Source organism: Cryptomeria japonica, chromosome 9 (genome assembly GCF_030272615.1).
Source record: "Cryptomeria japonica chromosome 9, Sugi_1.0, whole genome shotgun sequence".
Taxonomy (NCBI): Eukaryota; Viridiplantae; Streptophyta; class Pinopsida; order Cupressales; family Cupressaceae; genus Cryptomeria; species Cryptomeria japonica.
This window is the reverse complement of record NC_081413.1, coordinates 72,690,928-72,835,106: the sequence shown is the minus strand read 5'-3', so window position 1 is coordinate 72,835,106 and position 144,179 is coordinate 72,690,928. Positions and strand designations below refer to the sequence as shown.

The following is a 144,179-nucleotide window of genomic DNA, read 5'->3' as shown; positions in this document are numbered from 1 at the left end:
TCCCCTCAAGCATTTAATGCTCCTTATCTCTCCTCTCAAGCCTCCTCATGGTGACACTTGTCAACATGGGATTGGGTTGAAAGTCTCACATGGATTGAATATCTTTCAATCCTAACACTTGTTAAGATTACTCAATCTTAACCCTTCATTTCCCCATTTCTTCTATAAATAGAACCCTTCTCCTCAAGCAAAGGAGAAAGCATTAGAGTATTGTTGTTATACTGGTATTAGCATAGAGCTTTTTCATAGCATCACTATCTACACTTGCATAGCATTTGCTTATCATATTCAACCATCTTGAATCTCCATATGGCATCCATGGCTAGTGCTAAAAGCTAAGAGCTACACTCATTTGGGACTTGGAGAGGGGAGAAACAATGGAGAAGCATCGAAAGGCATCATGGAAGCATCTTAGGGAGGCTCTTCTCCTTTCTTTTATTTTGTTAAACTTCTTTCATGCTTTTTGAAATCTCTTTTGATATGTTTGGAATGGTTTTTAGTTCTTTGTTTTGTTTTTATGGTTGAAACTAACTTATTAACATTGAACTTTGTTGTTGCCTTGTCCCCATTTCCATGACATCATTTGGTGAACTGACATGAATCAAAGAGAAATCATTTTGAAGACTACTAACTTTTGAATGTTTTAATTGACACACAAGTCATTCTCTTGCATTTTTGTTCTCAATTTAGCACCTTCGCAAATTGATACTTTAGCGCTATTGTATATATTGTTGCTCTTTCATGTTAAATAGCACTTCTGTTTTCACACAGAGTAGAGCTATTGTAACAGAGAGTTGTAAGAAAATTCCTTGTAACTGAAAACCAAAATTTTTAGGCTTGTAGAAGCCCACCAAAACATGCCAATTTTTCTAACTAATTATCTTTTGTGCAGGTTTTAACTAACCCCTACAATAGGATTTTTTAGCGAGTTTAGCTTAGGAAATAAATTTGTTCATATTTCTAACTTCGTCTTTCAAGTTAGGATAAAATAAATTCATTTTTCTTTTGGGTTAAAATCAACTACACATTCATTTGGAGTTTTAAAAAGAACCACATCTTTCATTTAAAGCTCTAAAAAGAATCACACTTGTTCAAAGTTAAAAAGAATCACAAAAACAAACACACAAATTTTTTTTTTGTTGCAAAGTTAGGAACAAATTCTTTTGGTGCTTAAAATCAACAAGGCAAATTTTATTTCTTGCATCAAGCTAAAACTCACAATCCACACTTTCATTTTTGGTGCAAATAAAATTCACAATCAACTTGTCTCATTTTTAAAGCAATTTTACTTCATGCAAACGTGTTTTTCATTAAGTTGACCAGGATTTTCAAATTCTAGTTTACTCAAACAATTGCCTTTGAAAATTGAAAAGAACACCATGATTGTTGGAACAACATCTCCAAATAGATAGAAAATCATTGTGATGACAAGTTAAAAGGAACAAGTGAATTTTATGTTTGGCACACTTGTGCAAAAGAGTTGGTCGAGTGGTCCTACTTCTAATACACACTATCCTCTCCCTTGGCTCTTGTGGTCCTAGGTGCAAGAGAAAAGTGTTAGTAACACTCAAAAATTTTATCTTTTTAAGAGAGGCCTACCAAGAGACACATCACTCTTGGGAATGACCTTGAGCGGTAAATCCTTTGAGCTGCTATAGAAATCAGGTGTGAGCGAAAGCTGTAGCCTTGGGTATAGCTATTTCTACAGTGTAACTGGCCGAAAGGACAAATGGGCCCCACCACTAGTTACAAGGCTCTTAAGTGAGTCACTGTAGAATGAACTTATGTCCAAAACCATTGAACATGACTAAACACCTTTAAGTAGTAGCCCACCCATTCTATTGATTGAGGATATTTGCAATATAATTTAGTGCAAGAGCATAGATGGTTTTGCTCCCAAGATACTCACCATACATATTTCCTTGAGTAGAAACATAGCTTTTTGAAAAGTCACTTGTGGCTTGATAAAAGTGGTGACTCCCCCATCATAGGGATCATCTATTTGTTATGCTCGTGCAAGACTTATTATATCACATCCTTACTTGCCAAGGCGGGATTCATAAGGTATGTAGTACTAAAGTCGAAGAAATATCAAGATGTGGGCTAAATTTATCACAACTGGCCATTTGACCTTAGGGATAAAAAGTGTTTGAAGTGTGTTCGTTTTAAAGACCAAGTGCAAATTGAGCTGACTTCAGGCTTTGGAAATACACCTTACAATATATCTAAAGGAAGGGTCATATACAAGTCCAAGGATTGGGTTGATCTAGACCCATACTCATTTGTGCCTTTGAGGCTACATTCTTGTGTTTGTGTGCTTGCTTTGTTTTCTTGTCAAAGAAACATCAAAAGAAGATCACTTCCAAAAACAAAGTATTCATCCAACCAAACACATCAAAAACAAAGTGCAAACAACAAAAGTATCAAAAATTTATGACCATTCTTCACATCTTGCGAAAGAAGAAGCGTCATCAGAATATCAACTTGAAAAGAAGACCATTAAGCTCAAAGGCTTTGATCAAAAGGAGGAAATTCTTCTATATAAATAGACAAATCTTGGTCTGACATAGAATTTTTCTGCGTCACATGCATCTCTACCTTCAAGGCAAAACAAACGAATTTGATTCAGAGACATTGAACCGTAGAGCTTTTATGCAATATAGAGCTCTGAGTTATCACAAAAACCAAGGAGGTAAGATTAATCCCAACTTTTTCCCAAACGTCTGTATCACATACAACGTAGCTCGAGAAATACCACCAACACCCGAAAGGGAAGAGGTAGAGTTTGTCCCATTTGTGACACAAAGCTTTTATTGAAGTTAAAAAAAAAAATTCATCCATTATCTCACTCATACATCATCACTTCATCATCAATCCATTCCAACTCTCAAAACATTAAGAGGTTCTTGTCCTAAGTTCTCTTTTTAGATATTGCTTGAATCAAACACATCACATCACTTTTTAGATTGTTTCTACATCTAGGATAAGCTCATCCTAAGAGACACATCTACGCAGGTTAAAACTAATTCATGAGTGAATCCTCTCATTACTAGGTAGTTAAATCTGTAACACATCACAGATTTCTCTACACCTTATCACATCCAACCTTATCAAAAACAAACAAGCAATTCAAAGAAGGAATTTTGGTTACATCTACCTTAAAAGTGCTAGAGATCCACATGCAACACAATTCACCAACCATCAATCTCTCATTTCATCAAAAACTCATCATCATTTTCACACAAATTCAACAAAAGCTTGTAAACAAAATGGCCCAAAACCGATCACAGTCAAGGCAATGAGAAATAGAAATGGAAGAAGAAGAAGAGGAAAATCTCAATGAATTTCAAGAAGCACTTGTAGGAAATGCAAATGACGAAAACCCAAGTACTCCCACTCCTGCAACAATAGAAAGGGCCCAACATAACCCTCTCTTTAATAGACTTTTTGATGAAATACTCAGGAGCAATGCGGATGCTCACTTTTTAAAGCTCGCTCAAGAAGGAGCAAAACTCCCCTCTAACTTTGATCTGGCCCAATTAAGACAAGCATCAGAATGACAAAGTCACCATGAAGAGGATAGAGGAAGAGATCCCATCAGATATAACATTCCTCGAGGTAACCCACCACCACCTCCTCCAAATGAAATGGAGATGTTGCGGCAACAAGTCGAGAATCTCGCCCAACAACTTCATAGTGGTGTCAAGACTAACCAATTCTCACTCAATGACATCTGTCCCTATCCTTTTGATAGGAATCTTTATATGCCACCCTTTCCACGAGGATTCAAAACACCCAAATTTGAATAATATAGAGGAAAGGGAGATCCCCGTGATCATGTCAGAGAATTTCATTTCGCTTGTCTTGAAGTGGCATACGAAGACACATACCTAATGTGCCTTTTTCCCCAAAGCTTGGGAGGAACAACCACATCATGGTTTTCCCGACTACCAGGTGGCATTAGAACATTTGAGGAACTCATCCAGAAATTCCTCACTCATTACTCTCATAACATTGAACGCGACATCACCATGGTTGATCTGTGCAACACTAAACAAAAACCAGGTGAACTATTCTCAGTATTCCTGCAACGATGGCGCCAAATGTCTAGCAGACATTCTCTTCAATTACCTGAATGAGAGCTAGTGGAAATATTCATTTCCAACTTAAACGAAGAAATGGAATTTCACCTAGATGTCAAAGACACAGACTCTTTTAATGATATGATCACCAAGGGTTTGAAATGTGAACGGGCACTTATCAAGAAAGGACTCATCAAAATCTATAATGAACCAAAGGATGGTCCTCGCCCAAGCTTCAATAGTGATAAACCAAGTTTCTGGAACAAAAACAAGAATATCATCAATGATGGGGTTGTGGATGCCAGGACTATACAAACTACACAACCTGTGGTTCGATTTGCAGGACAAAATCCTCCACCTTAGAATAACACAAATGTTCCTTCCAATCAAGGTCGCATCACATCTCATGATGAACCTAGACCTCGTCAGCAAAAACAAAAATGAACATACACTCCCTTAGGGGAACCCATTGAAATAGTATTGCGACAACTCATTTCTCAAAATTTGGTCACTCTACCTAAAACATCAAACTATGAGCCTCAGGTCAAACCTGCATGGTGGAGAGATACTGAACATTGTGATTTCCACCAAGGGAGAGGACACAAGATAGGTAATTGTCATCGATTGAAAGATCTTATTCAGGATCTTATTGACCGAGGAGAAATTGAAATAGAAGGACATGACCCAAATAATGATCATCTGATGTTCAAAAATCCACTTCCATCACAAGATCAAAGGGGTCCTTCCACTTCTAGGAGAGGCACTGATACCACTGATTATACACAAGCTGCATATAATTATACTATAAATCACTTGTATGATGCCAGTGAACAAGTTGCAACTATAACCTTCAAAAATCCCAACTCAAATTGCAATGTTGTTACACGTCATGGTAAGGTCACCATAAAGGCAGCTCCACAAGGCACCACCTCCATCCCAAAGCAGTACAATCTTGTGGAACAATTAGACAAAACACCTGCGCTTATATCCATTTTAGAACTATTGCGCCTATCGCCATCCCATAAAACTATCTTGGATCAAGCACTCCAAGAGGCGTCAGTCCCTGCAAATCTGAATACAGACCAATTTCAAGCCATGGTTAGAAGTCTCAAGTCATCACCTTGTCTCACTTTTTCTGAAAGTGACAACTCTTCCTTCCAGCAACCTCATAATGCTTCGCTACACATTGAAGGCTTTATTAACCAGCATAGGATCAAGCAAGTCTTGATCGATAATGGAGCAAGCCTAAATATTTGTACACTGCAGTTGGTCACAGCATTGGGATATGCGGTAGAATTAGTGGATCCTCGTAAGAAGATCACAATCAAAGCCTATGATGATGCAGAGCGTTCATCCAAAGGAGCTGTGGTACTACCAATCCGAGTGGGCCCCGTGGTAAAGCACATCATCTGTCAGGTTCTGGACCTTCCTTTGCCATATAATCTATTGTTAGGAAGACCCTGGATACATGCCATGCAAGCCGTTCCATCTACCTACCATCAATGTATCAAGTTCCCACATAATGGTGTAGAGATCACAATCCTGGGTGATGCAAATCCCTTTGTGTGCTGTCATAATATCAGCCATCAACCAGAGATTACTGTTCCTAATAATAGAGAAGCCATTTCCTCCACATCATATATAAATCCCACCTCTCTTGCCAGTTCAAACACCACTATACCCAAGCAAGAAAAGCTTAAGATGAAGATAGTAGAGGAAGGTCCTGGGGAATACAACTTGAGTCAACTCTTTTGTGTGGGACAAATGCCCACTTCTCCTAGAACACATGGTAAACCATAGCAGTTGCTCCAGCAACCACTAAACACGCCAGCATGTGCTTGGCCGCCTTTCATCCTTGGAAAGAGTCAAGAAGAAGAAACCCAAGATGAGGACTTAGCGGACTGGATCTATAAAGACCCCATCACCACTGATATACCGCAAGTTAAACTTCCTATAGATCAGTATGGCAAAGGTCTCCTCATTATGCAAAGAATGGGATATGATGGTCAGAGTTCTTTGGGATATTGCAAACAAGGACGACATGAACCTCTGCTGGCGAAATTAAAGCCCAAAGGTAATACAGGCCTAGGCTTTGAAAAAGAGATCTTTCCTAAACTCAAATTCAAAGGAAAACCTAGCAAACCATTATGTCAGCCTATTGCAAAGAGGACACCTTTCATTATCAAAGCAACATCGAGCACCATCACAACTACCCCACCGAGGCTCAAAACCCCAACACAACCATCACTAATGCCACTCATTCCACCAAACGAACCCGTAATCCCATCAGCAGCACCATTAGCAGCAGCAACTGTATCAGAACCCGTAGCAGCATCTATGGCACCAATAGTTCCAGCAGAAGCCACTGAGTCAATATTACTGATACTCCCGGTACCATATTCTTTTACCCCCATCAATCTTCCTGCAGCACCAATCACTACAAAGGTACATCAACCAATCACACCTGCAGTATTTAACTCAAAAGACATCCCAGTATGGTATAGTAATCGGATGCTAGAAAGTGACTCAGAGACCGACTCACATGAGTGGGAATTTGATTCTGTATAGCTTAACACTTCAGATGAGGAAGACACATCACCACCTCCACCATGCAAAGACATCCCTGTTTACGGAGAAGCACAGATAAAGACCACTTGGGTTTCTGAACTGGAAACATATTCCACAGACCCTACGTCTCATCCTACGCCTGATTATGAAAGGGAGAGTACCATTAATGACCTTCACCATAATGTCTTAAACCTCACTAATACATCTAGCACACTTAACCTAATCAATGAAGTAATGCCCATTATCCACCCTGAACTCATCGAATGGAACCAACCTAATTCCCCATGCCTTGACTTTTTCCAAAATGATGAGGCCATCATTGACTTTTTGGAATTAAGGGATAACCTACCAAGTGGGGATCACAAAGCTGGATTCGCCATTGAACTTAATAATGCAGCATACTTCGGGGCGGATGCCAAACCTTTCAGCTGCAAAAATATAACAATAAAACATGGATTTTCCAGTGAAAACCACACTATGGCACTATTTGATCCGACAAAAGTAAAAAGAAAGAGCGTATCCAATGGTGAAAACCTCTCTGAGGTGCCTGAGGATGAAGGGTTTGACATTCTCCTTGGTAGTACACAATAGGAACGATCAACGATTCTCATCGAGGAAACCAAAGAATACAATGTGGGGACTCCTGAAAATCCTCATCTCATACATCTAGCATCTCTTCTCACTCCAGAGGAACAACCTAAGTTTATAGAGTTCTTCCAGAAGTGTCAGATCAACTTTGCATGGTCATATGCAGACATGCCTAGGCTTGATCCTGATTTAGTCATGCATCACCTCACCGTCACAGAAGGAGCCAAACCTGTCAAGCAGAAGCTTCATAAGATGCATCCTCAAATTGTAGTACTAGTCAAAACAGAACTCAAGAAACTCCTAGATGTTGGTTTCATTAGACCAATTGATTATGCAGAATGGATCTCCAATATTGTGCCTATCGGCAAACCAAAAGGGGGCATCCGCATTTGTACTGACTTCAGAGATCTAAATAAGGCCTATCCTAAGGATGACTTCCCCTTACCAAATATCGACATCATAGTGGATCTAACAGCCGGACATGCCATGCTTTCACTCATGGATGGCTTTTCAGGATACAATCAGATAAAGATCGCACCAGAAGATCAACATAAGACAACCTTCACCTATCCATGGGGCACATATTGCTGGAATGTGATGCCTTTCGGTCTCATGAATGCAAGAGCAACCTATCAAAGAGAAATGACCACCATCTTCCATGACATGATGCATACTATGATGGAAGATTATGTGGATGAATTACTAGCAAAATCACTCACCAGAGAAGGGCATCTCCACATCTTAGATAAAATCTTTGATAGACTGGAACAATACCATGTTCGACTCAACCCAAAGAAATGTGTCTTTGGAGTAACCTCCGGGAAGCTTCTAGGATACATTGTCTCAAGCAAAGGTATTGAGGTCGACCCAGCAAAGGTAAAAGCAATCATGGACATGCCACCTCCAAAGAATATCAGTCAGCTAAGGACATTACAAGGATAGCTTCAATCCATCTGAAGATTCATTGCACAACTGGCTGATAAGTGTCACCCATTTACACACCTGCTACACAAGAACATTTGCTTTCAGTGGGATGCCCGATGCCAGCAAGCATTTCAAATGCTTAAAGACTATCTCATGAATCCACCATTGCTGATGCCACCAGATCCAAGTAGACCGTTGTTACTCTATATCTCAGCAACAAGTACAGCATTGGGTGTACTACTGGCACAACATAATGCAGAAGGAAAAGAGTGTGTTGTTTACTACATCTCTCGCACACTGGTGGCCTATGAACTCAATTACACACCTATTGAGTGAGCTTGCCTAGCAGTAATCCTGGCAGCCACTAAACTAAGGCACTATATGTTAACACACAAGGTACAACTCATTGCAAAGATTGATCCACTCAAGTATTTACTCAGCAAAGCAGCATTGACAGGCTCCTTGGCCAAATGGGTGATGATTCTAAGTGAATTTGACATCGAGTATGTAGACCGTAAAGCTATCAAAGGGCAAGTTATTGCAGATCAGTTGGCCAATGCACCCCTCATAGGCGATCATCCTCTCATTTCCAATTTTCCAGATGAAGAGATATTCATGATCACAACAACACAACCACGGAAACTATACTTTGATGGTTCATACACTAAGCATGGCTCGAGGGTAGCCATTCTGTTTATCACACCTCAAGGTGACAGCATCCCGAAGTCTTACAGGCTCATATTTCCATGCACTAACAACATAGCAGAATATGAGGCCTTGATCACAGGACTCAGGCTAGCCGTACAATGGAAATTACAAGAACTACAAGTATATGGTGACTCACAACTGGTCATTTGACAAGCAACTGATGAATATCAGACAAAGGATGATAAACTCATGCCATACAAGAAAATGGTGGACAATCTAAAGTCATCATTTACTACAATTTCCTTTGAGCAGATACCTAGAGATCAGAATCGAGCTGCTGACACTATAGCTACCATCGCATCTATCCTAGATCTTCCAGAGAATTCAACATGCTACGAGTTCTTGGTAGAACAGCTTTGGATCCCCGCTTATGATATCCCGAAATCTGAGATGATATGTCGCCTTGTCGGTTCTGACTCCCCATGGTATGGTGAATTCTACACCTATCTCCGCGATCACACCCTACCTCCTGACCAATCAAATAACCAACGTAAAACCTTCATTCACCAAACTGCTTGATATACCATTATTGCTGAAACCCTATACCGACGTAGTCTTGATGGTACTCTCCTTCGATGTCTGGAACAAGGTGAGATAACAAAGGCTTTGGAAGAGGTACATGAAGGAATTTGTGGAACCCATGCAAGTGGTCCGTCACTAGCCAAGAAACTCCTGCGCAATGGATACTATTGGCCATCTATGGAAAAAGACTCCTACTACTTTGTCAGAAAATGCAAAAAATGTCAAGTTCATGGCGACCTGATACATGCACCAGCCCAGGAACTGCAACCAATCACAACACCATGGCCTTTTTGTCAATGGGGCCTTGACCTTGTGGGTAAGATTCATCCATCTTCATCCAATGGCCATAAATTCATTATTACCACCACCGAATATTTCACAAAGTGGATCGAAGCTGTTCCACTTACCCAAGTCACCGACAAGTAGATCGCCTCATTCATCCTCAACTACATCATCTGTCGGTATGGTGTGCTCATGTCCATCATCACAGATAACGGTCTTCCTTTCAAAAATCAGGATGTCCGTGAACTTTGTGTGAAATTTCACATCCAACATCGCTTTTCCACTCCCTACTACCCACAAGGTAATGGTCAGACTGAACAATCAAATAAAAACATTATAAGAATCCTCAAGAAGACAGTCAATGATGCCGACTGTGATTGGCATGTTCAACTAAATCCAACGCTATGGGCATATCGAACTAGCATTTGAACCCCTACAGGTGCAACTCCTTATTCGTTGGTCTATGGTACAGAAGCTATCTTGCCTATTGAGGTCGCGATACCATCATTACGGGTTTCCTTGCACAATCTCATCGATGATGAAGCATATAGAGTCTCACGCCTCCAAGACCTAGAATTACTTGATGAGAAGTGACAAGCTGCATACAATCATCTCAAAGCCTATCAGTAGCGCATGAGCAGAAGCTACAATCCCCGAGTTAGACCTCGTACATTTGAGCTAGGTGGTCTTGTTCTTTGAGAGAATCCTCACAACCAACCAAACAGAGAACATCAGGGCAAGTTTGAGTCAAACTGACTGGGCCCATATGTTGTCACTGCTGTATTCGAGTCCGGGGCATATCAGTTGGCTACATCAGAAGGAGAACCGCTTGCAGATCCAATCAATAGTATGCACCTCAAACGGTTTTATACCTAAGTTGTACAGAGCATCAGGCTCCCATATATACTGGCAAAAATACCAAAAACATCCAGATAAATGACCTGAAGAAAATACAAAAACATCAAAAAAAAAAAATCAAAAAAAATCATGCATCCAAATAGTGAACAACCACTCCGGTGGCACCTTGGGTAAGTGTGATGGTGAAAACCTGGCAAATAGGTGCCACTCGTAAAGACAATGGCTCCAGTATCTTTTAGATTCGTTGCAATCACATTCATGCATCCACACATCCATCCATCTAAACCATGGCTTGTTATTTGATCTGTAATCAAAGAAAGTACTTCATGCGTCTTGCATCCCACTTTGTCATAGTCATGTCTACACTTGGGGGCAATGCCCTTAAATCTAGTTGGTGGAAGTGAATTCTACATTACTGGTGATTCATTGGGTAAAGCATTCAAAACTATTTCACAAAATCCAAAAAACATTCAAAAATGACTCACAAAATCCAAAAACATTCAAAACAATTCAAAATCCAAAAACATCAGAAAATATCAAAAAATCAAACAAAAAAAAATGGCAATACATTGTGCATACCCATCTGAGCAGATCCCAAACAAACATTGCGACATACTTAACAAAATGACCATTTATCAATCAAACCAAACAACATCAACAATCTACACAACAAACTGTCTTCAACAAGGATGCATCCTTCCTTACCAAAACAAAGACAAGATGACATTTTCTTTGACAAGAAAATCTTGTTTAAGCTATCATATACTTGATTGATTAATGGGTTATTCATTTTAGGTTCTTGCCGCAATTGTTTGTATCCTCTGCGATTTATTTCCGATGAAGTTCTGGGGCATGTACTAATGGTGTCTACGTGGGAAGTTCACTAAGTTATGTGATCATAGGCAAAAATACAGTCATAGATCACTACAGCTTGCTGACTACAGCGTATACCTCGACCATATGAGCATGAACCATTACCAAGGATCCATATTCTTTATTCTTTATGTATATACTGTTTGTTTGTAGGTACAATGCTCTTTCTTTGATTCCTCCTACCTCATCCAAATTGGATAAAGGTTTTATCTCTTATTACGGTATGCACTTGTCTCAAGATATGATCAGCCTAAGATCAAGGAGGACGATCCAAGTCATGCATGAAAGGAGATAATCCTTGTCTGTTCCGCAAGCAATACTCAGGTCAACTTGATCCATTATATCAAGTTGCTTGTATTAACTTGCTATATCAAATCCATGTAAGAAATACTCTGGTCATCTTGAATCTTTATGTCAAGTTGCTTGTATTTTATTACAACATTTTAAAGCTCAATGATGAAAATAGAGCCCTATGGATCCTCATCTCATCTCATTTGTATATATTGCATTTCATTGCATTCCACCCATCCATACATTCATAATAGCTGCATATCATGCATACATAGTCATAATAATGCATACTCTATTTTACTCATCTTCTTCCATAGGACTCGGTCCTAGTCCTCCATATCTTCTATCTAACATCGAATCCCCGCTCACCCTCCCTATCTTGATCATCAACATCATCCTAATCCCTTCATCGCTTCCCATCCTCACTCATCCACAAAATTAAGCTAGTTACTCTGTCTACACAGATACATCAACTCCCACACACCTAGACTATCAACAGATACTCTGATCAAGTATCTTCGAGTCTCAACAAGTAATCGATCGTGGTAATCCTAGACTACATTAGACATTTATCATAATGACCTAGTCTCAACGGGGTTGCCATGATTCCCCACAACCATCCATCACACGCACATACTATCAATTGATCAACCAATCAAACACAATCCAACAGACAATTACATCAATTGTCTACGTCTCAACGAGTATTTTGCTTCATATACCTTGACTTCATCGGGCAATTACATCAATTGTCTAAGTCACATCAGGTCACTTTGATTCACTTACTCAGACTTTATCATGTCTAAGCGACCAACTAACATCAACTATCATGCTTTGACTTGACCGGGGCAATTAAACCGATTGCACCAGATTGTCCAACCAATTTTGATCAATTGTATAGCATCAATCCAAACCCCACACTACATCTGCTATGTATCTCTTGCATGACCTTAGGGTACTCGTTGGCTTGTTGTTTCTTCGTATTCACTCTATTTTTCTCCCATTCTTTCATCATTAGTTCTAATTTCTTCTATTCTACCTCCCCTCCACTTTTCATTCTTTTTCGAGAGATCGCCCGATTTTCCAAAAAAAAATTCGGCCCATCTCTCGAGGGGACATACTACCCATTAAATTTACATTTTATGGGGCATTTCTTCACAGCTATTTTTCTTTCTTTGAAACGATGCGATAAACTGCACCATCTCAAAGAGGGGCAAATGTAGTCACATAAATCTGTCCACTTAATTAAAATGAATATTTAGTATTTATTTGATTATTTAACCATCAATCAATAATTAATTAAATTAATATATTTAATCAATTCATCTTAACCCTCTTCTCCTATTAATTAAATAAATTATTTGATTTATTTGATTTAATTCACTTAACCAAATTCAGACCATTAATTAAATAAATAAATCATATTTATTTAATTAAATCTTCTCTCACATCTAAATAAATTAATATTTATTTAAATCCCCCAAAATCCCACCTATCACATTTAAATAAATAAATAATTTATTTAAATCACCTTTATCCTCCACCCACTTGTATTTTCCTACAAATGCAAGTTGCACAACTATTTTAAATAAATTATTTATTTAAATCACCTTTATCCTCCACCCACTTGCATTTTCCTACAAATGCAAGTTGCACAACTATTTTAAATAAATTATTTATTTAAATTCCTATTTATCCTCACCCACTTGAAACCTTAAATGGTTTCCCTTAAAGTCTTCAAACTTAATGGCTTCCTTCTAGAGTCTTCTCAAACCTTTAATAGTTTCCCTTAAAGTCTTCAAAACTTAATGGTTTTAAAGTCTTCAAACTTGATGGCTTCCTTCTATAGTCTTCTTAAGCCTTTAATGGTTTCCCTTAAAGTCTTAAGACTTTAATTGCTTCCCTTAAAGTCTTCAAGCCTTTAATGGTTTCCCTCAAAGTCTTCAAGCATTTTAATGCTTTATCTTCCTTTTTCTCATTTGAATAAATTAATATTTATTTGAATATTTATCCAAATGCAAATTACACCATTTAATTGAAATAAATGATTTTATTTTAATTGAAAATACCAAAATTCCTCCCACTTGCATTTTCCTACAAAATCCACTTGCATGCCTAAAACCCCTTCTAGATTCTTCTAAACCTTTCCTAATTAACCTAATCCATCCCCTAAATATTGTCACATTCCTAAGCAAATTGGAGTCACTTCTCAAAGACTCCAAAGTCTTTGAAAAGCAATTAATGATTTGTGTGTTCAACAAATTAACCTCTAAAGTCTTCCAAACCGCTTATGGCTCTTACATGACCATTAATGGTTAATTCCACTTGCACCCATGGTTAAGGACTTTGACCCCTAACTTAACCCTCATGTAACCCATGTGTCTCTTCAAAGCATTTATTTCTTTGACTAGGGTAACCATCATGTCCCCTCAAGCATTTAATGCTCCTTATCTCTCCCCTCAAGCCTCCTCATGGTGACACTTGTCAACATGGGATTGGGTTGAAAGTCTCACATGGATTGAATATCTTTCAATCCTAACCCTTGTTAAGATTACTCAATCTTAACCCTTCATTTCCCCATTTCTTCTATAAATAGAACCCTTCTCCTCAAGCAAAGGAGAAAGCATTAGAGTATTGTTGTTATACTGGTATTAGCATAGAGCTTTTTCATAGCATCACTATCTACACTTGCATAGCATTTGCTTATCATATTTAACCATCTTGAATCTCCATATGGCATCCATGGCTAGTGCTAAAAGTTGAGAGCTACACTCATTTGGGACTTGGAGAGGGGAGAAACAAGGGAGAAGCATCGAAAGGCATCATGGAAGCATCTTAGGGGGGCTCTTGTCCTTTCTTTTATTTTGTTAAACTTCTTTCATGCTTTTTGAAATCTCTTTTGATATGTTTGGAATGGTTTTTAGTTCTTTGTTTTGTTTTTATGGTTGAAACTAACTTATTAACATTGAAATTTGTTGTTGCCTTGTCCCCATTTCCATGACATCACTTTTCGCATTAACATGTAGTGCCTTAATTTGGTGGTTGCCAAGATAACTACTAGGCAAGCTCGCTCAATAGGTGTGAAATTGAGTTTATAACCTACTAATGTTCAAGAGATGTAGTAGATAGCACATTCTTTTCCTTCTGCATTATGTTGTGCAAGAAATACTCATAAGGTCATGGTTGTAGCTGAAATGTATAATAATAGAGGTCTGCTTCGATTTGGTGGAATCAACAATGGTGTATTGATTAGGTAGTCTTTAAGCATTTGGAAGGCTTGCTGGTATTTTTCATCGCATTGAAAGTGGATATTTTTATGTAACAGATGGGTGAAGGGATGATATTTATCAGCCAATTGTGCAATGAACTACCAAATGGATTGTAGCCGCCCTTGTAATGTCCTCAACTGACTTATATTATTTGGAGGCATCATTTCCATGATTGCCTTTAATTTCACAAGATGTACCTCAATGCCTTTACCTGAGACAATGTATCCTAATATATTCCTGAAAGTTACTCTAAAGACACATTTCTTTGGATTAAGACTCACATGGTATTGTTCCAATCTATTGAATATTTTATCCCGTACTGTAAGATGACCCTCTATTGTTAAAGATTTAGCTAGTAAATCATCCACATAATCTTCCATTATTGTGTGCATCATTTTGTGTAAGATGTTAGTCATGGCTCTTTGATATGTTGCCTCTGCATTCTTCAGACCAAATGGCATTACATTCCAATAGTATGTTCCCCATGGACATGTGAAATCGGTTTTGTGTTGATCCTCCAGAGAAACTTTAATTTGGATGTATCCTGAAAAGCCATCCATAAGAGAAAGCATCACATGACCTGGTGTTAGATTGAGAATCATTTCGATGTTTGGTAAGGGAAAGTCATCTTTAGGACATGCTTTGTTTAAATCTCTGAAACCCATATAGATACGAATGGCCCAATTAGGTTTACCAATAGGTACAATATTGGAGATCCATTCTGCATAATCAATTGGTCTGATGAAACCAGCATCAAGGAGCTTTTTAAGTTCAACCTTGACAAGAATGATAATTTGTGGGTGCATCTTTCTAAGCTTTTGTTTGATAGGTTTAGCTCGTTCTACTATGGTTAAGTGATGCATGACCAAATCTAGATCTAAGTCGGGCATGTCTGCATAAGACCATGCAAAGTTGATTTGGTGCTTTTGCAAGAATTCCACAAATTTTGGCTCTTCTTTAGGAGTTAATAAAGATACCAAATTTATTTTGTGAGGAGTCTTAGGGGTCCCCACATTGAATTCTTTCATTTCTTCTATATGGATAGTTGATCTCTCCTGATTCATACTAAAGGGGAGGATGTCAAACTTTTCATCATCAGGCGCCTCGCACAGGTTTTCACCTTTGGATACACTCTTTGTTTTTATTCTTTTGGGATAAAAATGTGCCACCGTGTGGTTTTCACTAGAAGATCCATGCTTTATTTTAATATTTTTGCAGCTAAAAGGTTTGGTATCCGCCCCAAAGTATGTTGTGTTGTTAAGTTCAATGGAAAACCCAACTTTATGATCTCTGCTTGGTATGTTATCTCGTAATTCTACAAAGTCTATGACTGCCTCATCATTTTGGAAATGCTCAAGGCATGGGGGATTTGGCTGGTTCCATTCAATTAGTTCAAGATGAATGATAGGCATTACTTCATCAATTAAGTTGAGTTCATAGGAGGCATCAGTGAGGGTTAATATGGAGGCATGAAGTTCATCAATGGTACTCTTCTTGTCAAATTGAGGCATAGGATTTGACGTAGGGCCTGTGGAAGTTTCTTCTACCTCAGGAACCTAAAAAATTTTAATCCATGCTTCTCCATAAAATGGTATATCCTTATGACATGGAGGAGGTGGTGTTTCCTCTTTATCTGAAGTATTTAAATGCATTGAATCCCATTCCCACATGTGACTCTATCCTAAAATCACTCTCTAGCATCCAATTGTTGTACTAAAATAGGATGTCATTTGAATTGAATAGTGCATTAGTTACTAGCTTATGTACTTTAGGAGATGGGGTTGTTGGTGCTACTAGTGTTTCAGATATATTCAAGGATTGCATCCTTGGGGTAATTGTTTGATACACAGATTTGATGGGTTTTCCTTTGAATCAATGCTTAGGAGCAGATTCTCTTTGAAAACCTAGTCCAGTTTTATCTTGTGCTTTCAACTCAGGTTGTAAGGGTTCTTTTCATCCTTGCTTGCAAGGTCCCAAAGCACTATGGCCATCATAGCCCATTCTTTGCATTATAGTGAAGCCTTTGCCATATTTGTCACTGGGGAGCTTAGCCTTTGAAATTTATTTATTGAGAGGGTCTGTGTAGATCCATTCTACCAGGTTTGTATCCATCCTTTCCTCCTCTTCACATTTACCAGGGGTGAATTGTGCCAAAGTGTAAGTTCTTTTGGCTAGCAGTGATTCAAGTAAACCTTTGGATTTTCCATGAGTTTTAGGGGATGTGAGTAACTGCCCAACACAAAAGAGTTGGCTAAGATTATATTCACCAGGACCTTCCTCAACCATTTTTATTTTTAATTTTTCTTGTTTTTGTATATGGGTTGTTAAGCTAGAAAGAGAGTTTGGAATAACATACGATGAGGAAACAATAGCTTCCCTATTTATAGGTATGGTGATGTCTGGTTGATGGTGAATATTATTACAATATGCAAATGGATTAGCATCACCGAGGATTATAATTTCTACCCAATTATGTAGAAACTTGATACATTGGTGATAGGTGGATGGGACGGATTGCATGGCATGTATCCAAGGTCTCCCTAATATGATATTGTATGGAAAAGGAAGGTCTAGAACTTGGAAAACTATATGCTTCACCACTAGCCCAATCTTGATGGGTAATGTAACAGCTCCTCTAGAAGAATATTTTGTATCATCATATGCTTTGATGGTTATCTTCTTGCTAACATCCATTGATTCTGCTGCATAACCCAATGTTGTGACTAACTGTAAGGTGCATATGTTTAAGCTAGATCCATTGTCAATCAAGACTCACTTGATTCTATGTTGGTTTACGAACCCTTCAATATGGAGGGAGGCATAATGGGGTTGTTGGAAGGATGTGTTGTCACTTCTGGTAAAAGTGAGAGATGGTGATAATTTTAGACTACCAACCATGGCTTGAAACTGATGTGTTGAGGTTCATGGGGATGGACGCTTCTTGGTGAGCTTGGTCCAAGATTGTTTTATGTGAGGGGGATAAGCTTAAAAGCTCTAATATGGAGATGAGGGCGGGTGCCTTATCCAATTTCTCTACAAGATTATATTGTTTGGGGAGGCATGTTGTTCATGGTGGTGCCCCTCTAATAGTAATCTTTCTATGATGTGTAACAACGTTGCATGTAGTATTTTGATCTTTTATGGTAAGAGTTACAACTTGTTCATCCACATCATAAAGGTGATTCACAGTATAATTGTATGTGGCTAGTGTGTAATTGGTTGTGGTATCTATGTTTCTCCTTGAGATTATAGGACCCCTTTGATCATGTGATGGAAGTGGATTCTTGAACATTAAGTGATCATCAATGGATGTTTTGGCATCATGTCCCTCAATTTCAATTTCTCCTCTATCGATAAGATCCTAAACAAGATCTTTTAGCTGATGGCAATTGCTTGTTTTATCCCCTCTTCCTTGGTGAAATTCACAATGTTTGTGATCTCACCACCATGGAAGTTTGACTTGAGGCTCATAATTGGATGTTTTTGGTAAGGTCACAAGATTGGAGGATATTAATTGCATAAGATTGTTTCGATAGGTTCCCCTTAGGGCGTATATGTGTTTTTTGGTTTGTAGCTTTGATGCTTTTGTTTTGGTTCCTCTTGTTGTGTATTGTGACCTTGATTTTGTGGATTATTGTTGGTGTTGTTGTTAGGAAGAGGATTTGGTCCTGCAAACCTAACCACAGGTTGTGCAATTTTCACTTTTCTTGTGTCCACTATACCATCATTGACAACATTCTTGTTTTTGTTCCAAAATTTTGGTTTGTCTCTATTATAGTGTGGATGAGGACCATCTTTGTGTTCATTGTAAATTTGGATAAGTAATTTTTTGATGAGGGCTCTTTCACATTTGAGCCTATGAGTTATCATTTCTTCAAAGGATTCTGTGCCCTTCATGTCCAAATGAAATTCCATTTCATCATTTAAGTTAGAAATAAAAATTTCCACTAGTTATTGCTAGGATAACCGGTGAACAACTAAGAGGGGGGCGGGGCGAATCAGTTGTTAACAGATTATAACTTTTAATCCACAATATGACCTTAAACAAATCAAGTACTAGTAAAGCACAAACAAATACTGGTAGGAACAGATACCGGTAAACAATACAGCTTAACAATAAACTACATAATCAATGAAAAGCAACCATACCACATAACACCATGATTTGTATGTGGAAAACCTGGAAAGGGAAAAACCACGATGGGAAACCTACCCACAGTCAGATGATACTTCTGCAAAAAGTATGTGTTACAAGAGGGGCCTACACTTGCAGGAAGGCACACTGCCTAGAGCGTACTGCTCATTACAAAAGAGTCTCATTGACTACAGAGAGGCTACAGCCATCTCAAGATAAATGAACAACACTCCAATAGAGTGAACTGCTATAAATAGCATCTACCATGCCTGATTATAGTCCCAGTTAAGGTCAATGTGGGAGGATTAAATCCTCTTTTGAATCCAATTCGATCACCAATGATCGATCAACTCCTCTGTGTGAATGATATTACAATATTTTCACATTACATTCTTTGACCATGACCTTTTCAATAATTATGATACTTTACAAAGAGTTTCTACCTCTTATTTATACAAACCCTAAGGCCTAAACCAATTAGGTTACATAATTCAAGTTACAATGATATGCCATGTTGGTTTAAGACCAAAACAATAATAACAAATCCATAAAACATCTCGAATCATCTAGGTAACATGTAGAGTACATGCTAGCATGATACCATTCCATCACCTAGATAGGTACCAGACATATACTAGCTCCACCACATGAAAACAATGTCTTCTAGAAGTTGTAGCACAATGAAAGAACATCTTGTGCATCCTGAAATCCATGAAGAAGCTGCACCAACACCAATTATGCATCCTACCACAATTCCTCAATGAAAGTTCTATCGATAAAGCCTTAAACCAATGGTGGTAAGGGTTTACCAGAGTGTAGGATAACATCCAATTACAAAGCCAATATCAACTGACCAAAACATGCTCATGGAGCATGTAAAACATGAAATCCAATATACTTCACTGATCCAAACATGTCGGAAGTGTCAATAGATAATCTCTTCTATCGTTAATACTAGATCTTCTACTCGTAACCAAAACTTGTCTATCGATAATCATCCATATCAGCTAGTGTTGACATCAATGACAAAACATCAATGCAACACATAATCAATTCATCCATAATGCCAACAATCTCCCCCTTTGGCATTGATGGTAACACTAGATGTGAATGACATCTAAGTACTAAGAGATTCCAAACATGTCTCCCCCTATTGAAGACAACCAACAATCAATAGCTCTCCCACTATGAATGATATCTCTGTAAGGTCCAGAATGATTTTTCACATTACCATCACTCCCCCTTTGACATCAATGCTATAAATCTGACAAAAATATCAAAGAAATGATATAAACCTCTAAATCTCAAAGCTGACTACTCCCCTTGAGTAGTAGCACCACTCATCAGTGTCAAAAGGAAGAATGTCTCTGATAATACATGCCAAACAGATGACAAAATTTATCAATCAAGTCTCTGTCGGAGGGGCAGAAACCCTTAACGTGTCTCTCAAATATTCAAATGATTCCTTAGATAGCAGTTTAGTGAATATGTCTGCAATCTATTCTTTAATGTTCACATAAACCAATTTGACTTCCTTTTTTTCTACCTTTTCCTTCAGAAAGTTATACTTTATTGAAATATGCTTAGTCTTAGAGTGAAATGCTAGATTCTTAGACATGTCAATAGCTACAGAGTTATCATAGTAGATAACTACCGGTTCACTACAATTTACTCTGATATCCTTCAGCATTTGCTTCATCCACAAAACTTGAGTGCAATTAGTTGTTGCTGCAATAGATAAAGAAATGCATGACTATTTTTTGCTGATCCATGAAACCAGTTTCTTTCTAAGAAAGAAAGCTCCACTAGAAGTGCTCTTCTTGTCATCAGTATCACCTACCCAATCTAAGTCAGTATATGCACATAAAGTGAAATCATCATCTCTGGCACACCATAAACCATATTCTATTGTTCCTTGCAAATACCAAAATATTATCTTTATTGCACATTCATGATTTTCTTTAGGATTACTTCGATATCTTGAAACAATACTTACTGAATTCATAATATTAGGTCTAGTCTGAGTTAGATATAATAGACCACCAATCATAGATTTTACCTTGTCGGATTTACTGGTGTAGAAGTATCCTTGATAGATAATTTCTCACATGTAGCCATGGGAGTACTTACCCGTTTGGAAGACTCCATACCAAACTTTTTCAATAATTCCATTAGATACTTAGTTTGACAGATAAAAATGTCTTTGTCAGTTTGAGTAATCTGTAAACCTAAGAAAAATTTCATCTCACCAATCATGGACATTTCAAATTCATTTTTCATGTTGTTAGCAAATTCCATGCATAGTTTATCTTCTCCTCCAAAAATGATATCATCAACAAAAACTTCAATAATCAGAATATCATTATCAGTGATCTTATAATATAGATTACTATCAGCACCACCTTTAGTAAAACCAAGCTTCAAAAGATATTTATCCAACCTTGTATACCAATCTCTAGGAGCCTGTTTCAATCCATATAAAGCTTTCTTCAATCTGCAAACCATGTCTTTTTCATCTATCAGTAAAAATCCATCAAGTTTCCCAATGTAAACTTCTTCCTCAAGCTCACCGTTCAAAAATGCACATTTGACATCCATTTGATAAACCTTATAGCTCTTATAAGCTGCATAGGCAAGAAATAGTCTAACAACTTCAATTCTAGCTACAAGTGCAAATGTCTCACCATAATCAATTCCTTCCATTTGAGAATATCCTTTACAAACCAATCTAGCCTTGTTTCTTATAACTTTACCATCTTCATTCATTTTATTCCTAAAAACCTATTCAGTTCCAATAACATTCTTATTTTTAGGCTGAGAAATGAAAGACCAAGCTTCATTCTTTTCTATCTGATCTAATTTAGCTTCCATAGCCTTTAACCAATGTTTATCTTACAAGCTTCAATAAAAATTTCTAGTTCAACTTGAGAAATAAGAAACACCTCTTCATTTCCCTGTTTTCTTCTTGTCATGACTCCCTTGTTTCTATCTCTAATAATTTGATCTTCAAAATGATTTAATCTTACATACCTTGATGTCTTTTGAACTTCAGGTTCACCACTACGATCATCAGTCATAGTTCAATTTTTTAATTGTGTCGGTGTAACTGTCTCAGCTTCTTGTACTAGTTGAGGCATTGTCAGTTCAGTTATGATCATTTCCACTATCGGTTCCCTGTCATATGATATAGAATGATTTATGTACTGTTCATCCACTTTCACATTAGCACTCTCAACAATTTTCTACAATATTTTCTTGTAACATCTATATGCTTTTTTTTGAATTGAATAACCAAGAAATATCCCTTCATCACATCTAGGATCAAAATTTCTGATTGAATCATCTCTTTTGATATAGCATTTACTTTCCAAAATTCTGAAATATTTAACAGTAGGTGTATGTCCAAACCATAGTTCATAAGGGATCTTACTGGTTTCACCTTTGATGTGAGCTCTGTTGAATGTGTAGACTTTCATACTCATTACTTCTCTCTAGTAGATATGAGGCAATTTGGATTCCATCATCATAGATCTAGCTGCATCCAAAATCATTCTATTCTTTCTTTCAACTACTGCATTTTGTTGAGGAGTCCTAGGTACAGATAGTTGTCTCCTAATTCCATTTGTCTCACAATAACTGTTAAATTCATGAGAAGGGAACACATTGCCATGATCTAATCTTAGACATTTGATTTTCAATCTATTTTCTATTTCAACCTTTGCTTTAAAAATCTTGAATTTCTCAAAGGCTTCAGACTTCTCCCTTAGAAAAGTCACTCACATCATTCTAGAATAGTCATCAATAATCAGCATGAAATACCTATCACCTTGAAAGCTTCTAGTCCTTGTTGGACCACATAAGTCAGTGTAAATCAAATCAAGTACGAGATTATATTTATCATGTATGCTCTTAAAAGAACTTCTAATTTGCTTACCCAATTGACATTCCTTACATATCAGATTATGAGGCTTCATAATCTTAGGTATATCTCTAACTGCCTTAGTTGAACTGATCTTAACAATACAATCAAAATTAACATGACACAACCTCTTATGCAATAGCCAACTCTCATCAATATGACCAATCAAACATGTATTATTACTAGTGTTCAAGTGAAATATGTTACTTCCTATCTGAATACCGGTTGCAATCTCCAAACCAGTCTTGTAGTGATTTTGCATTTTCTATCTTTAAAGTGAATTTGAAAACCCTTATCAACTAATTGTCCAACACTCAAAAGATTATGCTTCAAACCTTCTACATAATAGACATTATCAGTGTTATGCTTTCCATCCAAAGATATTACTTTCTATCTAAATACCGGTTGCAATCTCCAAACCAGTCTTGTTAATGATTTTACATTTTCTATCTTTAAACTGAAGTTTAAAACCCTTATCAACCAATTTACCAACACTCAAAAGATTATGCTTTAAACCTCCTACATAATAGACATTATCAATATTACTCTTGCCATCCAAAGAAATAATACCTCTACCTTTGATCATACATGCCTTGTCATCTCCAAATCTGACTTGACTGCTATTGTATTCTTGCAGGGACATAAATCTCCCTTTATCTCCAGTCATATGGTGTGAGCATCCATTATCAATTACCTATTCATCTTTATCTTCAACTTTTGCTGTCAGGGCCTTTTCTTCATTTTTGATAGCCGGCTCTTGTTCATCTTCCTTCAAAGAATAGAACACCCATTATTTTCCATTTCCAGATCCACTAGCAAATTCTTCTGTTGGTTCATCTCGAGAGTCATCAGTTACTCCTTCCTCATCTGCAATGTAGCATTTTTTACTTTTCTTTAATCTATATCTGTTTGGGTTAGGCTTAACAGATTTCTTAACTCTTTCCTCAAGCCTTGCATTCCATTTAGGACATCTAGATGCAAAATGACCAATTTTATTACATGCAAAACATTTAAAAGGTGATTTTCCTTCATACTTACTTCTAATTGGTCCTTTAGGTATTCTTCTAGTAAATAAGGCTTCAACTTGCTTAAGCTCTTCATCTTCTTTCCTCATGTCTTCCAGTTCTTTTGCATATAGGGCTCTCCAATCACTCTTGCTCATAGATGTTGATGATGATGCATGAAAAGCAGGTTCAGACTTTACAACTCTAGAAGATCCAAATTATTCAAGCTCAAAAGTAGATAATTTCCCAATCAGAACATCTTTGTTGACTAAAATGTTTGCCATTGTTCTTAACTCATTAATTGCAGTTGCCTTCATCTTGTAAGCCTGTGGAAGGGCTCTCAAGACTTTGGAAACTATTTCATCTTCACTTAGAAATCCTTCACAACATTGAATTCCCATAACAATCTCATTTACTCTTTCCATAAACACAACAACTTTTTCATTATCTTCCATCTTCCAGTTTTCATATCCTACCCGATAACCATCAAGTTTAGCAATTTTGATAGTAGGGTCACCTTCATTCAGAGTTTGCAATTTGTACCACATAACCTTCGCTGATGATTTGTCTGTCAATCCCATAATCTTCTGATCAATAAGTGCACACAGGAGGGCTTCTCTAGCTCTGCAATCATTTTCAATATTCTTATACAGGTCTGCAGGAGCAGGATTGCCAAATGCCAGATCATAAGGTGTGTATCCTTTCTTAGTGATCTCCCAAATATCCTTGCCAAGACATCTAAGATGAGTCTCAATTCAAATTTTCCATATCCCATAATTTGTTCCATCAAGCTAAGGGATTTCTCTTCCCAAAATAGCTGTCGGTGGATTAGAAGTGTTAATTGCCATAGGATCTACCTCAAGCGGTTAAGCTTCTACAAAAGAGGACCAAGGCTCTGATACCAATTGTTAGGATAATCGGTGAACAACTAAGAGGGGGGGAGGGGGTTATCAGTTGTTAACATATTATAACTTTTAATCCACAATATACCTTAAACAAATCAAGTACTAGTAAAGCACATACAGATGCCGGTAGGAACAAATACTGGTAAATAATACTTTACAATAAACCAGATAATCAATGCAAAGCAACCAAACCACATAACACCATGAGTTGTACGTGGAAAACCCAGAAAGGGAAAAACCATGGTGAGAAACCTACCCACAGTCAGATGATACTTCTGTAGAAAGTATGTGTTACAAGAGGGGCCTGCACTTGTAGGAAGGCACACTGCCTAGAGCATATTTCTCATTAAAAAAGAGTCTCATTGATTACAGAGAGTCTACATCCATCTCAAGATAAATGGACAATAATCCAATAGAGTTAACTGTTGGAAATAACATCTACCATGCCTGATTACAGTTCCGGTTAAGCTCAATGCTGAAGGACTAAATACTCTTTTGAATCCAATTCGATCACCAATGATCGATCGAATCCTCTGCGTTAATGATATTACAATATTTGCACATTACATTCATTGACCATGACCTTTTCAATAACCATGATACTTTACAAAGGGTTTCTACCTCTTATTTATACAAACCCTAAGGCCTAAACCAATTAGGTTGGCCACCTAAAGATATTACAATAAGATCATTAAATAATGCAATTTACAATGATATGCCATGTCAGCTTAAGACCAAAACAATAATAACAAATCCATTAAACATCTTGAATTATCCAGGTAATGTGTACAGTACACGCTAGCATGATACTGGCCCATAACCTAGATAGGTACCAGACCTATTCTGGGTGCACCACACCAAAACAATGTCATCAAGCAGTTGTAGCAAGATAAAAGAACATCTTGAGCATCCTGAAATCCATGAAGAAGCTACACCAACACCATTTATGCATCCTGTCACAATTCCTTAATGAAATTTCTATCGGTAAAGCCTTAAACCAATGCTGGTAAGGATTTACTAGAGTGTATGATAACGTCCAATTACCAAGCCAATACCAACTAACCAAACCATGCTCATGGAGCATATAACACATGAAATCCAATATACTTCACTGTTCCAAACATGCCGGAAGTGTCAACAGATAATCTCTTCTGTCGGTAACACTAGATCTTCTACCGGTAACCATCCATATCAGCTAGTGTTGAAATCATTGACAAAACATCAATGCAACACATAATCAATTCATCCATAATGCCAACAATTATTGCTCAGGTAGATGAAGAGAGCGTCTTCTAGATAGTTGTCTCCACTATTGTAGGAAACTTGAGAACAACTCCCCTGGTTTTTGTTTTGTGTTGTACAAATCTGCCATGGTGACATCACTTTCTATGTTGTGTGCATAATGAGCAATAAAGTTTTTGACCAGTTCTTCAAATTTTCTAATACCACCTGAAAGTTGTGAAAACCATTATGTGGTTGTGCCTCCCAAACTTTGGGGAAAGAGGCACATCAGATATGTGTCGTCATAGGTCACCTCTAAGCAAGCAGAGTGATATTCTCGCGCATGGTCCCTAGGATCTCCTTTGCCTCTATATTTTGAATCCTCGTGGAAAAAGTGGCATAAGCATGTTATTGTCAAATGGATATTGAAAAATGTTGTTAAGTGAGAATCGATTGGTCTTCACACCACTCTTCAGTTGGTGGGCGAGATTTTGTACTTGTTGCCTTAATGTGTCTATTTCTGAAGGAGGAGGAGGTGGAGGATTCCTTTGATGATTAGGGTCATAGTGGAAGTAGTATCTACCTCCTCCACCATCGTGATAGCTATGTTGCTCAGATTTGTGTCATAATTATGTTGTATCAAAATTGGAGGGAAGCTTGACACCCTCTTGAGCGAGTCTCAATAAATGAGCATTGGCATTGTTTCTAAGAATTTTATCAAAGAGTTTGTTGAATTTTGGATTATGTTGTGCTCTTTCTAATTATTCTGGAGTTGGAGTCTTGGGATCTTCATCATTAGTGCCTCCTCCAAACGCCTCATGAAAGTCATTGATGTTTTCATCCTCCTCTTCAATTTATGATTGTTGATTTTTCATTGCTCTTGTTTGAGCCATGTTTTAAACGTTGATGTTGTGAAAATGACTATGAGGTGGTCTTCCAAGATTATGAAATGGTTGATGGAAGACAAGTTTTTTTTTGAAATGTTTGGTGGAAGATAGATCTCTAATATTGAATGTTGGATGTCAACAGAGTTCTTTGTGAATTGCTTTTTTTTTTTCAACAATGTAATGCAATGAGGTATAGCAAGGTTAGATATGTGTTATAATCCAAGCTACCTAGTAATGAGAGGATGCACTCATAAACTAGTTTTAACCTATCTAAATATGTAGAAATTCCTCTAAGGATGATTGATCCTAGAGGTAGAGACACCCTAAAAGTGATTTGTTGGTTTGTTTAAGCAATATCTGAAAGGACTAAGGACAAGACGTCTTTGTGTTGAGAGTTGAGTGAATTTGTGATGTTTGCATGTGCAAGTGGATAGGATATGTGTCTCAATAAAACTCTTCCATTATGAAGGGGGTTTGTACTTCTTCCTATCTTACAGGGGTTGGTGGTTCCTCTCAAACTTCGTTGTATGTGATACAAATTTTAGGAAAGAAAGAAGGATTGATCTTGCCCCCTTTGTTCTTTCAATAAGAAAAATCTCTATGCTAAGTGAAAGCTCTATTGCTCAAAGTCTCTTTATCAATTTCATTGGATTTTCTATGATGGTACAAGCACATATGATGCAAAAATATTCTATGTGAGAGAAAGAGTTGTCTATTGATATAACTAAATTTCCTCCTCTTGATAAGGGCTCTTGGACCATGTTGTCTCTTCTTTAACTTAGTCTTTTGATGAAGACTTCTTTTTCTCAAGATATGAGTGATGGTCATAAAAAATGATCAATGTTGATGTAGATTTCGCTGGATGGATACTTTGTTTCAATTGTTTAAATCCTTTGACAAGAAAATATGTCAAGGACATAAGCACATAGTCTTTCCCCTTTTCAATAAAGGCACAATAGGTGTGGGTCTAAATCAACCCAATCATGAAGTTTTTGACCCTTATTAATGTATGTAATATTCTCAAGCCTAAAGTTTGCCCAAATTTTTACTGGTCTGAAACAAGATGAAGACAAATCAAACACTTTTTATCCCTAAGGTAATGGCCACTTGCGATATTTTCAGCCCACAACTGGATATTTCTTCGACTTTGGTACTACATACCTTATGTATCCCGTCGTGGCAGGTAAGGATGTGATCCCTATGATGGGGGAGTCACCACTTTCATCAAGCTACAAGTATCTTTTCAAAAAGCCCTGTTTCTACTCAAGGAAATATGTATGGTGAGTATCTTGGGAGAAAAACCATCTATGCTCTTGCACTGAACTTTTCAGATATATCCTCAATCAATAGAATGAGTGGACTTCTAAAATAAGAGGTGTCTAGTAATATTCAATGTCTTTGGACATAAGTTCATTCTGTAGTGACTCACTTAGGAGCCTTGTAACTCTTGGTGGGGCCCATATGTCCTTTCGACAACTTACACTGTAGGAACATCTACACCCAACGCTATAGCTTTCGCTCTCACCTAATTTCTATAGCGGTTCGAAGGATTTACCACCAAGGTCATCCCAAGAGTGATGCGTCTCTTGGCAGGCCTCTCTTAAAAGCAAAAAATTTAGAGTGTTACTAACACTTTTCTCTTGCACCTACGACCACGAGAGCCAAGGGAGAGAACTGGGACCACTCTACAGATTTGCACAAGCATACCAAAAACAAAAGACACTTGTTCCTTTTAACCTTTTTTTTGCAATGCCATCTATTTTCTATTTGGATATGTTGCTCCAATAGATATGGTGTTCTTTTTATCCCACAAAGCAATTTGTTTGTTATAACTAGGTATGGAAATCCTGGTCAACAAAATGAAAGCATGTTTTCTTCAAAGTAAATCACTTTATAAGTAAATGGGCAAGTTGATTGTTCTTTTTATAGCCCAAATTTTGAAGTGTGAACCTGACTTGCAAGAAGAAATGTTAGACACAATGCACCACTAAGAGGGGGAGGGGGTGAATCAGTGGTTCTCAAATCTTTTCCCTTTAGCAATCCTATGTGAGCATACCGGTTGTTAGATCTAACTGTGAATAGACTTACCGGTTAGAGAGGAGACTAACTCAAATGCAAACACTCACAAGTGGACATCACATAATACCAGCATATACGAGGAAAACCCAAGATGGGAAAAACCTTGGTGAGCAATGCTACTGGAGTCTACTACTCCAATCCAGCCTCACAATGAAAACATAGTTACAAAGTTTAGGGAACCAACCCAAGGAGCAACAACCCCTGACTTTAGGGCACCAACCCAAGGAGCTACAACCCCTGACTTTAGGGCACCAACCCAAGGAGCTGCAACTCCTGTACAGAGGTACAACTCAGTGTTCACAATGTAAACTTCAATTATAAAAGTAGTTATTTTCTTACAAGTGAATATTGCAACTATTACATATATCTTACTCGGTTGGTGAGATATCTTGTCTGCTACACCGACTCACTCTCCTACTACTTAACTATTGGTCAACTCTACCAGTATACTTCTCCTCTTCTTCTTTTTTGTTGGATCTTCACCTTACTCTCTTCTCTTCACTAGTATAACTCTTTGTCGATTCTCTGTCTACCTTCTTTGCAACCTCCTTCACTTCTACTTGACTGGTATGAACACATTTGATTCTTCTTTCCTATCGAGTGAACGCTTCAACCAGGTTCTCCCTAACTCTCACTCACTTCTTAGATGCTCATTGAGCACTTGGCTGATTTGTTATTACTTGTAGAAGTATCACACTTCACAATAGAACAATATTCTTCTATGTAGCAGCAACAAATAATCTCTTTGGCCTCCATACTTATAGCCCAAACTTCTCACCAAAAACCAATTCAAAATCTGGGCGATTAGGGTTTCCTCACCATCCTTGAGGAAAACCAAATCCAATCAGATCTTGCTCGATTTGATCTTCTTGACATGCACCTGCACATGTCTGTGATCAACGTGCATTCCAGAACATGCCTTCCTTCTTTAGCAACCTGCAAACGATCTGTCAGCATACTTCTTGGTCAATCGCCATTAATGGCATGATGGGTTGCTTCATCTACTCTGATCTGCTTGATCAGTCTATCCTCGATCCTCTCTTGTCCGTTCAATCTTGAGTCGCGTACTTCTACACGTTCACCTTGAGCTTCGTAGACTCCTTTAAAGTTGACCAACTCTACACCTACCCATTGGTGTACATTCCATCTTCATTAGATGCAGGTTTGCCAAATTGACTCCATGTGGCATTCAAGTCGACAAACTACTAGCTTGGCACTTCATGTGGGTCCAGTTAGGATCACCAACCAGCCACTCAACCGGTTCCTCTTTCCTGCCGGTTTGCTAACCCTACCGGTATCACACACTATACTGATAACCTCATCATGTCTGCATTCTGCACCTTGCTCATATTACCGATGAGCTTATATACCGGTTATCACTCTTGATGACACCAGTCATCAACCTTCACTAGACTCCTTCATCGATCAAACCATTCTCCTCTGACTATATCCTCTCAACAGGTTTGTCTGAATGAAAAATACATCACTCTTTTGTTGTATTAGCATCTTAGCATGCCTTCTCTATCGGTTCAGTGCATAGCCCTGATCTCATGCACTTAAGGCATTCCCTCAATTCATGAGTTTATCTAGAATGATCCTTCAAGTACTTGCCTTTACCTCTTTACTCTTATCTCACCAAACTATAATGCACTCAATGCATATAGGAGATAAGCTCCACTTACTTGGTGGAGTAACACCTTGTCAACTACTCATGTGAGTTCCCTGTTTGTGCAACATATCTTCAAATAGGCGCATGTGAGCCGGTGTGAGCACATTCACTGTCAGTCATTGCTTCTTATGATGACTGCATCTTCATTTGGTGGGAGTCCTGTTGTTCTGTAACCTTACAGACTTGTTCATTCTTCTCCTCCAGTGTTGATGTGATTGAGGTAGCTTTTTGTCTCTTCATCACAAACAACTACTCAAACACCTCTCTATCTCATCACACAAGTTAGGCACTAACTTGTGTACTGGTGACACCTGAGGTCATCTTTCTTACCATTGTCGGTGTTCTGCAACACAAGGTGATATCCAGGATATCACATCCTTTACTCCTCCATATTAGTGTTGAACATACATCTATACTACCAGTGGTCATCCCATACCGGTTCACATCAATGACAACACAATTCCAACAAGAAATGCTTAAAGTTTGTTGTAAATTTTAGCTTTGCAAGTGATGTTTTCTTAAGCCCAAAAGACAAGTATTCATTTGTTTTTAAAGCACCAAAACTAAATTGTGAGGTTCTTTTTACCAAAAAAGAGGAAATATGAATTCTTTTTAACCAATTTTTGAAAAGAAGCTAATAAGAAATCAAAATCCTAAATTTAACTCCTCCAACCTACAAGAAATTGTTAAAAACTTGCAAATAAAGAAGTTGGTAAAAATCCAAAATGTTAGGTGGGCTTCCACAAGCCTAAATTCAGTTTTTCGATTACAATATTAAACTCTCTAGAACAAAAGAGCTACTTTGTGAAAAAACCTAAGCTCTAATTCTGACAATAGTGCCAAAATATTAACAAAACCACTATTCTATTCACAAAAGTGTTATGATAAAAAGTTTAGACAGAATTAAAATTGACAGACAAAGAGAACAAAACTGCCATATCAATGCAAAAGTAGTAATTAATGTGTAAAAGCGCTAAACCCTAATGAAAGTGCCAAAACTATCAAATAAGGGCACCAAACCATAGAACAAAAGCACTAAAGCACAACTTGTGCGTGAAAATTCTAGAAAATCTCAAAAAAAGAGATCAGAAGGTTACGTGTTCGATTCACGTTGGATTCACCAAATGATGCAAGGCAAAAGGGGCACAAGGCACAAACACAAGTTCAAACATTAATAGATTAGTTCCAACCAAAACTAAACACAAATGAACTCAAAAACCTTAAGATGCATACCAAGAGAGATATAAAGCAAACAATGAAAAGCATACATAAATGAAAGAGAGAAAGAAGAATCCCCAAGATTCTCCCAAAGATGCTTGTAGATGTTTCTTCCTTGTTCCTCTCCTCTCCAAGTCCCACATGAGTGTAGCTCTTAGCTTTTAGCACTATCCCTGGTTGTCATATGAAGATTCAAGATGGTTATAAAAGAAAATGCTTATGCAATTATAAACAATTTTCTATGAGAAAGATCCTAATTAATGTCTATGTGAATCTTAGTATAATAACAATACAAAATGCTTCCTCCTTTTCTGGAGAAATGAGGTCCTTTTATAGGAAAAAGTGTTGATTGTGTTGGTAAACATATTGGTCTTTCCTTGTTTATTCAAGCTTGCATATTTTGACTCACGTAAAGAAAGAAAAATTATTTACCAATCAGTTGGAAAATCATTATATTTGATTAACCTCTGAATTTAGGTACTCCCTCTAATAAATATTCAATCAGCTCCAAATAATTACACACAATCAATAGGATGCTTTTCACTAGAAATCACTAAAGGTAATTGCATTCACCAGTCAATACAAAATGAATGCAAGCACTGGTTTAGATATAACTGTTTATATAAAGCCAACAGACTTCACATGTATACTAAAACAAAATGAAAAAGCCTTTAAAGATGAAATTCACTAATAATTTCTGCACACATAGAAAGTATAATGGTTCCTTCCTTGAAACAGATTTTCACATAAATCAAATTCCAAAATAACAAACGCACAGATTTGAAATCAAAGAGAACTATTAATGAGATTTTCATTCATTGATGAACATCCACCTTCTGCATACACATCTATAGCTAATTTAAAAGATAGTCTTTTCAAAAACTTAGTGAACCATTTCAAAGTCATTACAAAACATATATATAGGTCACCAGACCAATAGTTTTTAACCAAAGTAAAATTAACTCATAAGAGTTAATAGAAAACAACCCTAATTGCATAACCGAAACTAAATAAAATGACTAGACTTGCTAGTGAACAACTGCCAGCAGTGCTAGTCATGTCGTCTGCTCGGTCCTAGTGTGATCGCTCAGGTTGGTATTTTGGACAGACACCATCATCGCCTTCACCGCACTCCACTCTCGATGCACCTTTGAAAATTATTGAATTATGGTTACGTGTGGCAAACTGATGTGAATTACTCTCTGCTTCCAGAGCCCCTTCTTTCTCTTCACCAGCTACACTTTGTCTCTGTGAGAGTCTAGGTGATCAAGACAAACTATGAGCATCGACTCCACTTTGGAAATCCTCGTGATATCATCCATAGCCAAGGATTTCTCCTCTTTGATTTGTTTAATGTGACTGCTAAACTAGTTAATCATCTCTGTGGTATCTTCCAGGGTTTCGTTATCTTCCTTAAGCAATTGAACATCCACGCAGTGCAGATCCTTCTGCATGGTCGCCCTTAGAGTTGTTAATTCGCCACACAGACTGGCCGATTCATTATGGCCCTGTTCAATAATTTGGTTGTGCCATTCAATACTCTCTTTACAAATAAACATTACATCCTTATTTAACCCTGGCACTTGATTTTCTGCAAGAAAATTCATCAGACCATAATGTTGAATATCATGCATCTATTTTGAAATCACTGCCCATTTAGTTTTCTCTTTCTGCCACAAGATTAAGTCGGAGTCCAATGCCTTGGTGACTTCATTTGCATCTTTGAAGATCTGGACTAAATCCGTTATGTAATTGGTTGCTTGATGCATGATCGAGGTGAGCCATTTTGAGAAGACCTCGGCAATCATCCTGTTTCATTGAACCTCATCAAAGAATTTATGATTACCAAGTGATTTTGGGCTAAATGGTCCTGAACTTTGAGACAACAACAATGGGCTGTTCTGCAGACATGAATATACTGAGCCATTTGCATTAAAGTTTTCTTTAACTCAGCCTTGTCTCTTTTGTCTTTCCAAGCACGAGAGATAATTCGTTTAGTCGAAGTCTCCAGATGTTTCACATCGACGGCTCTGGTTCTGACCCCTAAATCAACTCATTCAATAACATAGTCCGCTTTTGAAGCAATAACAACATCTTTGTCAGACGTGGGTTTGGCAATGTCTCTGGTCTAATGCTTCATGCTTTTGTCAAAATCAATCATGGCCTCCATTTTTAACTTTTTGGGTTTTGTAGACTTTCCCAGACATTTACTTATAGCATCCTCTATCGATACTCAAATTGGAACCACATTCATTTTTCTGGTGATTGAATCACTTAACCACTTGGGTGCTAGTGTTAGTTCCTTAGATGACATGGTTGGAAATCCTGCTAAGGGTGGCAATGTGGCACTGTCTGTATGAGACTGAATATCAAGCGTCCCTGAATCCTAGAAATTAGTGTCTACACTGGTTGAAACTTTGTCTGTATCAGGAATAGGGGATACCATATCGCACAGTGCTTCCTCTGCGTCTAGATCAAGAATGAGATGGGGAGCCGACAGTTGAAAAATCTTCTTGGACCTTGACCTGGTAATTCGACCACCAATTCCAAGCCCAACCTTAGTGTCAAGTTTCTCTTCTTTGATCCTTGCCTATCTTTTCCCTGCAACAAAAATGGGAATATTAGTTAAAATGGAAGTTTTGCTTGCGGTATTCTTCTTCCCACTTTTACTTCTTGAACTGGTTGCCCTTGCTAGCTGAAAATGGCAACTCCTAAGCCAATTTTCTGTCCTACGAATCACATTGAAGGTGCGTGTCTGAATACTATCTTCCATATATTTACTCCAATCTACCTCTGGAAGAGGCTCATTATGCACCTACTTCAGGAACTTAGAGTCAAGTATATCCTCATCATTAGTGGTGACACCTGAAGTGTCCATTGACAATTTCATGTCGTGGATTTGATTCAAGGTTAACCTGGACCAAATACTCTTCCTCACTTTAAATTCATCCGAGAAACCTTCCCAATAATCTTCCAACTGAGACACATGCTGATCAGGCACCATCTTCTTTACATACTGGGCGATAAAACCTTTGCTATCAAAATTATCCCTTTTTACAAAGGTGTTCAAATGTAATCTCTTAAATTCTAGCTCGAGGTTCAATGCATCAGAGATAGACCTACAGTTGTAATGACCTAAATCAATGGGAAAAATTCCACTTGTGTCTGAGTCCTCACCATAATCCCTTGCAACATAGGCAAGTTGCCTGGAAACTTCTATCAAAATAAAGGAGTCTGAAGCATACCTGGGTAGCCTAAAGGGTTCGCCTTTAAATCCTCCAACCCTTAGGTAAGTGAAGTGACTAAACTATATAAAGAAATTGCCATAAATGTTAACAAGTTCAATGGCTTCTGTAGACATCCTCCTATGCAAGTTACCTTGTAATTCAAAGGTCAACCTCCCAATGAAAATATAATTCTAGCGTAGATAATCATTTACATGCCCTTTCAAAGTCAAATTAGGATGATACTCATAAATCTTTATGCCTTGAACCCATTTTGCATGGGATAGTCCAGACCATTTTCTCACACAAGCAAGCATATATAACAGGTACGAAGACATATGGAAGTTCACCATCCCAAGGTAATTACTCAAACCTTCATGCAACCTTTCCACTATAAAAATTCCCTAGTCAATGAATTGATTCTTATCTAGGGTGACCTGGATGAAAAAATATATCTAGTCCTCCCAATGAAAGGAGTGGGAGTTACCCTTTACTTGGCTCAACAATACTACCAAGTCTCGGATTGTAGGAATTAAATGTTCACGGGTTAAAGGCCTCGACAACCTTGAGCCCCCTTTCTATAATTTCAGAAGCCAATTCCGTGCAATAACAGTTCTGTAATACTGCTTTTTTTCAGAGAAAATTCCATAGGATTTTCCAATCGTCCAATATTCATAAGGTTCCCAGTGTGGGATACCCATAGCTGCCATTACTATATGTCTATATATGGATAACAAAACCTCACCATTGTTCTTCCTTATGCATCTATTACCCTTGTCATAGTGATTCATACATTCTAAAACTAATTCAAGGCAAGGGGTAGTTGTAGGAAACGCGGCTGCTTCTAATAACCCACTCTGTGCAATATCTCTCCTCATAGGATCTGTGTCTGGATTTTGGACTCTTTCTATAAAATCGTCTAAATCCAGTTGGGCTAATGTTGTATCACCTAACTCTGGTAAGGTGCTTACAAGGGAAGACAAGCTCATTAATTTAGGAAAAATAGGTCTCATAGCTCGTGATTTTCTCAAATCAACCCAGGTAAGGAAGGAAAGTGAAAACAGAAACAAACAACCAACAAAATACCCAGATCTTTAAAACAAACTGCAACAATTTAGAAAGTTGTTGAACATACCTTCCTCTGTCCTCTGCAAACCCCTATTGCAGTCTATTTCTCCCGCTCCAAAAACTCCTTCTCAAAATATTCTTATGAAAATAATAATATTGACGTGACATCTACTCAGTTTTAAAGCCAAGAAAATCCTACCCATCATTACCACAAACAATCTCCCTTACTCTTCATTCATGTGGCCTTACTCTGAAATGATTGTATTGGAACATGGCTTAAATGCTAGATCACTTCACTTCTGACACTATGGTTCCTCACACATTACCATCTATAAATGACAGATTTCAAATCATTAGAGAAAGAATATTCCCTCTCTTTTGTGGCCTTTAATCATCTCTTGAAATGTGCATCGTCACCTCGTGCCAAGTCACATGTCTTCCGAGAAACCAATACATGAATTCTTAACATTGCAAAACAATCATAACACGGAATTAACATGACAAATCATGAACTTTGACTTTGAACCAAAAAAAGGTTCAAGTTCAAGGTTCAAAGAATGTAAAATGCTGACAAGGACTCGCGGAAACTTAAAACCGCATGAAAGGGAAAAACATTCAAAACAACGCTCGTTGAACTTTGAACCTTGAACCAAAAAGGTTCGAGTTCAAGGCTCAAGTTCAACGCAGTGAAACTTAACAATGGCCAAGTTATACGGGGAAAATTAAGCAAATGACTTGACCAACGAATGAGAAGGACATTACTTCAACTAAGGACATATATGAAATGGAAATTTTATATGGGCCTAACAGATTGAATGGCCAAGATTGAGTGGGCTTGTGAAGGGCTAGATTTGATGGGTTTGTGATCCTTGTGATGGCTTTCAACCCAATCCCATGATGGCAAGTGTCAACATGAGATCCCTTGAGAGGAGAGGGAAGAAGCATTAAATGCTTGAGATGACATGAGGATTACCCTAGGAGGGTTTGGTTAGGCTTGAGTTAGTGGATAAAGCTTTTATCCAGGGGTAATGCTTTTATCCAAGACCTTTAAAATGGAAGATTCCAAAACTATTGGAACTTCGATGGTTATAGGTTGCAAGCACTCCAAAAAAGATGAGGCTAATGAACTAAATGAGATACTTAATGGATCTATGATCGGTAAGTTGCAGTATGCAGTGCATAGTAGACCAAATATAGCACAAGCAGTTGTCTTGGTTGCTAGATTTCCTGCAGATCCAAAAGAGACTCATATGGTGGTGGTTAAGAGGATATTTAGATATCTTAAAGGGATTGATGAGTATGGTCTTTTTCTATCCACATAAGGGAAATTTCAACTTAAGTGTCTTCAATGATGTAGATTGAGCAGGGAACATTGATGACAAAAAGAGCACTAGTGGAGGTACGTTCTTTCTTGGAAATAGGATTGTGTCATGGACAAGAAACAAACATAATTTTATCTCTCAATCCACAATTGAGGTGGAGTATGTGATTGCTGCAATAAACTGTACATGGGTAGTTTGGATTAAGAAATTCTTGGAAGGTATCCAAGAAAAGGTCACTGAACCGGTGGTGATACACTGCAATAATACAAGTGCCATTAACATATCAAAAAGATGTTAAGGTTAGTTAAGAACAAAAAAAGAAAGCATACCAATGAAACATTGCATATGAATGATAAAAAAAGTTAGACAAGATAAACCTATATCCTCTCAAAACAATTCCATTGCTCTCAGATCATTGAGAAATTGACTCTTGGAATGAAAACTCCAAGAATGAGTGAAGTATGATAAGATGATCTATATACAAAGCAACTAAGATCTATATGATGATTAACAAAGCTTGCTAAGATGAGATATTATACTATAATAATGAAACTAACTATGCTATGATATGGATATTAGACTATACTAACATGAATATGTTATGCTAATGATATGAAATGCTTCTAAATGTTAATAATTATGATTAAACAAAGAGAGGCAAAGCTTAAGACTTGACAAAAAAGACTATAATCTGGATGCATGAAACTTGGATGAAGGATAATAAGAGAAATGATGCATATTTATTTAAGAAATAAAGAATTGGATGGTTAAGATTCAATTATCTTAACAAGGGCTAGGATTGAATGATCATCAATCCATGTGGTACTTTCAGCCCAATCTCGTGTTGACTAGTGTCACCATGACAAGGCTTGAGAGGAGATAGAAGAGGCATTAAATGCTTGAAGGGACATGATGGCTACCCTAGGAGGTTTGGCTAGGGTTTAGTTAGTGGATAAATCTTTTATCCAAAGGTTAAACTCTTATACATGACTTAAAGGGATAACCATGGTGAAAGCAATGAATGCTCTAAGAGACCCATGAGTTAAAAGGATGGTTAAGTTAGAGAGAAATTCTCTAACCAAGGGTCAAGGTTGAGTTAATCATTAATGATTATCTAAGAGCCTTACAATTTTGGAAGGCCTTGGAGGTTATCTTGTTGAAGAGATAAATGTTTTAATTCTCTATGAAGACTTTGGGAGTTTTTGACAAGTGACCTTTTTTCTTAAGGAATGTGCAAATGATTATGAGGGGGATTAGACTAAATTGGAATTGATTAGAAGAATCTAGAAGGGGATTTAGGTATGCAAGTTCATTTTGTAGGATAATGCAAGTGGGTGAGGAATTTAGGATTTTAATTAAAATAAAATTCATTTATTTCAATTATTGGTGAAACTTGTATTTGGATAGATATTTAAATAAATTTTATTTATTTAAATGTGTTGAGCATATTTAATTAAATGTGACATGGCATTTTAATTAAATTAATATGATTCATTTAATTAATAGAAGAATTTGGATACATGAATTAAATCAAATAAATTGAATAATTTATTTAATTAATAGAACAATGCTGGAAATGATTATTGAGTTTATTAATAGTTGAATAAAAGATGGTTAAACAAATATAATTTGTTTAATCAAGTGGTCAGAACTAGGTGCCTAAAAGGTGTATGGGTTTGTTCAAGTACCACATGAATTGCCAGAAATTGTTTTTCCTATAGTGGCATTTTTGGAATTTATGTGGTAGCTAATATGGATGGAGAAGCAATCCTTGGAAGGATAGAGAGTTTCTCTAGGTACTATGACTTCCCCATTAGATAAAAGGTATTGGAGGAGGTGCAAAATCATTTGAACAATAGAGATAGCTTGAAGTTTGGAAAGCTTAGGCATTATGACTCTAAAGGGTTGATATATTGACTAAAAAATATGCATTTGAACGGAGGTCCCTGCTTTCACGAAGTATACTACGAAGAAGATGTGATGAGAAGTTGATCTAGTATCTCTAAATTAGTACAAGGAAAGAAAAAGTGGTGAATACTCTTAGATATTGAAACAAAAATGAAGAAATGGGACCCAAGCTACTTAGGTTTTTATTCTGAAAAAAAGACTAAAGTTAAAAGAATAGAGTTCATGTTAGATGATTTTGAAAAGATATATAATGAATCTATCGTAACCAAGAAAAAGGAACCAATAGTAGAATAAAGATCTTAAAATGTGTGTCCTATGGTAGAGGAAAGACCAGAGAATATGTCCCCATATTTTGAAGAACTAATGGCTAAGGGCATTAAAATTGTGATGCCTGATGACCAATCGGTACATGAACCACTTGAAAAGAAAAAAAGACCATACCCTAGCCTCGTGTAGTGCCCTATGAAGTTTATGAAGAGATGGGAGAAACCAAAGAAGTTGCCCATATTATCTAGCATGGAAATAGAAGAAGAGACTCGTCAACCTCTAAAATCACCTCCAAGGGAGAATGTAACAATACAAGAAGATCAAGATAGGATATATGTACATGCATCTATTCTTTTTTATAAAATTAATGATGAAAGGGTGATAGAGTCTTCTCGATTCTTAGTTGATGATGAATTCATTAAGACCCCATAGTTTAAAGGATTTTTGTTAAAGATGAAAGTGAAGAAACAAAATGAGATAGAAGAAGCAAATAAGCAGGGATTGGAAGAGTTAGAACATGATGAACTAACCACTATTCATGACATGAATATTGATGATGTAACTCCTAAAAAGGAAAAGAAAATGGTGCAGGAGAGTGGAATTTTATTTATTCCATATTGTAATTTTGAAGAAGTGTTCTTGTTGGATCAAATTATGTAAAAAAAGGATCTATTGTTCTTTGTAGATTCTAATAATGAAAGAGGTGTCAGTGGAACAGGCTATCACCCCACACTTACAATATTATCTCAATAGGTAAGGGTCCCAAGAACACAAAAACTAGAACTACTAATAGTTGGGGAGTAAATAAGAGATAATATTGTCATAAGGACATTAAAAGAAACCACAACTATGGAATTTGTCACTCTCATTATGCATTGAGAAATGTTTTCTAATGATGTAACAAAGATACAATAAAATGAACTAGAAAGTGAGAAGAACGAACAAATTTAAATAAATGAAGCATACAATATGTTCTTTATGGAGAATATAATGTTAAAAAATGGTTTAGGACTCAAAGAGAGTTCTCCAATCCCCTTGGATGTTACGATTGTATATCAGTCTCCAGTTGCCAAGGGAGATGCTAATTCTTCTAATGAGGTTGAGAAACTTAAGGAACAAATTAGTGATTATGAAAAGAGATTGAAGAAAAAGGATAACTTATTGTTTCAGGCAAAAGCAATGGCAAAGGATAAACCTCTAGATGTTACAAATAGTACTATTATGCATATATTTAAAGAATTTTTGAGTAAGTTTTCCATGAGGTGTATATTTTTTATCTATCGTTATGAAAAGGTATACAACAATGTAAGATATTGTTGACCATATTAAGGCTGATATATGACCAATTGCAACCGTAGGTTCGTATTCTTAAAAAAATGGTTATTGCTACACACAATCTACCAACTAATCTTGCTTCAATCATGCCAACAAATAAAATGGTGACCATGTCTATAAAAGAAGCTCAATGTTTAGAAGGAATAGTTAATTAAGGATAAAATTGATTCATTTCACACATTTAAACATAGGTCCATCCTAGGTTTGCTTCTTAAAGAAGGAGAACTGAAAGTTCTCGAAGACTATAAAAGAGAATTTGATACAAAGGTTCCCACAATCCTTCAGGAAATTGATGATGGTCATTAGTTGCAAATGCATGTATCTTAGATATGGAAAGTTTACAGTAGATACAAAGAGTATATTGGATAGTAATGCAAAGAAATTCCATCTCAAGTACAACAAATACAAGATTACAAATGACTCTCTAATTTTTCTATAGTATAGTGGCAGGGATAATATTGTGTTAAAAATGATTACTAGGATAGGCACCATATTGTAGGATGGAATGACTACACTCTCAGTTACATATCAACTATTTACATAGGGAACCTGCAAAATCTAAATATGATCACCGGTGCCTTACAAACATGGAATGAAGTTGAGTGTATTTTAATGTTTTGAATAGTTGTTCATCAATTTTCAGTGCCTTGGTGATTAAAACTCAAACTGCCACCTATCAATTCTCTTACTTTCTTTACCTTCTAGTTTTATCTATTTTTAGATCAAGTGTCCCACCAAAACATTGTAATTCAAAGAGTAAAAGGGCAAATGAATCATTAGAGGGAGAAAGTATTTCAAATTGTTAGAGTATTTGTTTTCAACTAATTTAGTTAATGATGCAACATCAAACTCGGCATTTATATATTCTTTGTAGTTTAACTCCTTTTCTTCTTTAGGTGTTGTTCTCTTTTTTGTTCCCATGTAATCACTAAAGATTCTTCAAATAATATTATTCTGTTATATGATATTGTTAGTTATAAATGTGAAAATTGTACATTAATTTGAAGGTTGTTTTGTTCCCATGTTCCCATAAATAGGAATTCAGGAATCAATTGTACATGTTTTCACTTTTTTATCTTGACAAGTAGATAGTGTGTTTAGTATTGAGTCATAGAGAATATATATAGAGAAGTAATATGCTTATGTAATAGTTTAGTCATTTTGGAGTAGAAATGGAAAAACTACAAAATTGTCTCCAAATTGCAATCTCACTTCCCATATGAATTAATATATAAAATATACCTTGATTTGTCTTTGCAATTTCTTTGTCATTGTGTAATGTGTTTATGGGTTTGTTTTAATGAAAGAATTAAATTCTATTAACACATTGTTGTGGTTTTGTGAAAGAAGTTAGAATTTGTTAAATAGAATTTTTTGGTGTTAATTGCTGACAAATATATGTAATGCATGAATGTGTAAGGTCAACTGATTTGAATTAACTCTATTATGTGATTTTGTTTCTGATTTGCATCTACACTCATTTTCCCATGGATTTAGGCACCAATCTCCCTAAGGGTTCATATCATGTATAGAAACAATTCAAAATGAAATCTCTTTTAATTTCTATCATAGGAGTAGGTTTAGAGTAGATTTCTTGCTTCCAATTACTAAAAGAATGGTCATAAATAGAGAATATTACTAAATTTTTTAGAATCAAACTTTCCTTGTATATTTTCATTGGTAGTTATCTACTACAAAAAGTAATATCTATTCAAATTTTGAGTTGGATCTTAAGGCATTGTGTACCGAGACCCACCTTGGTTCTGCAGAGCCTAAAGTGTAGGAGATATCAACTTTTTGTTTATTCTCGTTCATTGGCCACGAACCTTAGAACCTGTAGATTGAAGATTGGTAAATTCATAGGTTTTCAATGACAATCAATTGGAACAACCATCAATGCCCTTGATTTGGAAATTCAATCTCATAGCATGATTTTAGGGGAAATCTTCGCAACAGATGTAGTCAACAAGAATATGCACTACACTAACCATTTACATGTAAAATCAAAATTTAGGATAGTTAGATGTTTGTGGGTGACTTATATTCCAAACCTTGTGAAAAACATTTAGGGGTACTTTCTCTGAGGAGCTATTGTTCACAAATTCCAAACCATAAACGCTAGTAACTTAATTGTTGGATTGAAGTTGGCTAAGACCATTTAAAACTAAATCTCCTACAATAAATGTTGTATGATGCAAGATAGGACAACTATAAAATCTAGATTCCTATCAGAGTCAATTTTTTCCTTGAATGATCAAGCTAATTAGTAACATCCAAATAAAATGCATTACATCACGAGCATTTAATGATCTAGAACCTAGCAATTTCAATATCTTGTCTATTTGACATTCAATATTTAATTATTAAACTAAATAATTATATTGATTATATTACTATATTAAGAAACTTCTCTTCTATGCCTAGTTTACATTGATTATGCTTCAATATATACATTTTATTGGTTGGTCTATACTAAACACTATGAACCGTTTATTTTCCCATGTTTCGTTGAAGAGCTTCGAGGAAATCATTGAAACACAATATCTAAACATGAAAAGATGGAAACTTATATATGTTCCTGAGATTAGAATATCCTATTCCTGTTCATCTTTTTCTTAAATGCTTATAAAGGTTTTGTAAAGAATGTCTGTATTTTAATTGATGAAAAACTTATCTTTGACTTTGTACAACTTCCTCCTCTTCAAAAATGCACTGTGAAGATAATTCAGAATATACTAGTTTCTGCGAAAATGCCAAAAGTTGTGGCACATTTCTCTTCGATTTTGAATATAACTCTAGCAAGCATCAAACAAATTAGTGGGAACACCTTTCCCAGATGAGGATTACAAGCACTAACATAATTTATTGACATGTCAACATCTATTTGAAAGGGCGACATGTTTCAGCTTTTTTTAATACTGTTATTATGACTTTCTTCCATGTGAAGATTATGCTTGTATCATCTGGAGGTGGAAAGTTCAAGCTTTATAAATTTCCAATTCTGGTTCGTATGTGTGGACTGTACCTCCTTGGAACGCCTCTGGAGATACCAACGTTTTGAGTAAAATAATGATAGATTTTATATATTAAAAAAGAAGAGATAGTGGGAGGCAGCATGGATGTCGATATATTTCAATACCAATATTTTGTCCAAAGTGGGGGCACTATATCACGTGGGACGTCGGCAGATTGTAGGGCTAGTGGCCATTAAGTGAAAATTAGGGGTTACCATTTACATTTGGGCAGAAGAATATGCGCCTCGTATTTGATTCCGCATCCCAATTGTTTGCCCAAATCAAGCTAATGGTAGCTGTTCTTTTCTATCATTTCATGACTAAACTTTGCAAGTAGCCAGGTCCTGGGATAGATAGAGGACGGCAAGTATAATGCTATTAAGGATTCAAAGAATAACTCCAAGCAGTTTGATTCGGCTTATTGCAAGGTCTGTAAAGAAGAAGAAGCGATCAAGGTACCCTAACTTTCTTTGATTTCAGCATTATCGATTAATCCAGTTTATTACCAGATCTGCTTAATTAATTTGGACGCCGGCTGTTTACTAGCAGTTTGATGGGGCGAGGAAAGGTTCAACTGAAGAGGATCGAGAACAGCATAAATCGGCAGGTGACATTCTCAAAGCGTAGAGGAGGGCTGCTGAAGAAGGCCCACGAATTGTCAGTGCTGTGCGAGGCAGAAGTGGCTCTCATCATCTTCTCAAGCAGAGGGAAACTCTTTGAATATGGCAGTAACGGGTATGTACATATACCATCATAAAATATCAATACTCAGCCTTAAATCTCATTTTATTACAATTTTATTGCTTAAAGTAGAAGTATGATCTTAAAAGTTAGGAATTGATTGAATGAACTGGGTTGGATTAGTGAGAATAAAGTGTCCTTCTGCAATTACCGAGCTTCAAAATTTTCAAGGAATGATTCAGGAAAGGCTCAATATCTATGTGAGATTAAGGAATGTGAGAATAACCCAGGGAAGCTTCTGATATAGGCTAGGAAAGAAGTGTAGATATGAATTAGGAGGAGATAGACTTGTTAACGATACATACGTACATGCTGTTGACCTTGAAAAAAGAATTAGTGGTTTTCGGCAATTACCAGGACTCAAAATTCCAAAGATTTAATTGAGGAAAGCATGAATTTCTTTTTGACATTGAGGAATGAGACAATAACCCAAGGAAACTTCTGATATATGCGAGGAAAGAAGAGCGTATATGAATTGGGCGGGGATAGAGTTACTAATGATATATACATACATACAGTTGACCTTTAGAAAAGACAATCCAGCTATCTTATAACACAAGAAAAGAATATTTGGACGCCTTCCCTAAAATCTGGAAAGGATCGCAATGATGATATCGAACAATGCATTGTTGGATTCATCTCCTCCGTATTGTAGATAGGACTAAGTGTCGTAGGTGACTACCAGCACTACAGTTTACCATACCAACAATCATAATACTCATATCAGGTCACTTGGGAATAAACTTTTCAAACAGAAAAAGTGAATGATGAATACAGTAAAATAGAGCATAAAACATCTAGTATCTTTTCAATAGGTCATATGTACCTAGGACAACAAATCTGCAAGATTGAAAATGCTACAGAAATTGTAAATATAACTCATGGAATTTCATTGTTCCATTGCGACTTCCATGAAACAATTGTTTAGGATTCAAATCACCGTCCTCATTTTGTCTCTTTCTCCAAATATATATATGACTCGTCAGATTAATGGTCACAAATACTTCCTTGGAATCTACAGTTCCGCAGTACTATGTTACTTACGCGATCTATTTGATAAGAAATATTTGGGCTGCTAATAGCTTGACTATGTAACTGTATTGTAACTGTATTGTAGGGTCAAATATACCAACAGTGAATGTGTTAACTTCTAGAATTTTATATATTTTGTCTTTCTCTTAAAAATTTAGAAAATTTAATAAACACCGTACCTAAAATGAAGTTTATCTGTATAAGTTATAACCTTTACAGGTTGCAGGACCAAGCATCTGTGACAGTTTTAAATATTGTCAAATTAATCTTACATGTGTGGAATGTGTCTCTAATGAGCTGCAGTGAACGGTGTTATTTTCAAATCATGTCAAACGCATTACATATAGAGCAAAACAAAAACAAAAACATAGAACGATATGAGGTCTTCAAATGGTTCTCCTTCTTCATCAGCATACATTACAAGGCGTTACTTTTAATATCTGTCATATTATGAAATATTCTTAGCATAGAGACTTCAATGGTGCATGAATAGAGTAGTATAGATCAGATAACAATGACAGAATAATAACCAACATTTTTTAGATTAATGTTAAACTATTAAAGGCTGGACTGTATTTTAATGTTTCTTAAGATACTGTGGCTATAGTTAAACTGTGAAAAGTAATCATTTTAGAGATGAGGACAGTTTCCTGAGGGAATTCCATATTCGAGTACATGTTATGTTGTAGGTATATTGTAGAATTGAAGATAAAATTATATGACTGCGTTACTTTGCTGAAGAATATGAAGGAATAAAATCATTAGAGTTGATTAAATTAGTTATAATTTAAAATTTTAGTAAAGTGGTCTTGGGTCTTATGATCTCTTGAAAATTATGAGAGAATTTAAATAGGTAACACGTATGATTTCAAAAACATGAAAGTATCTCTATTTCTATTGATTTGTAGCCTTCTTCAACATATATCTTACAATTTTTAATAAACAAAATAAAGAAATATATTTTCAAAGTTTTACTAGAATTAGGAAGTGGTACATAGTGGCATTGATTCATATGAATGTAGTAGCCTTTAAGTGAATTATTTTAAAAAGGAAGGATATTTATTTGGTTGTATGGTGATTTGGTCATATGTCAAATGAAATTTAATCTATGCATTAGGAAACTAATCTTCTATGTATACAAACATATACATAGAGAGGGAGATAGAGTTGAAATAAATCTGATATATCTGACATCATTATGTAACATAAGTTCATAATTTATTATGTCATTACACATCTACGTATGTTTTTTGAAAATATTCTTGCCTTACATTGTTACCTAGACATCTATATTATATTTTTATCTTAGTTATATCCCATAAGAATATTCTTTGGATTTGGAACTCTTAGCTGCTCTCAGAATAATAACACCCTTGAAACATCACATCAAAATTTAGTATTTTGGAAAAATAAAACTCTATGAAAAGTGAATATAATAAACATATGTAGAGCATCATCTCACCTCCACCTAATATTTTCAATTCCCATCATACTCCAATTTTCTTTTTCACGATAACTTGTAACATTCAAATTGAAATCCTATGTTTCTAACCATCCAATAAATGTTCTACAACCTTCATATCTTTTTTTTCCTTGGAGAAATTAATAGAATCAAACCATGGACATATAAATTAATATTTTGAGTTCTAACTACTGCATTTCTATACATATCCCATAAAAATCACAAGTATATATGACTCTACATATCAAACTTTAAAAATCACTAGCGTATATGACTCCACAATAAATAATAGATAATGATCAAGTATTTAATTTGACTTTCATATGAAATAATTATATTTTTCCTAGAAACATAAGATTGTATCAATTACAAAATAAAAATTGATTAGAATCATATATATGTGGATCAACTTCATTCATGATTGACACAATTTTTAACTATATTTTAGCCTCTTCTCGCATCAACTATTCATCCCTCTTCATTATTTAAACAGAGAATAGCTCTATGGATTTGGACAGAATAATGAATTCCTATTTTGGATCTTTTCATTATTTAGATTCCCTCCTCAACCATGTAGCACTCTAAAATGAATAATCAGTTGAGAAATAAAGTGGGCTGAGAAGATTCACTAGTCTTTTATATTTCCTTTTCCTTTCCTAGTCAGTGCGCAACATAATAGTATCTGATAGCGGGATGAGATACTAATAATATGGACTATTTGATAGTAAGATCACTCTATTTATGAAAAATTAAATGCCATTATATATCCATAGTCGATACAGAAGTAACTAGATAATAAATTTGAAGGTCTTATACTTGTCTCTCTTGCATACTATTTTCTGCATCCTATAATTTCCTGTAGAGTTCTCTTCATCCTATCGTATATCAGTTTCATTCGTTTCGAAGGTCGGTATTTTGTATTCTTATCATACAAATCTATCTTATCATCATCTCCCGATGCAATGGCTTCCTTCACACATAAAACTTGGTTTTCTTTTCTCACTTGTCTTTCCTCTATCCTCCATTGTAATGTATTTGTACATCTCTAGATCATCCTCTTCAACATTATCTTAAGATTGATAATCGTTATAAGTCCAGCTTTTTATTTTTTCTATATTATACATTAAAAGTATAGATATTCTATTATGATACTTTTCCAGAAATCAATTTGTTCAATTCACTTGTTTTATAATTTATTTTTCTGTTGAACATTGTTTCATCCCTCTCATCTTCACTGGGCTTCTCAACCTATTTTACCTCTTGAAAATTATCCTTAGGCCCTTTTCTTACTATAAAATTATATTCAATAATGTCATGAACAATTTATTTTCTATTCTCTTAATTCTTTCTGGATTTGATTGTGTGTGGAATTCCAAGAAGATGAAAAATAGTGAGTTGCAGATTTGAGAGAGAATAAAAGGAATTCACTATTTTGCAGATTTGAGAGAATTCTCTTTCAAATCTGCAACTCACTATTTTTCATCTCCTTGGAATTCCTTTCACATCCTGATGATGAATCATGGATTGTGATTCTAAAGTTGATGATAAAAAAATACACCCAAATCAAATCCAGAAAGAATTAAGAGAATATAGAATGGATTGTGGAAATCTCTAGCATTAATTTTTTTTTTTTAATATAGTTTACATTAATATATTAAATGAGATATGTTAAAATTAATCTTCTTGAATTAGCAATAATATTATATGAAAGATGAGAGTATATTGAATAAGATTATGTTTTCAATAGAAATTATCATTATTAATTATTTTTAAAAACATATATAAGACAAATATATTATTGATTATAGATATTCTTCTAAGTTTAATAATTCTCACAAATTTTATAAGCTAATAATATTTCAATTTTATTCATATTTACTTAAATATTTGGACTAATACTAGCAAGACAATTTAAGTATGTTGTAGGAATAAAAATAGTAACAAAGGGTCATGTTAAGTGGTATATTATCTCATACATGAATTTCTTTAAAAAAAATTAAATTTAAAAAACAAGACAACTAAACTAAAATCTATATACAAGATTAGTAACCTCTCAAATCTATAGACCTAATTTTTTATAATAAGTTCAACTACTATGAAATATATCTTTCATTTTTAACCACTAAAAAATAAAAAAATTAACAATTTCTGTCAAATATAATTATATGAAACACACAATTGACCTCTATGTAATTTACCTCTCATAAGAATCAGTGAAAGGTGTGCCATATTCACCTCATCTAGAACACATCTCATATGAGATAAAATGACCAAGCATGAAAGATTATTTAAGTACTTCATATAGTTATGTTTCTTATTATCTTTAGCAAAACATGTAGACGTAATTAGTTTTTATTTTTTTAAATTTTGTTGTACCTTTAGTATGGACACACCTATTGGAATATGTGTTACATGATTATATTTCATTCAAAATTCTTCCTTCTTAAATGTTGAATGATAATCTAGTATTGTTGAGGTTGAAGTGATACATGTGTTCAAGTCATGTTTTATTTACTAGCTTTATTAGACACTATTTATGTTTAAGGTAAGTAGGAGAAGGGCACTCAACCCATACAACTTAGTTCATTATAAACCAAAAACTACTAGAAAACAAGCTGATAAAGAACAACTAGCAATTAGAAATTTTGGTCTATTAAGGACTCATTTCATTTTTCTTAAAAGAATGTGGTTGCATCTTACCTACAAAGAAAATCCTTTCTAAGATAGAGAGGGAATATCAGATATAGTTTTCTTTTGATTTTTTTTATTTGATGCCAATTCTTATGTTTTCTCAATAATTAATGACAAATTCATTAGTCTATTCATTTAAATATCTTATTAAATATATTAGTTAGTATTCATTATACTTGTAGGTTTGATATTGTCAATATAATGGTGACCTTGGTCATTCATCTTCATGTCTCTAAAAAGAACAAAAAGTAAGAGATTGTTTTATGCAGTAAAGGAAGGGAGATCCAAAAACAATGCCAAATATACTGGTAACTGGTAACAAGATGCCAGAAACAACAAAAGGAACAATCGGTAACATAAAAGAACACATAACCGGTAAACAGTATGAATAATCCTTAATACAGTCTGAAGAATTATACTTGCCATGTGCTAGATCGCAGTCCAGGATATAAACAATGCTTAAAAAACAATTACATGATCCGCAAATCATCCACATATTAGATCGGCTTCCGGAAATAGTCTGTCAGTTCTACCCTAATTTAGACCTCAACCTTCCAGCCTCAGTCCACCCGATTAGAATCTGGACAGTTCTACATCTTCACTTGATCTCAAAACTCTATATTCTATCTTCTGACTTTTGTCTCCTCAAATGATTCACAAACTTCTATTTATACCGCTCACAAATAATTACAACTCGATCAAGTCAGCCCAAAGACAACCTAGTTTATGAAACAAAGCCAAATGCAATTAAACTCGAACATGAAAAAGATCAAGAACACAAGGGAATAAACGCAAAACCACAATGCTAAACACTCAAATAAGAAGAAATGCCACGATCTCAAGCAATTCCACTGAAAATTGCTCAACCAGTAAGAACTAGACCGTTGCTCCTACATCAGACTCTCGGGGTTAATTGAAAAGTGAGTCCCATCACTTGATCTAGTTTGGTGATTTGTTAGTGCGTACTTGCAACTACCTCAGGGGGTTTCAATGATCTGACTACAACTTTTGGTTGCATCTCCATGTTGATCTACCTATCCAAACTGTGGCCTACCTCAATTGGCAATCTACTCAAGTCTCCACCCACTAACTACCTCAAGCTTAATCAATTCCACTGAAAACTGCTCAACCGATAAGAACTAGACAGATGCTCCTCCATTAATTTTTCTCTTAAAAATAAAAAATTCTTCAAGGTTTGGGGTCATGTTATTTGTAGTACTAGTATTACAAAAGAAAAGAAAAAATATTCTCAAATTTTTAAATTGAGTGTTCACATCTATAAAAATTTTTTTAACTATAATAGTAGAAAGAAAACTAGTTACAAAACTTAATATTCATAACAAATGATGACTTGTCCATCTCTACCCAAAATTTAGTGGAAACTATACACATTCTATTGGTTCCCCAAAGGGTTTATACTACAAAATGCAGAAACCAAGTTGATTCTTCAAACATCTATGGAGAAGCCAACTCCAACTATCAATATCCTCTAGAACTTGGACCAAGTGACAAGGATTCAATAGATCCTTCTACACTTTGGGCTCTAGAAGACCCGGGAGGGTGATCCCTTAGTGAATTTATAATCTCTGTGCCATACTCACAAATTGCACTAAAACAAAGCAAATAATCTCATATACAGGATCAAGAAAGAGGGAGAATGCTCAAGAATGGCAAATTCTTCAGTTATCCTCAACCTATTGGATCATGAGATGTAGAAAACATATAATAAGAGACATGAAATAAAATATATTCTGATAATCAACAATTTATTGCAAATATAGATGAACAAAGCACAAAATTGACTGTAAAGACTAAGAGAAGCTATAACCAGTGCCTTATTCCATTGGTGAGCCAAATTCAATAGAAAGCACTTTATTATTTCTAAAATAGAAAATATCAAAATTGACAATGCCCAAACATGTATCTAACATACATTAATGATGCAACTTTTAAACTATCAAATAATACACTTAAAAACATGGAAATTATAGTCTTTAAATAGTTTTTAACAATACTCAAAAATAAATATCTTTGATTTCGTGCTTGGAATAAACTATCCAACATACTCCCCTTCTATACTAATTTCTCTCACAATATGACATTGAAGGGTCAAAAACTAAATCTTTATATTTTCCTTCATAAAGATATCTACAAACTATTACTGAGTTGTATAGCTCAATTCTTCTTTTTTCTTCTAAAGTATTTTTTTAATGAAATAATATTTAAAGTTGAAATTATTTTTCATAGGATGATGGATAATATTCTTAAAAAACCTAATTACATTCATACTATAACAAAAAAATCACTATAGATTGAATTTGTTTCTCCCTAATTTATTCTAGAACTTTTCTAGGTCATGATAGTTGCGTAATCATATAAGTGACATCAATAAACTCTACTTATATATATGAAAGGGAAAATATACTTTTTTCCTTTGAAATGCATGTAACCAAACTTGAAACAAGGGAAAATAATTATCAAGACTTTTGGTAACCGAAACTACCTCGCCAATTAAAATGACTAATGTCAATACATTTATACTTTTTGTAAGTTTTATCATGTGAATACCCAAATTTATAGTAACTTTCACATAACACAAGATCAATGAATAATAAATATCTTATCTTTTGTATATTTGAATCATCGAACTTTTATTAATACTTTTTAAAGCTTTCTATCAACTATTTCAGCACTATCATGTATACAAAAATTATATCCATGGGAAATCAGAGCGGAGGTTGGTTTATAGTCAAACACATCAAATTTCTTCATCATGTCCTTTCCATAATTTTTTTTATTAGTAAAAAATTTATTATCACTTCGATAAAATTCCATTCCAGGAAAGTATTGCATGAGACCTAAATCTTTAATTTAAAATTCATTCATTATAAAAGAAATTAATTCATTTTTTATTTTAGAAATACTCGCAATATACAATGAATAATAAGTATAGAAATTAATAAAAATAATACAATTACCTATTTTCTATTAAATTATATATTCCATGTAGCTTCTCTTGAATCTATTCTACTAAAAATATCCATCAATCCTAGCATACTATGCTCTGAGTTCATGTTTTAACCCATATGAATCCTTTTTCAAATTATATATTTGAAGTTCTATACCTTGCACTTCAAAAAAATTATTAATTCAAAATATACTTTCTCTCTAAATACCCATTCAAGAAGGAAAATTTGACATCCATGTGATGAATGATATATTTCTTTTAATCTCCCAATTAAACTATCACTCTAACACTCTCTTGCATTGCTAGTACTGCAAATGTCTCTTTGTAATCTATCACATATCTTAGTGTGGAGCCCTTCACATCTAATAATACCTTGTGTCAATCAACACTACAATCATTGTTATACTTGGTCTTGTAGATGCATTTAGCATAAATACTTTTTCTTCGATGTGAAAGTTCTATAAGTTCCCAATTATCATTAATATTAATATAATATATCTCATTAGTACATCCATCTATAAAACTTAATGTTTTAAAATAAGCTTAAAAAAATAAAGAAAATTTTACTTTGTAACCTTTGAGATTACTTTCACGTACTTGAATTATACTTTCTTTGTAAATGTTATAATGTGCTTATTATTCTTCATGTATAAGATGGACTTTAACTTGCACTTGCACTAGAATTTGAAGAGGGTTACTTTGAGGATTTTTATTATTTGAAATGGAAATGATAGTAGGTTGCCTGCTAATTTTAATATCAATAATACTATAATAGAAAATTGTTTTTGATTTTTTAACATGACATTTTTAATATCGATAAAGGCCTCCTCCATCAAAAATCACATCTACTGATAAAATAATGATATAATGAGAGGATTATACAACTTATATGTTTTTTATTTTCTCACTATATCCAAAAAAAATGCATGATCTAGTTCTTAGGATATAATTTTTTTTCTTTTGATTAGCTACGTAGTCATAGAGTAAACAACCAAAAACCTTGAAATGATTAAGATTAAGCATTTCGCCATACTTGGTTTCATAAGGAGACATCATGTTAGGTGCATTAGTGTAATTTTGATTGAGAATATGTACTACTATAGAAACTCCATCACCTAAATTTTTTTTTCTTAATCTCTTTATTTTTTATGTGCTTCTTACTGTTTCCATCACTGTATGAATTTTCCTTTCAAACACTTCATTTTTATTGAGGCATGAAATAAGTGGTGAGTTTTCTTTTGATGACATTCATATGATAATAATGATGATTTTTAAAAAAATATTCTACACTAGCAATCCTTAAGAATTTGAGTTTACAACTTTTTTGGTTTTCCACAAGGGCATGAAACCTCTTGAATGCATCAAAGGCTTTCATCCCGATACTTTAAAAATAAAACCAAAACATTCATTAGCAATAATTAATAAAAGTAATTAAATATAATGGATTACCAAAACTTTTTATTTTCATAAGACTATAAATATCATAATTAACAAGCTAAAGTTGATAAAAGGCTCTCCATGCCTTTAATTTTAAAAATTTCTCTCTTACATGCTTGCAGCCCTTTAGTGCATTCTTCATAAACCTCCTTGTGCTATTCAACCTTAGGGAAACCATATACTAATTCTTTTTATTCTAGAAGCTACAAGCTATTGAAATTTAAAAGTCCATACATGAGGTGCCACAACCAACTCTTTTCTTTTTATGTCATTAAAAAAATTATTTTAAGAATCTCCAAACTTCAATATGATCATCCTTATTTTTGATATAGTTACACATATCAGCACCTTGTTATCTCGATTGTCATCATAAATTTTGCAATTCTAATTTTCAAACTTTAGTTTGTAATTTTCCTCACACAATTGTCTAACACTTAATTAATAATGCTTTATCTGTCTAATATAATTAATATCAAGATCACTTTTCATACCTTCTTTAATAATTACATACATAGCTTCCATCAAAAGAACCTCTATTTTTTTTCATTTCCATGTTTGATGTTGTAGCGTCTTAAAATTGCACCCCTTGCTTCCACATTATAGATGTTAAATTTGTAAATTTTATCTCTTGTAGAAAACACTTATTATTTCTTTACATGTTGTTAGAACACCTCAAAGCTAAGTAGATTTTTTTTTTAATAGTATTTACAACTTTTCCATAATATAAAAAATAAATTATTTGAAAAATTCTCATCTTTTCAACATAATTAACAATGTTTTTGTTATAATCTTCCTTCAATTTGCATTTCCTTTGATAGTGACCTTACCTATTACAATGTTAACAATAGATATTTTTCTTATCAAATCTACTTTTATATATTCCTCTTGAACCACCCCTTTTATTTTATCTCTTCTACTATCATTTTTACTATCTTCATTTTTTGTAATTTGTAATTTTTAGAAAAAAAAATTAAAAAAATTCACTTTCTCACAATGAATATCTCAATCTTTCTTCATGTGAAATGAAGAGATCCAATTTATTTATCAATTTGAAGAGAAATCAAATTTTCCTTTCTTAAATGATTATAATAACATGGTCACACCTAGATCTTAATACCTATTTATTCACAATTTTTTTGTTCATAATTTCTAGAAGAGTAATCATATTATTGATCACATGATTTATTCTTACACAATAATCAATCACTTTCTTAGCTTCTCACATCTCAAATTCACTATTCAAAGTTTGCAACTTGATGAGTTTGACTTGATCAATACCTTTATAAGCTCTTTCTAAGTCTTCTAAGCATCTGCACATGCAATTCTTTGAAATAGTCTGTTATCTATAGCTATTTAAATATGACATAAGGTGTAAAAATTCTTCTTTTCATTCTCTTTTTCAGGTAACTGATCATTGGATGTGATCGTGGTTCAATCAGTTATTGAAAACAGTAGGAAGAAAAAGATATACACAGATCTATCATAAATGAAAACTCCTTTCATACAACTCACTCAAAATTCAGTAAAAAAATAAACAATAAATAGAAACACTATATTAATTCTAAAAATATATACACTACACTAACTCACTATTTATCTTCCTTTGCAGACTTTCTGCTTTCTAAAACAGTGATCAAGGAATCTATTTGTAGAGCTTACAGCAGTTGTCTGGAAAAGAAAAGCTAAAAACATAGAAATTAGACTTTTAATAAATTTTAAAAAGTATTAAAAACTAAAAAGCTCCGACTGCGTACATGACATCAGTTATTCAACCGTTAAGAGGGCTGTTGGCGAATGCCTCCTGACCTGTCATAATATTTTCAAACATATTTGAATGCCACTACCATTTGTCACTTGCTGGAAATGATGACCATAATGATAGTGAATCCTGTGATTACTCCGACAAATAAAATATAGTAGGGGTAGTGCATTCAATCGATATTTTACTGATGTTTTGTAGAATTTTTGTATCATTGATATTTGAAATATTATACTCAATGGTGGATCATTAAGACAAAATAGGGATTAGATGAGCAACACTACCCAACGATTCGTTTTCACTGAAGTTCCTCTACCTTTTTCAAATAAGATTTGGGAGAAGGGTTGATTTCACCCATTTTCCACTTGGAGCAGTTGTGGTTAGTTCTTCTATGTTTTGTTACTTGGAGCAGTTGTGGTTAGTTTTTCGATGTTTTGTTGTTGGGAATGTGAAGTCTAACGGTCATATAACCATTTTTATTCTTGATTTCATCGCTGAATATGATTGTATAAATCAGTCTGTGTCATCCATGTATGTTAAGTGTATTACATAACGATTAATAGAAGTTATACCCTTCTTGAGAGTAGGTGTAATCTTTATAATAAACCACTATAAATTTGTGTCTCATGACCTTATTATATTTAATTTACTTTCTGCTGTTTTCTAGTTTTTAATTATGTTTTCCCCTACTCATTTAAATTTACAGTTGTTGCCCTCCTCAACCCACCCCAAACTCCTCTTCTTTCTCGCTCCTTCCTCCAATTCACAACTATGGCATTGCTATCTATCCCACCCCTGTCGTGGCTAGATTTGCCTCGGATGGAGGGATAGAAGAATAGTTTTGTTTGAGATGAACGAGGTAAAGGCAGTCAGTCTCAAATAGAGGTGTTTTCCATCCGTAGCAGTACCTCATTTACCTATTACTGAACTATAAAAATCAGATTGTCCAAGCAGGACATTTTAATAGGGATGGACTAAGAGATGGGACTGAGTGCCACATTGGAGTCTCAAATTCACACTTTGAAAGCGCTAATTGAACTACTTTTTGATCTGACATACAAGCAATATGAACGGATAGTGTGCAAATTTATGGTTGAGAACGTATGGAGGTAAATAATGGGTGTAGAATAAGTGTGTAGAGGAATCATATAACAAGAGAAGTGAAGAGGACGCTTAGAGATGGTTGGAGAATAGATTAGAACATCTATCATTTAAATTATTTTCTTAGAATTAAAATGAGACCATCTATTAAACTTTTCAGTGATCCCCCTTCATGTAATATCAAATCTTTTCGTCTAATAACTCATTAGGATATTTGACAACCTTATTTGGGTTAAGGTTTTAATATTGTTGATCTTTTTCTTGGTCGCATGTAACTGAGCAAACTACCGCATCAACGAAAGGAAAACGTTGTTGCGAAGCTTGGTTCAACATTGTCTATTGATGAATTTAAATAAATTCTTAATAAACTTAGGTCTAATCGTGAAGAATATTATATAATAGATTTGTAGGAATGTGAAACAAAGGATAAATTTGAAGAATGATTTTTTCACTTTAGATGTTTAAAAATTTTGTAAGATGTGGCTTGCAAATTTTTCTGTTTAATAAATACATGTGTTGAATTGAACATCCCTTTACTTTTTCTTTTTGATAAACTAAACTTAGTAAATCCTTGTCATATTAGTCCTAGTTTCTCTATGTATTACAAGTTTTGTGTCCAAACTCTTACAAGTGATTTTCATAAATATTTTAAACTTTGTCTTGCTAATATACCTTCAACATTCCTTTTCACAAATTTTTAGTTTTCCCTACTTGTATGATTTTTCTCCTTCCTTAATATTATCTATCACATTGATAGACTTATCCATCAAAACATGCCATTTTTACTTGCCCCACCTTTCAAATCATTGAACCTCCTCATACCTACATGCCTCTTTGTCAATCCTTAACTCTCGAATAATGACACATTGATTACTGATTTTTGTTCATTCCAACTAACACTTTAATGACTTGTAATTACATTAATGGCTATTTTTTACTCGACAACCACTATAAAAATTATTTTGCTTCCAAATAAAATAAATTATTATCATTTTGGATTTGGATTCTCATGCTTTTATAACATAACATAGGGAAGATGCATTGTCTTAATAATTTTCATAGGTGGTTGCAAACCTAGCCCTTGGTCATAGTGAATCGCAACTATTATCTTGTCAAAACTAATCTAACTATGGTTCTTCATGTTATGAAAGGTTTGATTTAATTTCAACAACCTTATTCCACTACACTTCATGAAAACCACAACAAAATTACATACAGTTCACATTTCAAGTGTCAAAATTGAAGATGAAAACCTTTAGATTTATAGGGAACCAAAGGATTGAAACTCTTTGGTCTATATTATTATGGATTAAAAACCTTTTACTTGATAAGGAAAACTTATCCAAAGGTTAATAAAGGAAGTCCTAGTTAGTGATTTATACTAATTTGCTTCAAGTATAAATATAGATTTCTGTAGATAAATTGTAAGACATTTCAAAACATTTTATCTATTGTAAGGCATTTCAAAATATTTTATGAAAACCTTTATATTTATAGGGAATGAAAGTCCATTTAAAATCTTTGGTATATAAATTCCAATGGATTAAGAACCTTTCACTTGATAAGGGAAATTTATCTAATGGTTAAGGAAGGGAGCCCTAATTACCGATTTATACTATATTGCACCAAATATATAATTTTTATAGACAAATTATAAGGTATTTCAAAACATCATGATCAAATACAAAGCATTGAGAATCGATACTCACAAATATTCAAATTTGGGCCCATTTTGGAGGAACTATGGTGATGGGTGCCCTAGTCCACTAGGACTATGTTTTAGATACCCTAGTCCATATAGAAGACAACAAAAGAAAGGTGGTTACTGAGTATAAGGTCCTAAGACATCGGATCTACTCATCTCATTAACATATGACAACTATTTGGATGAGATAAGGCAAAAAGAAGCTCAAAACGACCCAAAAGGAGAGACACTCAAGAAAGGGCTCTAGAAGAATATGATATTGTAAAGGGGTTACAATATATGATACTATCTCTAACACCCACTTTATTGGCAATATGAACTTACACTTGTACTTATGGTAAAGTAGAGATGAAGAGATAGAGAAAACAAGAGCAAGACAAACTAGGGATAGGATGACACTAAGTTTGAAGGATGATCAAGCCCTGAAGCGTATGATCCAATCAATTAATGCAAATAAATCCAAATATAAATATGCAAAGAAAACAAAAGGTTCCAAGTTAACTAATTTATGATACCTTGATGTTAAAAATGTTTGAATTGCTAATATCTTTCTCATAATTGTATTGTAAGAGACAAGTTGACTTATAGAAAGGGACAAGAGCATACAACAATTAATTAAAAAGAAGGAATGGTCCAACAACTAGAAAAAAATGTTATGCTAGGGGTACATGGGAAAACCCATGAATTCTACTAGCCAATAAAATATGTCATGTTGGGTGATGATTGTTGAGAGCGTGAATTCTATTGGCTAGAGAGATGTGTTATGATAGGTGATTCATTTAAAGAGGCATTGGTTCCATTAGATAATAGGGTGTGTTATATTTTATGATCTATGTACTACTATAAATGATTACATAAGAAAAATCCATTATGGTAGGTAACCAAAAACGAAAATCATACTACAATAAATTATGTTATGTTAGGAGATCAATGATAAAGGAGCATGGACTAATAACAACGATTAAACTAGTCATCTATTTTATGTTAGTTCAACTACTATGAAAGCATAAAATATTTTTGTTAAAGGATCAGACTAGTAAGGTACGCTATGCTAGATGACCAAAACAAAGGTTAAATATGACGATAATGAATACCTATGAGAAGCAAGGAGGTCTCATATGCCACCTTAAGATGCCAGCATGATTCTATGATGGTATCATAAGGATGATAGAGATCAACATCAAAAATAAAACATCGTCAAAACCAAGTAGATATCCTCAACAAATATACATGCATTCTACTCTAGGAATGAGATCCTTATAAAATATTAGAATCCTTAAGAAAAAAGACATACCTATAAAGGAGATATCATATAACAAGTGAAAAGGGGTCCCTATCAATGATAGATGACAATCAAAGGGAGAGGAATTGATATTTGTCTAAATATATCGACCTCCATATAAAGAAAGAATATCTTTCAAACAAAGATGATATATTCAACACTGAGAGAGGGGAAGGAGATAAAAATTACTTTCTCAATTGCTCAATGAGAGGAAATTCCCAATGAAAGATTGTACACTTTCAATACCAAGGAGAGATCATTAAAAATATATACGCTTTCAAGCAAGAAGAGGTCTTAATCAGAGATACACACCTCCATTAAAAGATAAGATCCATATGAAAGACAAAAATTCCATGCAAGAAAGGAAAACCATTATAAAAGATACAACTCTAAAATTATAAATTTTATCATACTGAAGGATAAATGTTTAAAAATAACTATTTCCCCTATTGAAAAATTGAGTTGTTGGTGTTTTCATTGATTTCACTATATGTTGCAGTGGTCTAGAAATTGAGTAATTTTCCAATGTTTCTAGAAGCTTGGTGTACTGGAAGTTTTAATATGTAGGAAATAATATTTATGCAAGAAATTATTTAATTTCCCAGTGGAAGAATGATTTGTTTTCCTCTGGTATTTGAATATTATGGAGTTCAATTATGGATATAATATTTATAATATGTCTTTAGTGTTCTATCAATTTTATACGTCCTCTATTTCTAATATATAGAGCTAGTTGTTGTTTCTAACAGTAGTGGTTTGTCAAAACTAATTCGAAGAATGCTTGGCAGTTCTTTGATTTGTGTATTGAAGTGTTGTGGCTTCAAAAAAAATTTCATTTGGTTTGCTCAATGTTCTAGGTCATTTTTGTGGTGATGGTTTGATTGGGAAGTGAAGTTGTAATGTTCTGATATTTGTGTTGTCAGCAGGGTTTGTTTTTAGTTGACTGAGGTGGTGTATCCTATATAGATAATGCTCTTTTGATCAAGATATGCTTTGGTAGTTGATTTTGGATATTGATATGGGTCTCACCATGACATATGAAGATCTACATTGAGTATTGTGTATTAGAATTTTTTTGTGCTGATTAGTTGCTGTCTACATTGTTTATCTACACATTTTATTTGTTTCCAACCTTAGATGATGTATTAGCATGTTTAGTTTGTTGGAATCATTTGGAAAGAATGTGTTGTGATTGGTTTTGTTCTCCTATATCTCCTGGAGTGGACCACAATGGATGTTATAGTTCTAGGTGGCCAAATTTATATAATATTGTCTCTTCTATTTATGGTTAACCCTCAACTAGGGTTTAAATGAATTATCTTGTATATATATAAGTGTGGATGTATAAGTCAAGTATCAGATGAATCTGAGTTATTGTAAAGTATATATTAATGATGCACAAACATATTTGGTACCATAGTAGTGTGAAAGACAATATGTGAAGAGTTTGAGGTCAAATGTGTTTTTCATGATATTGGTTAGATTAGGTCAGATTGTTGAGCTGGATGATTTATGGAAAGTGAAAAATATATTGCATTCAAAGCTAGTAGGATGATTGAAGATGAACCTAAATCAAGCAATGACATGGATGAGATAGAAGAAAACTTTATTAGAATATTGAAGAAAGGATCTAGAAAATACAAAGGTAAGTTAACCTTCAAATGTTTTTATTGTAAAAGAGTTGGTCATTATGTTTCTAGATGTACTAAATAAGAAAGATTATGGCAGAAGACCTTATCGTGATAATAAGAAAAGAGGTAATCACAAATGAAATACTAGAAATAATAGAATAGATGACATAGAAAAACCTAAGAAAAATTTCTGCTCAGTTGAAACCTCTTCATCTCAAGAAGAAGATAGAAATTATTCAAGTGAAGAATCTTTATTTTTATATATAGAAGAGAAGAGTGATGAAAGATCTAGTAGTTTCAAATATGTGAAGAACAGTGAAAACATAGAGGATGAGAAGATCACATTTCATGTAAAAGTGGGGCCTAAAGAATGAATAATTGACTCTAGATGTTCTAATCAAATGAGAGGTGTTAAAACAAAGTTCGTTGATTTTGAAAAGTATGATTTTTATTCAGTAAAATTTGTAGGTGAGGAAGTTGCACCTATTTGTGGTAAAGGTATTATTTCAATTGATAGGAAGCATAAGATTCATGATGCTCATTATGTTAAGGGCTTGAGACATAATCTTTCAAATGTGTATCAGATGTGTTGTAAGGGATATAAGCTTATATTTAATGGGTCTGAATATGATATCTAGAAAGAAATTTCTAGAACAATAGTTGTGAAAGATATAATAAATAACGGAAATGTTTACTATGTGAGTGATAATAGAAGTAGTTGTATGTTGGCATAAAGCAGTGAATGTTGGTTGTGCCATAAAAGGATAAGACATATCAATTTTGACAATATGGTGAAGATCAATTCTACTATTGTTGTAAGAGATTTACTAAAGATTATCAAACCTTTTGATACTGTGTACAAGGAATGTCGACCAACGAGGAAAGAAAACAAAGAGGAGACTCAAGAACAAGAAGTATTCAACTTCAAAAACTTTGGAGTTGGTACATATAGATCTATTTAGACCTACAAGGACAAAAGGGCTAAACAATAATTATATTTTATGTTTCTTATGGATGATTATTATAGAATGACATGCTTTACTTTCTTGAGATAAAAGGTTGTGGCATTAGAGAAAATTAAAATATTCAAGTCTATGACTGAGAATAAAATTGATGCTAGGATCAAATATTTAAGATCTACTAGAGGAGGAGAGTTTAATTCAAATGAATTTGATAAATTTTATGAAGAGCATAGTATTAGAAGACATTTTTCTACTCCTAGAACCCCTCATAAGAATGGAGTAGTAAAAGGAAAGAATAGGAATATTGTTGAAATGGTTAGAACTATGATGAAAGATGATAATTTTCCTAATGTGTATTGGAAAGTAGGCTACATGAAATACTACTATTTATATTATTATCAAGGTTCAGATAATGGTGAGTCACACAAAGACACCTTATGAGATATGGAATGGAATACCTTTTACAATCAAGTATTTCAGAATCTTTGGAAGCAAGTGCTACATAAGAAAAGATAAAGAAGATGTAGTGAATTTTGATGCAAGATCAGATGAAGGTATATTCTTGTGATATTCCACAAGTATAAAGGGATATTGGTGTTACAACATGAGACTAGACACGATTGTGGAAAGTGCAAATGTTAGATTTAGTGAAGAATGGAATTAGACTAAGATTGTACTTGAATTTGTATCTGAGAAAGATTTGTTTTTATTGTTGTAGAATAGAAGGTTGTTCCAAAAAGAAAAGAAGAGACAAGTGCATAAGAAAAGAAACCTGAATAGACTCATAAGATACTAGCAAATTATGTGAGGAAAAAATAGTTAGAGAAATAGATTATTGGAGACACAAATAAAGGAGTTTAGAAAAGAAGAAGAGTTGCAAAAAATGGTGAACAAGAAAACTATTTTTTCTTATCTCAAGTGGACCTAGAGACCTATGTGGAAGCTAGAAAGGATGAAAGTTAGATTAAGGCAACAAAAGAGGAGCTAAATCCAATAGAGAAGAATAAAACATGGGATCCGGTACCTAGACTAGTGGATAAAAATGTGATAGGAACCAAGTGCATGTTTGAGAACAAGTTTAATGAAGATGGAAAAGTTACAAGGAACAAGCCAAGATTGGTATGTAAAAGCTATTTACAAGTTGAATTTAAAAACTTTGAGGAAAATTTTTATTGGGTTATGAGAATAAATGCTATAAGGATATTTCTTGCATTTGTTTCTTACTAGAACATTCAAGTATATTAGATGGACGTCAAGTCAATATTATTCAAGAGAGAACTTGAATAATAATTCTACACTGAACAATTGAATATATTCAAGATATCAAAAAATTGAGATATAGTTTGTAGACTCAAGAAAGTTCTTTATGGACTCAAGCAAGTTGCTAGAGCTTGGTATGCAAGGTTGGATAGATATTTATTATAGAAAAATTTCAGAAAAGGTAAATTACTAATAGAAATATTTATAATCGAAGGTGATACAATATTGATTGTTGTTGTGTATGTTAACGATATCTTGTTTGGAGGAGAGGATGATGTATGTAAGAAGCTTATAAAAGAGATGCAAAATAAATTTGAGATGTCTATGAAAGGTGAGTTCTCATTTTTGCTTGGTCTTCAAGTTACTAAATAAAAAAGGGCATTTTTATTTCTCAAACCAACTATATCAAGGTCATGTTGAGGTTTGAAATAGGCAATTCTAAACTAGTTGCGACCCCTATGGTTATTGGTTGTAAGTTAAACAAGGATGATGGATCTTTGGATGTTGATAAAAATAGTATAGATCTATGATTGGAGGATTATTTTATTTGATTGCTTCAAGACCAGATATTATGGAAGCTATTTGTTTGGTTGCTAGATATCAAGCTAATCTTGAGCAATCTCATGATCGAGTACTAAAGAGGATATTTAGATATTTGAAAGGGAATCTGGATTATGGATTATGGTACAATAAAGATGATGATTTCACAATGAAAGCATATACAGATATTGATTGGGATGGACATGTTGATGATAGTTAAAGTATAAGTTGTGGTTCATTTTTATTGGGAGATAGATTATCTCTTGGTTAAGTAGCAAGTGAGATTTAGTGTAGCAAGGTAGAATACACTACAACACAATCTTGTTGTACTCAGGTTATGTGGATTAAACAAACTCATAGTGATATTAAGGTGAAGCATGGTGAAGCAATTCCTATTATGTGTGATGATACAAGTGCTATATTAACATTTCAAAAAATTAGGTAATGCATGTTAAAGAACTAAACACATTTCTATCTAGTATATTTTATTAAGAGACAAGATTGCAAAGAAGGAAGTCATATTGGAGTGTATACTGACTAAGAAACAAACTGTAGATATCTTTACTAAGGCTTTGGTGAAGGATACATTTGAGTATCTCTGGTAGAAGTTGGGGGTTATTACCCATCCTTCTTTAAATTAGATACATTTAAATTGTGCATCTGTCTAGGTGGATTTATAAGGTTCATCTTTTGATCCTACATTGATGTGGTAGTACATCTCAGGGGGAGTAGTGAGTGTTGCAGTCATCAGAGCTTATGAAAAAGGGAGGGAGATTTTAGCATTGTTCCCTTTGTCCTTGATGTCAAAGGAGTAGAGAGATATGTGTTGGGAAAGACAAGTTATGTTCTTCTTTGTCATTGATGGTACAAATGATTCTATCAATGATAAAGGGGGTAAATATTAGAAACTTGAGCTGGTGTTGTGTTATCATTAATGTGACCAACCTGTTTGGTGTTGTAATTGATGTCACCATTTTCCATAATGGTCCATAAAAGGATGTTTTGATATTGTTGTGTAGTTTGGTAGTGATATTGAGTAAATTTGTGGTGTTTCTAGAAGTCTGGCATATTGGAAATTTCAATATGAAAGAAATCATACTTATGCAAGAAAGAATATTTAATATCCCAATGGAAGAATACTTTGCATTCCTCTAGTATGTGAAGATTATGGAGTTTAGTTTTGTATATAATGTGTATGATCTATGAATGTTGTAATATCAAGTTTACACATCCTTTATTGGTCTGATGGTAGTGTTAGTTATTGTTGCTTCTGATAGTAGCATTCTTTTAGAACTAGTCTAGAGAATGCTTGGAAGTTCTTTGATTTATGGATTAAAGTGTTGTGGCTTGGAGAACATGTTCATTTGGCTTTTGTACTATTCTAGCTTATTTTTCTAGTGATGGTTTGATTGGAAAGTGAATCTATGTTGTTCTATGTTTTGGGTTATTAGCTAGGTAGGTTTTTGGTTGACTAAGGTAGTGTATCCTATGTCAATCATTCTCTATTAGTCTAGATATAATTTTGTGGTTGAGTTTTGTGCATTGGACAATGTTCTTGGTCTCACTAGTTGGCATGCTACAATATTTATTTATATGTTTCATTTGTTACAAACCTTGGAGGATTTGTAATCATGTGCAGTTTATTACAATAATTTAGAAAGCATTTGTTGTAATGTGTTTGGGTCCCCTCTATCTCCTCAAGTGAAGTGAAATACATTTTATAGGTCTGAGTGGCTGAATTTATGCAATATTTAGTATTTTGTCTATGGTTGACGCTCAACTAGGGTTTAAATAAATAATTTTGAATATATATGAGTGTGGATGTATGATTTGAGTATTAAATGTATCTTAATTATTGTGAAGTGGATATAAAGGATGTGCATGTAGATTTGTTATAGCAAAAGTGTGAAAGATAGTGTGTGAAAGTTTGAGAGAATTTGAAGTCGGGTGGTATTTTTATGATATTGGTAGCGTGACATAGTTATTCAAGGAAAATTTCATTACCAGGAGATCTTGTTTATTTTAGTTTATTAATCATCTACACATGTTGAAATTTAGGTGTGTTCCTTTTGGTAGTCAATAGATTCATTTGTATCTTTCCCTAAGGTTGTGCCCCTTAGTCTTGTAAGTCCTCTCAGGGATGGTGATCTTCTTGGCCTTGAGCCTCAAAATTATAATCAACTATTCATATTGTGATTCTGATTCTCACCATGGTTTTCCCCTATTTAGGGTTTTCCCAATAAATCTAATGTTCATATGTATATTTTTATTTATACTTTCATGTTTTAAAATTATAGTAATAAGTTAAGTGTGGTTTGAAGCTAAATAAATTAGAAGTAAATTATTTTGTGGTCCAAACTGATTCACCCCTCCTCTTAGTTTTGTGGTGTGTTCAACAACCCTTAGAATAGAGATAAGAATAATTCGGCTATTAAGTTTCTACCCAAGTATGATTGCACATGAAATTATACCACCATAAATGAAAATGAGATCCCAGAAGGTTGGCTAATAGTGCCACATAGTAAGGAGCAACATAATAGGACTAAGTTTTATTTTGAATGGACAAGGCAAAGGTGCCACTTAATGTCACTTGACATTTGGTTGATAAAATAAATTGATAAGTTGTTAAAATTTACATTCTAAAGTTTAACATTCATTAGTGAAATGGTATTGTATTTGATGATACATAAAAAAATAAGGATTTTCTTAATATTGTTTACAATTTTTCCTTCATTTTTTCTAAGGGAGAGTAATCAATTTTTCTTGAAGATGTTAAAATAAAATAATCTTATGTTTGGATGAAAACGTAGGGGATAAAGATATAAATGTATTTATATAGAGGAGGAGATGTAGACAAAATAAGGAGTATCTTGGAAACTTAAATCTTCTTTAGAAAAGTGTGATTTAGAGTTATATAGAGCCTCAATCACTCTATATATCGTAAACCATGTCTATTGCATCCATCTTGAGAGATAATTTTAAATTGAACTCCATACTGTTTGTCCAAATCAAATGTAGGATCCTTAGTGGGTTTTGAAATGTTAGCTTGAGAGGTTTCACTCCTAGTTTCAATTGGGCCAAAGTCTATAGAGCCCTATTAGAGTAAATGAGGTCTTTCACTTTGTGGTTGGATGCATACATCACATTAGTATCATGTCCAAGAGTATTATATTTTTTCTTTTTGATATGTAAAACATGACCAAGTAGTGAGAATTATATTAATCTAGATAAAAGTGTTACATATTTTAGGATAACAAGTATCTGATAATTACAATGGCAGATAACCATGATAATATAGTATGATAATTTTCTATGATAACCATGAGTATGGTTAGAACAAAATAGAGAACATTGATCATACCCTAATATCCCTCGAGCTCTATTGAAATACAAAACCCTACCCATAAAACCAATCAACAAAACAAAATTATGAGCTATACATTAACAAATTTTACCGCAAAACAATTCATCCAGTAAGTAGAGGACCAAAAATTCTTCATGGCATTCAAGAAAAAGGACACCAACATATCGACCTGGACCAATCACTACACTATCTTAAGATATCAAGTTCTCAAAGGACCTGAGAATATCCTTAAAGAAAAATAAAAAATAATAACCCATCCCCCAAACATAGCCTTCTTCAAATAAAGATTCTAAGAGAATAATCTCGTTGAAGTCGACCAAACATTGGATGTTGTTGTAGAAATCAATATTTACCCACTTCCACAAAAAATCTCAAACCACACCAACCCATCTATAGTGAATGTCAAGGCTAGCCACATCCATATTAAGAAGAAAAGCTTGTCTTGCCACCACCACACCAGGCTACCAAAGCACTGGAATATCATCAAGCCAATGAATGCCAACTCTCAATTTCACCACTACCACAACCTCAATATCCTTCAAAATACCCCTCTTTAAACACTTGCCACAGGCGCAATAGAATGTTCATTTTGTTTCCACGTACATCCAATAAGGATGCCAAAAAATGAGAGGTAAGATTTGAATTGACTCTATAGTAGTTTGTCGAAATAAGAAATTCCAACCTAAAAATCATACAAATGGATTTAGTAGTGATTAAGCTAGGTATTTTATTGATGGAATATAGTTCAAGGTCCTACACATACCCAAAAATGCCTTTTCCTTTTCTCAATTATTTATCCAATAGGGGTATCTTTAGCCTCAATTTAGCTTTGGGAAAAATGAGGGGACTAGCCTACTTAAATAGCCACATAGCATGCATGTAATAAGCCATTCTGCTAGTAATTATATATTTAAATTCTTATTTAGCCATGAGTGTCAAATAAGTTGTTTAGTCGCCATCTAACCAAGAAATATCTCAATTAATGCTGATAGGATGATAATGTAGGTATTGTCAATGTATCATCAAGCTACCATGCTAAAATTGACTAAGAGCTCAATTAGAAAAAAATTTCATTTTAATGTAATGCACAAAAATCATTCATTCCCACACATATTCAATTTTTATTTGCATCCCACTCATGGATATCAAATCATATAATGGTCCAACTTTCAAAAAGAGTGGCTGCTATGAGTATCCTATCATGATTACCTTCCCATACAAAGTAATGATAGGTATGAAGTTTCTATTGTAGCCAATGTACACTAATTGGAGATTGGCCTAATGGCATCCAACTCCAATCCATCTATCACCAATTTGGAAAATTTATTGGCTTCTTAGTTACCTTCCTATAAGTGTGATTTAGAGTATACTATTCAAACAATTCAAGTAAGTTCATAATCCTATCAACTAATTTTTTCAATCTCTAGTTGGGTGTTGTTCCTCTCTTGATAGCATTAATGGCCAAATCTAAATCACCTTCAACTTATAGTTTCTCAATCTTAGATCTTTACATAACAATAGACCCCGAGTTAGAGCATCTCACTCTACAATGTTACTATTATCTTATGGTAAGGGGATGGTCGACTTGCTTACACTTTCTCCATCCCAAAGCCTAATAAGGCAACTCGCATAGGAGGTTGCTCAATTTCCTCTGGAGGCCACATCAAAATTTTATTTGAACCACCCAAATAATTGTGGTTTCCATATAACATCATGTATTTCATGTTGGGTTTCATTACCACCCTCCCCAATGAAAGGGGGAATGTAGAGGCCATGCCAATTGAGCCTTATTATTTCATCCCACTTAGTAAATTTACCCTTGTACTTTTGGAACATAAATACCCTATTATTGACCGCTTCGACTATTGCCACTTACACCTTATTTTGGAAAGAAGTGATCGTCATATCTATCTCTTCAAATATCCCAAATCATCAATGAAGGGCATATAGTCCACAAACATCCAAGTAGGTATGTATACCATTCTTGATTGGCCATCCCTTAAAGAGGTTCATGTTATCATTAGGGAGTTCTATGATCCAACCCAATTTAGCACACAACCATCTCCAATATTCCTAGGTAAATGAGCACCACATAAGGAGATGATGCACACTTTCCTCCTTGGTCTTACATAGCACACACCTAGATCGTCCTTCATAGCCCATTTTCTTAATTTTGTTTTATGTTAGTGTTGTTTCCCAAGAAAACATCCTAGCTTTTGGGACATAGTATTTACTCTAGCAAAGTTGTGTAGGGATATTTATATTTTTCTAAGCAATGTACATTGCCACAACCTTTTATTTATCTTTAGAGTTGAACATTCCATTCTTCAGTCCTACCTAAATGTGTTTGGATTTGCCTCTCGTAAAGAAATTTTCTATCAAATAAAACTATCAGCACCTAATTAATCTCCCCTCGAGGTGGAAGTAGAGTATACAAATCCCTCCAGTTCCATCCTAGTTTAGGGTCATTTTGAGTAAAATCACAGTCTTTAACCCTATCACCTCAATATTGGTTCAAACATTCTTTGCTTTAAATAATTAAAATATTGTTTTCTATGCTTGGGTAGCCTTCCCAAGAGTCTTCCCATAAAAGAGTTGAACCTCTTTCATAAATGTCCCAAGATAGATAATATGTAATTACTATCCTGCAATTAAGCATGAAGTTCCATACCTTCAATCCTTTAGGGAGATTGGCCACCCTAAGGATATGCAAGGGATTGTTTCTATTAAGATATTTTTCATATATAATCTTAGCCCAATTTAGTTGTGGCTCTTTAAACAATCTCCATATCAACTTGGTACTGAGAGCCTTACTCTACAAAAGTTGGCTTCTCAAACTCACTCCACCATGCTCCATGGTTATGTATATCTTCCCCAGGAAACAAGTGCAACCTTCTCCTTTTCTACCAAAACACGCCAGAAAAACCTCCTCATTTTCCGTACTATTGATTGATTAGCTCCTACATTGAGTGCCATCATGGATAATGTATAAATCAGAAGGGAAGAGATAACTACTTTTAGCATGACTAGCCTTCTACCCTAGGTTAGTCATTTCCCTTTCCAAGAAGATAGTCTCTTCTCAATTTTCTCTTTGAGAGGGTCCCATAGCATGGTATTCCTCAAACCTTTATCCAATCGGAGAACATGATATGAACATGGAGGTGTGCCTCTCTTAAAATTGAAGATATTTAATATATCAACTTCCAATCTAAGAAAAGTATTTCGAAAAATGATCTAAGATTTGAATTCGTTGACTTCTTTATTTTAAGCCTTTGCATAATGTGTTAATATATTAAGAAAAAAATTGGCTTTCCTCTTCTTGGATTCTCCAAATAACATTGTATCATTAGCAATTTTTTGATGCATGTTGGATTGCATATTTCTTGAAACTTTTACCCCTTCTATCGACCCAACTTACTAAGAAATGATGATACCTCTCCCAAGAGAATCTACCAGATGATATAAAGGGTAATAATGGATCTCCTTGTCTCAATCCTTGGGACACCTCAAAGAATCCCTCTAATGAACCATTGATGAAGATAGAGAATCTTGGGCTAGATATATAGGTGAAGATCCAGTTAACCCATTTCTTGTTTAAACCACAACTTTCAAGAGACTTACACAAAAATCTCTAGTCAACCTTATCATAAGCATTTTTTATGTCCAACTTGACCCAAATTTTGGGTTCTATCAAGCTTTGTAAGGAATGTATTGCTTCTTGGGTGATTATTACTCCATCTAAAATTGATCTTCTAGGCACAAAACCAGTTTGTTACTCTGAGACAATCTCAACAATGAGAGGTTTCAATCTATTTGTCATTACTTTAGCCATAATTTTGTAGATAGTGTTATAGAGTGAAATTTGCCTAAACTCATCTAATTTAGTTTCCTTCTCACTTTTGGGAATGAGAGAAATGAATATTCTATCGACCTCTCTTATTAGTCTTCCTGAATTCATAGCTACCTCCAAAGTATCTATGAGATCAATCCCTAGAATGTCCCAACATTTTTGGAAGAATCCTTTCAAGAACCCACTAGGCCCAGAGGCCTTATCAAGGTGAAGTTGTTTTAGGATTGTTTCAACTTATTCAATTGAGAATTTAGCCTTTTACCTTATATTATATTTGTGACTATTAACGATGTGTATGTGGCTTAAAATTTCTCTCTACAAATAAAGATCCAATCTTCCCTTAATATTTAGCAGATTTGAAAAGAAATTTACTACCATCTCGACTATTTCTTTCAGATCCTCCATTTGTCACCCATAATTCTTTTGTATTTCAGAAATTATATTCACTTGTCTACACTGCCTTGTGATATTATTGACTTGCTTTTAGTATTTTCATCACCACCCTCAATCAAGGACTCTCTAGATTTTTGTTTCCAAAAGATCTCTTCTTTTGACATAATATTCTCATAATCCTTCATTAATTCATTCTCCTTTTAAAATAGTCATTTGTCATGCCTTGTCAAATGATGTCCTTATTGAGCTTCCTCAACTCCTCCTCAATTAGCCTTTGGTAATAAAAAATATTCTTATAGTTGTCTTTGTTTCACTATTTCAACCTTAGTTTGATTTGTTGTAGTTTTGTAATGAAACAAAAAATCTTTGAGCCCTCATCTTTGAATTGCATGCTTTTAAATTTAAAGGGGGGCCTAACCATTTTTTCATCCCCTAATATAATAATTTAAGGGTAAAGTGATCAGATCGTGAGCATATAATTATTTCACCTTCAAGAGTGAAATGGGAAGTGACAAGATATCCTTTGAGAAAGAAACTCTCTAGGATTTTTACTATATTACTAAAGCCCTACCTCCTATTATTCCATGTGACAGATCCATTCTTGAGACCAGTATCCAAGAGGATGTTCTTATTAATCCAACCCACAAATTCCATCTATGAGTACCCTCGTCTGAAGATGCTATCCCTCTTATCCCAACTATGAAGAATGACATTGAAGTCGCCCCCAACAATGTGTTTACAAGGTTGAAAGGATCAGAATACCGAGAAGGGGGCTGAATCAGTATTCCCACAGATAAATATTGCAACTTTAATCTTCCATAGAAATATAAAACTTCATCTATCTTACTTAACAAATATAAAATTGTAAAAGTAGAATAATAATGAAGAACAAAATTGCAAGAGAAATACTGAATTTTATACATGGAAAACCCAAATGGGAGAAACCATGGAGAGTGTAAACTCTTAGGATAATATAACTAGTTATATGATGTTTACAAAGGAGTGGCTCAATGCCAGATTACAAAAATTGTTCACTATTGTTGGCATTGTATTGTCATTGATGTCAACCAGTATGCAAGCGGGTAAGTAAGGTATGTTACAGGTATGCAGACAAAAGTATTATCTACCGATAAGCAAGAAAGGGACAACAGAAGGAACATGACCACCGATATGCAAGTATGTGTATATTCAACTGGTAAGCAAGAAAAATAGATAGAGTAAAGAGCTCCTATCAGATGGACATGTGTCTATGTTTGGTGACCAGGCTAATGTGTCTTAATCGATATAATAGTGAACTATAGGTATGAAGGTTAACCAAGTAAAGAATCACCAGTAGGATAAGATAACTAGTAGTGTAAGGGATACATCGATTGCATGCATGGTTGATGAATGAGTCTAATACGACATAATGGACTGAGCTGAGTTAGATGTCGACTAAGATGCCATGTAGTCTCCAAGTGGCAAGTGAACAGTACATCATCCAAGTAGTCGGTGATTGGTAAGATATTTAATGTAGTCTACATAAATCATGAGATGATGACAAAGGTTTGCCACTCAAAGTAGAATGACATAATAAGATTGAGATTGGTGATGTTTGAGTAGCAGATCAGATTTGGTGAAGAAAACCATCTAGAGCATTTATGGTGATTGACAAAAAGAAGAGCCTTGTTTGCCAAATATAGTAAGCATGTTTTGGAAGGAATGGAAATGGTGGTGAAGCTTTATTTGTTGTAGGTTGTCAAGGGTGGAGAGGAGATTCGATGTGATCTGATACAGTTTGTGGTAGTAAAAGAAACTGTAACCATAGATAGTTTGAACCTTATTCTGGGGGGAAAGCTTATGTATAAATATGCAGATTGAAGAGATGATATGTGATGCCAGTTGTGAGAAGAGAGAGTGCTTGAGCAAGCAGAGAAATAATCATTCTAAGAGTTCATCACAAAATATTGAAGTGACTGATTATTTGAAGGTTGAACTGGTAAGAGGCTTTCACCGATAGAGACAAGGAAACTAGTGAATTATTACACTATATAACAATCAAGAAAACCAACAATGATTGAACTAGTAGGGAGGCATCAGAGAGTGATAGAGTGCAAGGTGAGGATTAGAGGAAGTCAAGAGAGGTAGAGGCTAACCGGTAAGGGGTCAAAATGAGTGAATAGTGAATCGGTAGCAAAAGAACCAATAAGACAAAATAGCCGATGGAGTGTATTCATTGGAGGTGTTATAAAATCCATTTGCAAAAATGTTCTTTCATTGTAATAATTAATTTCATTGTATATTGTTGAGTTTCTGCTCGGTGTAAGGGTTGGTTCCCATAAAATTAGGGGTTGGTGCTTCTAGGGCTAGTTCCCTAAATCAGTAGGGGTTGGTGCTCCTTGGGTTGGTGCCGTAAATATTTTTAATGTTGTGTTTTATTGTGAGACTAGATTGGACCAATAGATTCCAGTATCATTTCTCACTAAGGTTTTTCCCACATTGGGTTTTCCTCGTATATCCAGTGTTGTGTGATGTATCCCTTGTGTGTGTTTGATTACTAGTGTTTTCATTACTTTATGGGTTGTACACATATAGTTGAAAACATTTTGAAATCATTGATTCACCCCCCCTCTCAATGACATATTCTGTTCTACAAATGTTGGGCTACTCAATGCAAACATACAAAAGAATGACTCACTGCCAGATTGCTCACTATAAAGATACAAAAGAATGGCTCTGTGTAAGAATGCTCATTGCAAAGCTACAAAAGAATGACTCACTATCAAAATGATCACTACAACAAGAAAGATTGAATTGAAAAATATTGTATCTCTCAATGCATGAGATCAATTCTAAGATTAAGCTCATATCACAACTCACAAACCCTATAATAGATTCGATTAAAGATCTTTGTAAAACCATCTTGCAACAATATTGATGAATAAGAACTACACCATTGCAACACTATATGCCTTCGTTGTCTATAATTCACACTACACACTTTGTTTGTCTTTTATTTTCTACATACACACCTCGTATACATTCCTAATCTTTTTTTCACACATGCTCTCACCACGACATACATGGTACTACATATACATCAGAGGATACAAACACAAAATAGTGTGTCATCCAAACCCAACACAATATCCAATATAAACAAGACACTCATGTTAGCCTCCATAAGATCTCTACACACTTTCCTTTTCATACTTCATTTGCAAATGCATATATTTATATTATCATAATGGTACAGGGTCATCTGGACCTAAAGATACTGACCTATTATTATAAAATTAAGCATAACATCTCCAATCTTCCAAAGATATGGACTCCATGCATACCAAGAATACCACAACATGAAACTCGAAAAGATACTAGTGTCATGACCAAAAAACCTAATACCAAAACACATAACTGATACTTGGAATAATGAGAACTCAAAATTTTGGAATGAAGATCTTCTAGAGATTACCTCATCATACCAACTCTACCTAACTGCATCATAACATCTTTCCATAATGAAGAACTGCACATGCCGACTATATATAGTATCTAGACCAATCTAGATAACAAAGAACGACATATACTATCTGCTCCAAATGAGATAGCTAGTTTGACATCAATCACAACAATATTCACACAAGTCTAATAATCTCCCCCTTTGTCATTATGGAAAAACATATCCAAAAATATCTCCGTATGACACAACTTCCCTTTACTCATGCAACTCCTCAAATCCAAGAACCACATTCCTTTCTCCCCCTTTTGACATCAAGGACAAAGGATGCCTTTGTTAAAAAATAAAAGAAAGCAAAAGAATAGAATATATACACAACTAAAAAATTTTTAAAAACTGAATACAACACTGAAAAGAATCTTTAGCTACTCTTCTTCAGAAAGATAATCTTGTACTTGTCCTTCAGATCTAGAAGAAGAAATTCCCAAGAGTTTATTTCCAATTTAATGATGACTGAAAGACTTCTGCATCGCACCAACATATCAACTACATGAGAAAAATTATCCAAAGCAGATGGGTTCTGCTCATACTCAAGTGCACTTCTAAGCAATGCTGAAAAATGCTCCAACTTAGCCTCAACGACCTCCTTCACCTTTCAAAACATGTTCATAAACTCTTCTTTCTGCCTTTGCAGGAATAAGGGTTCAGTTTGAAGAAATTTGATTCTCTTCCTCTACTCACCATCTTAATCATTCAGAAAATCAAAAGATTTTCCTAGAGTTGTCAACTCATCTTAAATAGTATCAATTTTTCTATTGTGCTTCACTGCAACTACTGGCCAAGAGATACAATGCCTGTAGACTCTACTAGCATTGCAGATATAGTTCCTCATTTCCTTAATACATGTTGATAAGATCTTTTGCACATCAGCACATTCATTCAACAAATTTTGTATATCGAAACATTTTTCTTCAAATATTCTACCCTCAATAGACTATTCATAGAAATTCTCCTTTTGAACCTCATTCAGGGATTCCAAAAGTAAATTACTAATATTCTCAATGTTCACATTATTCTAGATAAAATGATTCAACAAAATGCTTTCAATTCTGTCTGACTCAACTGGATTTATTGAAATCACATGAATTTTCTTGATTCCATCCACACTATCCACTAATTTAAAAAAATTAGATTCATCATTTGATTCTCTAGCTTCCTTCTCTACAACTACCAAATCTGCTCTAACTATAGGAGACTTTGAATCTTCAATCACTACAATATCCTCTACTTTTCTTTTCTTTGACTTCTAAATATTGATAGGAACAAATTATATTCTTTTCAAAGGAAGATCATCCAAAACCGGAAACAAAATATATCGGGCCAACACTCCACGTGTCTATAAAGGATGTGAAAGAGGCATCACAAACTTTCTCTTTATTATTCAAACTATTCAAATATATATCTTGCAATCAAAACACTTGACTCCCATATAATATTGTCTTGTGTCGGAAGGGATCCTAAATAATACATTTAACCAAAATCACAAGCAATGAACCAAACCAAAAAGGATAATTCCTTTCTTTCTCCATCTTAACATTCTCTACCAATAATGCTTTCAACAATTCACACAAGTCAAATGATTTGTTTTCCATCACAAGCATACCTTTCCTATTCTTGAAATAGATTTTATAAGAAATGTCATAGGATACATACCTCACAACAAGATTGATGATAGTGTTAATGATCAATGCTTGTTGATCACCCTTCATGTTGGTTAGGGCTTCCACTTCTTTGTTCAAGATTGACTTCTTTGCTAGAACTTCTCCACTATTGCACATACTAGTGATCATTGATATTACCTCCTTTGAGATGCGGTATGATTTATCTAACATAATGTTGTCATCCCATACTTGACTAAGGATCATCCTGATAACCTCCACATTATCAAACCAAGGAAATTATGTCCAAAGATTCAGACCTTTTCTTTCTAATCCTTTGACTCTTTGCATCTCAACATCGCTCAAACCAGCTTCAACATCTTTGAAATTATTCAAGGTAAATTCTTCTAAGAACACCTTATCCAAAACCAAAAATTCTTCACTACTAGATTCTCCAACGATCATTTTTATTTCCATGATTTCTTGCTCTACTCTCTTGTTTTTCTACTCCTCTACTACTTCCAATATTCTTAAGCACAAATAACTGATAATGAAAAAATTAATTCAAAAAGATTTTACTTATCTTGCCAAAAACACTTCCATTAGGGTTTTACTAACAAGAACTGTCATCGATGATGTTAGTATAATTCCTTCGATTACCAGATAGCTTTTACAACACTTAAAGCACAGTCATGCTAGGACAATGACATGATTCACTTAGATGGGGACAACAAAAGATTCTTCTTCCAAAAGGAACTCCCCCTAATCCAAAGCAATATACTTAGTTACTGGAGGAAGAGGCACTTTTTGCACCAGATTCCGGTACGTCAAGCTCACTTCCTTTGTTCTCACTCTTCTTTCTCCAGACCAAATTTTCTTTCTTCTTTGATTCACCATTCTTCATTACAGTTTTCTTAGTAGATTTCTCTACATTTCCATTTCTACATTGATTAACATAATTCTCAGACTGTTTGCATTTGAAAAAACTAAGACCCTTCCTTTGTGATCTTACCAGATGTGATCTATGTCTATATTGATTAGCCTTATGTCCATAGTTATTGCAAGTATAATAATATCCATAAAAATTATATCTCTTCCTATTTTCTTCAACCAAATTATAATTTTGACTCATACCATGGTTTCTACAGTGATTTTCTTTATGAACGAACCTCATGTAAGTATAACATTGAATGCTTCTACAATCTACTAACTTAAGCCCAAATTTATTGCATTAAAAACAATAGCCATTAAATATGGGTACCTTTTTACATTAGGTTGTCAAACTAGTGGTCTTCGTGCGTTAGAATTATGATTCTTGGATTTTCTCTCATCTTTTGACTTCTCCACTTCAGCTTTGACCTCTTTGTTTTCCTTTTTGTTATTCGGATTCAAACACATACCAAATCGAAAGCCAAGTCTAGTCTTATCCAATTTATTTTGTTTCATGGTGAAGAAAACTTCCAGGAGCTTACTAATGTCAAGGATTTTATTTTCTGCCTTCAGATTCTTCACCTCTTGCTCTAGCTTTTCACATTCTTCAAATTTCATCTTGATTGTTTCTATTAGGGATTGCTTTATCTTGTCTTTCTCCTCAATCTTCTGCATCAAATCCTTAATAGTCTCATTCACCTACTTCAACTAGTTGTTAACCTTGTTATGCCCCAGTTTGAATTTTTTAATTTTCTCTCTCAGCTTCTACACACTTTCATTTTCTATCTTCATATTCTCTTACAATTATTTCTTCTCTACTTCAACACTTTCCAAATCTTCAAGGGCTATCATCAAAGCTTTATCCAGCTAAAAATATTTGTTCTTGCATGTAGGCACCATAATTCAACCAACACCGATCTCCCTCAAGTAGTGAAACCTTCAACCAAGGGAGCAAAGCTCTAATACGAATTGTTGATTGGGTTGAAAGAACCAAATATTGAGAGGGGAGACGGGGTGAATTAACATTCCAATAGATATATATATACACTTTAATCTTCTGCAAAAATATAAAAAATTCATCTATCTTACTTAAGAGATATAAAACTACAAAAGTAGAATAATCATTAAGAAGACAACCATGAGAGAAACAACGGATTTTATACGTGGAAAACCCAAATGGGAAAAAACACACAAAGTGTAAATTCTAAGGAGAATATAACTACCTATATGGTGTTTTCAAAGGAGTGGCTCATTGTTATATTACAAAAATGACTCACTTTTGAGACTCCTCACTACAAAGATATAAAGGAATGGCTCACTGTCATAATGTTCACTTCAAAGACACAAAAGAATGGCTTATTTTCATAATGCTCACTAGAAAGATATAAAAGAACGACTCACCACGAGAATTCTCACTACAACAAGAAAGGTTGAACTGAAAAGGATTGCATCTCCAAATGAATGAGATCAGTTCTAAGACTAAGCTCATATCACAACTCATAAACCCTACAACAAAAATGGTTAAAGATCTCTATACAACCATCCTGCAACAAGTCCACTAAAAAAATACTGCACCATTACAACACTATCTCCCTTCGCTATCTACAATTCACACTACACAGTTTGCTTCTCTACTGTCTTCCCCATACACACCTCATATACTTTCTTATTCTATTTTTCCCACATGCTCTATCTACCACATACATGCTACTACATATATATACTAGAGGATACAAACACAAAATTGTGTGTTAGCCAAGCCCAACACAATATCCAACATAAACAAGACACTCACATTAGCCTCCACAAGATCTTTATATGCTTCCTTTTCATACTTCATTTGCCAATACATATACCAATATTATTTGAATGGTATAAGGTTATTCAGACCTAAAGGTATTGATCCATTATTATGAAATTATGACATCTCCAATCTTCCAAATATATAGACTCACGCATACCATGAATAGTGCAACATGAAACTCAAAGAGATATTACTGTCATGACTAAAACAACTAATAACGAAACTCATAACTGATACTGAAACTAATGAGAACTCAAAATTCTAGAATGAAGATCTTAAAGATATTATTTCATTATATCAACTCCATCTAATTGCATCATAACATTTGTCCATAACAATGAACTACACATACCGACTTGATATAGTATTCAGACCAATCTAGATAACACAAAACTGCATATATTGTCTGATCCAAACCGGATAGCTAGTTTGACATTAATGACAACAATATTCACACTATTGGATATCATTGGCATATGATGAACTGACATGTTGATATGATGATAATGTATGTTGTCATTGATGTCAATAAGTTCAAGTGAACCGGTATGAGGAGGTATGAGGAGATTCAGTGAACCAGTGTCGGGGTTTCACTAAGTGTGCTTACCAGTTGGTAATCTTAACTCTATGGTTATCGGTTTGGTGATCCACCTTGTGTGATGCAACCAATGATACTCTGTGATGAGTTAGCTAAGAGATATGATCAAGGTGCCATGTCAGCCTTGTGCACGTGAAGAATTGAGGCATGAGAAGATTGACCACGTTTGAAGTCTACCTCGGGAATGATTATTCTTCTTAGTGGTATGAGAAGAAAGCATGATGGGTTACTGATTCCCATGAGTGGTGATGAATGAATGATGCAGGTTGTCTTGTGATCTATTTGAAATTATATACTCTATGCAAATATGTTTGGATGGTTAGGATTGGACCGCATGTGTTGTAAACCTAAGAATCTTAGGTTTTAGGGTTTATGTTACTGACCTATTTGCTACCTATAAGGTTGATGATATTTGTTATTGTAAAGTTGCTGGAAAATGTTGTGTGTGTGTATCTTAGTGAAGAGATACTTTATACTTGCCAGACTAGTAAGAGGGAAACTGCAAAGTGTGATTGTAGAGTAGAGGATAAGAAAAGAATTTGCCTTGGCATGTAGTGTTGTTATCAGATCGTTATTTTTCTTGTTGTCTTCTAATCATTTCAATAGATGGAAAATCCCTTTACCAGGTAGCTTTAACAAGCTTATTGTAAAACCTGTAACCAGGTGACTCAAGATCATTGATACTTGTAACAAGGTATATAGCCATCCCTTAACTGGGTGATCTCTAACAGGATCAGTTCCTAACAGAACCTTATTGTAAAGCCTTTAACCAGACTAGGCTCCTAACAGGGCAAGCTTCAAAAGAGTTCAAAACAAGCTTGTGGGTATTCATCCCCACCGTGGTTTTTCCCATTTGGGTTTCCACGTGAAAAATCTGTGTTTTATGTGTTATGCATTTTTCATGTGATGTTTATGAAGTATTTGATTGAAAGATTATGCATGCAGAGTTAATAGGTTATGGTATTACTAGCATACCACATGCATATGTTTATGGGTGAAGTTGACATTGCATATTGATCGTATTTAAAGTATCTAGACTTATCAGTTTATGGTGTCTAGTGTCTTATTGTGTTTAACCGGTATTGCCATGGTTAAATTCAATAATGGTGAAAACTGGTTGGTTTTTCTTTAGCTAGATAAGTTATTAAGAGAGTTTTTACCTGTACTGATTCACCCCCCCTCTCAGTACTGATTGGGGCATTTGTTGTTCATCATTATTCATCACCCACAAGTCTAACACAGTGTAATAAGGGGATGGAAAGACTTCCATGAATCTATCTAACTCTACCCATACCAACCTTTTGTTAAGACAAGAGACAAGACCATAAACATTTATCACTACTAGTTGCAAATTCATACTAAGATATAATAGCTTCCCACCAATCCAATATTTCCAACTTCCTAGTATGTCAACATTTAGTCTAAATAGATTCTGTAGAACTTCCAATACCCCCAAGGCATCTTCAGACTCTTTTGTCTCCACTTTCCAATGTCTCGGGCCTTTCATAAAGGATGGCATCTCTAAGTCAATTAACTTTATTTCTTGAAGAAATACTACATTGGCCTTAGTCAAGCTCACTCTTTTCTTGACCAGACATCTCTTATTAGTGGCATTTAGGCCACTAACATTCTAAGAGAAGAAAATCATGTCTCTTGGGGAAGTGGGTTGCTCTTCATCAATTCCAGTAGTAATATGATCTTAAGTTGACCTTCTGATTTCCCATCTATACTCATTGATAAAGAATCGATACTAACCATTACGCAGAAGCCAGTGCTGCCCACATCAGGCTACACATGGATAAAAGAGAGAGGTTTACTAAAGTGTGGCTAGAGTCTGACTCGCTAAACACTATCAACTGCTTGAGTGGTCACACAGATCCTAGTTGGATGATTGCTAGCCTGATCAAGGATTGCCCAAATATAATTAATGACCTGACAGATTTTAAAATCTTGCACATATATCGGGAAGGCAATAAGGCAGCAGAACTACTGGCCAATTTGGTAGTGGGATACACAGCAACCAACTGGTGGAGTAGTATTGATTCTTTCCCCAAAAATATGTGTGATCTGGCACATAACGATTACTACCCTAATCAATGATCTCTCATCACGACACGTCTGATTTGATAGAAAAATGACTCTTTCTGGGTTTGTCTAGAAACCTCCTCAACAACTAGTTTTCCCATCCCATTGTGTGGCTTTTCTGCTACTATTTTGATATCCTTTGGACATGGCTCATTTTCTGCGACTGGTTGGTGATTGTGACCTCCTATTATCTGGTGTCCAAAAGAATAATGGGAGGAGATAAGAATAGATAAGAGACCTCTACCTACAAGAAGTGTACGAAGAATAAAGATGTCTGGTAGGAAGTCATCGATGGTAGTCTCATCCCTTCCTGGATAGGCTTCATGGCCTCTCTCCTCTGATTACAAAGCCCTTTGTTAACAGATGGAAAAAAGGGAGTCTTAGGGCTTATGGTGTCGATTATCAGATTAATGAAACTCTGGTGGTGACGGTCACTGGTCTGGCTACGTCTAGAAGAAGGTTTTATAGAGACAGAAAAATAGGGGAGGACTTATCGAGTGTCTTTGATAAAGACAAGGAGCGCTCCAGAGTCACCAAGATGGCCGACGATGGCTATAATAGAAAAGACCTCATGGTCCCATGGGTAGATAGGGCTGAGTTTATAATGAGATATATCACCCTTGATGGTAGGTATCCTAGCTTCTTCTCCTACCATTTCACTATTTTAAATCATTTTCGCCATGGGAAAATTATCTTTGTTCCCTTTTATATAGCCTCCTCCCTTGAAAATATCCTAGAAAAGCACCTAGAAAACCCTAGCAACCCTATTCTTCATGAGGGACTTATCATCCTCATCATGGAACATGCCAAATACCTTGAAATTATGCCCCCACTTGCTGAGATTGGTTTGTAGATGGAGGTCCAAGACGTCTCTGATTCGGAGATGGAACTGGATGATAGTGGGGTTCTTGTTAATGACCCTGAATATGAACCTATGGATGAAAAGGATAATATGGTCACTCCTGAGATGCTCGGTAGCAAGAACCCCCCCCAGATGGGTAGCTAGTGAATAGAAAACCAACAACAAGCTGATCTCCAAGGTTGAACCCCTCACCAAAAAGAAAAGACTACTGGTGAAGGATCACAGCCTAAAGATTATAGATAAAGGGATTAAATTGGACATCCCCATCAATGTCCAAAAAGATAATGAGGGGAAAGATGGTAGTCCGATGAATCTTGTCATGGAAGCCACCAGAAGCCAGAAGCATTGCTAGGAATGGGTTGAGCATGAAATTGACACCCTCAAGAGGGGGGTTAAGGAAATAATTTACATTTTGATTGCTTCTCCTGAACCTAGCAAGCTGAAAAAACTCATTCTCATGACTCAAAAACTCTCTTAGAATGTTGAGGTCATGAAATGTAACCATGAAAAAAGGATTGATAAGGTGGAACAATCCATGGCTGAGATTACAAAAAATCTCAAGAATCTAGTCGACATCAGTAAAGAAGCCATGAAAAATAGCATTCAGGGGCTTGAAAAGATTAATGAGATGGTTGTTTATTACAGATCCTTCCACAGTGACCCGATGAAAGATCTTGGTGGAGATGAGGTGGTTGCTAGAGGCAACAAAACCATTGGACCCAGTTCGAGAACCAGGAGTAGAATCAACAACAAGGGTACCTCCAGATTCATAATGGAGGAATTTGAGGAAATCAACATGATTTCCATTCAAAAGAACAAGGATCTAGTGCTATCGCTCAACTAAGAGCTTTTTTTCTTTCTCTTGTCTGTCTGCATTTTTTGTCTCTGTTTTTGTTTGGGGTTGATCCCCTATTTTTCTGTTTTTTCTTGACGGATTGTCTGTTGGCCGGTTGTAAAACTTTAGGTTTCAGGTCCTTGTAAAACCCATTTACCCTTATCGAAAGAAATATATACTCATTGATAAAAAATATACCGACTCTCTTTCCTGAATTGTTTCCACATTCTAGTTTAGCTTTATTAGATGAAGTTTATTGGATACCCAATTTTTTTAACTCCACAGTCTTGCTCGTGGTCATTAGGTTCATCCTCTACAAATAGTAGATTATTGTCCCTGGCCTCCATTTATCCTTCTTTTAATAATTCTTTTAAGAAATCTTGTGTTTTATTACTTATATGTAAGTAAGAATTTTCTCTTTTGTTGGTCCACGCTATGTTGTTCTTCAAAGATCCCCAAGAACTCATTTATGAAAGCTAATGCAAAGGGGTTTATCCAATCCATATTTTCATTGATCTTCCTTGTTTGTTTATCTTCTAAGATCTTTTTACAATCATTGAGGGTTTCATTGTAATCCAAGATTTGACCTTCCTCTAAATATTACTTCAGTGTTCTCTCTTCAATATCAATAGGTGGTATTCTACCATGTTCAATTTATAGCATGGGATTGACTTCACTCAATATTTGGACCATGTGATCTACAAGTTGATGTCTCTTTGTAGAACTTCTCTTTCTTTAAGAAGTAGTAACGATTCCTCTTCTTTTCTGACTGAATTACTCTTTTTTATGAAGACATGAAGGGATGGATCTACACTAGACTGCATTAACTTCTAGCTTTGTATCTTTGTCTCCCTCTATGGATTAGAATGCGCTTTCCTTTTTTAGATTTGTTCCTAGGATTTGCAACCACCATAAGTTTTTGCCTTCATCTCTCCCCCAAAACTGTGGTGGTGATAGTGTTGGCAAGAGACACTGTAGGTATGTTCAGATACTATTATTGATGGTAATATCAGTTTTGGTATCCACACTTCATTTTTTCATTATTTTGGTATATTGAGTGAAGATTGTTTGAGTCTAGTGAGGTCGGGTTAGCAGAGCAGTATATCCGGTAGTGAACAATTTTGGTTAGCAAATTATTTTAGTTGTGTATTTTGCTATCCTTATTTCAAAAAAGGTTTTCAGTCATGTAATATACCTAATTCCTATATTGTGGCCTCCGGTGATGTGTTTCGTGCAAGTTAGAAGATCTAATAATCCTATTTTTGGTATGACCAATGTATAACAACTGTAGCATGTAGTGATTTACTTTTGTGGATCTTGTGAATTGAGTCTAGTGATTGTTTGCATATTCAAGGTTGATAAACTACCATGTGGGAAGCATGTGGACATTTTCCTTTGGTCTCCATATACTTTAAAGATGAATTTGAGCTTATTAATTTCCACGTTTCATCTTGTGGCGTGTTATTGAAGTCTACATGAATTTATTCTTAATATGTGATGTGGATATATAGCATCATTGTAATGGGTATTTTTGTGGGTGGTGGTAGTATGTGAAGTGTGTATGAGTGATTGTGTGTAGTTCCATGTGTGCAAGTTTTAGAAATGTGCTCCATATTGAAGCAGGATATCAAAACATAGTAGTGTTATAGAATTGAGAAAGAATATGTTTTGTGCTTAACAAAAACTATATCCAGGAATTTGTTGATGCTGATTCATAGTTCAAAATTCATTGTAATCTCTTATAGACATTTTTTAAGGGAGTGAGCCTTCTGAGGTTGTAGCCCTTATTTGTATTTTAGCAGTGAGCTCTAGGAAGTGTGTCTAAATGCATGTGCATTCCCTTTTGTAATACTTTTATACTTCTATCAAAGTATACTAATATTGTGGATTTGAATCCCACCTTGGTTGTCCCCTTAACCAGGTTTCTACATAAAAAAGTTGGTTTTATGGTGTTGATGTTCTTTTCGTTGTGTTTCAGCATTTTATTTTTCTTAATCTGCATTAAGTGGTTTATAGATCTAGATAGCCAAGTTGAAATTGCAAAACATTGATTCACCCCCCCTCTCAGTGTTCCTTGGATCCTTGATTCCAACAATTGGTATCAGATCTAAGTTCCTCGAAACAAGTCTAACAGCTTGAGATAGATCTTGCAAGTGAATCAATAGATTCTAGTAGTCTTAGAGAATAGCTACTTGTTGCAATTGATGATCTAGATTTGTCCAAAGCTAAGGTCAAGAAATTGAAGGAAAATCTAAAAGATGTTGAGAAATTTATTCAATCACTAAAAGAATAATTAAACAAGTCAAGATACAAGAGAAAGGAACTTGTTGATCAGCTAAAGAAGAAAGAAATTCAAAGCACTGATTGAGAAGCTCTAAGGAAGAAGACTGAAGAATGTGAGAAAATTGCTAGAGTTAATGCAATTTAGAAAAATGAAATGGAAGCTATAGTAATGAAATTGACCAAGGAGATTAAAGAAAGGAAGAAGAATGAGGAAAATCTTGCTTGGTTCCTAAAAGATAAATCTAAAGAATATTTTGGACTTGAGAATGAGAATGGACAGTTGATAAGTGACCTTCAAAATGCTAGAGAACATGAGGAAGATCTTGGAAGCGGGTCCTACTCCTCAAATTTAATCTTGATGCTACAAATGAGTATAAGGAGAAGTTCATAATCAATTCAGATAGACTTGATGAAACGCTTGCTAGTTAGAAGAATCCTAATGATACTCAAGCTCTCAATTTTGAGAAAGGAGCAAGTTCCAAATTATCTCAACAAAAGAACATATGAAGAAGGCCTCCGATAAGGCAATCTAATGCTCATAAATTCAATGACAACAGTTTTATTTGTAATAAATTTGGTCATATGTCTAGTCAATGCAGAAATAAGATGATTAATAATGCTTCATCTTTTGCTAGTCAATGTTTCAAATGTAATAAATATGGTCATAAGGCAAATGTATGCAGAACTGTGATGAATAATTTTCAAAATAGAAGAAATGTTAGATGCTATGCATGTGGTATGTTTGGACATGTTGCTAATCAATGAAGAAAAAGAAGAAATCAGTTGAATTTCAAACCTATGCAAGGAAATGTTGTTTTCTATGCTTGCAACAAATCCGATCACATTGCAAATTATTGTAGAAACAAAAATGTAAATAGGAGAGGTCTGGAAGCCAAGAAAAAGAATGTGAAGCCAGATTTAAGGGTAACAAAGAAGTTGAAGAGATTAGATATCAAATGAAGAAGACTTGGGTAAAGAAGAACATTGATGATGCAAGAAGTGGGTCCGCACTTGATTCTAGTGTTGGAACTACATCCAGTAACTAAGCTAAGGGATCTAGCCTTAGGGGGAGATTTTCATGAAAAATATTTCAAACCCCCTGTTGGAGATCTATACTTTGTTTGGACGAGTTGCCGATGCTTGTTTGGTGATTTTCCAGAAGAGTTTGATGGTTCGCAAAATATTTCTTGAAGATTTGTCGGTATGCAGAGTAACCGAAAGAGTTAGGGTTAAGTGCAATTGTTATACCTGAAATTTAGATATACAGTGGATGAAAAAGAACGTAAACCTTTCATTTCTCACTTTGAATTCAAAGAGAAACAACAATAAAGATAATAAAAGCATAATTTCCAAAGATTCAAAGCGAATTGAGGATTCATCATCCAATTTTGCATTTGTTTGAAAGGTATTTATCGACTAAATTTTTTCCCAGTTTGAAGCTTGAAATTTCAATATGGCATCCTTTAGTATTATGACCCCTTTGGTAGTTGATGTCACTGAAAGGGATAGGTCAATCTTTAAAAATCATCCCTATAAATCTATGGAAGATGATCCTAATGGTGCTTTTTCATCTATCTCATCTGGAGTATTGCATGTGGAATATATTAGGGTTTACATCCATTGTAATATTGAAGAGATCCAAAGTTCCCAAATGTTGAATTTGTACACAGAACATGATTGATAGAATGGGAATCTTGAAACTTGAATTCAAATAAATTAGGGAGAGGGGTTTCACACAGTTTATTCATTTCCTAGTGTTCAATGAGCCAGAGCAGGTTCGATACATTCTGAGAAAAATACATGCTGAATTCATGTGGCTTGATAAACCTTACAAGATTGCCCATGATGCAAGTATGGCAGTAACCTTTTTAAGCTCAGTCAGTGAAGTACCTACCTTAAGAAATATGAAGAATCAAATGGTAACTAAGGCAACTAGTTTACAATTTGACAACAGATCAATGACAATGCATGATGTTATTGAGTATGACGTTTGATTTTCATCAATGATGATGGTTATAAGTTATATCAGTCCAACAAAGACAATTTAGTATCTGGTACAATAATATATGTTGCCTATTAGATATTGAAGGAAGATAAGAAGTATTATTTATGTGAAGTACTTCAGAGAGAGCTATTGAGAAATTTAAAGAAAATCAAGAAAGAGAAGAAGCATTTATTCAAGTATGGAACCTTGATTATGAGTTTATATTTCTACTTTATGAATGAGATTCTGGGAGTTGGGAAGGTGCAGTGGGATTATGACAAACCACTGACAATGCAGATAAAAGAAACACTTTATGGTCTTGGAGATGTTATAGTCAAGAATGGTATTCTTTGGGGATACTTCAAAATATGATGCAGAGCCATGAGAGAATCCCTAAGGAGATTGTGGAAAAATATGAAGACTCAATATGCTTCATGGTTGATACTAACAAATATCTTATGGAAGTTGTAAAACCTAGAACACCATGGATCATTCCCATGGGATATGAGGTTGAAGCACACATTCTTGATGCATATTCCTAGCATTTGTTAAGAAAATTGGTGGACGCATCAAAGGAAAGATTAGGAACCTACAAAGAGAAGAGCTTCAACTTGCACTCTAAGTTCAAGAAGCCTAAGATACAAAGAAAATTCAAGAAGGCAGTTGAGAAGCTGGTCGAGAATATGAGAATCACCAAGGAAGTATTTTGGAGAGAAAGACAAAAGAAAATTATGAAGGAAGAAGATATGGTTAAGCCAAAGAAGGGTAAATCAGAAGCTCCTATTCCCAAGCCTAAGCAGCCAAAGGATTATGCACCCTCATCTTTACCCAAGCTAAATCATTTGGTGAAGTGAATAGGAAATTAGGAAAAGCAACAATTCTTATTCCTGGTGGTGAAGAGGCAACTGAATCAGATGATGTGGTAAAATAAATAAAGAAGAGTGGCAAAGGAGCTAAAGTTTTCAAAGGCAAATCATCTAGTGAAGAGCAGTCTAGCAAGAAGACTCAGCTAGATGACACTGTTATGATGGTAAGAAATGTTAAGAAAACCATCATCAAACCTATTTCAAAATATTATGAGTTATTGGATGATGCCAAAAAGAGATCTATAGAAGAGGCAATTGTTGAATTCTTGAATAAATATAATAGGGCTTATTGAAATAATTTCAGAGATTCCTCAGAGCTTATATGGCATTCTAGACATGAGGAAAGAAACTGCTAGAATAAAGGGTGAGATAATTAGATAATATATAAATCAACTCTGTCCTATGATAGAAAAGGAAAAAATTAACAGGGTTCTTGAAGAAAACAAAGAAAAATTTAGAAGCAAGAAGAGAGTGAATAAGATAATGATTGGCAGAAGTGAAGAGGTTAGAAGAGAAACTAAACAAATTTTAAGAGCAATTCTATCAGATAATCAATATGAGATGGTTCCATAGAAATCACAAGAATATGTTGAGGAGTTTGTTCTAGAAGTCCTAGCAGATGAGTCAAAATCTAATGAACCTCCTATTCCAGAAGGTCAGGATAAACCAGTTTTGGAAGAAGCTGAAGATGAAGGAGATAAGATTAATGTTGATGTCAGTGATGTAGATAAGGTTGATTTAGAGGAGTTAGAAGTTAAGGTTGCTAGTGAGGAAAAACACACTGAGGATTTGGTAAAGGGGAAGCAGATCTATGCAGAGGATCCAAAATTTTCTCAAGGCCCCATCAACCTGGATTCTTTGTCGCCCGTTTAGTCGCTCAAATTACATATGTTTGCTCAAGACAAAGACAGTGAAGACTTGGTAAAATCTTTCACTGACAATAATGAGTTGGTCATTTTGGGATCTGGTGTATTGGAGAAACTCATGCCTTCATTTCACAAGTACTTATCAGAGACACAATCTAACAATATAAAAATATTAATCAATTATGTAGGCAGTCACTTTAAATCTTTTGAAAAATTCATTGAGGAGAAAGTCCACAATGAATTCCATGCTAGAAGGTTTCTGACACTGGAGAAAATGGTCGTGGATGACAAAATCACTTTGGACGTTGCCATAAAAAGTGTTCAGGAAGAATTGTTTGAGGGAGGAAATATCTATAAGTCATGTTTGAAGCTATCCAATTTTACTCGGGATATTGTGAGAAAGATTAAAGAGAATGAGGATCATCTTGATCAATTATTTGTCATTTGATCCCTTATTAGTCTCCTTGAGCAGTCACAAAGCACAATTAGTAACTTTTCTTAAGAATATCAGGAGTTGAAATCATGAAAGCGTGAAGATAGTTGATAAATTTTGTGAAATTGAGAGCCTTACTACTCCTAAGATGGATATTATGCTTAGTGGATTGGAAGATGCTCAAGCTTCCATTAACTCCTTTGAGCCATCCAATCTCAGATTAGTAGAGGCACTCAAGCATACTTTCTTAGTGGGCTCATAACTGTTATGGAGAGTCTTAAGAAAAGCTAGGATAGTAACCTAAATTCCTTTAAGAATTCTTATGCTAACATGAGGTCAAATTTTTGCAAGTATAAAAGGATTGTGTACATAACATTTTTGGTTTTTGGTTTTTGACACTTTACCTTTGCCATTGGTGTCAAAGGGGGACAGTAGATGAGTGAAAAATGTTCATCTTAGGGGGAGTTTTTTCTTTTTTGAATCCGATAGAGAAATTTTTGGTTGTGATGTGTATATTTTGGTCTTGGTCCGACACTTTGTCATTTTTCACTAAGTGTTGCCATCAATACAAAGGGGGAGATTGTTGGCAAGAGACACTGTATGTATGTTTAAATGTTGTCATTGATGGCAACTCATATCGGTTTTGGTATTCGTACTTCATATTTTAATCATTCTAGTAGATTGAGTGAAGATTGTTTGAGTTCGGTGAGGTTCGGTTAGCCGAACAGGATGTCCTGTAGTGAATAGTTTTTCTTAGCGAATTATTTTGGTTGTGTAATTTTGTATGCGAATTTAAAAAAGGGCTTGTGGTCATGTAATATTCCTAATTATTGGATTGTGGCCTCCGGTGATGAGTTTTGTGCAAGTTAGAAGATCGGATAATCATATTTTTTGTATGAAAAGTGTATAAAAACCTTAGCATGTAATGATTCGCTTTTAAGGATCTTGCAAATTAATACTGGCAATTGTTTGCATATTCAAGGTTGATGAGATATCATGTGGGAAGTCTATGGAAATTTTTCTTTAGTCCACATATTCTTTAAAGCTAGATTTGGGCTAGCTCATTTACACGTTTCATCTTTTGTGACATGTTATTGAGGTCGACATGAAATGGTTCTTAATTTCTAATGTGGATATATAAGATTGATTGTAATGGGTATTTTTGTGTGTGGTGGAAGTGTGCAAAGTGTGTATGAGTGATTGTGCATAGTTCCACATGTGCAGGTGTTAGAATTATTCTTCGGATTGGAGCATAATATCATAACAAAGTAGTGTTGTAGAATTTAGTAAGAATATGTTTTGTGCTTAACTAGAACTATATCTAGGCATTTGTTGATGCTAATTCATAGTTCAAACTTCATTGTAATCTCTTACAAATATTTTTTAAGGCAATGAGGATTCTAGGGTTGTAGCCATTATTTGTAATCTGAGCAGTTAGCTCTAGGCAGTGTGCCCAAATGCATGTGAATTGCCTTTTGTAATATTTTTTATATTTCTAACAAAGTATACTAATATTGGTTTTTCCCTTAACCGAGTTTCCACGTAAAAATATTTGTGTTATGGAGTTATTGTTCCTTTCTTTGTGTTTCTACATTTTATTTTTCTTAATTTTCATTAAGTGGTTTATAAATCTAGACAACTAAGTTGAAATTGCAGAACACTATTTCACCCCCCCCATCTCAGTGTTCCTTGGATCCTTGATTCCAATAGATAGGTCCCTTAGTGAGAGAATTGTGATTGTGCATTCTATCATTTACTGGATTTGAAAAACTATCAATGGATCCTGGCCCATAGATGCATTTATCCCCAAGAGAGTTGTTGTCAATCACCATTCTTTGTGTCCATCTACCATTGAGTATGATTATCTCAATGTTCTCTAGGGTTGACATATTATTATCTATATACATATATTTTTTCCACTAATCCTATCTTTTTTAAAAAGAACTCTTCTTTACACCAATGAAAGATCATATCTCCTCTTCAAATCAGCCTAGGGCCTCCATACTCCAATATTCTTTGGGTAAGTTTTTTAGAATGATCCATCTTGGATGTTTGTGGATGATATATTTGCTAGGGTTAAAATTAGGCTCCCAATCTATAAAATAAAAATTGAAACCCTTGAAAACAAGGGTTTTCCAAACATTATTTCCTTTTTAAGCTATTCATCCACACATTCAATAATGAAAAAACCTTTGAGGATTGGTTTAAATACTCACTTGTCCTTGAAAGGATGCACTCCACCATTTCACAATGCATTTCACTAGAGAGTTCATCCCATACCATTTGATGAAAACGGCACAACTTTGAAGGTGAGCCCAAATCGAATTAGGAATTTCTGATTTTATTAAGATGGCTCTACACTGGGGTTGATTTCTAGGTTTCCGATGATTATCTTGGAAGAAATTATACTTCTGATTTTGAAGCCTTCCATCCCTAGGCAATTTCTTCCCCTTCTTAGGAGCCCTTTGCTTGTTGGCCCTCCAATTTTTAGTGGGGTTGATTTCTAGGTTTCCGATGATTATCTTGGAAGAAATTATACTTCTGATTTTGAAGCCTTCCATCCCTAGGCAATTTCTTCCCCTTCTTAGGAGCCCTTGGCTTGTTGGCCCTCCAATTTTCAGAGTTCATATTTTTGTTTGTTTGTTGTTATTGTGCATGTGAGTGTCATATGTTTCTTTGTTGAGAGTAATTCAAACATCTGTTTGAAACATTTCCTTCATATCCTTGATTCTAGGTTTCTGTTTTTTCACCAAGGGCAATTTTATTTGCCTTTGTGACAAAAGCAGGGATGGCTGAAAAAAAATAATAATTTGTTTTTGGCAGAATTCTCTGGTCTTCACTAATTTGCTCATGGTAGAGCTATAAATGAACTAATATTGATTTAATAAGAAAGAAGGGAATTGATGATTGAGTTTTATGTTTATTTAAATGTTACATTCTAGTTTTCATAGAAAATAAAAACATATTTTAAGTGTATGAGTAAATTGACAAAAGGCCTTTAAATTAAATGGAGGTAAGTTTTTTGAAGTGTCTATAGGATGGACAAGAGAAATCTTAATTAAGTCATAATTCAGAAATTGGAATTTGATGGCTAAAAGGATTTTGGAAAGTCTAGAAAATTGTTGATTCTTTTACCTACATGAAAAGTGGGCTACAACAATAGATCTTGCAGCGAAAACTTGAGTTTAGATATTACTAGAAGGAGAAATGATTTTGATAAAAAAAAGTTAGTTTTCTTACTAAATGATTGATAGGGTGGAGAGGTAGCGTTATATTAAAAAATTAGAGCTTATAAAGATTAACCCTCATACTAACTAACCACTAGCTGATAATCGTGAAGGATTATGCACAAATGTGTAAGTGATGCACATCAACATCCATAAGTGACTATAATATTTGTGAATAAAGGGTTTTGTATTATCACATAAAATCATTCATTTTCTTTCAATCCTTGTTTGTAATGTACCAAATCTGCTAATGTGACTTTAGGTCTAATGTTTTTCTTTAAATATTGTAAAAATTGATTAATGAGTTGTGAGAAAGAGTGGATGGAATTTTTAGGTAAGAAAATCAAAGTTCATATCTTTGAATGACATTTGAATGACATTGGAAATATTTTTGCAAAAAAACTATCTTCAAAGAGAAATATAGATATATAATGTGGTGGTTTTTTTTTTTAAGATGGTGTATGATAATGGACTGCAAACAAAATAGGATGGAACGGTTGGTTGAGACTGGTTTTGTTTTAATCATGGTTGAGACTAGATTGTTTTAGAATACATTGTTTTTAGTAGCTAAATTGTTGCCCTAAGTTCATATCAGTGTATGGTCTAGAACATTGTATGTAACTCTTAAATAACCTTATAAATATAGGCATATGTAAACTGTTTGACAAGCAAGGAAATAAATCACAAGCTATAGCTTATTTTTGTGCCTTTGGCCACTGTCAAAGTGGTATCAGAGCTAGGATAAAAGCAAGTTGACAGAGCTTATAGTTGTTTTAATAATGTTAATATCATCATAGCTGATAAGGTAGATAGCTACTGTTGTAGGTAAAAGAAAATAGCAGAGGGAACTGTTTAAAAGATACTCATTGCTTCTTAAATAAAATGCTATGGTAGTTGGAAGAGGAATGTTGATCTAAAGAAGAGGTCGCCGAGTCGAGAAAAACATTGCTTAAAAGGGTGGGCCGCTACAAAAGTAACCGCTAAAATTGTGCGTACAAAAAATAAAAGGAGATCAAGGTAAGAAAGTCACCGACTGTTGGAATTCTTCTGGGATCGTCCCTCTTTAACACTGATGCCGCAGCAGCAGTTATAGTTATTGCGATTGATAGTGAAATTAATTTTGGTAGGTTATCTTGAATTTGACAGTGAGAGGGAATTTTGGTAGAGATAAAGATATAATAGAGAAATATATTTATCTAATTATAGAGCTATTATGAGCATAGAAGAAAGAATGTTTTGGCAGTAGCAGAAGCACGTAATTCCGAACAAATAGAAGAACAAGGTGCAACTCTAGGAAGTTGTATAAATTAATTTTGATAGCAACTTCACATAATTATAGAATATTTGTTTGTAATTTGAGTTCGAAAAATTATTTTGTCAACGTCTTTTCTAATTAATAGAATCTAGTTTTGTCCTCAATTGGTTTCCATAGTTTTGCATTTTATTTCAAGAGTAGTAGCTCTATTTGTGTTTTGTGTGTCTAGTTTGTTCTTTTATATCAAGAGTGGGTATTAGAGACATAGGTTATATAGAGATGTAGGTTAGAGTGTGTTGTGAAATGGTATTACGGGTTTTGAATATTTATTATAGACATGGTTAGAGAAGATGGTAAGAGATGGCAACAACCACCATAATTTTGTGGGCAAAATTATGATGTTTGAGAAAAGAAAATCAAGAAATGATGGTTGCTAATGAATTATAGAAACTAGTGATTAGTGGTTTTTCAAATGTGAGTTATCTAGTAGTGTATCCATCCTTCATCAATAGTTAGAAGACTCAAATTAAGTAGAAAAGAAGGAAAGATATAAAGAAAATGGAATTGATCGAGATAGCCTTGATAAAGGCAATACTCACTTGAATAACAACAACTAACTGAAAGGATGCTTGGAAAATCCTTCAAGTGAGTTATAAAGGGAAAGATAAACTTAAATTAGAGAACAACTAGATGCATAAAAGAGATTTTGGTGCTCTCTAAATGAAGACCAATGAGTGCATTTTAAATATCATACAAGAATCTCTGGTTTGATAAACTAGCTAAATAAAAGTGCTGAAACTATTGAAGAGTAGAGGATTGTGGAGAAAATATTCAAAATTCTACATCCTAAATTCTATGCAATAGTGATTTCTATTGGAGAGACCAAGGACCATGTATAAATGATGGTGGATAAGCTGATGGGTTCACTTCAAACCCATGAACAAAGCCTAAAAGGGTTTGAACCTTCTTCCCAAGAATAAGGGGAGAGGTAGGAACTGTTAGACAGTTCAAATAACCAAAAGACAACTGACAGGAGGGGGGGGAGAGTGGTAAATTAGTTGTCACATATTACCAGAATATTTAGCAATTAAAACTTTAATACCGTAACCCAAAACATTAATATCAGAATCCTTAAACAAAATATGAGAATAGTAGTTAAACCAATTAAGCCTAAACAATAATCAGAGAATAAATACCATCCACATGACACCAAGATTTATAAGTGGAAAGCCCCGTAAAGGGAAAAGCATAGTGGGAAGCCTACCCACAGTCAGATAATACTTCTGCAGTAAGTATGTGATTTACAATTAAGGGGCCAACACTTGCAAGAAGGCCAACATCCTAGAGCACACTACTCATCACAAAAGGAGTCTCACTAACTACAAAGAAATCCAAAAGAAGGAATGAACTACAAAGATAGCATCTGCTATGCCTGAGTACCGTTCCGGTTAAGCTCAATACCAGAGGAATAAATCATCTTACATACACCCAACTAGATCGCCAATGATCAACCAAATCCTTTGCCTAAATAATATTACATTATTCACACATTACATATCCATATCCCATTCCATAACCATGATCTACAATGAGATCTTACATCATATATATACAAACCCTCGACCATTAACAATAGGGTCGACAACTAGACAATAAACCAATTACATAAATAAAAAACATGTAAGTCTTAGACCAAAAAAATAATGTTCAACCCATAAGCATCCCGTAAACACATTTTGAGGTCCAATCCAAACGTTACATTAAGCCGGTCCATAACCTAGATCAACCAGGACCCAATATAGCTCCACACGCTAAAGCAATGATCTCCAGCCACGAAGTCTTGAACATGATCACCATCAACATCCTGAATCCATACCAGAATCTGGACCAACACCACTTATACATTTCATCAAAGATCTTCATCAAAGCTTTGTCGATGAAACCCTTGCTAGAACCACAAGCCAAGCTTCCAAGAAAATAGGATAGCGTTCGATCACCAGACCAAAACCAACTTACTGAATATGAACATGAGTAGCATGAATAAGCCAATTCCATAGCCAAATCATATCACAGCGTACCGGATCACGCTGGATCCCAACCAACTAGAAACCATACATCCTACTGGGACTAGAAGTGTGTCGGTAAAGCATCAAAAATAGCTAGTGTTGACATCAATGAAAAAACATCAATGCAACACATAATCAATTCCTCCAATGGCCAACAGGAAGATCTCTAAATCAAGCTTGAGAGGTAGGGGTAGAGGTAACTTGAGAAGGTGCATTTCAAGATTAGATTTTTTTAGATAAATAAATAGCTAAGAACAAGAAAGCAGTTTTTAGGTCATCTCCAAAGAGGTAAAACAGAATGGGAAGCCTACCCATACTCAGATAATACTTCTGCAGTAAGTATGTGATTTACAATTAAGGGGCCTACACTTGCTGGAAGGCCAACATCCTAGAGCACACTGCTCATCACAAAAGGATTCTCACTGACTAGAAACAAATCCAAACTACAATCCAGAAGAAGGAATGAATTACAAAGATAGCATCTCCTCCTGAATACAATTCCCGTTAAGCTCAATACCAGAGGAAAAAATAATCTTACATAAACCCAACTGGATCGCCAATGATCAACCAAATCCTTTGCCTATATAATATTACATTATTCGCACATTATATATCCATATTGTTGGTGTTGGAAATAAGCCACACCCAGACCGACGATGGACTAGTCCAAGAGGGGCCAGTAGCTTAGTGGTAGAGCACTCCAGTAGCGTATGGAAGGTCCTAGGTTTGAGTCCTAGTTGGTCCATGTCTCAACATGGTATCAGAGCCAGGTCCAGGCTAGGAGCCCCAAGCACATGAGAGGTGTGGCTTAAGGAAGGTGTTGGTGTTGTAAATAAGCCACACCCAAACTGACAATGGATTGGTCCAAGACGGGCTAGTAGCTCAGTGGTAGAGCACTCCAGCAGTGTATGGAAGGTCCTAGGTTTGAGTCCTAGCTGGTCCATGTCTCAACACATATCCCATTCCATAACCATGATCTACAATGAGATCTTACATCATATATATACAAACCCTCGACCATAAACAATCAAGTTGACCACGAGACAATAAACCGATTACATAAACACAAAACATGTAAGTGTTAGACCAAAAATATAATATTCAACTAATAAGAGATCCCTTAAACACATTGAGAGGTCCAATACAAACGTTACATTAAGCCAGTCCATAACATAGATCAATTAGGACCCAATATAGGTCCACACGCTAAAGCAATGATCTCCATCCACCAAGTCTTGAACATGATCACCATCAACATCTTGAATCCATACCAGAAGCTCGACCAACACCACTTATACATTTCATCAAAGATCTTCATCAAAGCTTTGTCGGTGAAACACTCGCTAGAACCACAAGCCAAGCTTCCAAGCAAACAGGATAGCGTCCGATAACCAGACCAAAACCAACTTACTGAATATGAAAATGAGTAGCATGAATAAGCCAATTCCATAGCCAAATCATATCGCAGTGTATCGGATCATGCTAGATCCCAACCAACTAGAAACCATACATCCTACTGGGACTGGAAGTGTTTCGGTAAAGCATCAAAAATAGCTCGTGTTGACATCAATAAAAAAACATCAATGCAACACATAATCAGTTCCCCCAAATGGCCAATAGGAAGATCTCTAAATCGATCTTGAGAGGTAGGGGTAGAGGTAACTTGAGAAGGTGCAGTTCTAGATTAGATTTTTTTAGATAAATAAATAGCTAAGAACAAGAAAGCAACTTTTAGGTCATCTCCAAAGAGGAAAAACATAGTGGGAAGCCTACCCACAGTCAGATAATACTTTTGCAGTAAGTATGTGATTTACAATTAAGGGGCCTACACTTGCAGGAAGGCCAACATCCTAGAGCACACTGCTCATCACAAAAGGAGTCTCACTGACTTCAAAGAAATCCAAACTACAATCCAGAAGAAGGAATGAACTACAAAGATAGCATCTCCTATTCCTGAGTACAGTTTCGGTTAAGCTCAATACCAGAGGAATAAATCATCTTACATAAACCCAACTAGATCGACAATGATCAACCAAATACTTTGCCTAAATAATATTAGATTATTCGCGCATTACATATCCATATCCCATTCCATAACCATGATCTACATGGATATCTTACATCATATATATACAAACCCTCGACCATAAACAATAGGGTCGACCACCAGAAAATAAACCAATTACTTAAATACAAAACATGTAAGTCTTAGACCAAAAATAAATATTCAACCCATAAGACATCTTGTAAACACTTTGAGAGGTCCAATCCAAACGTTACATTAAGCCGGTCCATAACCTAGATCAACCAGGACCCAATATAGGTCCACACGCTAAAGAAATGATCTCCATGCATCAAGTCTTGAACATGATCACCATCAACATCTTGAATCCATACCAAAAGCTCGACCAACACCACTTATACATTTCATCAAAGATCTTCATCAAAGCTTTGTCAGTGAAACCCTCGCTAGAACCACAAGCCAAGCTTCGAAGCAAACAGGATAGCGTCCGATGACCAGACCAAAACCAACTTACTGAATATGAACATGAGTAGCATGAATAAGCCAATTCCATAGCCAAATCATATCATAGCGTACCAGATCACGCTAGATCACAACCAACTAGAAACCATACATCCTACTGGGACTAGAAGTGTGTCAGTAAAGCATTAAAAATAGCTAGTGTTGACATCAATGAAAAAACATCAATGCAACACATAATCAATTCCTCCAAATGGCCAAGAGGAAGATCTCTAAATCGATCTTGAGATGTAGGGGTAGAGGTAACTTGAGAAGGTGCAATTATAGATTAGAGTTTTTTAGATAAATAAATAGCTAAGAACAAGAAAGCAGCTTTTAGGTCATCTCCAAAGAGGAAAAAACACAGTGGGAAGCCTACCCACAGTTAGATAATACTTCTGCAGTAAGTATGTGATTTGTAATTAAGGGGCCTACACTTGCAAGAAGGCCAACATCCTAGAGCACACTGCTCATCACAAAAGGAGTCTCACTAACTAGAAAGAAATCCAGACTACAATCCAGAAGCAGGAATGAACTACAAAGATAGGATCTCCTATTCCCGAGTACAGTTCCGGTTAAGCTCAATACCAAAGGAATAAATCATCTTACATAAACCCAACTGGATCACCAATGATCAACAAAATCCTTTGCCTAGATAATATTATATTATTCACACATTACGTATCCATATCCCATTCCATAACCATGATCTACAATAAGATCTTACATCATATATATACAAACCCTCGACCATAAACAATCAAGTCGACCACCAGACAATAAACCAATTACATAAATACAAAACATGTAAGTATTAGAGCAAAAAAATATATTCAACCCATAAGACATCCCGTAAACACATTGAGAGGTCTAATCCAAATGTTATATTAAGTCGGTCCATAACCTAGATCAACCAGGACCCAATATAGGTCCACACACAAAAGAAATGATCTTCATCCACCAAGTCTTGAAAATGATCACCATCAACATCCTGAATTCATACCAGAAGCTGGACCAACACCACTTATACAATTCATCAAAGATCTTCATCAAAGCTTTGTCGGTGAAACCCTCGCTAGAACCACAAGCCAAGCTTCCAAGCAAACAAGATAGCGTCTGATCACCAGATGAAAACCAGCTTACTGAATATGAACATGAGTAGCATGAATAAGCCAATTCCATAGCCAAATCATATCGCAGCATACTGGATCATGCTAGATCCCAACCAACTAGAAACCATACATCCTACTGGGACTAGAAGTGTGTTGGGAAAGCATTAAAAATAGCTAGTGTTGACATCAATGAAAAAACATCAATGCAACACATAATCAATTCCTCCAAATGGCCAATAGGAAGATCTTTAAATAGAGCTTGAGAGGTAGGGGTAGAGGTAACCTGAGAAGGTGCAATTCCGGATTAGATATTTTTAGATAAATAAATAGCTAAGAACAAGAAAGCAGCTTTTAGGTCATCTCCAAAGCTAAGATGATTAACACTTGCTTAAGTCACAAGTACATATCAGAAGAGTAAAGTAAAATATTTGTAGTTACATGAATTTTGTAATTATGCAAGTGAGTGCTCATAGAAGTAGAGTAATTAGTCAAAGAAAAGTGCAAATGTCACAAATGAAATATAGATGAAGGTGATTAGTTAAAGGCCTTCATAATGTGCAACATTGGTGTGTAGGGTAATGTTGATGTATGGTACTTAGATAGTGGTTGTAGCAAGCACATCAGGGGTAATAATAGTTTGTTTACTTTCATTGACAAATATCTCAAATTGGGGAATAATAAAATATTTCAATTGTGGAAAAAGGGTCTATTGTGATCCACACCAAGCATGAATACAAAAAGGAGATAGAGATAATCTATGTTTACCAAAGTATTAAACACAACCGCTTGAGTGTATGATAGCCAATCTAAAGCCTTTGAGAAGTTTAAAGTGTTTAATGTCCAAGCTAAGAAGGAGAGTGGACATTTTATTGAGGTCTTAAGGTTTGATAGAGGCAAAGAGTATTCCTCCAATATTTTTGTAAATTTTTGCAAGTATCATGGCATCAATAATGTGTTGAAAACCAGCTACACTCTACGAAAAAAATAGAGTACTTGAGAGGAAGAATAGGACCATTCTAGAGATGCCAAGATGTATGTTAGAAGCCAAGGGACTCCAAAATGAATATTAGAAACAGGTTGTTGTAACAACATTTATTTGATAAATTTAAGTGTCACAAAGGCTATACGTGACAAGATTTTACAAGAGGCATGGACCCAAAAAAAAAAAGCGGATAGTGGACCACTTTAGAATGTTTGGGTTGGTGGCATATGCATTTTTTTCAAAAGAAAATAGACAAAACTTAGACGAAAAAGATGAGAAGTGCTTCTCCATGGACTATAGTGAAGATTCGAAAGCATATACTTATTAGTAAGGATATTGAGTTCAATGAAAAGGAGTCATGGAATGGCTCGGTGGACACATCCTTATTTATTTTAATTAGAGTGACCAGTGAAGATGAAGATGAAGGGTATAAAAAAAAATAAGGTGATGCTACAATAGTTACGGAGCCTATCAGATATCTCTAGAGAGATCCAGATGCAGATAGGCAGGAAAAAAAAAGACAAACTGTAGAGCTCAGTGAGCTCAGTTACACACTCCTCTGGACAGCTGAAAACTGTTGCAAAGTCTATAATATATATAAAGATTAGTATGATTCCCGATTACAAGTTGAAACCGACTATGCAAACCAGCTCTTCACCACCCCTTCACCACCCCTTCACTGCATCACCTGCAATCTAATCTCATCACTGTCATATTCGTATCTTCAGCACCAAGGTTAACACAATACAAGGTATAACAACCATCGCGACATAATAACTAAAAAGCGGCCTAGAGATATTAGAGATTATCATCTAATATCACATATATTAAAACCTAGAAGTCGGCACAATTCTGCATTCATGTTGGCAGCAAAAACTAAGTTATATATTTTTATTTATGAACAGTTCCGTGAATTCAATTTAATGAGAATAGATTGCAGCAGCAACTTATCTTTTGTCTTAATATTTCAACCCTATTCTTTTATGGTTAGGCTTCTGTTTCCTGAATTTATGCAGTTCTGAATTTTAATTACCTTTAATATTATTACTATATCTTTCAAAACGAACTATGACGAGGGTCTTTGGATACTAATGTGTGTGTTCAATATTTTGAATTCTGATATCATCTCGTTATCATCTCTTCCAAAGCTCTTCCAATACAAAAATGTCATGCAGGAGCTATCCGTTTTCCATTGGCTGTCTTAGCCGCCAATTAATGAGGATTGAATCTGTTTCTAAGCGAAAATGCATCGCCTTACACTAAAAAAGGTAATGCCAAGTCCACAATATGAGAAGCTCACAACATTGGCAACTAAAATTTGAAAAATTCTTAAAATGTCTCTTGAGAGAAATACATATTTGATGAAACATTTAATTGGTTTTTCTCAACGTCAACGAGATTTTCGAATTGGGTTCAGAGGAATCAAATACAGATAAATTTAGACTCAACCCAGATTTGATCACATTTAAACATGTCGTCCAAACTGTGGTCTTTATTCACCCAAGGTTAAGTCTCCAAGTTCTAGTTTGGCTTCGATATTCACCGAGACCTGATATTACATTCAAATCTAGATAATTACTTCCTGTGTGTAATTGCATGGCATTTCTTTCAACGAGGACCCACTAAAAATTCCTAAAATCATCCAGGTAAGGCAATTTGTCATCCATTTGAGTCAATATGGAACTTGTAGGCATTAAGAAAACATGGAACTTGTATCTGGAACATTAAATTGGATAGTTCATTATGGATTTAGAATCCAACAAAGAAGAGGTAGAATTTCAACGCATTAAAGAAGATCTTAATGGATGAGAGATCTGGTGATAATCAGATTTTTCTTTAAGGTAAGGTGCTTGATCATAATGGTATACTTGGTATAAAAGAGATAAATTTTAAACAATTTTTTTTATATGAAGAATATTAATTTGAAAAAGTTGGGGCACGTATTTGTTTCAAAATGTTGTGGGCAGAGGTAAGAAAGAATGGGTAAAATGCGCTATCGCACAATAAGAATAAATTTTATTCCATATCAAAAATGAATTTTTGTCCTTTATATAGAGGCAAATAGAGAAATCTAGAAACTATACTGAGAGCCAACATATTCAAAAATAAAAATATATTTACAATAACCCATCACATAGAATATTCTAGAAATATCTACAAGATTACATAGGCTGACACATGTGGAACCTAATAGTAGAAATTACTTCTATATTTCTAACACAAAAGGCATGACCCAAGAGCCATTTTAAGAATGACTAAAATTTAATCCATGCTCTTAATATTTGTAGCACTCCATATACTTTCTTTGAAACTATATAGGAATTATTAATCACATGGTGGAAGGATCTTAAATGTATTACTATTGTTGAATTGGTCTCAACTAGTATAGATTGGTTTCTAACATCAGTTTTTTTCAAATTGAGCAAAGAACTGAGTTTTATAATGAAGGTATTATGTTCTTGTGGATCATTTTAATAAAGCTATTTTTTAGATTAATGGTATCTTTCATGTGTGGCTATATATTTGTAGCACAATATAACTATTAGTGCCACCTTCTATCCCAAAAACAATTTAAATCAAACTATAGTTGCAAGTGTAATACTTGGAGAATCATGGTAAGAGCATTTGAAGTCCAAGGTAACCATTTTAAGTTTAACATGCAAGAGGTGATTAAAATTATCAACATGCATGGGTCATATTTATTTGAAAGGTACATTATAGAGATGAAATTCAAGGAAAAGGAGATAATAGTCAACAACAAATTTTTAATATAAATCCACACATTTTTTAAGTTGAAAGAATAGACATGAGTGTTTAGGGAAACTAAGTCACTCAATTCATGAAGATGACCAAGAATCCACTCTAAGATAAAATAATTTTACATGATAATGTTAAGTCTATATAAAAAATATTCATTATGACACACCAAAGATGGCTAACTAACGAGGAATGAGATTATTAAGATATACTAGGTGAGTCATGAACTTGACATGTCTGGTAGAATTTTGGGTGGTAAAAACTATGCTCAATGGATCATGATAGATCTTGTTTCAAATTTTATTAACGTTGTCACAAACTATAACTTTTCCCTAACTAATTTTCATGGAAATAAAAAATTTATTAATTAAGAAGAGGAATTATTCTCCATTAAATAGCTATGATGAAGTATTTTACACTAATAGAAAATTATTTCCAATCACCACAATTTAGACTTTGGGAAAAACAATTCAATATTAAATATTATACAAATTAATTCTCTTAGTTTAATATTTTATATGAGGGTTCACTTCTTCTAAATATAAGTTTGAAAAATCCAACCCTCAGATAACTAATTGAGAAGAAATTTGAAGAAATACATAACTAGTACTTTTGCCTATGAAAACCTATATGGTTAAGACATGATCATCCTTTAAATTGTACAAATCTGGACCCATGATAATATTTTTTTGATCAATCTATAAAAGAGGTGAGCTTAGTATTTGACATGCATTGCATATATTTATTTCGAAAGCTCATTACAAAGAATGGATTCAATATGAAAGAGGTGGTCTTTTAAGACATCATGGATGTAGTTCCACTCATGATTTCAACTTTAATTGTGGTCATAAATTAAGCGATATCTCCAAAAATTATTGAAGAGACATAATGGAGGTATCTTTCATATGGTGAATATTATAAGAACAATACAAAGGTACCTAAATAATGTTTATAAGATCAATACAAGAAACTGAAATTTGGATTTAATTACAAAAAACTATATCCTAGGTTAAATGGGAGGGAGTGACATGCAAATAGTACAATAAAGTTGAAAATAAAACATGGCCAAAACTAATATCCACATAATTTTCAAGTTTGAAATTTTAATTGCTATAATTCGTGAACCCACAATTTTATTTAGTTGTAGGACTACGTATTTTTTATTGCTCCTGCTTGAATCCTTCTTTTTTAGTGCAAAAAAAAAAAAAACCTCCATGTAATTCTTTTAAAACTTCCTTTTCAATATAAAGGCAAGAGGTGGGTAAATTAATAATGACATCAATTATCTTATCTACATTAACCCACATAATATTGTTGCCAACATAAGCTGACCTCCACTAGGTCAAAAGCTTGAACAATTAGTGAGAATATCACCAAAGAGGTTAGGGTGTATTGAAGGGTTTAGGGTCCCACACAACAATAGTTTAGTTCTGTGAGCTAAGAGGTTCATACAAGATAGTGTTGATCATGAGGAGAGTATCCTATTGACAGCAGGAGTTGAACCCTCCTTAACAGAGTTCCTAATAGAGTTGCTAGTTTTGTTAACACAAACTGGTTGCCCCTACATGAAAAGCTCAAATTTTTAGTAAGAGTACCATCAAAGAGGTTAGGGTGTCAGGAAGGGTTGAGGGTCCCACACAACAATAATTTACTAAGATCGCAAAGACATTAATATTTTTTAATTTGAAGTAAAAATCCCACGTGACCTATATTACAAGTTATATCCCTTATTATATCATCTTGTTTTGTATTTTTTCATTATGATAAGAATATTGTACTTAGTTATATTCTGAGATAAATCGAGGCAACATAAGCCCCCGGTGGGAACTAGAATCACCGGGGAACCGGGTGGGGGGGCCCTACTATTTTAAGGGGTTGACTAGAATTCGTTGGGGTTTGGCTAGACCCCCTACATATAAATGGCTAGAACCCTAGGGAATTATAGTTGCGTGGGACTTGGCACATTTGAAAACCCTCGTCTTCTGGGGGTCCGTGGGTGGATATAGAAGAAGTCCTCTAATTAATTAGCCTGCTAGAGTAAGGGAACTATGATTCTTAATTAATAAGCCCACTACAATAACCCACCCAAACTTGAGCCCCTCAGAGTGGGTGGGCGGGCCTCTATTCTATTGTTGAGTCAAGTTGGGTGGGAACTATAGTTCCCTGGAGTTGGAAGGCAAGTTGGAAATGCCAAGGCCTATAGGGGGTGAAGCATGGGCCCTCCCTATTGATTTTCATGCTTTCAGATGGGACAATTGGATGGAATGAAGGGAGTAATGAGTTAACAACAACAGTAGGTTTGGAGTCTTGCCTTCCTGAATTGGGGGTGGAGGCAAGAAGAGAATGGAGTTGGAGGCAAGACAACTAGTTTGTTAGCCTAACAAAGTGGCAGCAGTTCTCGGTATGCACTATGACCACACAAGATAACACAAGATAAGAAGCAGAGAGAAAGTCTTATCCTGCAATGATTTTGTGGTGCCAAGATGTGATCGCAGGATAAGAAATGATTTAGCAATTCGAAATGAATGTTATCCTGCAAGGTTCCTAGGACGACTAAAAGATGGTTTGGGATAAGGTTTGGAAGTTGAGATCGAGAGGATCTCTTAGCTCACACATTCCCATGGGGATAAGAGATGGGTCACAGGATAAGATAAGGCAAGCTCCAAAGGATTATCCTACGTAAAGAAAACATACAACGAAAAGTGCCTTCAAGTGGGAGACAACAAGGAGTTATGAGAAATGTGGGATAGGAGGATGCTTAGAGGACATACAAAGGCCTTATCCCATGAGAAGAGACAATGTTGACAAATGCGCTACGAGATAAGGATAAAAGGGTGACGATAAAGAAATGGTGGGAAGGACTTATCCTGTGAGGATGAAATGAATGCTTCCAGGTGTCGCAGGATAAAAGGCATAGGTAAATACATAGAAACCTTATCCCACGAGGATTTTCAATATAGAAAACAATGATGTGGGATAAGGAAACAAAGAGAAATCCAAGGAAGGCTTATCCCATAGAGAGGGTGAAAGACATAAAATAATAAAAGTAGTTCAAGTGACATAAATTTGGAAAAGTCTGAGGTGGCTAGGAGAGTCTAATAAATGCCATGTCATCATTCGAGGGTTGTCAAGAGTAATCTCAATCATTTATTTCCTAGTCAATTGATGAAATTCAAATTTGGCACCAACGACTAGCTCTGTCCAACATGGATGAATTAATGGTGTCGCCATAAAAGAGAAATTCATCGATTTTCTCCCATACCTTGCATCTGAAGAAGAATTCAGAGAATCCCTGAGCGAGAAGAAGAGGGAATTTTAGCAAATCAACGTACCCTCCAACAAATTCAGCAAAGAAAAGGAAACCAATAAGTTAATTATTCCACCGTCCTTGTGCATTTGCTAGGATGTTCTAGTTGTGAATACATAGGGCTCTTTGTCTGTGCCCTAGAGTCTTTAGGGTTTGTGTTTATGTTAGATTTCCAAGCTCTCCTTTATTTTTTAAGAATGAAAATGGCTTCCCCTATTAAGGACTTTGCTACTCCCATTGTTGAGAATGCCTTTGAGGCTGACACTAGTTCTGCCATGCTAGAGATTACCTATGTAATTCCCCTTGATGTAATTCTACCTATACTAGTAATTAAAAATGTTCCCGCTACTAAGCCAAACCATCAACCTACCCCACAAATGTCTGAGGAGGCTGAAGCAAGCTCCCCTCCCAAGTTAAAGGTTGCAAAGAGAAAGAGAAAGATAGTTTTAAAGACTATCACTGTTATCTCTGACAGTGAGTCTTTGGATGAGCCTGGCCCTCCTCCTAAAGCTAGGAAACCAATTCAAAAGAGGAGAAAAGGTACCCAAAAAGCCTCTGTTGATGCGCTAGCCATTGAACTTCCTCTTCATGCAGAAAATGCTCCTGTTGCTGACAACCCTCCCACTAAGGAAACCCCAATTCCTCAAGAGAAAACCCCATAATAGGAAAACCCTCCTACAAAAGAGTCATCTCCCAAGAAGCCTAGAAAGGCATCTAAAGGAGAGTCATCAGCTCAAGCAGAGCAACTAGAAAAGGTACCTATTACCCCTCTGGCTTCTGAGATGATTGCAGAAGAATTGCAACATCAAATTGAAAAGAAATTAGAAGACGCTACGAAGAGGCCAAATAGACAAATAATAAGCCTTCATCAAGACCTGTTGGAGTTATTTGAAGGATCCTCCATGAATGATAGCATTAGAATTGCCTTCAACATCAAAGAAGAAGGATGTACATATACATCACAAAAGAGAGGGGGTGGGATATATTTTATTCCTTTTATGGCACTAGAGACAAACCTATCCTAGTGTCAAATCCTTGGACACTGAACTTGGGGAAGCTACTAGTGCTACATTTTTTTGTAGAGCTAGTGTTAATAAGAAAGATAGTTGTTGGTTATGATTCCCTAAGCAAGACTATAAGATTTACAGATGGCTATGTCCTATTGGACATTTCACATAGGGCCATTGTTGAGCGTTTTGGTTTGGATAGGTCTGCCCTCAAGGAATTCAACAAAAATAATCTGGAAAGAAGCTACCATTACAAAACGGACAGGTATAAAAAGGACTTTGTTCCTCATTTTATGAAGAAACTTTTCAAAACTTCACAGAATTATGTCTTACCATCTAAAAATAAGCCCTTTAAATTCGAGTGATTTGAGCCCTATTTTGTTAAGACCTACTATGCATTAGGGCAGGTCCTTGGGGTGGATTGCAAGCTTACTCAGATGCCCATAGATTTCATGATAATCTCTATCAACATCAAACACCCCATAATAAATGAGCTATATGAATTTGCATCTATTATTCATTCTAAGCTTCATGAGGGGTTAATGGGAGAAAGAAATAAAAAAGAGAAGCTAAAATTTAGACACTATTCTCTATTGTGTCATATAATTCTTTATCAGAACAGGGCTTATTGGGGTCCAGAATTAACAATAAGGACAAATGATCCACACGTAGGTCTCCCATGGCTAGTGCAGAGACAGACTCAGGTGTGGCACAAGGGATCCAGGTTTAGCAGTTATTATGTTTTCTTTGATCATTTTGTCATGAAGGTATTGTCAAGGCTTGGAGTTAACCTGCCCAAGATACCTAACAATACTATTAAAACTATGAGGATAAGGATTTTTAGGGTTGAAGGAATGGTATATTCAGAGGGGGCCTTCATCCACAATTTTAGGGATTTATTTTTGTGTGGTAACAACACTATCATTACGGTATATAGGTGTGAGTAAGTACCCCATCTTTTGTCACTTTTTTGTCTCTCCTAGGATAGCATTCATTGAGTTAATTTGGCAATTGATGTGGATGGAGAGGGCACAAATTACAATAGATAAGAAAGGGAGACTCCTCCCTAGGATGATCAATGTTGAAGCATTCACTATAGGATGTGATACCTTGGAGAATGTGCAGAACTTCTTTGTAAAGAATTACACATTGAAGGTTGCCCAAGCTAGGAATTTTGACCCCGAGGGATGTGTAAATGATTTCACAGTGTGCAAGTTAAAGGAGAAGGTCTATTTTCATTCATTCGATGAACGAGAGGATTTAATTAGAAATGCTCACCCTATTGAGATAGATCAATACAGGAAGAAATGGGAGCTCATGAAGAAGCTTGAGTGAGAAAGGAAGCAAGAGGACACCAATTTTCAGAGCTCTTACAGAGAATTTCAAAAGGATTTTGCCAAGATATCTTTCATGATAAGAAAGACAGATGAGATAATAAAAATGTAAATGGACAGAAGGGAAGCCAGGGATAAAGGGGTTAAATTTGAGACAAGGCCTATTGACCCTATCCCTCCAATATACAAGGTGAAGGGGGATACAGTAATAGTTGAAACAACATCTCCTGGCACCTTTAGGCAAGCAACTGAATAGGTCAAGCAGGTTGAAAAGGGAAAGGAAAATATGTCTGATTTTGTAGATGTCCAAGAGTATTTTGATACAAATGTACCACCACCTTCTCCCCCTCAGGAAATATTTCATGAAGATGAGGCTGTTGAGGTTCTCAATGACTCAGATAAACCTATTATCCTAAGCACAATCCCTGTTGAAGAGGTGGGCAATGAAAGAATTATTTATTCAAATAATTTTATTGGAGATGACACTTTTACGGACTCTCTCGAGTTGAAATCATTTTAGTTTAGGGATTAATTGAAAATCTATCTGATGAAGAGATTGGAAATTTTGATAGGAATAATTTCAGATGCAACCCTGAGAAAGGCAAGGAAATGATTAAAAATAGTGGCATGCTTCTTGTTTCCAGGTGGGACTTTAAAAAAATATTTTTGTTGGATCAGATTATGTGGCAGAAAGACCCCAATTTTTCAAAGGAGTTTGGTGATCATAGGTCTGGGGTGAGCATAGGCCTAAAGGGTTTTTCTTTATGGTCAAGGACCCCAAATCTCCATAAGCCTATAGTTTTGCAAGGTGGACAACAAAAAATAGGGGATGCAGTAGTAAGGACACTTGAAGACACTACTACATCAGAGGTTGTAGCCATTACTTCACATGTAACCCAATTTGCTTAGCTAGTAGTAGATGATCTTGAGAAAAACCATCTAAAACTGAAGGATATGCATGTATCTCTCAATGCAAATTACAACAAGTTCTCCATTGAAAATTGCACATTGAAGGAGAAAATAAAGAAGGTAACAACAGATTCTTCAGGAGGAACTGGGCTTGAATAATTAGAAAAAATGAATAAAGAATTATAGAGGGTCAAGGATGAAGTTGGGAACATTTATTTTTAAATCAGAAAGGCTTCAATTTTAAAGGTGGAAAATAATGTTATTGAGAAATTGAGGGAGGTGCACACCTCATATTTTTTGAATTCATAGCTCCATAGCTAGGTGGATGAAATTTTTTCATTTTTTCAGCCTATTAGGACCACTTGGATGCCAAAAATTTAGGACTTAAAAGAAGTCATGCTGGCAGTAAAAAATGTGGCCTCTCCACCCCAAGTTGTAATGGTGACTTAAAAGAATTATAATTTATTAATGAAAGAATTGCCTTACATTGAGGATGGGAAAAAGACATTGATTAAAATGTTTGATTCTTTGCAAGGATTGAAAAAGAGGGATATCCCCACAATTTTGATATGCGAAGGAAAAATTAGGAGCCTAGAAGAGTGGAAGCAAAGCTTCCAAGATGCCATAAATGTTGTTTTGACTTCCTTGGCTACTAATCCAGCCGAAAGTGATTCTTATTATAATATAATTGATAAGATCATGGAGGTAGATTTCATGTACCATAGATTTACTTTGGAGGTCGCAATATTGCTAGCCGATTAAAAAAAGGAAGAAATGAATAGGTTGCAGAGTTTGAGGGGTTTCACTTTGCCATTGGATGAGATTTAGGCCCTGCCTAAAAAGTAATACTCCTTGTAGGAAGATCATCCTGAGGGAGAAGATTAGTCTTTTTCCTTCTGTTTGTTACTTTAAATTTTATGCAGGTTGCTAGTTTTGAGGAGGACTGACAAAAGTGTTCAATCATCAAAGACAATTCTTCAGGTTAGTTGTTGTTTGACATTAGGGTGTACCTCAGATCCTGACACAACCATGTGTTAGGTACCCGTGAAGGGGAGATCTTGCAAACTTGTAGTCTAAAGCTTCCAAGATGATGCCTTCTCCCACCCCTTGCTTTTAATGCAATAGAGAAGAGTGCATGCAGGGTAACAAGGAAAGAGAGGCCTTAGGGCGAATTGTAATGCCTTGTACTTTTGACATGTGTCTTCTTGGCTTGAAGCTTGTTTTTTCTCACTTATGTTATAAAGGGAATTACAGGATAAGAAAAATGATTCTGAAATTTTGCTTATTATGTACTAGGATAGCTTTGAAGAAATATTATGCCACTCAATCTTTTACAGATTTATTGAGCATGACAATCTATCATGAATGTATCAAATTTATTATAAAAATCAATAAAGAGAACATTCAATTTTTTTGCTCATATCTTTTGTATTGTATTGTATGAGTTGTTATGTTAATGACATGTTCAATTTGTCTTCTTTAATGGAGAATGTGTATGCCTTGATAAGTTTCATTTCAACTAAATAAATTAAATTATGTCTTGAGTACTGCAACATTTATGTGAGAGGTATTGTGAGGAAGTTGTGAATATATCCTTAGTCTGAGCTTTTTAAGTGAGTTTTGAATATTTAGTATTGGATTTTAATGTTGATACCATGATATTGTTCTATTATTTGACTCTGTATCTCCCTTGAACAGGCACTGGTCATACTTTATTGGGTTTTAGGATCACTCCAACATTCTTATTTCACCTTTTATATTTCATTTCTCAGTTTTTCTGCATTAGGAGTAGAATATATTAGAGCCTATTTTCAATGCAAGCAAATTGATACAAGCTAAGGTTCAAGCCAAAATTTGTAGTATATCATACTTTTCCTTGGTATATATTCATTGAAAGCATCTTATTTACACTGCAATGTTTGGTTATATAAAGTTAAAATGTAAAACATTGCAACAGGGGTACCCACCTAGGTCTTCCAGAGCCTAAAGAGTAGAAGATTGCAACCTTTGTGCTAAATCTTTTTCATTGGCCAAACCCAATCCTAGATCTATTTATGAGTCAGTGGATATTTCTCTAGGATTTAAGATTTGTTGATTTGGGAACCAACAGATTGATGACTCTGCTAGGGAGAAAAGTCAAGAGTTTGTCAAGAGAAGTATTTTATCAGAGTAGTCCTTATCTAGCAACCAGAGTTGTGAAAGAAACAAACAAGTATTCCCATTTTGGGTGGTGAATCTGAAAGAGAAGAAAGCTAGTTCATATCTTGAAAGGATGACATGAGCAACAAGAAGGTGACAAACACTACTACAAGGAGGAGTGAATACATTGCAATGTAAAACACATCAGGCACTGAGTTTAGCTTAGATAAAGAAGTTGAGCAAGGGAGTAGAGAGGGCATCAAGTCTATAGCTAGAAAAAGGTGGACTATCAAGGACAAAGGTATTCCTAAAACCACTTTTCCTCAAGCATCAGTTAATGCTTCTATTGTTATAATAGAGGAACAAAATCGGTTACATGTTGATTTAAGAGGGAAGGGTATTTTAGAGGGTTATCATAGTGACACTTATAGGTCTACATATGAAGTAGAGGATACAAGTAGTGACGAATCCTTGCCAAGAGAAAATATTATTGTGTCATACATTCCTTAATATGGATACAAATTTACAAAATCCCTACTATGAAGGGCCTGCTTAGGACCATGCTACTTATGACGAGTTATATGCATACTTTGGAAGCATTAGGTTACAAAGAGAGTTTGAGGCTAGGTATGCTGACTAGTTAGGTAATGTACAAAGTAACGATGGTCCAGAGTACACTATGGCTATGCCCATGTCTATTAACTTTCCTTCAGCACAAAATCTTTTTTTAATCTTAGTTCACTGAGTGCAATATATGCTCTACCTTGGGGAATGCAACTGGAGGATCAACAAAAGAGTGGCAGAGATAATTGAAACATGTAGGAAGAGAAAGAGATATGATGGTGCAAGAAATGTTAAAGTTGGCCATTTAGTAGTCTATGCAAATCCCTACCCATGGAATGTCTGGTCAGACATCAAATGTCCCTAGTACTACCAGCTCCCCTTTAGTCGCTTTTGCACTTGTGTCTTCCCATGTGAATACCATTAACGCCTCAGCCCCTATTATCATATGTACTACTGCTCAATCCCCTGTTGTAAGTGTTGTTTCAACACGTGCAACAAGTGTTTTGCAAGCTATTACTTGAGCAAATATTTTTAGTACTATAGCTAGAATTGTTCCAATATCGCATGCATGGACAGCTAGAATGCTTAATTTTTCCTTTTTATCTATAAGCATAAGTGTCCCCCCTACTAACATCCAAAATAGAAGCACTAGTCGAGCAAGTTCTAGTGAGCACCACAGAGCTCAACAACATCATTATGGTGCACAAGGTCAATGCAACACGTCAGGCCAAATGTTTGGCCCACCACCTCCATAGTATCCCTTTTTCCCACAATATCCTCCCCCGCCAACATATCAAACTGATAATCAAATGGGAGGAAATAATGCTTACCAACAGTATTTGCCATTCTTGCGATTTCAGCAGCAAATGGCAAGACAATACCAACAACAATATCAGATACCCATATAACAACAACAACAACAACAACAACATCAAGTTCCTAATAAAGGAAACACGCACCAACAACAAATGAAAAATCATTTTTCCAGAAGGCCAATGCAACTGGATAGGTACAAATAGATTGATTTCACTGGGATCATAGGTTTCCCAAATTAAGTGAGTAATGAATTAAGGGGTGCACTTCCTAATTTCTCAGGAAATAACGCAATCTCAGGGGAAGGTCACCTTAGAACATTCTAAAATATAATGGATAACTTTAAATTAGAAAGTGAAGATGTTTTCATGAAAATGTTTATGCAATCTTTAACTGATCATGCTATGGAATGGTACAAAAGTTTGTCTAATTTATCTATCAAATCATTTCAAGACTTTAAAATAATGTTTAGAGATTAGTATAGTGATCATTCAGATCCTCGGTTTGCTTTACATGAGATAACAAGTATCAGAAAGAATCACAATGAGGATGTCTCTTTTTTCAATAATAGGTTCATCAAAATACTCAATAAAAATTCCTCTTACTCTGAAACCAAATAATAATATGAACTTGGTTTGCCATTTTGATGCCTTTGATCCTAAAATAGGGTATGATTTGAGGTCAATTAACCCCCCAAACTTTGGCAGTTTGTTTTAAACTTCCTCATGCCATAGAGAACAATAGGAAAGCCTTAGGAAAAACATCAAGGATAGATGATGTTAGGATTTTGCCGAATCCCAAAGGATATCACAACAAAGAGAGGAGGATAAATTAGATAAGGTTATGAGTGCCTTAAAGGATTTAAGCTACAAAGTGGCTAGAAATGAGAAGGGAATGTCTCATGACAGACCTAGTTTTGAAAGGCACGACAGACCCAAGTTGCATAATATACCCTATAACACAAACTGGAAAGATGGGCAGCCTGTAGTTAGCAACCAAAGGCCTCAAAAAAAAAGAAAGACTTAATCCATTGAAGAGGCCAATTTCTCATCTTTTGGAGGATAACCAATGGTGTATGGCATGTAATCTATCACATACACAAGCCCAATGCATAGTAGCAAAGGCCATGGAAGAAGATGATGATAAATCAATGATGAATAGTGAGTACCAGTCCAGTACTGAGAGGGGGGGCCTGAATCAGTACAGACATAATATCTTCTCCTGAACCGGTTTGACTACAAACAATGCACTTGACTGGCAATCACTAGCACCGGTCTAAACCATATTGCTACCGGTTAAACACAATGAGACTGTGAAAGACATCAACCGAAAACACTTAGTTTTCCACACAACCTATTACCTCATTTCCACTTTATCCTTATGCATAAATAGGTAATCTACCATCAGAAATATAATAACTTGCTAGTTCAACATGATTTACCACTTGATAGAAATAACAAAGCATCACATGAAAAGGCATCACACATGACACACATATTTTTCATGTGGAAACCCAACTAGGAAAAACCACAGTGGGGATGAATACCCACAAGCTATTCTTGAACTCTTTAGAAGTTCGCTCTATTAGGAGCCTAGTCCGGTTAAAGACTATTACAACAGGTTCTGTTAGGAACCAATGCTACTAGGGATCACTCGGTTAAGGGATGGCTAGAATACCCGGTTAAGGGTTAAACCCTATTAGAGGATTTTAAGAACTCAATGGCTTTGAGTCACCCCGTTAAAGGTTTTACAAGAAGCTAGTTAAAGCTACCCTGTTAAGGGATTTTCCAACTATTGAAGTGGTTAGAGATCAACAGGTATTACAATGATCTGGTAATAGCACTTAATGCCAATGCAGATCCGCTTTTGTTCCTTCCTTCTACACACACACTCTGCAGGTATCAATTATCTTATCTGGTCTAGCAAGAATCATGTATCTCTGCACTTAGATACACATACAATATTTGTCAACAACCTCAACATAAAACACAACATCGACCTTATAGGAAATAGATAGGTCGGTAGCATAAACCCTAAACCCTAAACATTTAGGTTAAGTAATTCAATTAGTTCAATCCTAACCATTGAACACCTTGCATAGAATACAACAATCTTGAATAGATCTCAAGACATTCTCCATCATTCGCTCTTCACCGCTTCTTGGAGGCGATAACCCATCATGCATTCTCCACCATTTGTAGAGACTTCGCACATTCCCGAGGTAGATAGGATCAATTTCCTTCATGCAAGATCCTTCACACGCACAAGGCTAACGTGGCAACATGATCTGATCTCCATTGCAATGCTAACTCATCACATGATGTCATCAGTTGAATCACACAGGCTTGGAACACTTCAACTGGAAACCCTAAAGCTGAGACTACCAACCGGTAGTCAAACCATATGAAACCTTGATACAAGACATTCCATATACCGGTTCACATTCCAACATACTGGTTCACTGGGACAAACATACCGCTTCACTTTTTCACATATACTAGTTCACAACAGACAAACATATTGCTTCACAACATCATACCGGTTCTCTTTGCCAGTTGCTTAACTTCAATATACCAGTTCACTCTTCAGCATATTGACATCAATGATAACATATAACATCATCATGTCATCATACTCCGCACATATGCCAACAGATGAAGATGTCTTTGTTGGTTGCAGGGAAGATGGATTCACTTATCACATGGTGAATATGTTTTCTTTTTCAGGCTAATAATGAGTCTAAGTGCTTAGACTATGAGGAAAATGAAGCAGAAATAGATGTAGATGTTAAAAGACTATGGAGTAGTAGCCATCATTAGGAAGTGTTTTTTGATGAAGAGAGAAAGGAAGAACATAGGGTCATTGCTTCTAATGACCAGTCTGAAAACATCCGTCTAAAGAGACTCTCCGAAGAATAAATCAAAACAATTATTGTGGTTGTAATCACTCAAATTAAGAGTGGGTGCAATTTAAGACCAAGGTGTGCTTTGCCCAACCAAGGAAAACCTAGTGTAATGTTCATAAAGGATAAGAAGATAGAACTTAAGCAACAAAATCCTCCACCATCTATAGAGGAAAAGAACAAGGTGGTAAACACCACCCTGCCCAGTACCATGTGCCAAAAGGGAGCACAAAATTCAAGAAGACTGAAAAGGAGGTCACAACTGAAGTTCCACTGAAAACATGAATAGATGAGAAGAATAAGCAACCAAAGACAACCAATCAAAAGGAGATTAATCTAGGTACTTTTATGGAACCTTCTTTTGATATGATGCAAATCTTATCTCAGATAAAGATTTATGTTCCTTTGTTAGAAATGATGAAGATCCCAGAGCATAGAAATAATGCTTTAGCATTGAAAAATGGAGTTCCTAGTATGCCCCAAGATTTTTTGCACAACAATGTTGTTTTAGAAGATGAATCTAATTGTACGCATGGGGAACACTCTAAAATAACGCAAGATCCTGAGCTCTATCGAGGAAATACTATCACTAAAGTCCATTCCCAAGTAGATCCCTTATATATGACTTTGATAGTAAATGGTAGGCATGTAAAAAACTGTGTGATTGATTCTGGGGCAGCCATTAATATCATGCTTGTGGGCTCATGAGGGAACTTGGGCTAAACATTGACTATAACTATGAGAAATTCTATGCCATGGACAATAGATCCATACCTGTGATAGGCATCCACAAAAATTTAGAAGTCAAGATAGCAAATTTTCCTAAGGCTACTTACAAGGTGGATATAATAGTTGTAGATGTCCCCCCAAATTATCGCATGATTTTGTCAAGAAAATGGATAGTAGTTGTGGGGGGAAATGTTCAACTAGATTTATCATATGCTACAATCCCTATTAATGGAAAAGATGTCAGGTTAGAAAGAGAACCTAAGTCTGATACTACTATTGAGAAAGCTGACCTAAATAACATGGTGTTGTTCTATCAGTTTGATATGTGGAACTTCAAAGTTGAACCTATTCAATCATCCCTAGAGGTTGCAAAACCTGTCATAACTGAAATTCATAATAGTAAGGAGGATTAGTAGCACATGTACTTTGATGGAGCTCATAGCAAGGAAGGGTCAGGTGCTGGAGTAGTTTTTATTGCACCTAGTGGGAAGACATTTAAGTATTCCTTCCAATCACTTTTTGAGTGCACTAGCAATGTGGTAGAGTATGAGCTATTGTTATTGGGTTTAAATCTTGCCACTAAGCATGAGATAAAGAAATTGTCAGTATGAGGAGATTCAGAATTGATTGTATCTCAGGTTAGATTAGTTTATTGTTCCAAGAATGATAGATTGAAGCAGTACAGATCAGATATGTGGGATTCATTGGAATTTTTTGATACCTTCAATATCAAATGGATAGAAAGGTCAAAGAACATTATGGCATATTTTTTAGAAAATGTTCCTTTGAAGAGTGATGATATTACCTTGGCTCGAATTTCTAAGATGGAAGTAAAAATTAGGCTTGCCATACCTGATAATATCTGCAATTCACAATTTTTTACTGGTGATGATGACCTGTTGACGTTCTTGCATTGCATAGATGAGTATGAGAGTCAATAATTTCAATTTATTGCTTTTGTGGAAACTATAGATGGAAAAGACTCTATTTTTGGGAATGAAATAGTGCAGCTAAAGACAAACAAAATCCTAAAAGGATTGGTAGGTCTGGAAAGAGTATTTGATAGTTGATAGTCAGGACAGTCAAACAATGAAGCAGTCCCATGTAAACAAATAAGATCTTGAAGAAATTCACTTAGGAATTGATTCATCTATTAGAAAGGTCTACTTTGGTAGAAGGATCAGTCTGAAAATCAGATTCATGTTGATGACTTTACTCAAAAAATATAAGCATGTTTTTGCATGGTAATATGATGACCTGAAGTCTTATAGAGAGGACCTGTTCCAACATGAAATTACTTTGGACCCAGTTTCTAGGCGTTTTAGACAAAATAAAAGGCCAATTAACCCACTACTTCGACCCAAGATGAAAGAGGAACTAATGAATCTCATAGATGATGGTATTATAAAACCCATCATGAATTCATCATGGGTTTCTAATCTTGTTCATGTTAGGAAGAAAAATGGTGACATTAGACTATGTGTGGATTTCAGGAATTTAAATGTGTCATCATTGAAGGATAACTACCCCTGCCTTAGATGGAAGCAATGCTACAAAAGTTCACAGGTTGTGAGTTAATATCTATGATGGATGGATTCTCTAGTTACAACCAAGTGAAGGTCAAAGAATGAGAACAATACAAGACTGCGTTCACTACCCCATGGGGAACCTATGTCTATATTAGAGTGCCTTTTGGACTCACTAATGCTGGAGAAACATTTCAGAGAGCTATGGATCTAGCTTTTTCAGACATTATAGACACCATTATGGTTGTTTATCAAGATGATTTGATAGAATTCTCCAAAAGGGAAGAGAAGCATTGTCTGCACTTAGAAAAGGTATTTGTCAGGGCACTAGAATATGGGATTTCTCTTAATCCTAAAAAAGGCCACTTTGTTGTAACTGAAGCTAGACTACTAGGATACATTATGTCCAAGGAGGGAGTAAGAATATATCTTGAGAGAGTGGCTACCATTGATAGAATAAATATCCCGAAGACAGTGAAATCTATCCAATTTTTCTTTTGCTAGATAAACTTTGTCCATAGATTAAGGGTCAGTGCAAGAAGCTGAGTCCACTTTTTGGCCAAAAAGTGGAAGTCTTTTCCCTGATTTTTAGATTTTGTCTCATTTGAGCTTAAATTTTGAAACACTTGGAAATTGAATCTTGGAAAAAGTTAGTAATATAAAAGATATCCCTCTGAGTGTATTTTCCAAATATATAATTTATTTTAATACCCAAATAATAAAAAATAACTTTTGGAATGGAGTTCTAAAAACTATGTTTTAAAAATGCCTGTTTCAGGACCATACCATCCATGTGTACAACCCACACTTTTTAACACAATTAAAATTATTTTCTCAAACCATTTTGGGAAATGGTTTGTAACACATTGAAGATTGATGAGCATATTTTTCTGTATTTTGTTTTAAAATATTTTATTTTTAATTAATTTTTTAATGACCGTAATTATCTTTTTAAAAATTTGACGTGTACGACCCACATAATTTGACGTTAACTTAACATTTTTTTATTATTGTTTTTTTTAAATAGAAAAGAATTTTCTGTAGATTGATGACATATAATTTTTTTTCAAAATTCATTAAAATAAAAAAGTTATTAAATTAACAAAATTAGTTAATACTTCAAGTTTATAGACCCGATTTAGTATAAATTAAATGAAAAATAGTTAAAATAATCAATTTTTAAATAAATTTACATATTTAGAGTCTAGACAGTATAATATGAAATGGGTTTTAATTTCGTATAAAAATTCTCTAATTACAGGCACGTAAACTATTTTAGAACTTCATATTTGTGCTTTCATTCATGGAGATTTGAATTTGTAGGTCCATGTCTCAGGTGTGGCCATCCCAAGCCTATCCCGAGCCTAATTCTAAGCCAAGTGGCGGGTTATGGAATCAACATCCATAGAACATGCCCCTGTTTTCAAACAAGGGCGGCTTGTGGAAAAAAAGGGTAAAATACGATTTAGAAATGGGGGCCCATTTATTTTCGCTTTGGGCCCTCGTTTTTAAGAGTGCGTTTTCCAATGCACGGACTTCCGTGAATTTTTTACTCTTTACCTTGCACTTGCCCTTAATATCTAAGTTTGTTGAGATTGTAAAACCTATTTTCAAGATTCTAAAGAAAGGGGTTGTGATCATCTGGATAAATCAATCTTTAGAAGTTTTTGTGGCTATCAAGAGGGCCATCAAAAAAGCCCATATTTTAAAGGCACCAGATTTTAGCAAGCCTTTCCAGACATTTTCTTTTGCTTCATTTCACACTTTTGTTGTTGTTATGTTAAAAAAAAATAGTGAGGGGTATGAACAACCTATTGTTTTCTACAACAAATCTCTTCAGGCAACCGAACTCAAACATGACATTATGGAAAAGCAAGCATATGCTTTAGTCAAGGCTGTGAAAAATTTAGGCCTTACCTTGTAGGTGCCCAAAGAATAGCTTATATGCCTAATGTTGTAGTAAAGGACATATTTGTCCAATCAGAGACAACAGGAAGATGGTGTAGGTGGATCAACAAGATCCAAGAGCTTAATGTTGATATCCAAATCACTAAGTTGGTCTAAGGAATGGGATTGGAAAAGCTTATGGTTGAAGAGAACCTAAAAGTTGCAAAGGGATCCTTATCTAGCAATAAATTCATAGCAACAAAAATCCCGCGTGGGATAAGAAATGTTCACATGAGTGGCAGCAGTTCTTGGTATGCACTATGATGACGCAGGATAACAAAAGATAAGAAGCAGAGAGAAAGTCTTATCCCGTGGTGATTTTATGGAACCAAGATGCGGTTGCGAGATAAGAAATGATTTAGCAATCTAAAAGGAATTTTATCCCAAAAGGTTTCTAGTCTGACTAAAATATCATCCAGGGTAATGGTTGCAAGCCTAGATCGAGAGGATTTCTTATCCCGTACGTTCCCGTGGGGATAAGAGATGGGTCGCGGGATAAGATAAGGCAATCTCTAGAGCCTTATCCCGTGTGAAGAAAACATACACGGAAAAGCACCTTCAAGCAGGAGACAACAAGGAGTTATGAGCAACGTGGGATACGAAGATGCTCAGAGGACATACATAGGCCTTATCCCATGAGAAGAGACAATGTTGACAAATGCGTTGGGGGATAAGGATAAAAGGGTGCAAATAAATAAAAGGTGGCAAGGCCTTATCTCGCGAGGGTGAAAGGAATGCTTCTAAGTACAATGGGATAAAAGACAAAGGTAAACACATAGAAACCTTATCCCGTGAGGATTGTCAAGATAGAAAAAGATGGTGCAGGATAAGAAAATAAAGAGAAATAGAAGGAAGACTTATCCCTTATAGATGGTGAAAGGCATAAAATAGTAAAAGTAGTTCAAACGACATAAATTTTTAAAAGTATGAGCTAGCCAGGAGAGTCTAATAAATGCCATGTTATTATTCAAAGGTTGTCAAGAGCAATCTCAACCGTTTATTTCCTGATCAATGGATAAAATTCAAATTTGGAACCAATGACTAGCTCTGTCTGACACAAATGAATTAATAGCATCGCTATAAAAGAGAAATTCATTGATTTTCTCCCATACCTTGCATCCAAAGAAGAATTTAAAGCATCGCTGAGAAAGAAGAAGACTGAATTTTAGCAAATCAACATGCCCTCTAGCAAATTTAGTCGAGCACAGGAAACTAGTAAGTTAATTATTCCACCATCCTTGTGCATTTGCTAGGCTGTTCTAGTGGCGAATACGTAGGGTTCTCTGTCTGTGCCCTAGACTCTGTAGGGTATGCGTCTGTGTTAGATATAAAAGATCTCCTTTATTTTATAAGAATTAAAATGGCTTCCCATGTTAAGGACTTTGCTACTCCTACTGTTGATAATGTCCCTAAGGATGGCACTAGTTTTGCAATGCCAGAGATTACCCATGTTGTTCCTATTGATGTAATTCCACCCATACCAGTAATTGAAAATGCTCAGCCTACCCCTAAAATGTCTGCGGAGGCTGAAGAAAGTGCCCTTCCCAAGGTAAAGGTTGTGAAGAGAAAGAGAAATATAGTTCAAAAGACTATCACTGTTATCTCTGATAGTGAGTCTTCGGATGAGCCCGCCCCTCCTCCTAAAGCTATTAAACCAATTCAAAAGAGGAGAAAAGGTTCCAAAAAAGCCTTTGTTAATGCACCTACCATTGAACTTGCTCTTCCAGTAGAAAATGCCCCTGCTGCTGAAAACCCTCCCACTAAGAAAACCCCAATTCCTCAGGAGAAAACCCCACAAAAGGAAAACCCTCCTGAGAAAGTCAAGGAAACTGCTCCTGCAAAAAGGCCACTTCCAAAGCTCCCAAGAAGCCTCTAAAGTCACCTAAAGGAGAGCCATCGGCTCAAGCAGAGAAATCAAAAATAGTACATGTTACCCCTTTGGCTCCTAAGATGACTGTAGAATAATTGTAGCATGAAATTAAAAAGAAATTAGAAGAAGTTGCAAATAGGCCAACTAGACAAACAAGAATCCTTCATCAGAACTTGCTAAAGTTGTTTGAAGGATCCTCCATGAATGACAATATCAAAATTGGCTTCAATGACAAATAAGCGAGATGGAGAGATGCATTCACAAAAGAGAGGGGGTGGGATATATTTAATTCCTTTTATGGCAATAGAGACAAACCTGTCCCAGTCTCAAATCCTTGGAGACTAAACTTGGGGAGGCTAGTAGTGGCAAATTTTTTTGTAGAGCTAATGTTAATAAGAGAGATAGCTATTTCTGATGATACCCCAAGAAGAAGTATAAGATCTTCAGATGGCTATGTCCTTTTGGATATTTCACATAGGGATATTGTTGAGTGTTTTGGTTTGGATAGGCTTGCCCTCAAGGAATTCAATAGAAATAATCTGGAAAGAAGCTACTAGTGCAAAAAGGATAGGTATAGAAAGGATTTTGTTCATCATTTTATGAAGAACCTTTTCAAAAGCACAAAAATTATGTCTTATCATCTGAAAAGAAGCCCTTTAGATTGGAGTGGTTTGAGCCTTATTTTGTTAAGATCGACTATGCATTAGGGAAGGTCCTTGGGGTAGATTGTAGGCTTACTCAAATTCCCATAGATTTCACGATGATCACCATCAGCATCTAGCACCCCACAATAAATGAGCTATATGAATTTTATGCTATTATTCATAATAAGCATCATGAGGGTTTAATGAGAGCAGGAAATAAAAAATATAAGCTGGAATCTAGACACTATTCTCTATTGTGTCATATGATTCTTTATCAAAGTAGGGCTTATTGGGGTCTTGAATTAACTATAAGGAAAAATGATCCATACATAGGTCTCCCATGGCCAATGCAGAGATGGACTCGGGTGTTGGACAAGGGATCCAGGTTTGGCAATTATTCAGTTTTCTTTGATAATTTTGTCATGAAGGTATTGTCAAGGCTTGGAGTTAAGCGGCACAGGCTAACTAAGAATAATATTAAAATTATGAGGATAAGGATTTGTAGGGTTCAAGGAATGGTATATCCAAAGGGGGCCTTCATTCACAATTTGGGGATTTCTTTGTGTATGGTAACTGCACTATCATCAGGGTATACGGGTGTGAGCAAGCACCCCATATTTTGCCGCTTTTTGTCTATCCTAGACTAGCATTCATTGAGTTAATTTGGCAATTGATGTGGATGGAGAGGGCACAAATTAGAACATATAAGAAAGGGAGACTCTTCCCTAGGGTGATCAATTTTGAAAAACTCACTGTATGATGTGATACCTTCGAAAAGGTGCAGGACTTCTTAGTAAAGAATTACAAGTTGAAAGTTGCCCAAGCTAGGAATTTTGACCCCGAGGGATGTGTAAATGATCTCAAAGTGTACAAGATAAAGTAGAAGGGCTATTTTCAATTATTAAATAAATGAGAGGATTTAATTAGAAATACTCACCCTCCTGAGGTAGATCAACACAAGAAGAAAGGGGAGCTATTGAAGAAGTTTGAGAGAGAAAGGAAGCAAGAGGACCCCCATTTTGAGGGCTTTTACAGAGAATTTAAAAATAAAATTTCCAGGATGTCTTTCATGATAAGAAAAAAAAATGAGATAATAAAATTGGAAATGGAGAGAAGGGATCCTAGGGATAAAGGGGTTAAATTTGAGACAAGGCCTATTGATCCTACCCTTGTAATATACAAGGTGAAGGGGTATACAGTAACAATTGAAACAACATCTGCCAAGACCGATCTCCATATCTTCAGGGTTGTCTTGCTTCCCATCATTGATGCCCGCAGAGGCCTTATCCCCATGGTCACTATCAAGCTTACTGATAAGAGCCTTCATACTAGCCAAGGCGACCTTTAAAATCTTATGAATTTGCTCCCCAATTTTCTTGAGCGTGTTCTCAACCCCTTCTAGCCTTTTTTCAGTAGCCTCAGGTTTGTTCTCCAATATTTGGAAGCTATTACGTTCAACATTAATAATCTCCTTAGCATTACTGATTTCTTTGGTAAGTTCACTTAAATGATCAGTGAAGGAGAAAAATTTACCAGTTCCAATAGATTTTAAAGTCTCAATTTTTTTGTCTTCCTGGGCTTGCATGGCTTTTATGCCATTAATTTCCTTTTGAACCTAGAGGAAAATTTTGTTGAAGCTATCTTTGACATTTTTGATGCAAAGGTCAATATCTAGATGAGAGCCTTCCTGGGCCTTGTCTCTCGTAGTATTTAAATTCACCTCAAGACCCAGCTCCTTGACATCAGAACTCTGAGCTTCTTTCATGTTCGTGTCCTCCCTAGCTAGACCCTTATCCTTAGAAACAGTCGTGATAGGCGACCGATTCATAGCTCCCGCTTCCTCATTTTTTAGAGTTTTCATTTTCTACTTTTGGCTCAAGAGGATTTGGACCTTCTCACTCTCAGTCTCCATGTCGTCATCAGTCTCATCTTCCTACTCATACTAGCTATAATCATCCTCCTTCCTCTACTTCCTTTTGGCAGACCCTTTGTTTTGTAGCTCTTGCCCTATTTTTCTTCTTCTCTTGCTCGACCCAGTGATTTGGGGGTCATCCTCTACCTTAACTTTCATGTCATATCCTTCACCATCATCATCATCTGAGTCATCTAATTCCTCTTCTGACTTGGAAACCTTTGTAATGTTCAGATGGATGGTCATATTCATGATGTAATTATATAAAATTGCCATCAGACCCTCATGCATAGCAGGATTGGTTCTTGGGTTGGAAATAGAATCCTTTATCCCAACATTTAGGGCACATAACAGATAATATGGAATGCAATTTTTTTCTTTATAATGAAAATGGTTAAGAATAACAAAATGATAGTTGTAAACCCTAGTAAATATCCCATCTAAAGTGCTAAATTTCATAATAGCAAGAAAAAACCTTCGCCAAATCAACTTAATTACCTTCAGAAAGTAGTAATTATGGCTACCCTTCACCGACCTAGCTTTCTCATCCTCATCCTTAGGAAACTTAATTACCTTCGGCAAGCACCAGAAAAAACAGAGCCAAAGCTAGGAAATTGATGAAATCAAGTAGATGGCTGATAATATGGAGCAACTAGAGCTAGAAGCTGCTGAGCTTATTAAAAACTTTACCTAGCCCTGACCCTTTCTCTGTCGATTATGTTTGTTGTTTTCGATTCCTCTATTACTGGCCTTTTTTGCTGGCCAACTGTCCTTTTCATGTTTGTTGTCTTTTGCTTTCTGTAGCACTTTAATGGATATCTTATGATCTTTTGTTCGTAATGGGTTTCAAGGGCCCATCAAAACCTACTTTCCCTTATTCAAAAATAGTTGAAACAACATCTCCTGGCACCTCTAGGCAGGCAACTAAATAGGTCAGGAAGGTTGAAAAGGGAATGGTAAAGATGTCTGATTTTGTATATGTCCACAAGGATTTTGATACAAATGTGCCACCAGCTTATCCCCCACAGGAAAAATTCCATGAAGATGAGGTTGCTAAGGTCCTAAATCACTTAGATAGAGAAATTATCCCAAGCATAATCACTATTGAAGAGGCAGATGATGAAAGAATTATTTCTTCAAAGAATTTCATTATAGATGACACTTTTGTGAGCTCTCATGAGTTCAAATCTTTTTGTCGAAGGGAAAAATTGAAGAATCTATCTAATGAAGAGATTATAAATTTTGGTAGGAACAATTTCAGATGCACCCCTAAGGAAGGAAGGGAAAGGATTAGAAATAGCAGCATGCTTCTTGTTCTCGGCTGGGACTTTGAAAAAATATTTTTGCTAGATCTGATTATGTGGCAGAAAGACACCACTTTTGCAAACGATTTTCTCTATGCTCAAGGGCCCCAAATATCCAGAATCCTATAGTTTTGCGAGGTGGACAACAAAAAATAGGGGATGCAGTAGTAAGGACACTTGAAGACACTTCTGTATTAGAGGTTGTAACCATTACTTCACATGCAACCTAGTTTGCTCAGTTAGCATTAGATGATCTTGAGCAAAATCATCTAAGATCGAAGGATATGCATGTAGCTCTCAATGAAAATTACAACAAGTTGTTCATTGAAAAGTTTGCATTGATGGAGAAAATAAAGAAGGCAACAACAGATTCTTTAGGAGGAATTAGGCCTGAAGAATTGGAAAAACTGGATGAAGAATTACAAAGGGTCAAGGATGAAGCTGAGAACAATTATTTTTAAATCAGAAAAGCTTCAATTTTAAAGGTGCCAAATAAAGTTATTGAGAAATTGAGCAAGGTGCACACCTCATATTTTTTGACTTCGCAACTCCATAGCCAGGGGGATGAAATTATTTCATTTTTCCAGCCTATTAGGACCACCTAGATGCCAAAAATTCAAGACTTAAAAGAAGTCATGTTGGTAGTCAAACATGTGGCCTATCCACCCCAAGTTGTAGGGGTGACTTGGAATAATTATAATTTATTAATGAAATAATTTCCTTACATTGAGGATGAGAAAAAGGAATTGATTAAAATGTTTGATTCTTTCCAAGGATTAAAAAAGTGGGATATCCCAACAATTTTGACAGGCGAACGACAAATCAAGAGCCTAGAAGAGTGGAAGCAAAGCTTCCAAAATGCCATAAATGTTGTTTTGACTTCCTTGGCTACTGATCCAACCCAAAGTAATTCAAATTATAATATCATTGATAAGACCACGAAGGTAGATTTCATGTACCATAGATTTACTTTGGAAGACGCAATATTGTCAGCCCATAAAAAAAAGGAAGCAATAAATAGGTTGCGAAGTTTGAGGGGTTTCACTTGGCCATTGGATGAGATTTAGGCCCTGCATAAAAACTACGGCTCCTTGGAGAAAGAGAAGCCTAAGGGAGAAGACTACTCTTTTTCGTTCTCTTTGTTACTTTAAATTTTGTGCAGGTTGCTAATTTTGAGGACTGACAAATGTGTTCAATAATGAAAGAATATTTTGTAGGTTACCTGTTGTTTGATGTCAGGGTGTACTTTAGATCCTGATAGAGGCATGTGTTAGGTACCTGTGAAGGGGCGATCTTGCAAACCTACAGTCTAAAGCTTTCAAGATGACACCTTCTCCCTCCCCCCTACTTTTAATGTAGCAAAGAAGAGTGCATGCAGGATAACAAGGATAGAGAGGCCTTAGGGAGAATTCTAATGCCTTGTACTTTTGAATGGGTCTTCTTGTCTTGAAGCTTGTTTTTGCTCCCTTATGTTATAAAAGAGAATTAATGACTAAGAAGATTGATTTTTAAATTTTGCTTAGTATGTACTAGGATATCTTTGAAGCAATATTATGAAAGTTAGTCTTTCACAGATTTATTAAGCACAACAATATATCATGAATGTATCAATTTTATTTTGAAAATCAATAAAGAGGATATTCATTTTTTTGCTCATATCTTTTGTATGGTGTTGTATGAGTTGTTATGTTAATGCCATGTTCAATTTGTCTTGTTTAGTGGAGAATGTGTGCGTCTTGATAGGTTTTATTTCAAGTAAACAAATTAAATTCTATCTTGAGTACTGCAACATTTGTGTGAGAGGTATTGTGAGAAAGTTGTGAATATATTCTAAGTCTGAGCATTTTAAGCAACTCTTGAATGTTTAGTATTGGATTTTAATGTTGATACTATGATATTGTATATCTTTAGACCTATTATTTGACTTTGTATCTCCCTTGAATAGGCACTGGTCATAGTTTTCTGGGTTTTAGGACCATTTCAATGTTCTTATTTCACCTTTTATATTCCATTTCTCAGTTTTTCTACATTAGGAGTAGAATAGATTAGAGCCAGTTTTCAATTCAAGCAAAATGATACAAGCTAAGGTTCAAGATAGAATTTTTAGTATATCATACTTTTCCTTGGTATATTTTCATTGAAAGCATCTGCCATACACTTTATGTATGTTTATATAAAGTTAAAATGTTGTGAAACATTGCAATAGGGGTATCAATAGAACTCCTTTGTAGTTCTAGTAATGTTACCTATTTTAGACAGTTGTTTGATATGGTTCTCCTCCTTGGCTATTTTTTAACAATGCTTCTTTGTATTTCTTCTTACATTTTTTTCAATAGAAAAAAGAAAGAGTTGGTTTCTTTCATTTTATAATAGTTTATTTTTAATTTCAAAAGCTATTTTGTTGTCTTATGTTATATATTTATATGTTTTTCTTAACAATCTTAGTTTAGACATTAATATATTTTAAAATTCTAGTATCTTTATGTATTTTTAATTATTGATAAAGTAATGCGTGCGTATCGAATATTTTTTCGTGTGTGTGAGTGAATGTGTATATCAGCCATTTTTTATATTAAATTATGTTTCTTATAATTTTGATTTTAAAAAAATATATATAGACTTTGTATTGGTTCTTAAGTATATAATCATGTGACTTCATGTCATATTGTCTTTGTTAAATACATCTTACCATATATAAGATTTACGTATATACATGTTTACAAAATAATATCTTATCAATAATATCAAACACTTTAATATAACATTAGTAAAATTTTACAATTTTTTTTTTATAAATCCTTTATCTTTCTAAATCTGATCTATAACTTGTGCTTTTATTAACGTTTGCTTCCTGATTTGTTTAATTTGTTTCATTAAGACTTTGCCACTTATATTTCTACGGAAGTACATATTCAATTATCTCTGTATAAACAAATAATTAATGTTTTGATTTTTAAACTAATATTGATAATATTGTTCATGAGCGAGTAGCGTTATGAGAACAATTGAGAGATATAAGAGGAATCGTGGAAAGGAATTAGTATCTGAAGTATCCCCATATTCAAACAGAGAGGTAATGTTATTTCAAATATTGTATGTCACAAAACAGTAAAGCACATTTGTACAGATTAGTCTTTCAATAACTTCATTCATGTATCTGTCTTTCGCCTAGAGAAAAGATAATTATATTTTTTTCTTTTGAAGAGTTTATGTTATTTGTCAAGATGAACACAGCAATGTTAAAAAGCTATTATTGTGTATGTTTGTCAGAACTTAATTAATTGTTTTCCTTTCCAATATGTTCATGTTCAGTACTGGAAACAAGAAGTTAGAAAGTTGAAGCAACAGGTTGAGAGTTTAACAAATGAAAGGAGGTATGCTATGCTATATAGTACTTTTAAATGAAAATAGTGACAATTTCTTTATAATTGGTTGAATAAGTTTCTAATTGTGTGAAAGATACTGAATTTTAAAATTAAATAGGATGTTAGAAGGAGAAAACATTTCAAGTTTAGGTATAAAGGAACTCAAACAACTTGAGGATTTCCTGGAACGAAGCGTTGCTCTGGTGCGGTCAAAGAAGGTAAAACAGAAATTGCAAGCTTCATAATTAATTAAGGTAAGACATCCTCCTTTTTGGTTGCTAAGTTTATTGTATTTGTATGAAGGAGGAATTGCTTATGCAAGAGATTGATGCCATCCAGCAACGGGTATGTACATGTTTATTTATTTAAATGTAAAATCTCAAAGATAATGAAATGCTCATGAGTGGACAGGCTAACGCCATTCAAATTTAAAAAAAAAAAATCTTAGATTATAAAATCTGTTACATTCAATATTTTCAGGAGCAAATTCTACTTGCTAACAACCAGTATCTTCAATCAAAGGTATTTCGTAGCTAAATTCTGTAGATTACCATACGCATATTCATGAATCAAATTATTTTTAACTGTTCTATTGTTAAGGTTCCAGATAGCCAGAATCGGGAATCAATAAGCTTCAAATGTGTCACATTGCTTCAAGGTTCCTTTGATAAAGCTTAACCAGCATTCTACTGCATAGCGACCAGATTGAGAAGATAACAACAATACGGACAATAAAATTTCACTACCACTTGTAATAATTTTCAACAACTTTATCAACTTTATCAACTTTAGTAACTTTCTGGATTATTACAATAGCAATATCATCCATAAATGTTTATATTACTAATGAATTAGTATGATGTTTAATGGCAATTATAAAAATGATGAAAATGATAGAATATTTAGTAGGTTGATGTGATATATTTAACAATATGGCAGATTCTATTTTAGGTAAGATTTATAATATTTATCTTGGAAAATGTTTGAATATGCTTTGTTATTTATCACGTGTGATTAGTGATTTCGTTATATAAATTTAAGTGAAGTTATCATAACAGTTGTTGCATAGTCAAAAAGTTTAAAGGTAATAACAATGTTATCTATCATTGGAGGAGGGCTGAATTATTGTTAAGGGTAAGAAAGCTAAGCTTTAAAAACCCCCTTTTTGATATGACCCTCTGCTCCCACAAGAGTACTGCTAAGATTAAATCTTGATTTTAGTTTGGGGGAGCCCTGGCTGGATTTTTTCGGGTCTTTCTCTTGTTTCAGGTTGTGGGAGCCTTCTCTTAAAACCCATGTCTTTGTTTTTGGGAGTTTTATTTCCACTTTTTCTTTGTCTTTCTATGGGGTTGTTTTGTTGTTGTGGTCTGTTTTGGGTTAGTATCTTGTTAAGTCCAAACTGATCTCCTTTTTTAAAGGGTTTCGGGTCCTTTCAAAACCCGTTTTTGCTTTAATAAAAAACAATGTTATCTATCATGTGTTATACAATGTGCTTACAAACTAGTTCCTCAAATTTTTAAAATCTATAATCGAGCGATTGGCACATGGAGACTTCTAATGGACCATACCTACTTGCAGTTACTCCATTTAGATTGATGGGTCACATTCTTCATTTACAGATCTCATATGCAACCATTCTTAAACATATTCATCTCTACAATGTAAATTGCATAATGCTTTCTTTTAGTGTTTTTACCTATGCAATAACCTTTAGCTATTTTAGGATTCAATGGTAACTCTTAAATGTTCGATTTCTCTTCCATGGGACTAGTGTTCAATTCCAAATTATGTTGTCTACTATTATAAGACAATATTATATACTCTTTATGGGATATATGTTGTTCTATAAGGAGACCCTATAATCACATTCTGCACTTTTAAATACGATTATAGTTCATTATACTTTGCTAAACTATACCATTACATTATAACTGGTACATGTGGATATTATTGTTGTGGATATTAGGTGCCTTTATTTTATAGTAGAGAAAGTTCATCAAGTTCAAGAGCCCAACCAATGGATCAATCAAATATCATTTGGCATCACTTTATATGATGGGTTAGGAAGAAATATATGTAATAGTTTAATTCTTGTAAAGCGATCTATAGAGGTTCTCTCTTTTTTTGAGGTTGTTATTATATATTGAAGTGGATAATGTGAGGAATGTCTAGTTGTTGTTGTCATTTCTTTTTAATTTGTATATCTATTCAAGTATTTTTCTTCTATTTTTCTAATTCATCCTCTTTTCCTTATCATGAACCAATTACCTAATAGAGAAAGCATTATGATTATGGTGGTAGTAGACTTGTGTTATTTCATACTTGCATTGTCTACTAGTGTAATTTATATGTTTCCTTGTGTAGTGAAACTAAAAAAAAATTTAAAGGATCACATGAATGTGCTTTTGTTTTGAATGTGTATGTAAAACTAATGTGTAACCATTATTAGGGATATACATAGTTATTATCTTTATAAGAGTAACTTGTTAACTAAGCTAACATCTTTTAGCTAGTTCTATAACATGAATATGGTAATAATGATTTGATATTCATAGCATTTTGAGTATAGCTACTTGAGGTCTTGTATCTAAAATTATATTTCTGTATAATATTTATGCTAAGAGGAACTTAGATAGCACTCCCTTGAGTTTGTAGATTCATAAGAACAAATAATAGTTTATCCTCTCCCATGAAATTTTCCCTACTCTATATACAATTTACTTCCTTATCCCTTGGATGGAAAGTAACCCTCAAATTAAATCTGGTCCTATCTATAGATGTGTGGATCATACAACATTGGAAGCTAACAAATTACACTATTATTAGGGAGCATTAAAAATTCCTTGGTTCTTTTAGTATTTTATTTATTGAAAATGAATTCAGATATATACTTTGACATTAGATTCTATATTCTTAGAGGGATGTCATCTTCAAAATATGTTTTTCAATCATTGTCAAAATTAACTTTTATTATTGCTACTAGTCCTACTAATTTTTAAGAAATGGTTAAATTAAAAAATCCTTGTAATACGTGGTTCAAAGCTACACGGATTTTCTTCATTATTTCATGAGAGAAGATTTCTATAATAAAAAATAACATTTTTCCTAAGTTCAAGGTCCATTCCTCTATGCTAGAAGGTTACAAGACATGAATCTAATGTTTTAAATAACTTATAGGGCTCTTCCAATATGTTTACCCTCTTATGACTCTTTCTAGGTACTATACATGATATAACAACAAAGAATATTCTAGTGATGAATTAGAACAATATGAAGATAATTTTCCCTACCCCAACCTTAATTAAACATCATAGGCATTCATGAATTAAGTTGTAACCCCTTTGAGACGGTATATATCTTTGGTCATAATTTATAATTAAAAAATTAAACTTTTGTAACCACTATCAATTAATAAACTCTCTCTCTAAATAAAAATCATCATAAGATATTTAAATGATTAGACCTATCTTGTGTATTTCATTATTTTAAAAGTATTATAGAAGAAGCCTATAATTAGATGCCTATGTTTTGTGTGCTTGATATTTTGCGAGGATTTAAGGTGAATTTTTTTTATTTAAATATGAGTACATGTTCATGAGGTTTTTTATTAGGCTCATATTGAATTGGATAAAGGATTGGTGGATAAATTTGTATGCTCATAATTTGGCTTGTAAGGATATCCTTATTGTAACCTTTATCAAGAACGCTAAACATATTACTTAACATATATATTTTTCAAAACATTAGTTAATATTAGAGGGTAGAGATAGTATTGGTTCTAAATATTAAATATAAAAACAAAATATTTTATTTCTTATTATAGTCTGGGAAAATATCTTAACCTAACATACATGAATAATTTAATGAGAGATACCAACTTTCTAGAGGAATCATTGGATTTCATTTTGATTCAAAAAGGAAACCAATACTATGAAATGTGTTTTATAAATAATTTACCTCCACCCCAACTTCTTTGATTTTATCAATTCAAAAAGAATAAGACATGCCTATGTTGGATTATTATACAAACAATGCATAGAAGTAGAGAAGAAGAATTGAGTAAGACCTTCATTATCGTGAAATATTCCACAAATACCCAGCACATAAGTTACCTCTTAAGGATTGATCAATATTAAGTTTTAAAAAATAAGGATGAGGAAGAGTCTAGTTATAAATCTTGTTAAATTCCTTAGTGGTCTTCAACCTAGAGCCATACTAAATTTAGGAAAAAATATTCAATTTTTAGAATGGGATTTTTTGAGAAGATAAATATTATGAAAATTTTAACAAATAGGTATAAGGAGTATGAATGGTGTAAGGTTTAAAAATAATTTTTTTTCTAATCCTAACATTAAGGATTGAGATATCCATTATATAAAATTATATAAGATAATATTGTTGGTATTATGGATGACTTCATCATGTGTTGCATTGGTTTTGTCATTGATGTCAACACTTGTCTTCTTCGGGGTCTGCATTATGTTCACCGGTATGGTTAGTGACTTATGCACAGTCACTGGTATGTGTTCACCTACAGGATATATTATTCACTAGCAGCGACAATGAGTTTTTCTCATTTGGAGATCATTTGGTTATGTCAAAGACATGGATTGGATGTTTGGATTTGGTGTTTTGCTTATTGGTCTTATCGGGTTGACAGATTTGCCTTTACCAACAGATAGGTCTAGGTTATGGACTGGTACATGATATATATTCCAGATCAGCATGACACGTTTTGGAGATGGTTTATTAATTGGATAATATGGTAAATGTATTGAGTCGAGATGTTGTATCACATCAACACTCATTTGAATTGATTTAATTGTAATATCTTTAGTGAGCTGACCTATACATTTGGTCTTAGGTTTTGTATATATAATTGTAAGATTTTAATGAAGATCAGATATGGTATGAGTGTGTTCAAATATTGAAGAGCAAAAATAAGCAGATCCTTGTGCGAATCACGCATACATTATTTGAAGGTTGAAGGAAGGTTATGAAGGTGTTTGACACTCATGTTCAGAGCTTAATTGGTACAGAATCCATCATTGCAGATGCTATTTTGAACAGTACATTATCATTGGATTTAACAATCCAATTGTAGTCAGTGTGACTCCTATCTTGTGATTGAGCAGTGAGCTCTAGGCGGTTGGCTTTTATGCATGTACAGACCCCATTTGTATACACTTACTATCTGCAGTAGTCTCATCTAATTGTGGGTAAGGTTTTCCACTGTGTTTTTTCCCCTTATCGGGTTTCCACGTCAAAATATTTGTGTCATATGTTGTGGATGTTGTTTTTCTTTATGTTTCATGCATTAAGTTAAACCAGTATTGCTATAACTATTAATCTATTTTATCAACACTTAAGTTTGGTTTACCGGTATTAAGTTTAAGTTAGAATAATATGTTTTGATTTATAGTTTATTGACAACTGATTCACCCTCGCCTTCTTAGTTGTCCTTCCCAGTTCCTAACAATTGGTATCAGAGATAAGTCCTCTTTTTGCACAAGCCTAATAGGTTGAGGAGATCCCATGGCAACAAATATTTTCAGGAAGGAAAGTTTGAAGATTGATGGAACTAACTATGGTATATGGAAGATCAGAATGGAAACACATCTGAACTACATTGGAAGAGATATATGGGATGTTACTAAAAATGGATATGATGGTCCTACTCCTAATCAACCTCATCCACCAACATTGACTAAGGACTTCGACAATGATTGCAAAGAGAGAGAAGTACTTATGAGTGCATTATTAGACTGATCTACTGCTAAAGATATTTGGGATAAGATGGAAACACTCAATGAAGGAGATACCACTGTCAAAATTGCAAAATTGGAATGTTACCGGGTCAAGTATGAAAATTTAAAAATGAAAGAAGATGAAAGAATTTTTGTATTTATAGAAAGAGTTAATGAAATTATTGTAGGAATACAATGTTGTGGAGGATCCTTAAGTGAAGATGAAATTGTGTCTAAAGTTTTAAGAACTTTGCCACTGGCTTACAAAATGAAAGTGACTGCTATTAATGAGTTGAGAACAATGCCTAATACTTTAGTTTCTAGAGATACTTTGGTTGAAAAACTTTATGCATTTGAACATGAAGAGTTTGGTCCTATTACTACTATAAAGATTGATTTAGCTTTATCCACATCATCATCATCTAACAAAACTGATTAGAAAGCACTTTATGGAAAAGAACTTAATAATATGAAAAGAGAAAATGAAGAACTTGAAGAACTTGAAGCACTATTTGCAAGGAAGATGCCTAAAGGTACAACAAGAAGTAAGTATGAAGGTAAAGCACCTTTCAAATGTTTTAATTGCAATAAAGTTGGTCATATAGCTTATATATGTCCTCATACACATGTAAGACTAAGGTAGGAAGCAAAAAGAACATATAACCCTAACCCTGAATATCAGAGATACAAATTTAAGAGAAATAGAGATAAGTCATGTTATTATGTAGATGAAGGTGTTACAGATGACTTAGATGAAGATCTAGCAGATAACAGATGGGCTTTTGTTACAATAAAGGAAGATCAACTAACACCTATTGTCAAACCGGCAGAGCAGGCACTAGTAGCAAAAAATGAAAAAAAAGATGAATGGACTATAGATAGTGGATGCTTGCATCATATGACTAGTGATAAAATAAATTTTTTATCTTTTCAGGAAATTCATGGAGGTCTAGTAAGGTTTGGAGATGATAAAGATTGTTTAATCAAAGGAAGAGGCACTATATCCTTGGATGGTAAGCACAATACTAACAATGTTTATTATGTAGAAGGTTTAACGTATAATCTTTTGAGTGTTGGTCAGTTAGTGGAGAAAGGATTTCAATTATAATTCAAGAATGGGAAATGCAAAATCATAAATAGAACTGGATTGGAGATTGCAACCGGTAATCAGACTAAAGGTAATATCTTCAAATTGAATACCAGTGATAAGACATGTTTGATTCCACACATTGATGAAAGTTGGTTATTGCATAAAAGACTTTGTCATGTGAATTTTGATTGCATTGTAAAGATTAGTTCAACTAAGGTAGTAAGGGATTTACCTAACATTGTGAAACCTCATAATCCGGTATGTAAGGAATGTCAAATGGGAAAGCAAGTTAGAACAACATTTGAGAGCATTACTGAGAAATCCAATAATATTCTTGATTTAATTGATACTGATTTATGTGGTCCAACAAGAACAAGAATTCTATAGCTTGATAGATACTTTATGCTAATAATTGATGGTTATTCTAGAATGTGTTGGGTTACTTTTCTTAGGGGGAAATGAGAAGCTTTCAAAAGATTCAAGATATACAAGGCAATGGTAGAGAATGAAACCAACAAGAAAGTCAAATGTTTGAGATCAGATCAAGGAGGAGAATTTACACCTAGAGAATTTAATGCATTCTGTGAAGTGAATGGAATCAAAAGACAACTATCAGCACCCTGAACACCCCAACAGAATTGAGTTGTCGAAAGAAAGAACAAAACTATTTTGGATGCAACAAGAACCATGTTAATGGAAGCAAATCTACCTCATGTTTACTGGAGAGAAGCAGTGAATACAACACTTTATACTTTCAATAGAGTTCACATCAAAAGTGAAACGGGTAAGACCCCTTATGAACTATGGTTTGGTCATATTCCTACTCTTGAGTATTTTAGAATATTTGGAAGAAAATGTTATATTAGAAGAGATGAGTATATTTTCAAGTTTGATCGTAGAAGTGATGAAGGAATATTTCTTGGTTATTCATCTAAAAGCAAGGCATATAGATGTTATAATAAAAGGTTACAAAAAATCATTAAGAGTACTAATGTGAAGATAGATGAACACTTTAGAGGATATTCAAGATCTGTAGAACCAATAGTTGAAATGATTATAAATGAACTGACATAGATTGCACTGGTATAGAGTGAAGATCCTGTCACACCAGCATCATCAAAATATTCAACTGTGACTGAAGAACAACATGTAACTAGAAATCAAAACAAACCCAGGTATGTAAGATTGAATCATTCAGAGAATCAGATAATTGGAAAAAAGAATCAAGGTGTTATGACTAGAGGAAGATTGGAAAATGAAGAGGTATGTTTAATTTCTCAAGATGAACCAGCATCTATTATTGAAGCATGTGAAGATAAACATTAGATAAAAGCAATGGAAGACGAATTAGGTCAAATTGAAAATAATAATACTTGGAGATTAGTTCCCCGACCTAAAGACAAAATGGTAATTGGAACTAAATGGATATATAGAAATAAACTTAATGAAAATGGTGAAGTAATCAGGAACAAAGCAAAATTAGTTTTTAAAGGTTATTCACAGAAAAAAGGAATTGATTATAATGAAACCTTTGCACTGGTAGCCATAATTGAGGCAGTTAGACTATTTCTTGCATTTACAGCTTATAAGAACTATAAAGTTTATCAAATGGATGTAAAATGTGCATTTTTGAATGCAGATCTAAAAGAGCAAGTTTACATTGAACAACCTGATGGATTTTCTTTGATAGATAATAAGGATATGGTTTGCAAGTTACAGAAAGCTTTATATGGATTGAAGCAAGCTCCCAGAGCTTGGTATGCTAGATTGGATAAATATCTTTTGAATCTTGGTTACACAAAAGGTAATGCTGATAGGAATTTGTATTAAAAAGTTACCAATGATGACATTTTGGTTATTGAAGTATTTGTAGATGATATCATTTTTGGAGGTGAAGATGGATTATGTAAAGACTTTGCTAACAAGATGCAGGAAGAATTTGAAATGTCTATGACTAGAGAGATAAAAAAATTTCTAGGTTTGTAGATATCACTAACAGAAAAAGGTATATTAATATGTCAAACAAAGTACTTGAAGGAATTTTTGAAGAAATTTGGTATGGAAAATTCCAAACCGGTAAGTACTCTTATGACTACAACTGATAAACTGACATTGAAGGATGATTCAACTCCTATTAATCTGACAAGATACAAATCTATGATTGGAGGTTTACCATATTTGACATAAACAAGATCTGATGTAATGAATGCAGTATGTATTGTTTTAAGATTTCAAAGAAATCCTAAAAAAAATCATGAATCAGCAGTTAAAAGGATTTTTTGGTACCTACAAGGCACAACAAATCTTGGTTTATGGTATCCTAAAGATGAAAATTTTGATTTATGTGCATACACCAATGCAAAATGGGCAGGAGATGTAGATGATAGAAAGAGTACCACTGACGGTGCATTATTTCTTAGCAGAATATTGATTTCATGGATAAGCAAGAAGCAAACTTGTACATCATTATCTACATCAAAATCAGAATATGTTGCAGCAGCAACTAATTGTACCCAGGTATTATGGATCAAGCAAATGTTGAAGGATATAAAGGTAAAATACAAAGAACCAATAATTATCTATTGTGATAATTCAACAACAATTGATATATCAAAGAATCCGGTATTTCACTCTAAGACAAAGCATGTTTCTATTAAGTACAAATTTTCTGAAGGAGAATGTTGAAGCAAATGAAGTGAGATTGGTTTATGTGAATACTAAAGAGCAAATTGCAGATATCTTTACAAAGCCTTTTACTAAGGAAACATTTGAATATCTCAAAGAGTATCTTGGGGTAATTCCCCCACTAGCAGAGACTTAGATGATGAAGATTGGCATCAAACCGATAGGGACTAATAGAAAAATCTTTTTTCCGGCTTTGATGGGGGAGTAATTGGTTGAATGTTATGTTTTGAATTCTTAACTGCTTTGGCATTTCATGTCAAAGGGGAAGAGATATCTATGAAAAAATATTATACCTTGAGGGAGAGATATACTCTTTGGATATATGTATTTATGGTTTTGGTTTCTGTTTCTGTTACAAAACTTTGTATTGATCTATCTTTGGGAGATTATTGGTTTATTGGTTTTTGGCATTCTAGTTTTGGCACTTAGATGTTTTTCCATCTAGTGTTGCCATGAATGCCAAAGGGGGAGATTGTTGGTATTATGGATGACTTCCTCATGTGTTGCATTGGTTTTGTCATTGATGTCAACACTTGTCTTCTTGGAGGTCTACATTATGTTCACCGATATGGTTATTGACTTATGCATAGTCACCGATATGTGTTCACCAATAGGATATGTTGTTCACCGATAGCAATGATGACTTGTTATCATCTGGAAATCATTTGGTTATGTCGAAGACATGGATTGGATGTTTGGATTTGGTGTTTTTCTTATTGGTCTAATCGGGTTGACAGATTTGCCTTTACTAGCAGATAGGTTTAGGTTATGGACTGGTACATGATATCTATTCTAGATCAGTACGACATGTTTTGGAGATAGTTTATTGATTGGATAATATGGTAAACGTATTGAGCCAACATGTTGTGTCGCATCAAGACTTATTTGAATTGATTTAATTGTAATATCTTTAGTGAGTCAACTTATTCATTTGATATTAGGTTTTGTATATATGATTGTAAGATCTTATTGAAGATCAGATGTAGTTTGAGTGTGTTCGAATATGGGTATGTGCACCAAGTTGTGGTACCAAAAGGGGGTCTTAAGATGCCACTTTTTTTCTAAAATAAGAAAAGGCTGAACTTCAATGACAAATTGAACATAATTACACTCCAAATTTGAAGATGTAACAAGAACAAGCGTTGAAGTGCTTCAAGTCTACTTTATAAACTACTAATTTATTTTTAAAATGGTGGAGATTAAGAGCTTCAAAAAGGGGGGACACAAAAAGTGGTCCTATTTTTTATGCAAAAAACGTAACATAGCGTCTGTTGTGCCCCCCCTAAAATGATATCTTTTTTTTTCAATTTTCAAAATCGCTTTGGTGAGAAATTAGCTAACACCTTGTAGTTTATGCCATATTTTTTCAGCTAATTTGTTTATGAGTATATGACTTTTTACTAATTTTTGAAGTGGACACATCCTAAAAAATAGAAATTTGAGCGTGCTCCCCCCTAAAATCATTAAAAATCAAATCTTCTTTTTTTTAAATTGTGTATAATGCAGTCTAGTTTCTTAAAATGTAAGTTTTTCCAAAATCTGATCAACATGTAAAAATCTCTACCCAGAATAGTGCATGTTGGTTTTTGACAAAAAAAGGACACACTAACAAAAGAAATTATAGATGAAAGACTTAACGAAATAAAAATTTGAAATAAATTACATTGTTCGATAGCTAAGAGGGAGCTCAAGTTTACCATGGTATTTTTTTTTAACTTCATTGAAACACGTGCAAACCTGATGGAGAGCACGACCAAAAATATGTCAAAATTTTTGATGTTCTGATAAAAACACGTCTCTAGCCTAAAATGATCGTCCAAACCTTTGGGTTGGATGCCCAAGAAAAATGTAATGCATAGGTTTGGTGTTTCCAAAAGCGGGCCATTTGGCGTGCCCCAAATATGGTGCTCTCCCTATTTAGCATGTGCCAAATGTGATCAATGGGTTTTCCCATCTCGCGCATGCCAAATATGGTCTATATTCCACATTTGGCATACACCAAATAGGAAGAGTGCCAAATGTCTACATAGAAACAATTTTTAGTTGAATTTTTGGAACTTGATCTACACTAAAACTCTCTTTCTCATCTTGCCTACGTCACATTCTCTTCGTAACCCCATCTCTACCCTCGCCTCCCTCTTACATTGATTCTCTCAATCGTTACGTATTCCTCCCACCCTCTCTCCCCTTCTATACTCGTATTTCCTTGTCTCTTCACCTCAATACTTATCCCTTCTTGACCAATTTGCTATCTCTCTCCTTTTATATCTATCTGAACGTATTGTGTCTCTTATCAATCCCTCCTTAGGCTCTAACTAAATCACCACTATTTCCCTTCTGTATATTTCTCTCTCCCTCTCCAATTCTCATCCTATAGGTACTTGCCCCTCTTTCTTTCTTTGTGAACTCTCGCCCTCACCTATCTCTACCTTTACCATGTCTAAGTATCTAAAAAACTCATAATCTACCCCTCCTTCCCTCTTTCTCTTTGTTCCTTTGTCTCTCATTTTATATCTCACTCCCTTCTCTCAATTATGGCCTCTCTCTCCTCTCTCTCCACCTATCGAGGTATCCATCTCTATCCATCTCACATTGAGATCTCGAGGCATCCATACTCATCCATGTCCCATTACCCTCCTCTATGACTAGATATCCCATTACCCAACTTTATCTCCCATCACTCGTAGTTTCATATCTCTCCATGAACCAGATATCTTATTCTCTCTCCCCTTACCTCTTACCTCCCTTCATTCTTATATCCCTACTCTTCTTTGTCCCTCCCCTCTCTAGCTCTCACAATTCCCTTATTCCAGTATCCTTCTGTATCTCCCTCTCCATCCTTACACCCATCTCATTCCCTCTCTCACCTCTTTCCCTCATTCTCTCCCCCATTTTCTTCATGTTTACCTCTCTATCCCCCCACCCTCCTTAAACCCCCATCTCACCTCTCTCTCCCCTTTGAGCTTCTCACCTCCCTTCCCCTCTATGTCATTTATCCATAAGTATCTTATTTCGTTCCTTTTTACCTCTCTGTCACCCCCACCCTCCTTAAACCCCCATCTCTCCTCTCCCTCCAATCTAGGCCTCCCACCTCCCTTCCCATCTATGTCCTTTATCCCTAAGTCTCCCACCTCTCTCTACCATCTAGATTCTCACCTCCCTTCACCTCTATGTCCTTTATCCCCAAGTATTGTATTCCCTTCATGTTTACCTCTGTATCTCTCTCATCCTCCTTAATCTCTCATCTATGCCTTTTAGATCTCTTCTTGTCTATGTTCTTCATCCACAAATATGTATTTTCCTTCATGTTTACATCTCTATCCCCCCACCCTCCTCAAACCCCCATATCACCTCTCTCTCCCCTTTAGGCCTTTGACCTCTCTTCCCCTATATGTCCTCTATCCCCAAGTCTCTCATTCCCTTCATGTTTACCTCTCTATACCCTCCACCCTCCTTAAACCTCAATACATATCTCTCAACTCCCTTCCCATCTATTCCCTTTAT

At 34.9% G+C, this 144,179-nt stretch overlaps 2 protein-coding genes across 2 annotated transcripts; both read left to right on the top strand.

Moving 5' to 3' along the window:
• The first annotated feature begins 44,512 nt into the window (after positions 1-44,512).
• On the top strand, positions 44,513-90,535 carry LOC131858284 (agamous-like MADS-box protein AGL8 homolog). The gene is made up of 4 exons (XM_059211476.1): positions 44,513-44,595; positions 44,690-44,875; positions 89,655-89,718; positions 90,236-90,535. The coding sequence occupies exons 1-4, from the start codon at positions 44,513-44,515 to the stop codon at positions 90,533-90,535; spliced, it is 633 nt and encodes a 210-aa protein (XP_059067459.1).
• Positions 90,536-130,783: 40,248 nt separating this feature from the next.
• Positions 130,784-131,784, top strand: LOC131030206 (floral homeotic protein AGAMOUS-like). The gene is made up of 6 exons (XM_059211475.1): positions 130,784-130,861; positions 131,059-131,162; positions 131,272-131,371; positions 131,457-131,498; positions 131,634-131,675; positions 131,761-131,784. Exons 1-6 carry the CDS (start codon positions 130,784-130,786, stop codon positions 131,782-131,784), a joined length of 390 nt encoding a protein of 129 aa, XP_059067458.1.
• Positions 131,785-144,179: the final 12,395 nt, after the last annotated feature.

Excerpts from the sequence above, each read along its gene's own strand:
- LOC131858284 (XM_059211476.1), top strand. The coding sequence starts at position 44,513 with ATGCTATTAAGGATTCAAAGAATAACTCCAAGCAGTTTGATTCGGCTT. Across the intron at positions 44,876-89,654 it reads TTTGAATATGGCAGTAACGG|GAAATTAGGAAAAGCAACAA; the intron begins GTATGTACATAT and ends TGAAGTGAATAG. Across the intron at positions 89,719-90,235 it reads CAACTGAATCAGATGATGTG|AAATCACAAGAATATGTTGA; the intron begins GTAAAATAAATA and ends ATGGTTCCATAG.
- LOC131030206 (XM_059211475.1), top strand. The coding sequence starts at position 130,784 with ATGAGAACAATTGAGAGATATAAGAGGAATCGTGGAAAGGAATTAGTA. Across the intron at positions 131,372-131,456 it reads CTCTGGTGCGGTCAAAGAAG|GAGGAATTGCTTATGCAAGA; the intron begins GTAAAACAGAAA and ends ATTTGTATGAAG. Across the intron at positions 131,499-131,633 it reads TTGATGCCATCCAGCAACGG|GAGCAAATTCTACTTGCTAA; the intron begins GTATGTACATGT and ends CAATATTTTCAG.